This window comes from Homalodisca vitripennis, chromosome 1, assembly GCF_021130785.1.
Source record: "Homalodisca vitripennis isolate AUS2020 chromosome 1, UT_GWSS_2.1, whole genome shotgun sequence".
NCBI lineage: Eukaryota > Metazoa > Arthropoda > Insecta > Hemiptera > Cicadellidae > Homalodisca > Homalodisca vitripennis.
The window spans coordinates 38919983-39043201 of NC_060207.1; the positions used below are offsets into that span (position 1 = coordinate 38919983).

At 35.3% G+C, this 123219-nt stretch overlaps 1 protein-coding gene across 1 annotated transcript; it reads left to right on the forward strand.

The window, feature by feature from the left end:
• The first annotated feature begins 15507 nt into the window (after positions 1 to 15507).
• LOC124360039 lies at positions 15508 to 120257 on the forward strand. The gene is made up of 6 exons (XM_046813292.1): positions 15508 to 15585; positions 18011 to 18396; positions 66839 to 66872; positions 111308 to 111497; positions 113438 to 113591; positions 118889 to 120257. The coding sequence occupies exons 2-6, from the start codon at positions 18022 to 18024 to the stop codon at positions 118979 to 118981; spliced, it is 846 nt and encodes a 281-aa protein (XP_046669248.1). The 5' UTR covers positions 15508 to 15585; positions 18011 to 18021; the 3' UTR covers positions 118982 to 120257.
• The last annotated feature ends 2962 nt before the right edge of the window (positions 120258 to 123219 follow it).

Below are 123219 nucleotides of genomic sequence, written 5' to 3' on the forward strand. Positions count from 1 at the left end.
TGGATGTACTAAAATATCTTTCAAAACTGGTGGTTTCCTAAATCTTATTTTTGGAGTGTATTTGAAAATTTGTTTAGTTGACACAGAGCTGTCCAATAAATTGTACGCTACTTGAAGTATATTGTTAATTTTATAAAGTCCTGGGTGGTATTTTGTTAAAATACAATATATACATATATATATATATATATATATATATATATATATATATATTTATTCATAGAAAAACACACAAATATGTCCTTCAGTTTTTACCTCATAAAAACAATGTTATTTTTGGTTCTCTATTTATAGGAGGTATTTATTTTTAAGGTGTAATTTATGTGCATTTAAGTGATTTTGAGTATTTCTTGCAATATGTATACTTTTACATGTTCCAACAATTAACTCTGAGTTGATTTAACTTCATGCCACCCTTAGGCCCTCCATGGATTTGCCGCAACTTTTCCATAATATCATGCACACACACATACAAGTTATAGATAAACGCAACTAAGGAAAGGCACTTGGGCTGATTGACTCTGTGGGTAAGGAGGGTGGAGAGGTAGAGCATAAATTGAAACTAACAAACAACAATACCTCCAGTTTTTCACATATTTTGGAGTAAAGTTGAAGCACCTAACTTGTTTTGTTATAGGACATGAAAGTAAAAAAAATAAACGCAGACAATAGCTAGAACACTATGAAATGGATTGCAATGTATCAAAGAATTTGTTTGGAATAGCTGAACCCATCCTCAAAATTCGCGTTTCCAAGCTTTTGGTTTACAATCAATATCTTTGTAAATGTTCATTGTAGCAGTACGATATACTAGAATTAATTTTCAGTTGCAATTATATTTTGCTCATGTTTATCATAAATATTGTGTCAATAATAAGGTAAATCAGTTAGACAATAAGACACAGTTTATACAGAGTGTCCCGTAACTCTCTGGATAAAGGTATACCATGTCATTGCTCAGGTCAAGCATTTCACAAAATGAACATTGGTCTCCGATGCTTAAGTTTCCCACCTGTCTGTATGGATGTGTTTTTTATAAAAAATTAATATCTTAAAAGTAATACATTAAATTATACCAAATTTGACTCATATGTTTATAATAACAAGGCCAGTTACTGAAAAGAATATAATGAAATTATCTTTAGTATTTTCAAAATGGTGTCCATTAAAACTTTCAAGCTTTGAATATCTTTTTAGATGATTTTTTTACAAATCTAATGACACTAAAATTATTTAAATCGAATAATAAATAGCTGATTTAGAGCAGATTTACTGTGACAAGAAGTAGCCCTCATTGAGAGCTGCTGTTTATTCAGTGTTTGTATTGTTGGCTATTCTCTGAGAACCTCAATGGGGGCCATGTCTTGTCACAGTAAATCTGTTCTAAATCAGTTATTTATTATACGATTTATATAATTTTGGTGTTATTAGATTTGGAATAAAATCCTCTAAACCATTATTAAGAAAAATACTAGTTTTTAAGATATTCAAATTTTAAAAGTTTTAATGCACGTCATTTTGAAAATACTAAAGATAATTTAATTATATGTTATTCAGTAACTGGCTTTGTTATTATAAACATTGGATCCAAATTTGTTGTAATTTAATTGATTAGTTTTTAAGATATAAATTTTTTTATAAAAAAACACATACAGACAGACAGATGGGAAACAAAGCATCAGAGACTCATCCATGTTCATACGGTGAAATATGTTTGTCTTGATCTGAGCAATAATGTGGTATACCTTCATCCAGAGAGTTACGGGACACTCTGTATAATTCTCAGTAAATTCTTAGGTTTTGTTGTTAAAATGGGATCAGGATATATTGTTCTCTCCAGATGAGCTTTTGTTTAGGTTATCCACGAAGAGCCGCCTCTCTTCTCTCCTAATCGTGGCCTCTGGTGAGGGATGCAAATTCTACTCATTTCCATTATCTGTGCGTATGAGAGTAATTGGAAACGATTGGGGTGAGGGTCGGGCGACCAAGTGCGCTCAAGCCTTCCGCGCAGACAATGTTACCCCTCCAGTTATCCAATTTATACTTTGATAGCCAATAATGTCGGGTAATCTAATTGTCAGCTGTTCTTAGACAGAGGACACTTCAACGTTACTTAGGATAATCTACGCTGTAATTCATTCTGGAAAATTATTTAAATCAGTTTCAGAACAAATCGATGAATTGTGAAGTTAAACATGACTTATTGTTTCTTGTTTTTAAGTTTAGAACTAACGATTTTTAAAAGGAGAATAAATCTTGTTACTGATACTTGACATCGTTAAGTATAACAACATTTACTTCAGTGTTAAACTTGTATTACACTTACGCTAACGGATGAATATATCCATAGAACTAATTATTTGTACGGTATGATGCGGACTGTCAAACGTCTTATAAAAAAAATTGCTTGCAGATGTTTAAGTATAAATATGTGTATTAATACCTGATATAACATTTTGGGACGATTTTAGTTCGTCTCTTCCCAAATATAATACGTTTCAGGTATTTAGTATGTTAACAACACCGGAAACTTTACGAAAAATGCTCTACAGCTCTCGCCCACTCGCGCTTGTTACCCCAATTCATTGTTTATACATACGAATAATAAATTAGTCATTATTCAATTAAACACGCATGGTGCTATGAAAATCTTGTGGAAATTGGAAACTTGACAATGTGTTCTATCAAAACCTAATATATATAATTAACAGCACACACAAATATATGTTCCTAATATAAATAGAAAATTCATATAATCCGCCATAATCTAAAAGTTTCCATATTCACTTTAACTGTTCTTATCAGGACATAAATTATTATTTTCCCTTGAATTGAAAAATCCGAACACTTTCACTATTATTTTAGTCATTCACAGTATAAATCTTATGTTCCATATTCACAAATGTCAGGTAATTTTTGTTTTTGATATACCTGGTACCTAAAAGCTTAAATGAATGATCATTACTGAGATACAATTATAAAATGTTTCATTACTAAGGGTACGACACTTAAGTGTTTTATTTAACCTCAAAATTATTACCTTAAACATAGAGTTCAAAACAGTTTTTGTTTTCTAGATCTTTTCGAACAAATGCTGTGACCTTGTAACATGCCCTAATTGCTTTCTTGTTTGTCGCAAATTGACACAAGGGTGCAAGGGCAAGGTGAAGGTCGTGTATCTGCCCTTGACCTGATCACCGACGAGCACCCCCGCCCTTGACCCAGCGGCTCGGCCCGGACCTGCGCCTAAACACATTGTTACCGTTCGCACACAGCAGCCCGGGTTCACGTGACATACATTCAATTGTGGGTTTGTCGTTCAAACCAGCCAATCCTTGAGGCGAAACTTGGTATGGATTCCCTTCGTGCTTCCATACCTGATCTTAATAACCCTCTTCTCAGTGACAAAACAGTAATTCACGAACACACTGAATTATTATGATTATAATTCATGTTTTTTTATTCTTCACCCTTTTTTATACACAGTCAACAAAGCAATGCAATAGTTGTATTTCGCAACATGGGACTTCTATATAAAATTGATTCGGGGCTGTAGAAACAAACAAAAGTGCCGTACTAATTAACATTCATTAGCATCTTGTTGGAACGATTTGACCCAAAACCTCAATTGATATTAAATGGCTTATTAGAAGTTCGAAAGCTCGAAAAAATAAAGAAATAAGGTTGAATAAAGAATATTATAAATGTAGGTAATATTGTATAATATAGAATTTATATTAATTTAAAACTATTGGTTCACAAAACAGAGAACTAGCTGCAGATTAGTCTATGAAGTATGTAAATTGTACTCTACATAGACGATACGTTATTTACAATGCGCTGCTTGCACAAATTATAATTGTCTCTTGGTAACGGATGACAATGTAATGTAATTTTCTAGTGTTTGTCTTGTAACATGTACGCTACGTAACTATCCCCAATTGTATAATCAGTTAGAATTAACCCTGTATTAAAAATTGTAGGTGTTTTACAAAATAGAGTAAAATTTAAAATACGCATTAACATTTTTAGCCATTTTATGAATTGAACTCATATCAGACACAACGTAGAACCAAGTAAAAACTAGTTTAAATTACCTAAACATATTTAAAACTGTGTTAAAAACATTCTTATAAGATATTTAGTAAAATCAGTTACTTATGACAGTAGATTACTTATCAAGTAGTGTGAAATGTGTAAAAATAGGTTAAATATATGGCTACCTATTCTTTAATATAAGTAGGCTAAGTTAATCTTGTTCACACTCAAACATTGTGAAATATACACAAAGTAAATTGTGAGTGAGAGAAGAGGATAGAAGGTACTATTACCCTCCCATTTAAAATGTTATAAAATTGCGATTTTTATTTATAATGAAAACGTATTTTTATCAATAAAAGGGAAGGAAATGAATTCCATGTAGATTAGGTTTTCAGCAGATTACATTCAAAAAGGTAACATTAGGTTAGTTGGGGTAGATTATGTTTAGTAATAACAAGTTACGAGAAAACATCTTAAGGTACGCCGGGCGACTCTATCCAGGTAAGTTAACGAACTTTCTGTTCAGTTTTCTGATACTATAAGACATAAATAAAAATTATTTTATTCAACCACGTTTCTTTAGACTTTGATCCGGGATTTTTTATATTTCATAGCATTGTAGAAAATTTTGAAAAAGTAGCAATTCAAAAATAATATTATTTTATATAAGACAATAAATACTTTAGTACTGTTTCAAAATCCCAAGTCAAAGTTTGCACCATACACTTCCCTACAATTTGAATAGCAAATGTAAAGATATCTTAAGTGGTACCGAGAGACAAGTGCATAAGCAGTAAAAATCAAAACTTTAAAGAAATCTCACTTATAGTTAAACCTTAATAGTTAAAGGCTAATAAAAATAAACATAAGCGTCTTTCAATGTTTCTAGCCCCTGGATTGTTTGGACCTTCTTTCTCTGTTTCGAGCTCATCTGGAAACAACCTTTCGCTGAAGTAGAGCATTGAGTTTGACTTTACAGACAATAGACTTTGCCATATGGAGATTGCGTGGCTTATCCTCTGTTCGGTAATACGTACATAGCGCTACTAAATTAAATTTGTTTATTGTTATAGTCCATTTTAATCTTATAGTTCTGACTTCATTTATATATTATAATCCAAATGTGAGTGTTTTTATTGTTGGTTAAGTTTATTCAGTATAACATGTTTAATACCTATCCGTAATCTCGTAATTATAATGGCTGTTCATTTCGTTTACCGCTCTAGTGCGCACAACCACAATGTTTCAAGTGGCAAATGTTTGAGCATTGGATCAATATCTTCTCCAATGTGTATAATCAAATGTATTCTTGCACACTTTGACAAATTGGTTTGTAGCTTCTGTCAAACTTTAAGGTTCTTTGCTTCATCGAGTTTTCTAACCCATACAAGCCCATTTCTTACTACCTGTATCGTGACAGCACACAAGCTGATTGTTCCCTGAAATATTCAGCGGGCACAAATGTATTCTTGCACACTTTGACAAATTGGTTTGTAGCTTCTGTCAAACTTTAAGGTTCTTTGCTTCATCGAGTTTTCTAACCCATACAAGCCCATTTCTTACTACCTGTATCGTGACAGCACACAAGCTGATTGTTCCCTGAAATATTCAGCGGGCACAAATGTATTCTTGCACACTTTGACAAATTGGTTTGTAGCTTCTGTCAAACTTTAAGGTTCTTTGCTTCATCGAGTTTTCTAACCCATACAAGCCCATTTCTTACTACCTGTATCGTGACAGCACACAAGCTGATTGTTCCCTGAAATATTCAGCGGGCACAAATGAGCGGCCTCTAACTCCGTTCACTTACGAAATATTGCCATGCTAACACTTAGTCACATTTCCTAAATTAAAGAAACCTTAAGCCTTATAAACACCAAATATAAGTATATTTCGCATGGCAAATATTATCTTCGGAATTCTAAATCACATCAAGTTATTGAACGACTTGTTCAATCAACAACCGCCTAACAAGTCGCGGTTCTTTATAACATATTTAATACTTTAAAAACATAGTAGTAGGGCTGTATTGGTGCCGCTAAGTAAAGTAATTCTCCGGAAGTACTGAGAGGTCACTTTTGAAAATAGGCTAAAACTGCATGACAGTGTGGTATAAATAGAAGTACTCTCATTACTATATCAAAGTTCTACATTCAAACGGTTCTTCCAAACAAAACCAGTGAAAAGTAGACCCCTATTGTTATATATAAAAAGTTATAAAACATATTATAAAAACACATTTGCAGATTTTTTTAATAAATGTGGATAAATTTAGAACACATGTTAGTAACAAAATGCGAAAATTGCGGCCTCCGGAAGGATATTTACTTCTCCTTTGTAAAGTGTAAATTACGTTGTTTTGGGCTCACGCTACGTTAAATAAACACAGAGAAGATTGGTTATCTCAAATAAAGTTGGTAAGATTGACACAATAAGCTTTAACATACCAGGCGTTATAGAAACTTTTGGAAATTTGAACAGAATGTGGTAATAATATTTAAAAGTCAAATGATTGGTTATTTTACACCATACATGAAAATTTCCGTTTTAACTTTAGGTAGGCTAACTTTGCAATACGCCTGTGTTGTACATTAAAACTAACTACATTCAATAAAACGACTGATTTTGAATTTATTTGTATCAAATTCTGATCTTATTGTTAATCATTTATATATATATATATATATATATATATATATATATATATATATATATATATATATATAATATTGTATTACTTTAAAATGTACTTATAACTCCATTTTTTTCCAAGTGTTCTTTCCTTGTTTAGAATACTTTTAATTTAAAAACCCGAGAATGTAAAGTAGAGGTCTCTTAAAGTATTGTTTTTAATTTTAATGCAAGTGTCCATATTCAAATATTCAGTGACATATTATGTGGATGAGGATTAGTTTTAGCTTCACATTGTTGACATATTTAAAAATGCATAGTTCTATCTTGACAACTCAGCTTCAAACGACTTGTTTCGTTTTTCTCGCTGTTTGATTTCATATGCATAATTTCCCACCCCCTCCACCAACCCCTGCTTGTCAAGTGGGTAACGCACCCCTTGTATGTGATGGCGGGGATGTAATCAGATGGGTATAAAGACGATGAGGGCTTCCGGTTAGTCTGCTAGTGTGAGAGCGACTGTCAGTATCATCTGTACCCATCATGAAATCTACACGGCCGCTGCGGCGGTCGTCTTGAACAGGTTAAAAAATGCAGCGAGATTATACTTATTAGGGGTTCAATACATGTTACTGTAATTACTTCTAGTAATGCATAAACTCTTACAATAATACATTTCATTCATGTAAATTAGTGTACAAAACCTAACTACTAAAATTCTTTGTCCAGATGAGTGAAGGCATTCAACGAGGTATAAACATAAAACTATAACAAAAAAAAAGAACTCCTTGCTGTGAATATCAGATTCACTAGATCCTCAGCATTCATTTCTCAGAATCTATTTACTGAATAGATGTGTGTGTCTTACTTGTGTTTAATTCGTGTGTCCATAAAAGCGAAAAAGCATTTAACATTGTGTTTGTATTTGATACTGTTTTTACCTCAAACAGTCTTTAATGGAATTTTGTGGAAACAGGCTAAATACTACACAAGTACCGATTGTCTCAGACTCTTAAAACAGACAGCAGTTTGAAGATCGTAACCTTTACTGTATTATTGCATTACTGAAAATCCTTATATACAGGGCTGTCCCATTTATATACGACGTTATCTTAATTGTTTAATATGTCTAGCTATTATTTGTTTAAAGTTTGTTATTGACGATATAAGGTTTGAAAGTATAACAAGATTTCGATCATTTACCATCGTCGTGTATTACAAAATGTATAAAACGACGGTTCTAGGGTTGAAATATATCCTCTTCATCAGGTGAAACAGATTTTTCGTTCTTCTGTGGTGGACTAACTATTTTTACCTGATGAAGAGATAGATTTCAATCCTCGACACGTTGTGTTATACATTTTGTAATGTATAACAAACGCAAATGTACAAGATCTTAATATTTAGCTTGTCAATATATTTTATTTCTGCGAATACGGTTGAAGTTTTTCCTACACATAAATAGCACCCCTATAAGATTAAGGAATAAGATTATCTGCTCATTATATTCATTGTAATATCGTAGGCAGGGGCAAACCAACGTCTCTGCTACACGAAGGAAAAATATAACTGTATATAAAATGTCAGTATAACCCATATGAACTATGTAAAAGATCGGTGTGATGCCTTAAACCGAAATCCACGGTTGTGTAGAGATTGTGATTGCTTTAAACAACCGTGCCTGACCTCAGTAATGATAATGAGGAACATTTCGCCTTTCATGGTAGTTTGATGTTCCCTAATGAAAGTGGTATTATACTAGTTGCCAAACAGCCAGACAGAGGCGTGTACAGGAGAAGAGCTTTCTGCCAATAACCGTGACATACCTCAGTTATACTAATAAGGGGCATTTCGCTGTTCATGGTAGTTTGATGTTCCCTAATGAAAGTGGTATTATACTAGTTGCCAAACAGCCAGGCAGAGGCGTGTACAGGGGAAGAGCTTTCTGCCAATAACCGTGACATACCTCAGTTATACTAATAAGGGACATTTCGCCGTTCATGGTAGTTTGATGTTCCCTAATGAAAGTGGTATTATACTGGTTGCCAAACAGCCAGACAGAGGCGTGTACAGGAGAAGAGCTTTCTGCCAATAACCGTGACATACCTCAGTTATACTAATAAGGGACATTTCGCCGTTCATGGTAGTTTGATGTTCCCTAATGAAAGTGGTATTATACTAGTTGCCAAACAGCCAGACAGAGGCGTGTACAGGAGAAGAGCTTTCTGCCAATAACCGTGACATACCTCAGTTATACTAATAAGGGACATTTCGCCGTTCATGGTAGTTTGATGTTCCCTAATGAAAGTGGTATTATACTAGTTGCCAAACAGCCAGACAGAGGCGTGTACAGGAGAAGAGCTTTCTGCCAATAACCGTGACATACCTCAGTTATACTAATAAGGGACATTTCGCTGTTTATGGTTGATTTATTTTGCATGATTTTTCATTATTAAAGTCCTATTAATCTAGGTATAAAGCAGCTACAAACAGACGTTTGTAGGGATGTAGTTTTCTATTAGTATCCATGACACATATCAGTGATACCAGGGAAATTTTCTTTTGTAATGCTTAATTCGGAATAAAGCCTCAGATGGGATGTTATGTGAAGTATATTTCTTACAATAGGGGAGCATATATATTGCAGTAATTGGAATTTATCAAATCACCCTGACCTAACTTATTAATATAATATGATATAGGATACTTCGCTGATTCCAGCTTACAGGCAACACTACCCTAGGAGTTCCTTTTAATACAATGTGGTACCACGGGATACCAAAATAAGTTGTTAAATGGTAGTTTCTTGAGTTTCTGTGACTGAAATTAGTGAACTTTATTTAAAATTTGTTATTGCGATGGATGATTTGAAAGGATAGACTAACATGATTTTAGACATATGTTATTGTTATGAGTTACCAAAGATACAACTCAACGTTTCGAGAATTGAAACCTATCATCTTCTTCGGGTGTCACAAATCCTATAATACCTTATAAAAAACCTTATAAACTGAAAATTCCTGCAATAGATTGCAACTCATGGTTTTTTGACACCTAAAGAAGAGATTTCAATATTCAGAAACGTAATGTTATACCTTTGGCAACATACAGCAATGGCAAATGTCAGAAATCCTTATTACTAGGTGAAATTTCGTTTTTCATAGATTTTATAATAGGATTTTGGGTGAACACTTGTGAACCGTTTATTATGTGATTGAGCACACAGTCAAAATTAAGCGCGCTATGATCAGGATTTCTTAAAATGAGTATTTCTGATTTCACTTGCAGGCTACTTAGAATTTGATTCAAAGAATTTTGGTTAAGGTCAAGAGATTTGCATTATCATGTTTGATTTCTGTTATACTTTTCAATGCCCATGTCAAAGATCTAAACTGTATTTTCTTGTGAAAGCCATACGCGCGTGTATGGGCGATAAAACTCAGTAATTTTCGAGATCATAGCTACTATTGCTTACCTCGACATTTTTGAAGAACTGCTCTCTGCTCATAGAGCTACGTAAAGACTGATGGGGACTATTGAGACCGAATGGAGTCCAAATATAGACTTCTCAAAACTAGAAGACTACTGATACTGAAAAATATTTATCTCTCCGGTCATTTCGGATACATGAGATATTCACTCAAGAAGACGGCATTAATATGTTGCTTCATACATGGTACATTGCAGAGATTATTGTTTTCCAATTACCAGGGCTTACCTTAGTAGCGGTAGAGATGTGTTAGCCGTCTCAAGAAGATCTCAAAGTTCGAAAAGAGTGCCCCTGAATTCTATAAATGACAGTGATTGAGTGTGCATTGTACAAGTCATAATAATTTAAACGGCCATTACTGCAAATTCTTGCTGTTTCACAACACGTTTCTTATGGCAATATAGATCTGTTACACGAACAGCGATTGTGCATTGTACAAGTCATAATAATTGAAACGACCATTACTGCAAATTCTTGCTGTTTCACAACACGTTTCTTATGGCAATACAGATCTGTTACACGAACAGCGATTGTGCATTGTACAAGTCATAATAATTGAAACGACCATTACTGCAAATTCTTGCTGTTTCACAACACGTTTCTTATGGCAATACAGATCTGTTACACGAACAGCGATTGTGCATTGTACAAGTCATAATAATTGAAACGACCATTACTGCAAATTCTTGCTGTTTCACAACACGTTTCTTATGGCAATACAGATCTGTTACACGAACAGCGAATGGCCTCTAGTGTAACTTTAAACCGACCGACATGCTGATATTAAGACATCTTCCCTGTGTCATGTCTAGCTGTCACTGGTTAATACCACTAGCCTCCGACTAACACGTCATCCACAACCTCAACTCCGATATCCGCGTATGAAAGGTAATTCATTGTTATTTCAAGGAATCTTACATTTTACATTTTATCCTTTTCCTCAGCTGGCTAGGATATATTTCACATTGACATATATTTCATAATGGAGAACATAACCTGCAACCTAAACGTTAAAAGTGAAACGTTACCTCCATAAATCACAAGAAGTTGACTAAATAACGTATCTACACGTGGTCTCCACTTCATATCCTACGGAATATAATGGAACAATCTTAAAGTTTGTAGCGAGAGTTTGTTTTAATACACCCTGTATAGAAACTACATGGGTTTTAAAATGTGAGGGAGTTTTAATATGGTCAGTAAAATTGCTTTCTGTATGACTTTAAAAAGTAATTTAAAGCAAATTAAAAAAGATATTTAAATTTAAGCATTGCGGTGCAGGAGGTTTGTCCTCATTTCTAATTACTTATCAATCAAACGATGCACTTCTCAAGCCAGGACTCTTATTTCTTGGCCTTTTTTAATAGACAGTGAAGACGTTTTCCACTTGAGAAAAGCAGTGCTAAGACAATAGCACGATCTTTGGATACAAACGCAGCCGAAATTCTATTAAAAGAAGGAAGCCAAGTGGCAATAGGGCGTGGAGAGTGATGCAACATCGAGCCTGAGCAATAAAAGCAAGCAGATGCGGGGGAAGAATAAAAGGAACTGTTAAAGAGGATTAAGTTCAAGCGGGACTCGTTTAAAGAATGGGCAATAAAGTCGGGAAAGGGAGGAGGAGAACAGAGTGAATGAAGAAATAACCCTTCCCCTCCCCACCCTCCACAGAGGGATGTCATGTAGCCTAACACACGCATTGTCCGCCGACTATTGACGGCTGGCGGGCATAACTCGCTCATTGACCGGCGATTGTTGCCGAGGCCGAGAGCTGAGTCATCTGCATATCGACCGCACCAGAGACGCGGAGAGGCGACTATTGTCTCCTGGTCTCCTGGTCAGCAACTGCAGAGTCTGCAAAACCCGCTCCCGCCACCGAGGGTGCTTCAGCTGACACTTCGGTCGTGCTTCATTAGTCTTTTGTGAGATTACAAGTGGTTTTTGGCAAACCGGATACTGAGGCTCGTTAAACATGCACTCTATTCATGCAGTTTTATTGCGTCAGCAGTTGGATTTTCATACGCTGGCGAATATCTAGCAAACCGTTCACGTTGAGCATGAACCAAGTTATATAATTGGTCGCTAACATAGTATAGGTAGTGTGTCACAAGAAGAGTGGGAAGGATATGGAAAAAATAAACATGCGAAGGATAGACATATTAACATCGCACTGTAGTTATAAAACATATATTATGGTGAAGGAAACAGGATTTTCCAGACATTTACCATAGTACTGATAGTGATACTGATACAAAAAATCAGTAACACTACGTTCGAGATCTGCACTCTGGTCTCTTTTTCAGGTAAATAAGGTGTTAGGTTAGTTACTAATTAGAAATTTTAGACATTTTGAATAGGTCTTAGGCACGTCTTACAATCGAACTCAAATAAAACTATCGAATATAAGGATATGGAATTTTCAGTATGTACTTGAAAGTAACTGGGGGAAATGGCACGTTCTGTATTGGTAAAAAATGTAATTTTGTTAAAAAAATAATTTCCTTATCATAGTCACATACTGTAAAATTCTTATTTTTGTTCCGCCATTTTGGTTCGGCTCTGGTAAAAGAAGTGCCTAAATCTTCTAGTTTAAATTAATGATGGAGTAATCAAAAGATTTTTTACTTCTAAAATTTTTTAACTATCCCAAAACAAAAACGAATGGCATAACCTTAAAGCTATGTAGTTTGCATTAGATTAAAGTAAATTAAGAATATTTAATTTTACTCTGATTGAAATATGTACGGAGTGTGCAGTTTTCCCTGATCACAATTTAAAAATTATTTAAGTGACATTAAGTTACCGATTTGTTGTAAGCTGATATATTAATTTATGCCGTAATCTGGAACATCACCCTACACTTGTAAGCCTACCTACAACTTGTAACAGTGGTAATGAGTTATGTCATGTTTCAGGTATTGACATACTAGGTAAAACCATCGATATAAACCATTTTTATTTTTAAATGGATAAAACATAAGTCTCTGAATGTCATGTTTGGCCCAGACAAGTAGCAAGGAATGAGCTTTAATGGGATATATTCATTCGCCTTCTATAAAAATCTAAAATACAACACATATGTCTTGTTTGGTTTTTAAATATAAGAGAATATCAAATTTAACCCGTAATATCCATATTTAACATACTTGAACTCTTACCAAGGAACTACCAAGGAGGTTGCCTCAAGATCCTGATAGTACTCCCCTATATAAAATTAACTTATCTCCAATAACCCTTCTAAAGTTTGGAATAATGATTTATTGCAGGATTTTACATTGTCAGTCGATAGTCGCTAGTCTGATATTATAAATTAATAGCACAAATAAAGCATGATTTCTGCCGATACGGCTGGCAGCGCAATATGGCTACATTAATGTACGTGTATTGTGTGCGAGTATTACTGAAGGCACAAACAGTCGCATTCTCAGAATACCGCGCCAAGTCGCCGCCACTCGGTTAAATTAAAGTTATTTATCAAAGAATATATAACATTTCACTGTTACATCTCTGTTTCGTTTCGTACAATAAAATGTTTTGAATTCTGCAATTCTCATACTTTAATCCACCTATATCTAAACTACTGACACGATGATATATTGTGTTCTTTCTGCTGGTTGCAGGTTGTATGTTCAGATAATTAATATAACCGCTTACAACGTAGAAGTACGGTCAGTCTTCACGTGACAGCCTGAGTATATAGCCTACATTAAACAACAAATTTCACGCAGCCCTAACAGAGAATATAATTCTAAACCTAAATAAAAAAATAAGTCTGAGTTTTGTTATTGTTTTTATATGAACAGCGAATATTTCCTTAGCGCCACGTCGTAATTGGAAGAAACCCTCATATATGCTACCTGCTCTGTCTCGGCTTAATCTGATTGCGTTAATAACATTTACAATTAACTTATAGTGCAAGGTAGGAGACCACCACACCACGTGTCACGTAACTGGCTTTTGTGAGGATCCTAAAAAATTTCAAATCTATAGCTCATTTCATTCTTGAGATTCCCTGTAGACAGATAGATAGACAGACGTACAGGCAATATGCAGGTAAGATATTTTTACATCTCCCCGGCAGACAAAAGAAAACTAGTACCAGCCTCTTGAGTGATCACCGGCATATAACTCATTAGTGTTTATGTAGAAATGCAGTTTCGTGCCAAATTAAAAGTTTACAGTTGAAGTCTTTTCGAGATACTTTGCTACACGATACATTCACATTTCTGTGCCTTAAGTTAAGTATCATAGGAGTGTTGAAAATAATAAAAGGTTCGGTGAGCTACGGAGGGTACTACAACGCAAGAGTGCGCTGAAATAAAAACCAATTCGTAGCATTGATTTTCGCTCTGGTATTTATTTTTATTTTTCGTTTATGGATAAAAATGTCACATGTTGAAACTTTAAATGATAGTACTCTGCTTACAAATTTGTTTATTTTGCTATTTCCTATTTGCCTTCATGACATATTGCTATTTCCTTGTTGCATCTTTTACATAACACCAGTGTAAAAAAATTCGCTAACAAAATTACCAAATCCGATGGAGTGACAAGCACCACTTTTGAACTCAGTCATGCTCATATAACAATGAAGCCTCATGTAAACTCAAGTCTATAGGTCAGTTGGATTTCGAGATACCGTGCGGACAGACAGGCAGAAATAGACTTTATCCAGCCTCTCGAGTGATAGGCTTCGCTAACGTCCAGCCAATAATATTTCGTTTAATTGAAATAATAATTAGGACAGTCCAGAACATAATCGTGCTCAAACTAGTGTGTCGTGTTTATCAACTAGTTTCAATATTGAAATAAATTATAATCCTCATATCTAGATGTGCCTTCAGCGTTATGATCATTTCAGTCCAGTAATGTGTTTTATATATAAGACTTTTTTATCTGAAATTAATAACTATAGAGAATTGTTTGTTATATTTTAGCTTTTACAAAGTGCTCATGTTGTTTCTTTAATAACCACTAAAGGAACTTTGCCCTTTCAAAAGCTCAATACTTTTATTTTATTTTAATTATAATTGGTATTTTACACAGTAACACAGTCACGTATGATACTAATAAGTCATTGAAACGTTATGTTTTTGAATTCAGTAAAAAATTAGTCTCATGAACAGAAACTGTGAAACGGTGACGTCAGTGCAAGCCTGACCTACATTGGAGTGGTGTCAAGTTGATGTGGTATTTGTTTTGATTGTGAGCGCGCGAGCTCAGCGAACGAGAGCGGTGCGAGAAGCGAGATGTGGCCCTGCCTCCCCCTCCCCACCCTACCGCAAAATCCATAAGAGATGAAAGGTGGATGAAAGGGGTGGACATGCGCAGTTCAGCCGCCCTCTGAGCTAGCCTAGTGGGAAGAGGGAAGGGACCATGCCGAGGGGTCCTAGCACATCGACCCGTCCCGCACTTAACCTTACCAGGTGAACGTTTTACTAATTTTATATTTATATTTTTTAATTTTTTCATTATGGAATTATAAATTACGTTTTTAAACATAGATCTAATTCATTATTCTCATAAGGTCTACATTTTTTACTACAAAGTTGATTTAGTTGCTCTACGATTTTCTTGGATGTAAACAATGAATTTCAAAATATATTCCAAGATCTGTATTTGTAGCCCAATATTATGAAGAGTAAAGCGTTTAGTATCCATTAAATGAACCACACGTGTTTTACAAATATTGCGCAATACGAAGTAATATACGTAACTATTATAACTAATCTTGAGTTTTTGTCATATTTTTGTTTTGTTTCTATCAATATTAAGCCTAATATAGAATATATATGTGTGAATAATATGTGAGAACATTTGTTAAAATTTTATTACGGTATGCAACATTAATTTGTATTATTAACCATTTTATGTGTAATAACGTTATAATCGGAGCAAAGCTTCCAAGGTGTGTCTGTTTATTATTGCATGTCCGAGTTTCCTAGACCACATGTGCAACCAGCTGATGGCCATAGAGGAAAAAAATCTTGTACCGGTATTTGATTTTTGTGTGGAGTATACTGAGATGCCTATATGTCCATGTAGTGCAAAGCAAATTAAAAAAAGTACAAGCATATTTTTCAAAAAAATTCGTTTTATGTTTCAAACTATTCTAACTTCTCGTTTAGGACTTTTCACACATCCCATAGGCTTAAGAGAAAATCAGAAAAATCAGTTGTGTAATAAATACACGCAAAATGTTTGTTTGCGTCTTTACGCTATTTCCTTCTTAATCCTGTTGTCTGAAACGTCTTATCTTTTTATTCCTTGAGCTCTTTTATACTCGTATTTCATAAATTTTTAATTTGTTTTGTAATATAAGACACAAGGCTTGGAAAACTTAGGTATAATGTTAAGTATCAGTATTGAATTATAATGTTATACTTGGAATATTTCTTGGATTTAAGTTTCAACATTTTCATAACAATTTTCATTTTAACATAACTTTTAATGGAACGTGTGGTTTCTAGTAATTTATTTTTTAGTAGAACCGTGTCATTTAATAAGCCTAATTTTTAGAATTTTGCAGGCCTCTCTCATCACATTTAGTATTCAATACAGTCCTCCAACTATTTGAATGAGAAAGCCTTTGGATGTCAAAATCAGACATTGTACAGACATCGGATAGGAAATTCATACCGAAACTGTCAGTCTGAATTAGGATACAAACGCCTGAAAATAAAAAGATATTATAAACATTGATAGTAAGTCGTATAAACAATAAACCTACAACCATTGCAAAACCCCTCTCCGGCATTATAGCGTCATCCTACTATTGAAGTCTCAAGCACTGGATATTTGCATTGAACCTGACTAATAAAACAAACTTCAAAACTTTATAGAGTTTTTCAAGTTATCCCAAAATCACGATTAGGATTGCTTAAGTTACTCTGCTGCCAGTAATTGTAGCGTCATCCTCCTATTGAAAGTCCGAGCTCACTAGGATCTGCAATCAACTGACTCAAAAACAGCCATAAAGGTTTAATACTTTATTGAGTATAGCGCTGACAAAAGGTTTCGAGATAAACAAAGAATGTTAATGGAGGCTGTCAATATTAAGTGCGAATTTAATAAGTTTTACAGTACCCAGTGTAAAAACTGGCAGTATTTAATTGGCATAAAATTATACTATTCAAAAAGTGTAGATGCTTGAGTTCAAACGTTAACCATATACCGTACTAATTAGCAGAGCCACATTAACGGGAGTTACATTAAAATTTACCTTGTTTATTTCTATATAAAGAAAATTATTTACAAACTAACATTTCCAGTTTATGTCGGTAAGAACGAAAGGGGTTTTGGAGCTTTTCAACCAAACTGTAACTTTGAAAATTTACTACTCGGAGACTTGTGATCCAATTAAAACAAAATTTGTATACATGACAGGTACATAACGTGTAGCCTACTGTGTTTATTAGGAAATGTAAACTAAATTCCTTCCAACTGTATATCCGTCTGTGTGATAACCCTTTCGTTACGCTTTCTCCTGTTCTTGGATACTCCGCTATATCGGGTTATTTGTTCGTTTGTCTATTATAATTGCCAAAGTTCTGATCTGATTTAGCGATTACTGTTTTTTAAGGAAACGTTTTCATTGCGGCACCGCAGTTTTTATAATATTTTTAAAGGTGCTCCTTCTATGGAAATTTTTATAGAAATCTCTTTTTCTTTTACACATAAAATGACATTTTTGGAATATTGCCATTGCGTCCCCCTCTTTTCAGAGTTGGCTTATTTGGTCTCGAATTTCATTAAAATAATACATAAACTTACTCTAACATGTGTGGTGTTTTTAATTGAAAAAATATTTCAGTATTATTGAACACGTTAATATAAATCGTAATTTTCCAGGTGGTAGAACTATGAGCACTATGGAAGAGGTTAACTTGGAACTGGATAAACTCGCGCTTCGACAAGAAGACATGCCCTCGAAGGAAAAACCATCCAAGAACTTTCTCCTAGAGGCGAAGACGCGGTCGACTCCTACGTCTCCGAACTGTTTTCGCACACAGGCGGGTGGCAACAGCAAGCCTCGCCTGAGAGAGTCGCCCATCATCCGACTGGCGCTGTTCCCACGTCTTGAGAAGTGCATCTCTGAGCCGGAGGTGTGGAACGATAAGGGAGGCGGAGAGGAGAAGGAAGTACCCGTGGAGAACACGTGTTCGGGCTCCAGGTCGGAGGGTCACATCTCCAACATGTCCGGCGAAAAGAGGCAGGAGGATCAGACGCACGTGGAGGTGAGTGGAGTTCACTCTCGCTTATTCCCGGGTCTGCTGCGGCAAACACAACGTTTCCGTGTACGGTATTCTATGAGGACATAAAGCATTGTCGTCGAGTTTCTTTTGCGTCTCCGTCATTTGCGGCTGTTGTGTTTTACGATTTAACGCTTTGAGCACAGAAACTCTCTAATCTCATGTGAGTTGAGTCATTATAACTATCATTGTACAACATTAACATTAACTCTTTAATGCAAATGAATTTGTTACATGATGTGCAAAAGTACTCTACATCGGTGTTGAAAACCACATCTGCTTCCTATTGGCTCCCAACTTATCTACTAAAACGTGTTCATAATATTTCGGGAGAGGAATTCAATTAAGATTGCTTAATTCGTTGTAAAAATAAACAGTTTTTTATAAGTTTAAGCTCTCACGGTGTCTTATCCAGAGTCGCAGACGTGGAGAAATTCGACTTTTACACTTATTACTAGGAGTGTAATTACTAATATCAAACATCGTATAGAAAATCTCAAACACTGGCGGGGATCTTCTGCATGAAACGAAGGAGTAAAAACAAACCTATAACATAACTGTTGTAACATAACCTTCTAATGCTATCTTAAAATGGAATTTCTCGTAAACTTTAGTATTATTTAAACCGTAGCACTTTTTGTTTTGTTCATTTTAAATATAAGAAAGACTACGCATGTCTACAGCGAAACTTTGTATAAACCTTGTCATTCAACTAAAATCAGTTTAGTCTGAGAGGTGATTGGAACTGTTTCTATACAGTTGGTAGTAGGTGTGTCAAGAGTCTATTACGTAAAACTACGAACTATTAATTACTTTTGTTTTTATTGTTTTATTCCGTTTGATTATTCATTTTTTATTTTCTGACGAAATTAACTTCCCTGCACATCACTGGTTTTGCCTGTGAATCGAATGAAATATGTTGGAAGCGAAGACAGTGAACACAACACTTGTTGCACATACAAACATGGGCGTCACGATAGGGGGGATGGGGGACGGGTTCATCCCTCCAACAGTTTGTTTCAAGAGATTATGTCTTTCCGTCTAAACAATAATTAAAAGTGACTCTAAGATTTATTTACTTGATATATGCCCATTTTAGTTTAAAAAAAGTTGTGATTCCTAATATTTTTCAATCTTATAATATTTATTGCACTCTCTATAACAAAATAAAAATCAACGTACTGAAGTTGATTTCATTAATTGTAATATAACTATCCTTTCAATAACAAAAATGTTGATATTTCACTAATCCGAAAGAAATGAACTATAATGTAAAAAACGGAACTTTCCCCGACCAGTGAGCATGACTAGTGTAAAGTACTGTAGGATTCTATGTGAGTGTGTGTGCATGTGTGTGCGTGCGCGCGCGCAGATCATTTTATTGTGTCTGTTGCATGCAGCGCCACTGTACGGGTGACTCACTCAAATGATTAGCTACGGTATAATGATAATGACTTCTTCAGTCACGAAAACACTCTGAGACATCCTGGGTTTCGGACCCATCCATACAATATAGTAGTAACAATGGTACAAAATAGCGGTAGAATATGCCAGTATTATAAAGTGTCCTCTTTTTAGAAAGATTTCTAACCTACGTGATATACTTCTTTTCGTAAATAAAATATCTCTCTGTATCATTACGATTACGCCCGCAATTTTATGAAATTTGAATGAATGTTCAATAAACAATTTCATATGTTTATATCTACGATATCAGTATCGAAGTTGGGGCCAACCATCCCAGAGAAAACGGTGCCCCAGACCTAAAACAGTCCCTACATTTCTTCTTTAGAAACCTTCCGTCTGGTTATAACATTTACGTAAGCGATCTATGAAAAAAGGTTAACTGAGAATAATTTGAGATACTCCTAGAGCCAAGGGAGCGCAATCAAGGAACAAGTTACGACAGCATAATCATGAGCTTTCTAGTGATCAATAGATTTTTACTATAATTAACATATGCAGTATACTTTGACCCAAAAGACCGGACATTAATATTGTCTGCGTGTATTACATCTGTTGATTAAGACGTAACTTGACATGCAAAGATTTGAATAGGATAGATTTTAACCACTGGCTTTTGGTGCCAGAGCAATACAGTTTTATTTACTATCATGGTCGCTTTGATGTAAACTGGTATGCATACTCGTATGTTCCAGAACAAATTTTAACCAAGAGCTTATGCAGAGCTCAGTTTGAACAACTACAGAGTCTGGTATCCTTTCCTTTGCAAAAATCTCCTTTCAAAATATCATAAATGCATGAGGTTTAAAACAGTTAAAAAAGATTATTTTGAAAATATTTAGCGAAAATGATTTTGAGCACTGTTGGAGCCAAGGAGGTAAATTTCCCAATTCGCCACGTTTTACTGAGGTAGAACTCGCAGAAGATATGATATCACATATGCTCAAAAAGTCTGAAAGCTCCAAGATCCTCAACTGGCCGTGAGATAATGTGGTCACTTAAATCTCAGAGTCAACTGCTTTTCAGACATTGAATTTTTATAGAGGCCTAGACCTCCTATAGGCCGAGGCTAACCGAAAATGCAACAGGCTGAGCATTCTTAAGGGTCGGAAATCCTTCAGAACGGGTATATCCGAATGAATACCGAGAGCTTTCAAAGGCCGTTAGCTCTCATAGTATGAACGGTTATAGAAGCTGGATTTTCTATAACTACCATAGAATAATAATGTCATGTCTCATAATACAATATTATAATGCTATATAATACGTTACTCTATGCCTATACTAGGAACAAATCATTCTAGAGGCGGGAAGCTTTAAGTTAAGTGGCCGAGAACTAGTTCTGGAATAAGCCGAGGGATACTGAAGTTAGATTCTTCCAGAGACATTCAAAAACTAGAAGACCGAATGATTCAGTACATACAACTTTTAAAAAATTGGTTTCACAAACTACAACTAAAATTTACCTCTCTCTTGTAAATGGTAGTCAGAAGATCTTGTTATTTTTATGTAGCCAAATTAATTATAGTCCAAGTTGAATATCTTTGGAAACGTGTGTTAAAATACTTCTTTATGAAATCAACTTGTTAAAATGTAAAATATGAACATCGTGCTTGCAAATTAATTTAGTGTGCTTTCTTTTTATTGTACTTACCTTAAACATAAGTTAATTTGCTAACAAGAAGTATAAACTTATAAACTTAGTAGATGCTTTCAATTTATAACGATTGTATTATTAAATAAGTTAATTAATATTACCGCTTCATTGTAACATGATGATTGAAATATTTAAAATTGATGTAAAGCTCCATCGACATATCTAGCAAAAACAATTATTTGACTTTGAATAGTAGTTCATAAATTCTCTTTTTTGATTTTGTTTAAGCGTCACTTTTAGTTAATCAACCTTTAGTTTATCCAATACGAACAATCCTTAAACTCTTGTATTCCTTATTTGGGTGGCCCAAATAATTATATAATTAATTCGCATTCGAAATCTTTCTATTTGTTTTTGTAAAATTGGAAAATATCGAAAAAGAAAGAGTTTATTAATGTGCTATTTTATTTAATCACGAACAATGTGCAAATAAATGTGTGTTTTATTTTGTACCTACGTTTAAGTTATTAATCATTTTAACCCTATGAATCTACGAACTATTTAAAGTATTAAGAAATAAATTATATATTATAATTAACATTACATTAACTATACACTTAATTAGTATAAAACATCGTTTTACACATCGTATATAAAAAAAAATCTCTATAATTTCAAGAACATTAAAATGTTTATTCAATATGAAAATCACCGGTATAACTGATACGCTAATTGCTAACCAATAAAAGCTTTAGTTATGACAACAATGCAGTTGCACCAGTAACGGAGCAAAGCGATCATTCGTAATTGTTGTTTGTGGTGCAGTTGGAATGTGTAATCGGCAAACCACCTGCTCTCCCCACTCCTCAGAAACGGCCAACAGTGGTACCAGCTCGCGGGAATTTCCCTGTTTGCTATCCCTCAGTTAAAGAACTTTACCGTTATTAATACGCTCTCGTTTTGTAAATTAATTCGTAGGAGTACATTAATCTAATGAACGGAAATACCATTCAACTTAATACCATGGCAACTATCACGGCCACCATAAACTATTTGTAACTTAACCTATCTTTAAAATTTATTACAAATACTTTTATATTTCCACACTTTAGTTTTATCACTACACCTTATTTAATTGTATACGTTTAATATTACGTAAAAATAAATTTACTACTCAAAGCATTAAAATTAATATTTTTTTATGTTCCTTACTTGTCCTTTTTACAGTGCACTTTATTTTCTTGATTTTAACTAACGTTAATTTTAATATTTTGATATAAAAATCAACACAGTCATAATGCATAAATTTTTAATAGTTTTTAGATGTTATGAAAGTAATTTAAACATTACATTTAAGTGTTTTAAACTAACCTCTAAACATATTTTGTTTTTATAGGATTGCTTTTGAGTTAAGTAAAATTTAAAAAATTTGCAACACTCCATAACAATGTATTCGTATAGTCGTCATGTGCCTAACCTGTGAATTATTTCCTACTGAGTTAGTAGTAGTTTATTTCATTGAGTAGTGGTAAAAACTTTCAATATGGCAGTCTGGCGCGCCCTATTGTGGTTTGTTGTGAAGAGTGGCAACTGACGTCGCAGTTTACGAGGGGTTCTCCACTCGCCTTCACAAGGGGAAGTTTTTACGACTGGGTCACCCTCTCTTCGTTATTGTGTCAATTCGCCTTATCAGCTTTCGTCACAAAATCTCTTTGGTCTTGGACGGCGCCAAGAAACTTAAAAGTCCACTGTTGTGTTTGAAACACTTTCAAACACTCTCGAGTTGCTGAGAGGTTATCGTTTCAACTGATCTTATCTTCACAGGCACCCGGGCTCCAACTCCTAGCACGGCATTTTTGCATGTTGTATAAATAAATAAATAATAATTTAAATGAAACCTGAAGTAATGTAATAAATAGTTCCACTTCAAATCATTCAAATAAAAACAAATATTTCTTATTTACCTCGGTTGTTCTTTTAGACTTTTCTTTTTAATTAGGAATATATTACTTGTCATTAATGCGATACGATACCCCCTTCTTTTTAGAACGAAATTTTAAAGAAGGGCTTTAGAATAGGCTTAAAAAAATAGAAATTTTGTTGTGAATTAAGACTGCAGTCAACGATTAATTAATTAATTAATGCATTACGTAAGAGCGTAAGAGAGTCCTATGACTTGAGGGGATGGACAAATTTCATTTTGTTTGGGGCTTCATTTCTGTGTAAGCATAAGCAGCATCGATTTGTATAATTGTACATGTCATAATATAGGATTTGGCTGGCCCATTAGTGAACATTTTTCATTGGTATTATGAGTAACCATGATGGCAACGAGAAAATTTCAGTATAAATATATTTGTAAATCAATATAGTACGATCAAATGACATTTTAACACGTGACAGTGACAGAATAATAATCTATTAAAATGAGCAATACACTTCTTGCAACCTCAATTAAGCTTGTTGCTTTGGAATTTAATACTCACATTTTATTTTTGGAATTATATCATACAATTGTGTTTTATTCTACAATAAACATTATAAATATATAATGACTAATAAAAGGATAATAAGAAACCAGTATTATTTGAAATACGGCACTCTTTGGTTTTTGTCATCATAAACAATTTATGCCAAAAGTTATCACACTTTCGATGGGTGATTTGGGAGTGTGTGAACGTGTGAAGGCAACGTTCACAGGCGTGCACTTCCTCGTTCAGTCGGGACGGGCTGGCTGCAAATTGACGTCGCAACTTAATTAATTGCCTACATCACATCACATCAAGGCAAGGCACGGCGACATCAAGCGCCTCGCTTTCTGATATAGCTCGCCTCTCTCTCTTCAGTTGAGTTAAATACTTCTTTGTCTTACTTCCGTTCTTCTGTTTTTCGAGATTAGTTTCTCTTGAATGTGTTAGAAATATGTGGATATTAGACCAGCAGCGGTTGTATTTTGGCAATACAGTGATTAAAGATATTTTGTGTTTGGTTTCCTCCGTGTCTTAATTTTAAGTTTCATAATTTTATGCATTAAAGTTTTTACTTTTTCACTATATGTTGTTGGGTTTTACGTTTCTTTATCAAATTTTAGATTTTACTTTTATGGAACAAGGTTGTATGCATGTGAAGTTTGTGTATTTCAGTTGATATCAATAAAAATAATTGAATACCCGTTATCACTTTCCACTACTATAGCGTAGTCCACAGAAAGGTAGAAGTATTGCTGTTATCTTAACATTTTAAATGAACATATTTTAAACGTTTTGAGAGTTTATAAAGCTTAAATTTAAAATGTTTATTTCAATTTAGGGCTACTGAAGGGACATCATACGAGGAGTGCCTTTATAATTATAAACTTCCTTTTAAAACTTGACTAGATACAAAAATACGGAATGTTAATGATATATATATATATATATATATATATATATATATATATATATATATATCCATAAAATTCGCCATAATTCTCTGTATATAGCATTTCTATAAAAATATGAACCAGAGTGTCGAGTTTGGAGGGGGAGATATCAAGTATAAAGTATTGGAGGGTTTGGAAGAAATAAAACTATAGAGTTAAGGTGAGGGCAAATCTTCACTTCAGACAAATTGTTAAATGCAGTTTGCAGATTTAAGGATTATTTTATACCATCACTTATAGATAATAAAATATTTTATTTATCGGTAATTTTTAATTTAACAATTCAAGCATATTTTATAAACCTGATAATAAATCTATGAATGCAACTCGGCACGTTAATAATGACCTAAAGTTAAATAATTGTGTGCTCGTCTGTTAGATTCATCTCGTTAGAGATGAGTTTGTGGACATTGTTACAACAAAATATATTTAAACTCTGTGTTATTTCTGGAGATTTTATAACTATGTACGCTAGTACAGAATTATTTTTCAGTTAATACTTAAAATAAACAAATGTGTAACAAGATATTCCCATAATAATAGGTAAAAATGTGGAAATTAATACGAACCATTTCGTTGAAACATTTACTCCGATACTTTGTAGATCCTAAATAAACAAGCCCCCACCTACGTTGCAGATCTCGTCCAGATTCTGTGTAGTTCGTTTCAATGTGGTACCGAATCTAGTTCTATGTAAATTACACTGGGAAAGGGCTTCCATCTCAAGACCCAACCAATTATTTACTAGACTAATAAAATATGTCGAACTTACTTGTTCATACATATGTCGAACTCCTAAGTATCATCAGAATCTCATAAATTACATTAAAATAATAAAGTTGAATTCATGTACATTTCATTATATCTACCAAATGCGAATTTGAACCGCCTTCTAGCACTTGATGGGGGTCTTTTAGTTTATCACGGAAACCTTATTTCAGAGGGAGAAACGATTTAAAAACCTAGAATATTCCAGTATCAGAAATGTTGTTAGGTACCCTTAGTAAAACAGCAACGAAAACTTAATTATTGGAGACATGTAATCCCCTCACATCTCCCAAATACATAATTATTAATGTTACTGTATACTATACTTGAGTGTCTGAAAATTTTGACATTTTAGAATCATAAGAGTTTTCATTTATAGTATTTACTTTTATCACTTCGGTTAACTTTACCGGTTAATAACCTACATAATTAGTTTTTAATGTATATTTATATTTTAAAAGCCTGTAAAGAAGAGAATTAAAAAGTTATTGTAATTGTAAACAGTCGAAAACTTTCTTATATAGTATATTTAAATGATTTTTTACCGTTGTAATCAACATTGTATACATAAAGATGGAGGGAAATTTTGCTCTGCAAGTGAAACAAGCTTCTTGGGCTGCCCGGCTGCCCGCCAGCGCCGCCATTCAATTTACTTCAAACGTACTTGGAGTAAGGACTCGCAGATGTTCGTTTGTCTGAAATCGAATTGTTAAACCAGGCTGACGTTTATAAGTTGTTTCTTTCGTTAAGTTTTTCGACTTGCTCTCGTTTAAATAAAAACCTTTTCAAGTTTCATAGAAATATTACGTTATAATAATTTTATTTTCAAACTAACTTAACCTAAACTCGGAGCGGGAGTGTTTGTCCGCTTAGTGTAAACAAATCCACCTTGACAGTGACAGTGATTGTAGTTTTATATATTTGTTCAAAATCTGACATACACTTGTGACTTTAAGTGTATTGCTCGGTGGAGGAATTATTTCATTTTTGATTAAGGTAATATATCAGAAGTAAATTTGCATGTAGACTAGCTATTTTCTGTAATGAAATGGTGAACACAATACTTTGATGCCATGTGTTTGTGTGAATATTTATCTACATTCATATTATGCGACTAGATGCACTACTAGGAGCATTTTGTAAAGTCTTTTAGTGTCTGAAATCTATGCAGCTTATTAAAATTAGGTTGTATAAGTTATTTAAAATCATCTAATGAAAGATGTTTTTTAAGATTTGTCCAAACATGCCCAAAAGGTACAATACTTGTTATTTAGACTAGGGTATATACGGAGACAGATAGCATGAGTAATAGGCTGATTAGGTAAAACTGAAAGTTTTACCTTTTGTATAAAAAGACAGGAACTTATCGAGTAAGAGGTAGGTTACATCTCCATTTGATCATGCAATTTAATCTTTTACCCATTTTATAACTTTATAAATTTTCTTGTAAACTGATGGTAGTGTAATGGCATAATACATGTAACAAATAGGTTAAAACTAGAGATTTTATACAGGCCTAAATACCTAGGGAAGCAGTTGATAAAAATTAGGTTTATCAGCAACAAAACACTAGAAGCTAAAAATAAGTATGCACTGGTAGTACAACTAATTAATACAACTTTTAGTAATAAATAATAAATATATCAAAAATAAATGTTCCCCTTTTTACCTTCAACAATTTTTAATGATCCTCTATAACAGTAGACTATGCTTTTTTCCATAAAAAAATCTTATTAGTTTCTCACATTCTATTTGTGCACAAAAAATTTATAACATGTACTAAATTTGGATTGTAACCCTGAATTATTAAATGGGTTTATACTACTGGTTTAATCTTACAGGCGCATTTCTGATCAGTACTCAAGAATATTGATCTGTTACTGGTAGACAGATGGTAGGAGGCTCTTGTGTTAGATTTTTTAACTCCTGATTCCTTTTTAGAGAATTTTAAAAATTTTTGGGGGTTTCCACATTTTGATTATATTTTTCTTTCTTTCCTATTCTTTTCATCAGTATTCTTCATTTGAAAAATCCACAAACAATGAGAAGTGGGTAAAGTCAGTTATTTACCAGGCTAAATAAAACTACAAGAAATTTACAAAAACACTAATATGTAAGTGAAATTAGTAATTATTTTGTGCTTTCATACTAGAATTGAAAATAATTGGTATTTATTTACAATAGCGTGACCATGGAAAATGGACTTTTTTTCATGGGTTGGGCATTTAGAGCCAAGTATTATTATCACAGGTGCATATAAACTGGGGGGAAAGTATATTATTGTATTATATTGATGCCTTTCGGGCATTATTGCGTTAAGGAGCAGGGGCAGAAGCAGGGGCATCACGTGATCTGGAATTCGACTTTTGCAAGCTCGAGTTAATTTGTTTTCAAAAAGAGCAAGCAGTGCGCAGCGGGCAGGCATCATTGACAGGATTAACGTACTAGTCAGCATCATTTCAGTAACTTATCACTTACCTTAATGGACATCCAACACAAAGGTGTGCCATTACCACTACTGAACTAGGAGGTTAATAATAGACACGGAGGAACAAAATAGTTCGAAATGGCGTCCCTTCTTTATTTGAGAGAGCCACAGAGTAATACCAAACTGTCAAATATGGATAGTGTTGCCAGAGGTACTGTCAAAAACAGAGTTTTCAGAGGATTTCAAAAAATCGTAACTCCTTTGATTTTCGTTGCTGACGAATTTTTTCTTCACTATTGTTTTCAGGGAAAAAAATGAACATATTGTCATTTCCATGGTCACGTTATTGTAAATTTATACCAAATAATTTCATACGCAAATTAAAATTATTAATTAAAAAATGAAGACCCTGAAGGACCAAAATGCTAATATACGACTACTATGATTTTAGGTTGGATATTTTTATATTGACTTCAATGATACATAGTTAACAATAAAATATAAAACTAACTTAACTCACTCAAATGGAAAACTTTTGATTTTCAGGTTTTTCCATTTCTACATTCTGAGACTAGCTTTCGAACAGATGTGGTGAATTTGGAAGATTTTTATGGGCAATTTCATTGGGAAATTCTCAAAAAGAAAAAAATTCATTACGGTAATGATATCCTATTAAAGAGATTATCGTATTTTAAATTAGAGAATTATGATTAAATTAACTTAGTCACTTCTTCAAGAAGTAAAGAAACAGATCATATTCATCCATCCCTCCTGGAACTACCAGTAGTAGTTTTTAAAGAAAAATTTACTGTTAATGAGATGATCGTTTCCTGCTGTTTTACTCAGATTAATTTGAGTCTGAGATTATAAAATTTTACTTTTTGATACCAATTCTTTGTACATTTGAATCCCAGAACGTCTCAAGCCTTTTAACTGTGTGAGGAGTTTATATATGTAGTCAATACATTTTTTGACATCAGTTATATTATTCTTATATTTGGGAATACTAGCTTAAGTTAAATGTGTAATATCCCTAAAAAGTGAGTTAATTCACACTGACTAAATTATATAGTTTTAATTTGATTGAATGTGTATTATAAAGCATATATTGCAAGCACATCTAATTTATTTAATTGCAGGCATTTCTGTCAGAACTGTCTCCTTTGAAAAAGAAGATGATAACTGGTTACTAAATGATATTGAGAGAAATAAAAATATTGTATTATACAGTACATATTTTTTACTGTGTTACAAAGAACAACTAACAACTATTATTACAGTATACAAGAATGTAAAAATTTAAGAATTAATATTAAACAGCTGGTAACCTTAAAAGATTGTTACTACTTAAAAATAGTTCAGACTAACAATTTTCAAACTAAGTACAGACACTCCTCAACAAAATATTCATTTAGTTTGTTTTAAAAACACATTTTTTTTTAACAGAAATTACCGAGTTTTAGCGAACCTTATAACTTGGAGGGGGAGAGTTGGCTGAAAAAATTCACTTGAATCTATCTGATTGTCCACATAATATCTCAAAAATATGTTATGTATAGTATTGACTTGAAAGTTTGCATGAAGTTTCGTTATGCAAATAGGCAACACAGAGTTCAATAATGATACATGTTCCTCTCGAATGGGATTTGACTTTCTGCAGCATATCTCAAGAATGTATTGAGTTTGGTTTATACTTGGAATTTTGTTCTGTGTATATCTTCTTCAGGATATAGAACAAAATGTGCTATGACTTCAAATTTTGTATTTGAAGCTTCGTTTTTACATTAGCAAAATCGAGTTTGATTATGGTGTATATCTATCAATGGGATTTGTATGAGCATTAGCAAGTCCCATCACTCAAGGAGATAACTCTAAAAAGATTGTGTAAAAAACATGAAATGTTAGGTGAAATTGCATTTCTCTATAGGCAACATCAAGTTCTATGGTATTAAATATTTCTCCAAGAGAGTGTTAGCAAAGTGTATTACTGAAGGTTATACATTGAGAACAATTGAAGCTGTGGACTTGAGGTTTGGCTGACACTTTCTCTTCACATGTTCATTTCTACATAGGCGAGACTGATAGAGGATGTCTCTCATCCTACCAGGATGCTGTAAGAGTACACCCATCGCCTTGATCAAACAGTGAGGGGTCAAGAAGTCAGCAGTCCCCCTGGCATGATTTTAGGTAACTTTTAATACTTTTTGGCAGTAATTCAGTCAAAACAGTGTTTCAAACAAAATTGCATTACTGCAAACAAAATGTATGTAAAGTAATTATCTATTCCATGTAAACATGGAAAAAAGGAATAGATCAATCAGAGCAACATCACAGCTATTTATTTATTTCATAACTGAAATCTAACATTTTGAGAACTGGTATATGCCCTCTTCTTCAGGTCATATACCATATTTCTAAAGTATAAGGTTTTTGAAGTACAATGATTTCGTCAACTCCAGCTTTTGGTGTTTATTGCCGAGTGTTTACTTCCTTGCGTGCTTGAGGGTAACATTCCATGTTCTGTCATAGGTAGTGGGTGGATACCAGTCCTTGAAATGTTGCATTTATAATATTGTAACTCTTACGAAGGCAAATATCTCTATATCTTCCTATCCATTCAAATGATTTTGTCAGTATTTAACTTCAAACATAAAACATTACAACCTTAAAAAACAGTAAAATGTGATAATTCAATTTTAATCTCAGAAAGTTTATAAGGTGCCTTTACATTTTCTTTATTGTCAGAATAGCTATTTGTTGGTTTAGTGAACCGTTTTCTACATTTTGTTTTCATTTAAACTGCAAACACATTTATTTATACTTTATTGATGTATTACAAATCCAATGACATCAAGAAATGGAAACCAAGGTTTTAATTATTTTTCCATTGTAGAAGTCTCAGGAACTCAAGGTGTATACCGAACTGTCCAAAAAGGACTTTTGTAGTTCTCTATTGTGGATTTTTCCAATGAAATGTGAAGATTACCAGATAGGCTTAACAGGCTCTTCAGTTTATGCCTGATGTACAAGGTGATTTTTTCGAAATTGGCTGTTTGGTGTTGGGTTTGGATTTATCTTACTGTATGGGAAGGAAACAGGATTTTTTCCGGACATTTTCCATTGTTCAGTAAAACAAAAACCATGTTAATGATTTTTTGTTCACTGAACGATGGAAAATGTCTGGAAAAATCCTGTTTCCTTCACAATCCTTCTATCGTCAAAAATAAACTTCAAACAAAGAATTACTGTATGCCTTGTGTTGTAAGTGTAAACATCTTACATTTGTTTCAAGGTTGAGATTGTCAACTTGAAGGATGTAGATGCCAACTGGTAACTGTCAGAATGCTAAGTATTTTGAATGCTTTCTCCTTGATGAAGATCAGCTATTGCCTTTGTAACCATTTTTGATTAATGAGAAGTGTATACCAAAATTACTGGCTGTTGATCTGTCCAATGCTGGAATACAGTATCTCATATGAGAGTCAACTAGATAATAGTATGCAATCTTGACAGCCTCTACAGTGCTGGTTCATTTTATTCATCTTGCCAGATATATCCCAATGCTCATTTTTTGTATATGTTATTGACGTTTCATTCCATGTGAGATTATGTTCAAGAGTGACTGAGATTGTATGTGTTTGTTCCAATATATTTGGGATGTCAGGGATGAGTAATTTTTTTTTGTTGAAATTAGAGTTCATAACATCTAGGTACATTTTACACTAGTTTAAGGCTTTAGTCAGGGATATAGTTGCATTGTCATAAATAGTAACTGTTGTGTTGTTTTTATCAGTGGAATGGAGTCATCAGCAAACATGATGCAGGTGGTGTTTGGTTTTTGGATGTATTTAGGATAGTTGTTTATCAAAAGGGTAACGAGGATTGAGCTAAAAACAAACCCAGGGGTCCTGCATGTAATGATGCAGTTGTCAACTTTGTGTTATACTTCTGTACTACCTGTTGTTGTTCCTCCATGTAGCTAATAAACTAGTCATTAATGAGGTTGCAACTGTAGCTGCACCACTGTTTGAGTGAATACCACAACCATTTCAGTGGTTGTCTACCATTTACACCGATGGTAACAATTTTAAATAGAGTAGGTTTATGGTTATCCCAACCAAAATAATAGCTGGAATCAAATATTTTATTGTTATATTTTATGTGGTTTCTGGAGAAATGCAAAAAAGAGGATGCAATAACCATCAGTGTTACCTATCCAACCTGAGGATACCATGATAAGTACAACTATGAGCTGAAACTAAATTAGTGGTGGACAGTAAGGGACCTGACAAGTTAATTCTTAAAATAAAATACTTGAAAGGGAAAGGGTTATTTTTCACTGTTTTACAAGACTGGAATTTTATATATTTAATCAAATTCTCTTCTAAATAATTATAGACCTTTGTGAACAGAAAAAAATTAATCTGTGGTTTCTTACTTGATTGAGATATGGTAACCAGAGCACTTTTTAATTTGAAGGTATTTTTGAAGTCAGACAGAGTCAAAAGATCTGCCTTGATATCTGAGATAGGAATTATGCTTAGGTTATCTATCTATAAATCAACTGTTTCTCAACATGCTTTACATTTAATACCATGCTACCACAGAGTAAGATGGACATGGTGATCGCGTGTCATTATGCGAAACTGTGGTGGCAGCTTTATCTTTTACAGGCTGGACTGCAGCTGTAGAATAGTGGTCTGATATGGGTGAGACATGTATCCTGTAAACTCCAGTATGATGTTCAAAAGAAGCAATAAACTGTGTGTAATTGGACGAATGATATTTTTATAGATGGAAACAAATTATCACAGAGGTGTGGAACCTGTGCTGGATCTTACTGTTCAAATTGTTTTTTTTTTCTCACCATTGTTCAGTAGTTTTGACAAATTTAACATGTCATTACAGAAATTATTTTAATATTAACGCTTCAAAATATGTCAATACTAACTATTCAGACTCTTGTAATGTTTCTGAACTAGACACCACTTACCAAATATGCAAGCTAAACTTGTATAATTCCACTGTGTATTGTGGTTTATATACATACTTTGAGTTATGAAATAAAAGATGTAATGTAATAAAAAAAAAGAATGTAATTATTAGACTGACCCCATTTTGAGTCCTCTGAGCTGAACTAGTGCACACAATGTCAAGTGTGTTCTACATCTGGAAGTACCATTCAATCTTTTGTGTCAGTCAGTTGGTGAATGAACATGTCTTGTCTTATTTTAATGTATACAAGACCTCAATTAATTAAGAGATTTAAAATTGCACTGATTGTAAACCTGTTCAAAGTAAACTAAGTTTCATGTCATACACTGTTTACTGTGTTCATTTCAGTTGATTTATCAGAATGTCATATGTTAAATTTAGTAAACTTCTAATGTTCTCCTTTCTTGTCATAAATTAAACAATTAACAACATTTGAAACTATAGTAATTATTTTATAATGAACATTGATAGTAACAGTTAATTAATTATACCTTTTAACTGAATGGCAAACTACATTTTGAGGTGGTTAAAAAAAGTGGGAGATTTGTAAATTTGTTGATCTTGATTTCTAATTTTTATAAATAGGTTATTTATATTTGGATTTTTTTTAATAAAAAATACAATCAAGATAAAACGAAAGAATTGCAATGAATTACATGAATAATGTATGATAAAAGTTGCTCTAATGAGGTATTTCAAGATTTACTTAGCTCCATATGAAACTAGCTGAAAGTACCCATGCTTCCTTATGGCATAGTGGCACATAAATTACGTGTAATGAGGATAGCTTTAGTTTTCTTTGTGAGCAAGTAAGAAGTGAGAAACATTTTTGTACAAAATTTCAAACAAATGTGATTTGTGGTTTTCGAGATTTCTAGATGAGTAGGTCAGTGGTTTGGCTTTTATAATATTAGATGCTATTGATTATATCTCAGATTTACGCAGTTAAGTTGGTTTACAATAAAATTGATTTGCTTAGGTTATCAAAACCATTTCTTTCAAGCACCTGGAGGATAAGAGAAACATGTTTACAATGTGCCATATAAATCTGATCAGTAGTTTAAATATTTCCTGATATAATTTGTCATTAACTAATTCTAGATTTTCCAAGAATTTCCACCATTAATTAATAATACAACAAATTTTATTTAAGCGTATTTGCGAACCTAAAAGTCATTGTTTTAACAAATCTTTTTTTTTTACAAGAAAAAATCGTATTGGAATCCAGATAAATAGAACATTATAATTGCTGATAGCGTGTTGTTAGAACAAGTATTTAATCAACTGCAGTAAACGAATCTTTGAATAAAGTACAGTGCCTTTTCATGGCTGATTCGACCTGACAGAGTGAAATGAAGCGTGTGATTATGGCTGTGTGTTGATTACACCTCTTTCGTTTGTTTTCAAGAATGGTGGAGGATTTGATACTACAAACAACGTGATGATACATCACGAGAAAGGAGATTGTCAATACATTCTTGTGTTTAAGTTCCCTGAGAGGTTAAAGCGCATATTTATCAGTTTGTATTTACATTCTAGAAGCTCTTTAGATCTTTTCTTATTGGAATTCTTTATTAATTTGAAAAACTAACACTTCAATAATATACTTTTTAAACCTAGGAAAGATCTTACTGGTAGCATTGTGTTTTTATCTCGTTGAGGAACCAAACTGGCTGTTGATACTTTCACTGTCTCAGATTGATCCCGGAAATGACAGTTTCTTGTCACGGAACAGAATGGTTGTGAATGCAAACGAGTTCATTTGGGCGTGAAAGTCCGGCAGCAATACAAACATGATTCGGTCCACACCTGGACAGTTCCTCCAGCGAAATCTGCGTGACGAGTACCTCAGCCGGAAACGGAAGCCGCCTTTATCATCTTCCTTCCCGCTCGTTCGTCACATCTAAGCCGCAATCCTTGTCCGTTATCTTTGATGATAGCCGGCTTGTTCTTATAGGCGATTCCATTTCTTTTAATACATGATGTTAACTAAAATATGTCAAAGACAAACATGTAATATACATTTACATTGTCGACTGTTAGTCGGAGAGATATAATCGAGTCCGCCTGCTATACAAGTATTCTGACCGAACGACACCATTACAAAAGAAAATCAGTCGTCTGTATAATTGGTTTAAACCGGTTGACGAGAGGATGGGGGCAAAATGAAAATGTAATCATTTAATTCTACATTATACCCCATGGCTTAGAGTATCTTCTTTATATATATTTCTTGTATTCGTTTGTATGTGACTGAACTCCTCCTAAACGACTGGACCGATTTTGATGAAATGTTTTGTGTGTGTTGAAGGGGATTCGAGAATGGTTTAGGCTAGACGCGCACTACAACGACCACGACCATTCCGGGGTTTTTTGTCGTGGTCGTGGTCAGTGTAGTGCGCGTCTAGCCTTAGATTCACAATTTGGTCTATTTAATTAGTCTAATTAATTAAAGTTTTATTTATAAATTGTTGTTGATAATGCAGTGTTTTAAATTGCATCCGGTAGATTGCGCTAAGACACGTAATTTAAATTGAATTGATACTTAACAGCAGCTGTTAACACTTTCAACTGAAGTTCATCAAAGAGGCAGAAACGTGTTCACATTTAAATTTTAGTAAATATTAAATTATTGTAAAGTGCTTAATAAGTAGTGTAGTAGCAGATTGCAAATACGAAGTTCTTTAATTTTAAATTTAGATTGCGCCAATGATCAATAATCCATCTAATACAATAGAAATGCTATTTATACGCTGTTATAACAACTACCTTATTGTATAAAGCTGTGAATGTTTGCAATAACGTAATCTAATCTGGTTAGTTCCTTTAAAATTGTGTATGGTCTTTTTACTGTAATTATTTAAAAGCAAATGGAGATAACATACTCTTGCCCTATTACTTGAAGCATATACCCCTAATACATATTTAGTGATCGGTAAAAATATCAAAATCACTTAATCATCAAAATTTAACCTAAGTTAGATTCCGAAACCAACATATAAGACAGTTGTTTTGGCCAGTGCAACAGCATAAATTTATTATAGAACCGTAAATAGATTAGACTGGGAGTGAATTTAAACGATCAGAACAGACCCATATTGACCGCACCAACTTTTTGTACGATACACTTTCGTCATTGGTATAAAAAGGCTAACTCTTATTGTTACTGAAGCCATCTAAGAACTTCAATAAATTATCATAGGGACGAGGCTCCTCGGGCGACCTATATAGTTCTGTTATCGCAATCAGATAAGACACCTGACCATTTGCAACGTCCGTTATCTTTAAACGTCGTAAATTTTATTCTTATTAGTAGTAAATAACATAGTAGACTGTTTTAAAAACACAAACCCCTACAGTTTTTTGGGTATATAACGAATTTAACCGTCTCATGTTATAGCACGACCTTCTCGTGCCTGCCATATTTTATGGGGATCGTACAAATAATGTCGACTATACATTGGTAAATTTGTTCAGTTAGCCTACATACGGGTTTTTATTTTATCAATGTATACAAGACCTGGATTGCAGGAATGGGTGAATTCTAAAGACCAATAGGGACCGAAGCGAGAGTCTCCTGACCTGGGCCAAGTGTTTGTTGTCGCTTTCTAGCCTGCGGCACTCCCTTCACAAATTGGCTGCTTGCTTCTCAGCTGAAGTAGCCTTCGTTACTCCGCAGAGTTGAGTTTAGTTGCCTTCGCGTGGACAATTGTGGCTTTGAGACAGCCAGATGAATCATACTGTATTGTGGTAGAATCGGTAAATATTTACTGAATATTAATACTTTGAAAAGTAACTAAAACCCTTTTAAAAATCTTTTTATTGACATAGGGTTTTAGTTACTTTTCATTACATTAATATATATAGATAACCCTATAAGTGGAGTTAATAACATAATACTTTGAAATAATATTAGTCGTTATTTCAACTGGTACTGGAGTTAAATTCATATCAAGTTTTAGGATCTTTGTATGATGATGCGTCTAAGGAATTCATTTAAAATTATGATTAATGTAAGGCTTTACCGAATTGCTATATTTTAATGTGAATAATATTATGGGTTTTGAATAGATATTTTCTATCTAACAAATAATAACATATCGTAATTAAAGTCCTATGTCAAAAACAAAGGTATTGAAATAGAGGGGGCGCGTTGAGGTGGGAACTAAATGAAGCCAATCCATTCAGAATCCAACATGGGGGCATACTGTATTATTACAGGGTGTTGACAAAAGGGTGTCACAAACTTCTGTGGCTGATAGTACTCATCAGTTCAAACAAAAATGTTTTAAACATACGTAGAGAAATGTCTCGATTAGCCGCTAGCCGTCATTTTGTATAAAAAAATATTATCTGTAATACTAACCAATCAAAATAATAAACAATATAATTAAATTACATTTTATATAGATTATAAGCTATCTCTATTAACCAAATATGACACATAAGTTTGAGTAGATAAAAGATAAGTTATAATTATAATACAGCTATTAATATCAACAAAATGGCGTCTGTTGAAAGTTGTTAAAATAAAAATTAAAACACTATAGTTATGAAAAATGTTCTAGACACTAACTTTTTGATCATTGACTTTACAATTCTAACGGTGTTTGTTCAACGAAATCTGCCAGTGCATAAGCGAGCACGACCACTTAAATTCGGTTTCTTTAGTTTAACTAGTTTTGGTGACTATAATTTAAAGAAATGCAAAATACAGCTAGTGGCTAAGAGACATTTCTCGACCTATGTTTATATATATATATATATATATATATATTATATATATATATATATATATATATATATATTTATTTATTTATTTATTTTTAATGGGTACGGTACTATTATTTTAAGTTTGTGAACACCCTGTATATATCAACAATATGTAATAATCTATACTGTATCTAAAGTAGCACGGTATTTTTCTATAGTAAAAGAATTTAATTTCACATAACGTTATCTTAATTTTGACAAAAACTAACATGCATTAAAAAAGGTTTATACATTTTGACCTTGTTTGTAATAAACCCCATTTTAAATTTGTACATCTTAATTTTCGTTAGAAAATGATGGTTATGATGTACAGAAAATTTATTTACGTTTACCGCCATAATAACAATATTTAAAAAACACAGCAAATTGGTAGATAACGCTCCTACCAGTGAGTGCTCTATCCGGTTCTAAACGCAATAGGCCGAGCTTACTCCAAAACACTTTTTAATCAGTAGGTAAAGAGTTATTTTGTATCAAGTCAGTCTTGTGAGAGTATTTATTTTTAGTTTAATTCCGCTGATTACTTAAACAAGCGTGTTGCTCAGGCTGTTATTCTCAATCCACCCACCAAGTTAATATCAGCTGGTTGGTTGTAAAATCCACCAACCATCTTATTATCAGACTATTGCTGTATGATTTTTTTACAGTCGTTTGATAAATATAATTATTTTGTCAAAGTCCAGAACGTTTAGTTACCATAACTATGGTTTTTGTGAAAGGAATTAATTAGTTTCAGAATAAAACAACCTCTGTAAGGAATATTTGTGCAATTATGTATACAATATTCTAAATCCATCGCTGTTATGACGTATTTGAAGCATTCAAGTTAAGTGTTGTTCGTTGTAGTGGTTACTTGATCGCATACCGTAGTGTACCGGTGTAGAATGACATGAACGTTCTTCCTGGGATTCGCTAGTTGTACAAGTCAGACATACCGACCGTCATTTAGATTCTGGTATGTTAATTAACCCACAACATTAACAACTGCGGACATTAATATTAAAGATGCTCAACTAAGATTGAACAACATTGCCGACGCGCCTCGTTAAATACAGAAGTACCTTCTCTGTGGAGATTACAGCCCCTTTTAAACATACTAATTAACTTCAAATTAATATGTTTTTTCCTGATATAAATCGACTTGGTAACTATTTCGTTCGGTGGTATTTGTACGACTGGTGTTGAGATCGACTGGCCGTACCCGTACAGACCGGTACAGCGAGACTGACTAATTACAGGACTCCCAGAGAAGAAAGACAAAAGTGTGGTACTCGGAGACCAAACAATGGCTAGTTTCAACAGCCTGTTTTAACAGACAGCGTAATTGGCTGGGCGGCCGGTCTCGAGCCGGGCCACATTTACCGGTCGTCTCTGGTCCGGCTAGACCAGACAAGACATGGCCAGGCAGGATCAAACGTGTCAGGGGAGCGAGGGAGGCGGCCCTTTCCGAACTTAAGGCTTTTTCTTAGTGACCGGGTAAGAGACTTCAGCTGTGCTGCCACTTGAAGACGTGGCTCTTCTCAATTCATCAGAGATTTTAAGTGGACATTATGATTCATAGAGGGTGGTGCTTTTCTATCCTTTATTGGAATGTTATAACAATTTTTCTGTCTGGTCGTAATTCTTTCTGTGCACCCTTTCAAAACACTAAACATTTTGTTTTTGAGTAAAGTTTCTCATTTAAACGTGAATGTTCCACTGGACTTTAAAAGCATACTTCATTTCTTCAAACGTCCGTGTTTGAATTTTTTGTAAATTCGTTATTGCCAATTTACTTAACAGTACTGTTTACGACTTGCAGTATTCCACGGATAAAAACAGAAGGAAAATTCTGTGGAAGTGGAAATTGACGGAAGTAATGAGCTATAATTGGTGCGATAAGTGGAGTAGAAAGGGTCCCGCCCCTCGCCTGTTGTCTGAGGATAGACTATCGTTGATTTGGTCGATTGACCTAGACTATGAAACGCACTTAACGACGTCGACGTTCTATGTCTTAGGCGGTAAACAGTAATGGCTCCTTCCTGTTCCACTTTCGTGGTTTACAGAGCACAATGTTCAGTTACTATTTGGTAATGTAGTGCACTCCATGGCTTTGTCCGTATTTGTGTTTCACATTTCATCATCTTGTACGTTACATTATATACATTATAAAGACCAACTACAAATACATAATGTTCTAATGTAAAATAATAGAAACAATGTTGGTATTTTATTTTAGCTGTTTAATCGTTTTCTTCGAGCCATCTACCTACTTGTTCTTAGTACTTATTTTGTAAAGTAATGTTTAGTACTTGAAATACTTTTTTCTTTATTTGTACAAAATGTAATAGCCCTTAAATATATTTAACCAATGCTATCGTACAGACTAAGGTTGGAAGAGAACAAGAACATGTTTGAAAATGTTATCACAGTTTAAACCCATCTCCCAACGTCTAGTCATTAAGTATCTTTTTTCGACTATAAAAACAGTGATACAAAAAACCAACTTATCAAATTTAAATCCAAGGTGTTCAATAAATCCCACCAAAGGTAGTATTACTTACATTTTATACTGCACTAGTTGTATAAAAAGGTCCGATTTATCGTTATCGACAATAATTACTGCATGTTTATTTTGGTCCATTAACGTACATGCATACGCGCTACAGACAAGAAGTCCTTGAAGTACTTAAATCATCCCGTTCTTCTGTTTTATCAATGTTTAATAAATTCGTATACTACAAAACAACCATTTAAATTATTTATGTTTACTGGTTACCTTGACCTTTTCCGATAACATTTATACAACAAAATCAAAACGAAAAAACAAAATATTCTTAGTAATATTTAAAATTATTTATTCGCTGTATTATAGTTAAGTTAATCGACAATAGGCCTATTATCATCGATATTTATTTTTCAAATAATTTCTCAAAGTTGATAACTTGATTTTTTATATTCCATCATTACTTGAATTATCTTTATCAGATAAAGTTGGGGTAAATTGTGTTTCTCTAGAATGTACAATTATATTTACACAATGATACTGATTAACAAATACTTTTAGTTATTAGTTTAGGTAGTTTTAATATTTATTTAACATTTATTTTCTATACGTTTATGATGGTTAATTATAAATAATACTATAGTCATCAAGCAAGTTTTATAGAATATGTCGATGATCTATTGTTAAATCGTTATACTTTTAAGTAATACGTTTATTTCATACTTTAAAATGTCCCATTAAAACGGAAACATTTAATTACAAACGATTTTTTACGTACGAGTTATCAATTAATGAACTGTTAAGTAAATGGATACAACACCTTAAATGATCTTTTATTGAGATTTCTACATTCCTGAGAAATTACGTTTTTTGATCAAGTAGATTGTCACACGACCACCGCGGTAGTGTTGTGGGATATACCTACTTACTTTAGTTTTTACCATAACTAACCATCACAAAGTACCTACAAGACTCTTTAGATCTATAGATCCAGTGGGTTTCCCCATTAATAGATCCAACAAAACATTTAAGCAAAGAAAGCCAAAGAATAGTCTGAAATAATTCATGTCATTGAATGTTAGCACTGGTACTCTGGTCGATATTTGTCAATAAGTAAGCTTCATGTGTTGTAGTGAAAACATCTCAGAACAATGAGCCCGGGTTTCCAAACATTTCTTACATGTCGCGGAAACACATCAATATGATGTTTAAAATGCTCATATATTGTGTACTGATATTTCAGATTTATTTCCATAACAATAGTGTTGCCGTAAGCATAATTAATATTACGCGGTGTTTCACTTTGTATAGGAAGTGTTGGATTCCAGTAACGGTAGCCGTGCCACCGGCCTGACCACAAGCTGGATGTAGATGGGAAGCAATAATCCTCTATTACCTGGGCAACACTCCGAAGGTTTCGTAACGTTTACGAGCCCACTTCCAGTTGGTCGTACCACACCTGATAGAGAACGAGACGAGCTTTCTACTGTAGGTACTTACTGCTCCCCGCCTGGGACTTACATAACCGCGGTGTCCGTGCAGTGTGTCTGCGCGCACCGATGCAGGCAGGACCAGTCGACCGGATACCGGCTGTTGCTGTACGGAACTAGTAAAAGTGGCCAATATTAGTGGCTCATGCTGTGATCGCGATTGCGAAATTTCACCAGTTTCTGTAATGTAATACCCGGTTATCCTGTTGTACAACACTTGCTATTCTTTTCCTTTTAGATTAGATAAAACTCCTTTTATCAACGCTGTTTGTTGAAGCATCGGAATGATCCAACCCCGAACCGTTTGTGACATTATTTCAAACCAGAGTCACATGGGTATGCAAAACATGCCTTCATCAAATTGGGAAACGAACCCGTGTCTCTGAAGCTAGAGGTTGAAACGCTAACCACTTAGCTACAAGAAACGGTGTATTTGCACCGCGGATATCTATGAAATAACCAATTAATGAGATTGTTAAATGCCTTACTCATACAAGTTAACGATGGCTGCCAGTAACCGTGCGTTGGTGTTGGAGTACAATATTGTCGGAATTCACAGACAGGTGGCTCACATCGCTTGCCGCTCAAGTGCTCTCTGTTAACTGAAGTGGGAAGTAGCCGCACCTGTTGTTGACGTTCAACCTATCAGGAACTGCAGCGTTATAATGGTCTTTAGAGTCGTTAAAAATTTGCTATTAATGTATTTAGTAACAAGTAAACCAGACAAGGAAAACGCTTTAATACTTACTGTTAAACAAGACATATTCATTCTCGACTTTAAAATTGTGTAAAACAGTCCTGTTTGTGTTTTAAACATATTTATTTATTCCTTATGCACAAATAAAAGCATTTCTAGATCGAAACACCAAATTTTATAATATAATAAACCATTGGAAAATAAAAGTTTTTCTCGTCGGTGTAGCCGGTAATCCGTACAAGTATCGTCTGCTCAATTTCCAGATCTGTTGCAACAGTTGCCAGCCAGAAAGGAATGGAGTGCCGTTAGTTATCGTTAATTGTTTTTCTAAGTGGACTGTCAAAAATAACATGTTATTCTTCAGCCGGTAATCACCAGAGATTACACGCAGACCATTAGCATTCTGTTGTCTATCGCAAGAAAATTATTAAATTAACTAATACGTGACGTTAACACGTATTGCCGTCTGCACGTGGTGACGTTCGAATCCATCTTTGTAATCTTGCATATACGAGAATGATACCTATACAGTATTGTTCGCCTTGTTGTTTTTGTGTAATGCACACATGAATCAGACCCATGGAAAGCAGAATAATAGTGGCAAATAAGTCAGCCTTTCCTCAAGTAATCAAAGGTCGTGAGGTGAGTTAACAAACTGATAGACGATACGTGGTAGTTGTCTTTTTATCTTGACCCAAGCTTGGAATTCCATTTTATCCTTCCTCTGCTCTTAAATTAGTGCGATCGGTATTTGGTTAGGTTACGTTTTCCTTTTTTTTTAATTTTATAGTCACAGCCCTTTGAGATACCATAACCGTCATTCCATATATTGTCATTATTCAACAAATAATTATAGGTATTTAAAGTAATAACTTCATCATCTTTATATTCGACGCTCGAAAACATTCCTGAAGACAAGGATATGATTCTTTGCAGTATATATATATTATAACTTAAATAATTTAATGTTTCTTATACATAAACATCAAATTTCCTTAAGCAATATTTCAAACAAAAAGTGTCATTTCCTTTAGTCGTATTTCTGAACATTTAATGTATGTTTGTAATACAAAATTATCTATGTATAAAAAACATTATGTTTGTACTTTATTGAATTGCGTGAATTTTGCTATTGGACTAACTAAATTCAATTTTTACCTGACACCATAAAAGTTGGGATTTATGGACAATCATAGAATTTTGGAAATGTATATTAATAAATAATATAATTTAACAATCTACTTTTGGTATGGTTTTCGTTGGAATTTGGTTTAAGGAAAGTAATTTAGTCGACGTTCTTTCGATGTCTTTAGCTTCTGCGATGTCTGTCTCTTGACGGCCTGTGTAACCATTATTTTGTAGTATAGGGCCGATATTCTCTTCTGGATACTTTATGTTTAGTTAGGGCTTCCGAGATGTGAATCTCTGAAGTGTCTACGTTGCCACTCTCTGAATGTGAAAAACGAAGTTGGATATTAAATATGGATTCTGTAATTAACTCACTTCTCTCTTCATCTTATATTCTCAAGCCAGGTGAATAATTTATAATTAAATTTGTGGTTAGATAGTTAACCCTAGACTTCCAAGTGTGTTAGGGGAATAATTGGCTACAATCAAAATAACTTTAATCATACGTTTCATTGTTATTTATTTATTCAAGTACAATATTTTCTTACAAATTTAGGTTTTCTTGATACAACTTTTAGAGCTTAATATTTTAAATTATGTAATATAATATATATTCTAATACTAAGTAAGAAATTGGATTATAATTCAAAATTGATAAATAATAGTGTCGGTGTGTATTATTTTTCAAGTCTCTTGTGTTTAGTGTTTGAATGTCTACTTTGTGAACTGTTAAATGTATGTTGATGTTTTCTTTATGTAAACAAATAAGTTTTCTTTATGGATATGCTGTTCCCCTTTAAAGCCTCTTCTAACCGTCCTCATGGGATGCTGACTGTACGAGGACCTTATCAAACCGATTTTGGGGGAAAACCCGATTTAAGGTTGGGACACACATAACCGCACCGTGCCCGACACGTGAGTCGGCCGATTGTCGGTGCGGGCTCGGCTCGGTTACCGTGAGGCCACACATGTCCGTATGCAGTCCGAGCGCAACAATCTCACTGTTTGTACTAGAGCATGTTTCTTTTCAATTCGAAGTGACAAATACTTAAAAAATATTCGGAAGATTAAGTATTGCTTGAGAAAATTGTTAATATCATTGTTGTTATTTTTATTAATCGCTGTGGTGAATGAAACATTGTAATGCTACAGTAAAGCTTTGTACAATCAGCTAGTATGTAAAATTTGTAAATATCATTATCTTGGTTATATATTTTTATCCCTATAATTCTTGTTCATTGTGTTTCATTGCAGTGAATTTCGGTCAAATACACTATAAACAGTAGTATATTTAGTGTTTTTTGTATTAAACCCAAGAGGTATAGTGTGATGCCAGAGAGTTTGCCATGTTGCAAGCCCTTTTATAATAATTTGTAAAACATAGTAAATATTTGTAAAATATATACTGGAGAACTTACAAAAAACAGATTTTACAAAATATTTTTTTTATAGCTCCGAGGACAAATAATTTATTGCCAGAATTAGTCAAAATAGTTAGAAACATAAATATATTTTCTAAAGAAATTAGAGTATGGTTGATCGGTCAAAATGATATTGAGTATTTGTTTAAGATAATACATTAGTGTTAACCATACACTAATGTATTATAATAGTCTTGTCTGCTAAGTTATAATAATATTTAAATAGACACGTTAGAGCATTATAAAATAATTATTTATAATATAATATTTAATGTTACATGTATAAAGCCTGATATTTGAATTTTAAATCATGCATATATCCTTTGTATTTAATACAACACAATAGTTATACTAAATTTAAACTTTGAAACGTAATATTACATTATTTACTACATAAGCTACAATAACTCATTTTTATCATCATTCTTGCTCGTTTCCGCTATTTTTATATTTTTTACCCTTTTTGTATATAGTATGCCCAACACAGGCATAGCCTTATGGGGTACCTAAATTTCCCTTATTTTGTAAATCTATTGGCCTAATTATTAGTTTAAAAAAAGAAAGAAAAACCTATAAGGATGTAACCTACTTTTTATATTACTGCTATTGTAAATACGTTATGTCATAGTATTATTTAGTATCAAGCACTGGCAATAATATTTATTTGTAGTATTCAGTTTGTTATTTTGGGGAAATAAATTATTTCTTATTATTATTTATTTTAACATGGGGTTTTTCTTGCTTGAAAATCTTATTGTAAATAAAATATTTTTATTTAATGAAGTGAAAAAAGAATAAAACAATAAAAATGTCATAGAAACATTCTAAATATGACCCTAAAAAATAAAAAATACCGGAATAAATTTATCAAGTAACTTCAATACATCAAAGAAAAATAGATTTTTGTGCAAAATAATTACATGCTTGTTATTTATTAATTAATGAAAAATGTTTATAGATTTTTCATAATTCGAATTTAGTTGTTTTAAATCACTTAATGTACAAACATGGTTTTCAAATTTGTTGTAATTTTAGCACAATAACAAAATATGGCTAGTTTACTCTACGGTAAAGAAAATGTAATACTTCTATAAATAAATATGATTTTATACGCGAACACAGGATGTAGAGTTAGTAGGCTATACTAAATAATTCAATAAAATAGAACGTGTAGACTACTTAAATAGTTTTAAAAAGAAGAACGCAACAGTAAACAACATATTGATGCCGCTCGTAGACCGCACCGTGCCGTCAAAATTTCAAACTAAACATATCGGTGACGGTGCGGGCACGGTGCGGCCACGACGGTCTGGTGTCGGTGCGGACATGTGTGGACTTGCAGGTTGAAAACTGCGCTGCAATTCTTTCACCGTATGACGGCCAGCATACGGCCGACTGACGTGTTCGGGCGCGGTGCGGATATGTGTGTCCCAACCTTTAGTGTAGGTCGATAGTACTGATAAAAATGTGCTGCAGTCACAGACAGGATTTGAACTTGACGGCTTAGGTAACGGTTACTATGGATGCGAATTCTGTTGAAAATCTGTTCTGACGAGCACTGACGAGTTCGTACGAAGTTTGATTTTTTCGTGCGGCCAGCAACTTATTTCACCCTGTGCGTCGAATTTTAGAGTTATTAACTTAAATTAACCATGGATATTGATGAATTAATCGGTCTTATGTACGAGAACAGGTGTTTGTGGGACATGAGAGATAAAAATTACCACAACAGAGATCTTGCTCGGAAGAATCGGGATAAGGTTGCAGCAGAACTCAGCACAATTTAGGGAGAATGTGGGTAAAATGTAGGTTTTCGGTAAAACTATTTTTTTTTTTTTTTTTTTAAGGAAAATTATTCTTTTTATCAAGCAAAGGTTTTTTATTTCTAGGGTTAATTGGTATGTCAATCAGATTTTCAATAATTTTATGAATCTAATTTGTTTTTTTTTTTAATGAGATTGTTTTGTTATAATAAATAAATAATTTTTATTTTACCAATTAAATACATTGTTACATACATACTACCAAATGTCGGGTTAACATATTCTGTTTTACCCTATTCAACATTATTTTTAATAACGGGCTTTCAAGAAAATATTGTTCATCGAGTTCTCCATTTAGCTGGGCGGCTTTGACACGTACTGACTATCAGAAGATCTGAAGACGCGCACACTGTAACCGCCTTGTTCTGACGAGGGTTTCGGACGTACTCGTCAGAACAGATTTTCGTCAGAATTCGCATCCATAGTAAACCGTTACCTTAGCTGGGCGGCTTTGACACGTAGTGACTATCAGAAGATCTGAAAACGCGCACACTGTAACCGCCTTGTTCTGACGAGGGTTTCGGACGTACTCGTCAGAACAGATTTTCGTCAGAATTCGCATCCATAGTAACCGTTACCTTATGCATGGCGCCCACTGCGACCGGCCCGGCCCGAAAAACTCCACCCTTTTTGTGACCGGTCCAGCTCAAGGGAATGGTATAAGGTAAAGTTCGTTCAGGATCTATCAGAAGACAAGTTTAGCAGAAGAGTTGAATTCTGTGAAATAAAAATGAGTGTTATGACGAGGTGTATCCAGGTACCAAGTTTCTTTTGCACTTAATTTATTCTCTGACAACCAAAACTGCCAACAGTCAAGAGCTAACTCAGCCCATTTCAGAAGCAGTGAGTCAAATATCTCCTGATATGTTATGAAACGCTGTTGCTGGTTTTACCATAGGATGGGATACTATAAACTGTCAGGAAATACTAGGACTTTTATCTTACCACTTATCCTCGTGGGTTAACCCCATGATGTGACATAACATTGAGTAGGTGTTTACAAATAGTCTTTATATGAAGAGTATTATTAATGTTTGTTTGGATGATTCCGGTGGAAGGAGTCGCTGTTTCTTTGTCCCATTGCACATTACATGCTAACCGCAATCCTGGCTCTAGAATCTTCTCCCGAGATATTGTTGACATTAGAGACCTCATATTATGTTCAAAAAGAATTGTGTTTATATATACTCACATATTAATGTTTATATAAATATTGGTGTCCATTCCTAGCAGGAGCTAGTCAGTCCTCGTCTAAAATTGACATACATAATAATCACAGTTGAGTGTAAACCACCATAAGGCAATAAGATAATAAGTTGGTTAATGGATGCTCTAATCAATCAGCTGATACTAAGTTGGATAGTGGACAGAATACCAGTCTAAGCAACATGCGTGTTTTTTAATTATATGTTTTAAACTTATCAATACAACTTTCATAAGATTAACATTGGTCATTTGAAAGCCGGTGGGACAGATCCCTATATTCTCTAATGTATTTAAAATCCACAAAAGGCGCATCTAAAATGAAAGAACTTTTGATTGATAACAATATATATATATATATATATATATATATATATATATATATATATATATATAAGATATGTGTATATATATATATAATAGATATGTGTTATAGTATTATATGTATATATATATATATATATATTATTATTAATAATAATAATAAAACCTTCTGAAATTTTTATATTTTACTCTTAGCTTTCACATTCAAGCATGTGGCAAAGCAGGTTTTGTACTATTGTCATCAAATGAAAGAGTTACTTTTCGTTTCTGAGCCGTGATAAATCCGATGTGTTTTATTGTGTGGAAATGTTGTGGTATTTATGTTTATATAAATTTTTCATCGAAATATACACAATTATTACTCAGACAGTAAATGCTCTGAACTACACTGTAGTAAGTTAGTTCAGAAAATAGCAGAAAATATCGAGGATGGTAGAGATCGTCTATCTCCCCGACCCTACTACCATCGTTATACCCTCATTGTCTTTCTGGAGATGTCGATGCTATGCGATCAAATGGAAACTGCCCACTGCGGCCAGACTATCCGACCTCGGTCGACTCCAGGGGGGACTGTGCCGGTGCCGCGTCGCCTGGTCCGCGCTGTTGCAGTGGGTGCCCTGCATTAGACCGCTTGGTGGTCGGCACTCTTGTTCCATTTATGTCTTCGGGAATACTGTTTGAAATGTTGATATGGCTGTAATGAAACCCAAAACATAAGCTGATTGCACGGCCTAATTTTAATTTCTTCCTTTAATTCTCTGTCTTCCATATTAATACAGTAATTATCCAAGTCTAGTGTTCGTTGCACTAGGAGATATACAGTAATAGATTGTTCCGTGATGTGGGCACGAAGCAGTACCATTGATTGATTGATTGATTGATTGATTGATTGATGTTTCACTCATCAACTCATACCGTGTTCAGAGGACATGGGAGCTCGACGTTGTGACCTGTCCATGTGCGTGTGAACTATGGCCAAGTTACAGTGACGTGTTGTGACGGTCTCACGCACCACATCACCGTTACTGTAGTGTAGCCGTTATATAACCGTCCAGTCCGGTGTAACTGTTACCGGTCAGCTAATCTCGGTCATCTTCCTTTTGTAACGCCGCATATTAAGTGACAACTGACGTGACGGAGTTCATTGTCACCACCGTACATCCTCGGGTCGCAGTGGAGCGAGTCAGTGAAACCGGTTATGTTTTTAGTGGCACCCTTTGACATTTTGACTGGGCAGCCTGGTAGACCATTGTTCTCAAACAGATGGCTTATAAAGTATATTACAGAGTCAGTTCATTGGAAAGCAGTGTTTAAAGTATGTAATTTCACTCGAGTGATTTTGGAAGGAATGTAATTTTTATTCTTTGGCTAGGAATTCGAGGTGTAAAATTGACTCTTTCAAATAAGTTAACTGTAAAACCAGATGTTTCAATTTTTGTTCAAAGATTGGTAAACTTTTATTTGGCGAGGGGAGTGTCTTTAAACCTAACAACTCAACAAAAGAATTAACAGTTACTTTTGTGACGATTGCTACGGGACTGTTGGTTCCTCCACCAGTTCCAGTCTTGGGAGGGAGCTAGTATCGATAACAAATGTAATTGCACCATTAGTGGAGGAGGTCGCCCACACTGTCCTGAGTCATGGCGCAGAGTAGGCGGCACGGTGGCTTGTATTTGACTGATCACTTAACAGACAATTAACTGGCACTCTGCTGACATCCACCCAAAGTGTCACAGTGACGCCGCACCCACTGATTGTTTTATTACCTTAAATGATCCCATCTAGCTAATTGTGAACGTTAAAAGTACTTAGTTTAATGTTTAAGCATGTGGATTCCTTACATTTTACTACATTATGTTTTACGTGGAGCTTTTATAATCCAAATTACGGTTCGTAATATATCAAGTCATGGTCTATGCAACTATCAATTAAATTAACAGTAGACATTTTGCATTTACAATTTTATCGTGCACAAATAATACTTCTTTTCAATCTTCTACGCTAAAGTGTCTTGTCAAACAGTTTGCAGTATTTTTAAATTTCGTTTGCTCTAGGTTTGTTACTATTTTTCCCATCAGGATATTTTTTGTTGTTTACAGTACATTATGTTACGTTTTTCTATTATGTTTATCCCTTTTTCGCTAGATCCTTCATTTACATATCGAACAGTTTAAATTTAAGTGGTATGAGTTTCTTTATTACTAAACGTTTCTTCTCGTTTATCTTTCCTTTCGACACCAAGGAAAGATGATCTTTTCTTTCATATCTCAAGAATTACGTAATACCCAACAACGTCCATTACTATTCACCGTATTTGAATAATGTCATATAATACATTGAATGATTTTAAAGATTTGTAAATTAATTGACTTACTTAGGTCAAAAATTTAATGACATTGGTCATCACTGGTTACCAAACGCTTACTCGTATAATACCGTGTATTATTACTTACACTGCACACTTTTTCGTTTTGATAAGACTACGTGTGAAGGATTTTTAATAAATTTTCAAATATTTACCACTAATAAATTAACATATTGCCACAAGACATACTAAATAAACTAAATATAACAGGGACCTTTAACTGACAATACCAATACCCCAGAAATTTTAAATCGTTTATTTAACACGGACTGAACATGTCTGAATAAACTTAATTCATTCTCATCGTACGTACATGAATATAATATCAATAATTAAATGCATTTAGAACCATATTACACTTTACGTTATAAGATTATGAAGGATAAATACAGATCAAAAATGTGATCCCGCCACCTATTCTATGTCGGCGCTTAGCTGCTATTGTGAAGGCAACAATAGACGTCTGCGTGGTTGAGGCGCCTACACATTAAATCGTTCCATGAATTATTGATGGCAGCAGCGACTCACGGTCACACGTGATCTCGCCCAGAGGAAGCCGTGACGTCGTGTCATACGTGTGGCCGAACCTCAATCATACCGTAGTCCTACTGACCTACTGTCACATGCATGTGTTGTCAGTCAGTACTTCCCGCTGCCACTGTCATCGGAACCGCCGGCTGCAGCAACAGCACGACTCACGGTCACACGTGATCTCGCCCAGAGGAAGCCGTGACGTCGTGTCATACGTGTGGCCGAACCTCAATCATACTGTAGTCCTACTGACCTACTGTCACATGCATGTGTTGTCAGTCAGTACTTCCCGCTGCCACTGTCATCGGAACCGCCGGCTGCAGCAACAGCACGACTCACGGTCACACGTGATCTCGCCCAGAGGAAGCCGTGACGTCGTGTCATACGTGTGGCCGAACCTCAATCATACTGTAGTCCTACTGACCTACTGTCACATGCATGTGTTGTCAGTCAGTACTTCCCGCTGCCACTGTCATCGGAACCGCCGGCTGCAGCAACAGCACGACTCACGGTCACACGTGATCTCGCCCAGAGGAAGCCGTGACGTCGTGTCATACGTGTGGCCGAACCTCAATCATACTGTAGTCCTACTGACCTACTGTCACATGCATGTGTTGTCAATCAGTACTTCCCGCTGCCACTGTCATCGGTACCGCCGGCTGCAGCTACAGCACGACTCACGGTCACACGTGATCTCGCCCAGTGGAAGCCACGACTTTTGTCATACATGTAGCCGAAACTCACACTTTAACCCTACTAATCTACTGTCGATCAATGAATGCGTCCCGCTGCTACTGTCATTAGTACCGCAGACTGCAGCAGCACAAAAGAGTCACGGCCAGCCGTGACGTCGTGTCGCACGTGTGACCTAACATCAATGTTCAATCATATTTTAGACCCAGTGACCTACTACCACGTCCATGTGTTGTCGCTCTCTCCTCCCTGCTGCTACTGTCATTACCACTGCGACATACAGCCGCTGCTACGCACCGCTCGTCAACCTATCTGTCACTTGTCACTGATAAATCAACAGCTGGCTCACGGCTCAGCGGGACCACCGGCTTTACCGGTTTGTCTTTATCAATGAATCTCTACTATAACAATCGGTGCCGTTTGGATTTCCCTCTTCACAGTCATGGCCATTCAAATAAATCACAATGGATTTAGAGTACATCAAGGTGATATTACTCATTAGAGTACCTGGTGTTTTACGTTTCCGATTCAGATTTGAGAATCAAGATTGTGACTTCTCGTAGCACTCCATCGGCAGGTACTCTAGCATTGATAAGATAATCAATCCAACACGTGATAATCAGGACAATCCATATTACTTCTGTTCAGCGTTTTTCAGTTTCTGTAGCTATGAAAATAGCATTAGTAGTTTCATTCCATATTGTTATCTGCTGTTATTTTATACTTGTGAAGTGAAATTAATGTTCTTAATTATATATTTTCCTAGATAAGGTTAGCGAATTTTGCTGTTATGTAGCATACTAACAAAATCCCCATAAGGATCCTTAATCCCCATAGGTTTCGAGTAAATGTACGTGAAAACGCAAATAACGGGCGTACGAAATCAAACAACTGTTTGCTGTTTGACAGTGTTTGAATATTAAAATGGAACTTCTATATTCAGAATGTGTGCTAATACAATTGAAACGTTTTTCAAAAACTATTTATGTTTTTTAAAATACCTAAATTAATCTACAATAATCAATTGGGTCATGATAAATCGGCTATCTTTGTTGAGATATTAGTCTCAAATATAATCGTGTCAGTGATAAGACCTATCTTACAATACCGACTAAATAAACATTGCAAGTGGACGCTCTATAAATAATGAGTTTATATATAGAGCGTAGAGCATGGAGTACCATTGTTCGAAATCGATAAAAGGAAGAAGAATAAAACTGCATTAAGGTTATTGAGCATGACGCTATACACTGCAGACCGTGCCTGTAGAGTCAACACGACATTACTCAATGTACGAATACTGTATAGTAGGCGCGGTATACGTACTGTAGATATTTACATGCACAGCACGACTAGAGTAGTATGGCAACTCACCAAGTACATACGTACCTATATGTGAGTTGATCTCTCTTCCTGTACATCCGTGTCACATGTGCTAATGTTTCAACTACACGTCTTTAAACAACATATCTTCGAAGAATCAAGTGTTTTTTCTTTTGAAATTCCTTGCTTAGTTGTGCATTCTGTCTGACTGTAATTGGAAATGTAAAAATTATATTTACATTAACTGCTGTTTACTTTACATTTGCACTGTCTCATTCGCAGAATATACTTTTAGGACATCTGGTCTATTGCAGATGAATCCTCGTCTAGAAAAATATAGTAGTATTGGAAAAGTACAAAGTGGTACAAAACAAGGGATGCAAATAATAGTGTTTTTCATTTCTATAATTTGTGATACTAAGCAAGTTATTAAGCGGGATTCGGGAATCTGGGTATATTCATAGCTTGACACTATTGAAATATAATCTGCATTTTAAGGATTTCTATGTACAGTCACTTTGATTGCTTGTGTAAGTGAATTTAGTTTCGGAAATATATTTTTAAATATTTCTGGTTTACTTTTGTTTAAGTAACGTTCACGTATAACATATGAAAATTCAGTCGATATGGATTTTACTTCACAGCTCTATGAAACTGTTTAAACTAGCAGTTTATATTACAGTACTGCGCTACTAAAAATTAACAGTTCCATTCAGTTCATATCGTTATTAATTTAATTCGAAATGAGTTGCTCATATAATGCAAGTGCTATGGTTTAAGAGAATACGTTGTTTCTATGTTTGACATCAAAGAAACGAATGTACCTGGTAAATTACGTGGCAATCGCCGCTAAATAAAATGTTTATTTGAGAGACATATTGGTAGATTTTTTTGTTTTGTATTTGACATAACATTTTTAATAATAATAACTCCACCTCATCACACACTACCACCATCTCAAAAATATGGCTGTGGTATTTATTGGTTGTATTTGTATATGCGGTAGTGGTGGTTGTAAATGTACTCAACTTGGGTGGCGGTATTTTCCGCTTTTTCAATATACTCACGTGGTATGGAAAATTGAAAAATGCAATAAACTATATAAATAAATGTACTTGGCATAGTTGTATTTTACAAGTACATACTTGATTACGTAGTAAACTTGACTACATATACTTGACTCTTCCCATCTTGTCTCAATTGGGTAAAACCCATTAGTTCTTTATCACATAATGATTAAATTTACAAGACTTATCTCGGTAGCCCCCTGGACCGCGAACACGGTATATGTTGAGAAAGGACAGGGCGGTGTTGGTATCAGGTGGACATTAACATGCTAATGTATTCAGCTACCGCACGGCAGACCACGCACAATTACACACTTCTGTGATTACCAACATTCACTTATCACACTTCGATGCCACGCACTGTCTTGGCGGCTGCTAATCTCATTCCGTAGACTACTGTTCGTTTTAACATGCTAATGTATTCAGCTACCGCACGGCAGACCACGCACAATTACACACTTCTGTGATTACCAACATTCACTTATCACACTTCGATGCCACGCACTGTCTTGGCGGCTGCTAATCTCATTCCGTAGACTACTGTTCGTTTTAACATGCTAATGTATTCAGCTACCGCACGGCAGACCACGCACAATTACACACTTCTGTGATTACCAACATTCACTTATCACACTTCGATGCCACGCACTGTCTTGGCGGCTGCTAATCTCATTCCGTAGACTACTGTTCGTTTTAACATGCTAATGTATTCAGCTACCGCACGGCAGACCACGCACAATTACACACTTCTGTGATTACCAACATTCACTTATCACACTTCGATGCCACGCACTGTCTTGGCGGCTGCTAATCTCATTCCGTAGACTACTGTTCTTTTTAACATGCTAATGTATTCAGCTACCGCACGGCAGACCACGCACAATTACACAGCACTTCGATATTCCGTATGCTAATGTATTCAGCTACCGCACGCACAATTACACACTTCTGTGATTACCAACATTCACTTATCACACTTCGATGCCACGCACTGTCTTGGCGGCTGCTAATCTCATTCCGTAGACTACTGTTCTTTTTAACATAGGTTTATGGGCTGAGCGTCAGCGAAGCCTATCACTCGAGAGGCTAGAAAACTTCATTTCTGTCTGTCCGCATGTCTGAACTGACCTATAGACTTGAAATTGTGCATGAAGCATAATTTCTATATGAGAACAAATGAGTTCGATTATTGTGCTTGGGATTTGGCTGAGCGTTAGCGAATATGTTGCGTATCTTGTTTATTACAAGTTGTTAGAATTTGTATATAACAAAGTTTCTAAAACAAAAATGAAGAGTAATTTATAAGAAGAACATTTTTCTGCCTAGAATAACAATTTATGAACTTAAGACAAGACTTTGATTGAGCAAGTCGTGTGCATTTTACAATATGTAGTATTTATGTTTTAGATGTACAAGCTATGAAATATTGACATTGGTTAATTTTGTTTTATTTATAAGACTTTATAAAACATGAGTGGTGTTTTGTTTTCACCCGAAAAAACATGGATTTATACATTAGAATAATTTATACCTACCAAATGATATATTGAAAACCTGAAGTTGATCTATTCTGTCATGATTTTTTCACGTCTCCTGTCCCAAGACTTGAACTATCTGAGCAATGATGGCCCAGTGGTCTCAGGTAACGATTTTACACGGTAACAGGTAGATATCTGCTGGCCGCGCACTGAGACTCATGAGGGTGAAATTTAAAGCTGCTATATTAGAATGAGCGTCTGAAATCTATAAATGTCTCGCTGTAAAAACTTTGATTCTATTGTCTCAATTCTAATAAATTAAAAAAAAAATGCGATTATCTGTTACTGAAATAGTTTATACCTTATATTCAATAGATCACGTGGAAAAATAAATATTGAATATGTTGATAAATAAATTAGTAGCTTATTAACAGATAGTAAAATTTTGGCAATTGGTTAGCATTGAGACACTAAAATCTAAGTTTATATATTGCAACATATATGGATTTGAGACGAATTCCTATTTATAAAGCCGTTGTTTATACTGTAGCCTCAGATGCGCGACCAGGAGCCAACTAGCATTCCCTCTGAATACTTACTCTGTTAAAGCTCTAATAGCTGGAAAATTTTCAAATTAATACTGTACTGTAGAAATGACTTCCGGCACGAGCACGACTATTGCAACGTCGAGGCATGTCGCGCAACCAGCAGATCGTGCTGATGTGTGCTGTGTAATATTGTCAGGGCTGAAAATATAAACTGAACCGAAATTAAATGTGTATGAGACCAGCTGGTGATGCCGCTTGTACCGGAAGATAATGGTCTCATAGGTTCGAGATGGTAAATTGGTATAGCAGTATTTTGGAACTTCATATTTAATGGAGGAGGGTGGATGACTAGACCGTGTAATAAACTTGCAACAGTCCAGAGTGGGGGTATCGGAGTCCTGGAGTCCTGGAAGAGCGTATCTTCTGTAATCTAAGGCTATATTCTATATTCGGTTCCCCATTCACCGTGCAGTACAGTTTTAATAAGATATACTCGTGTTACTACCTGTACTGGGAACGTCATGCCTAGTGTCATGCGGATTGCGTCAACTGTTCTCGCGACCTGCACGAAGGCGCTTAAATACATTTTACTGTACCCTACCTTTTGTTCCTTAGCTTATGTGTTTTATTTGTGTATGATGTTTTATCACTATATAAAGCTTATAAAAATATGTGTAAAGGAACTTATAATTTATTATGAAACAGTATGTAAATTAATTTCCCACCGAATTCATGTGCAAATATAGTTACAAATAATGTATTTTTTATTTGTATTATCCAGTTTATCCGCCGATTCGCTCTGAGTATTTTTAAACTTGCATCGAAAGATGTCATGGTTCTGAACATGGTAAAGGCAGAACAGCAAAGAATCTGCTATATTATCGAGACGGCACGACTTATATAGATGTTATTAAGAAGTCCTCAGCCAAAACACAACAATAACAAATGGCGGCGCATAAGACGGTCTTGAAAACTCAGTCAAAATCAAAGTACTCATCAGTTTAGTGGGAGTGACGACCTTTGTGGACGTGCTACTAAATCTCTTAATTAAATCCTGTTGAGTTAGTGGAGCCAAGTTAAAATACGTGTTGCCGTAAATAACAAAACATATAACGTCAAGCACATATAGCCACTTATTGAAAACTGTTTTAAGGCTGTCACAAAGGAGCAATGGAAGAATTACTACAAGAATGTGGGAAAAATTGAAGAAGACGTGTGGAAGATAAATAATTTACAACATGATGTGGAATCATTAATTATTCAACTGTGTAGATCTTAAACTCGGAGAGTAACGGATAAGATAGTTCAATTACGTCGCAGTTCAGCATTGTTTACGGAGTTGCTATCTTATAGTAAATCTAGCATGGTAATCATGATGTAGTAATTAACATGTAATATAAATATAACATGAAATAGTATAAAATAATACAAAAAATAAACAACAAAATTAGGTGTGGTTTTTAATTCAAATAAGTACTTTTGTTGTTAAATATTATTTTTGTATTATTAGCTACTTTAAGACTTCAAATTCATTACTTTTACATACCATACCTGAAAATTTATGTAACGTGTACATAATGCACAGATAACCTCTAAACAGCCATCATCAATTTATCTAAATAAATTTGTAGTTTAAGATTTTTTTTTTTTTGTAATAACTATGATAATACTTTAAATTTAACACAGTCAACATTTAACTGAAAAGTAATGTAAATTGTAACGTGTAAGTAGTCTAGACCTGGAACAAGAAATATGCTTCTTGAACAGTTTGTTTTCTAAACTGAAGAAATAAGTTAGAGACGGACAACAATGTAGTATGGCCGAGATAAAGTGTATAAATCCAATGTGTGTGCGCAGCGTGGCCCGAGGAGTCGATGTTCTGAGAACGGTTAGTACCACGGGAACTACCGTTTGTATAGCGTGGCTTATACAAAAGGTACTTCCATATAGTAACGTATTCTTCTCATCTTTACATATGTAATATGTGCCCCGCTCATTGTTCCTTGTGATAACTTATATTCTACAGCGCCGTACTGCACGGTGAACGTGGAACTGAGTATAGTAAGGTACTTCCATAGTTAACGTATTCTTCTCATCTTTACATATGTAATATGTGCCCCGCTCATTGTTCATTGTGATAACTTATATTCTACAGCGCCGTACTGCACGGTGAACGTGGAACTGAGTATAGTAAGGTACTTCCATATAGTAACCGTATTCTTCTCATCTTTACATATTGTAATATGTGCCCCGCTCCTTGTTCCTTGTGATAACTTATATTCTACAGGGCCCGTACTGCACGGTGAAACGTGGAACTGAGTATAGTAAGGTACTTCCATATAGTAACGTATTCTTTCTCATCTTTACATATGTAATATGTGCCCCGCTCCTTGTTCCTTGTGATAACTTATATTCTACAGCGCCGTACTGCACGGTGAACGTGGAAATGGAACTGAGTATAGTAAGGTACTTCCATATAGTAACGTATTCTTCTCATCTTTACATATGTAATATGTGCCCCGCTCCTTGTTCCTTGTGATAACTTATATTCTACAGCGCCCGTACTGCACGGTGAACGTGGAACTGAGTATAGTAAGGTACTTCCATATAGTAACGTATTCTTCTCATCTTTACATATGTAATATGTGCCCGCTCCTTGTTCCTTGTGATAACTTATATTCTACTGCACCGTACCGTACTGCACGGTGAACGGTGGAACTGAGTATAGTAAGGTACTTCCATATAGTAACGTATTCTTCTCATCTTTACATATGTAATATGTGCCCCGCTCCTTGTTCCTTGTGATAACTTATATTCTACAGGCACCGTACTGCACGGTGAACGTGGAACTGAGTATAGTAAGGTATTCATATAGTAACGTATTCTTCTCATCTTTTACATATGTAATATGTGTCCCGCTCCTTGTTCCTTGTGATAACTTATATTCTACAGCGCCGTACTGCACGGTGAACGTGGAAACTGAGTATAGTAAGGTACTTCCATATAGTAACGTATTCTTCTCATCTTTACATATGTAATATGTGCCCCGCTCCTTGTTCCTTGTGATAACTTATATTCTACAGCGCCGTACTGCACGGTGAACGTGGAACTGAGTATAGTAAGGTACTTCCATATAGTAACGTATTTTCTTCCATCTTTCATCTTTACATATGTGATAAATATGTGCCACCGCCGTACTCCTTGAGTTCCGTACTTCCATATAGTAAGTATTCTAACTTATATTCTACAGCGCCGTACTGCACTGTAAACGAGGATTTAAGGTACTTTATTCTCCTCCCCTTTCTCTTATCTTTACATATGTTAATATGTGCCCCGCTCCTTGGTTCCTTGTGATAACTATATTCTACAGCGCCGTACTGCACGGTGAACGTGGAACTGAGTATAGTAAGGTACTTCCATATAGTAACGTATTCTTCTCATCTTTACATATGTAATATGTGCCCCGCTCCTTGTTCCTTGTGATAACTTATATTCTACAGGTCCAATTACTGTTATTCGCCTGACCTTGAAAATCGTTCGTTGACTTATTCTGTTATGCACTAAATAACTGCAAAAAAGGTTGAGTTGAATTGTGTTTGATTTCCTAGAATTAATTAATCATCTGGCGGAAAACGTTTGTCGAGGATGAAATAACAGAATATAAACGTTTGATACTTCATTTCCATTTGTTGTACAACTCGTGTCCATTAATAACTTATTACTCGTGATCAGTTTGTGGGTTTTACCGAGCATGAGAAGTGGGAACGTGCAAAGCGGCGGGCTGCAGCTCGTACAGTTAAGTTAGTCAACATTGTACTAACAATATAGTGTACAATCAACATATTTCCTCTGATATCTAAATTCGGATAAACTAATAATTCCACAAAAATCCCATCTAATAGTAGAAACCCATTTTGTTTGTTCAGAGCTGCTTAGAAAAATATTTTATTTTATACTGCATCAGTGACTACCATTTTCATACAATGACAAATAATTAAACAGACAAATATTACCGTGTTTATGAAACTGATTTAGTGAGACTGAGAACTTAAATAGATATTAACTGTACCGCGTTACCCATGTTACGCGAGTTATCTGGCTGAGTGCGACGGCATGTGCCGGATACAACAATGCATGTCACTGTACAATACAATACAATGAGTTTTACAATACAATCAGCTGTTAGTGTCACAGCACAGGAATGAGACGCTGTCACAAAGGGATGCTCGTCATACTCGGCGCAGACGCTTGGCTTTTGACAGCTGAATACTTGGCGAGATCGTCGCCACGTTGCCAATTACTAAGATTACTCCTGTGCTGTTAAAATCCTTTTTAAAGCATTGCTTTTAATGTCGCCTCCTTTCAAATCTTTTCAGGTGAGACGGGAAGGAGTTTTTGCCGCGGAAACGCGAGCTCTTTAATATTGTCGTCTAAATGTCGCTCCTCGTGTACTTCAGGATAGAACGTTCAGGATAATAAAATAGCTAAAGCTGTAGTATTGAATGTTGGCTACAGAATTTGTTAATGTTTTAACGTTTCAATATGTCGATGTGTACAGGATATAAGATGCAACTCTTAAAGGTTACTTTGCAACTTTGCTACAGCATTCCTTGTCAAATAAAATCTGGACAAGCTTTACGGCAATATTTAGAAACTTTTTCCAGGATAAAGAAACATTTATTATGTGCTATGTAAGTTTTTGTGAAATATGTGTTATTCTCTTCTCTGGTAAGGTGGCAGTGGAGGTCTTCATCTTTGCAAGGACGTTCTTACGATTAGCATATACGATTAGTAGATCTGAGACTTCAAGGCGGAAAGGTTTGGTGCTAGGTTGAAAAATTTTGTTTTGACTTTAAATTCTCTGTGTGTTTTCTTGAGTTCGTATACAAAAAATAAAACAGTAATTCAGTTATTCTTCTTGAGTAATTCAATAAATAACTGAACATCTGACAGATCGGTAAATATAACCTTCTGATATATCTCAGTGGAGGTTGTGTCACGTCTCATAGTTTCCAAACTCATTCATCCTTAACAATATTTTGCCTTTACTTCATCCAGTTTGGAGTTGGAGACTACTTCCAACTGTGAGTAGGTGAAGCAGCCTTCGGACAACGTTCTTCAAATATATTATAGAACGTCAAGTATTTGCATCCAGATAGAAACGTATTTCCAAATAGGTTCAAAACAATTAAAAACGCGCTTGGCGTGGTTTTGGATAACAGGTTGTCACTCTGAAGTTAGATTCAAATATCGGGTTCCCGCGTGGTGTAGCGCTACAGTTCTGCTGAGCAATCTGCTGACAAGTGGCCCTCATTGTGGTCGAGACTGCAGCAGCAACAACAGAACAATAGCCGCACCTCAGCAGTAGCTGTCTCGAGCCGTGGACAATGACGGGTGAGCATACTTCAGGTTCTCTACACCGCGGAATATCCTGTACCATTTTCTAGGGTATAAAACGGCCAGAAATGAGCTAAAACTAAATGAAATGTGGACATTTTTCTCCGTCGATTTCCTAGCATCGGACGTCGTCGTGAGCATCGATTTTTACTTATTAGAATAATGGACAATTCGCATGATTTTAGTAGTATTATTTAATTGTATTTAAATTAGTTGTTTGACAATTCACTTTGAGTGCTAAACAGCAGATTAAAAACCATATTAAAACCTTTAAAATTAATTATTCAATGATTATTAGTGATAATATGTACTCTTTTTAGCGTTGAAAGATAATAAATAAAGCCACTTTGGGGGGGAAAACACAGTACGTAAGTGATTTGTCGGATTCGTAAAGGAAACTGCCCCTATTTGGGGGCGGCACTTTGTCGGAGGGCGGGGGATAGTATCATATCTCACATGTTGCGCATTCCAAAGGGGACTTGATAATTTTGATATTACCCCGTATATCTTTGCGGATGTTCACAGTAATAATTAATATGTATGTGTTTAGTCACTACGCAGTAAGCTTATTGTTTATTCTTTAATTTTGGCTTTAGAAATGTTCGTGGTTTTCGATCAGTTAGAAATCTTAAAGATAAAAATCTGTCGTTTCTCACAGGATTTGATATGTACATTTGTGCATCATCAGTTTTTTTTCGAAATGTTAAATTGTTGACGTAGATGTGAAAGTGTTAATGACATATGATAAAATGACAGCTCCGTTGGTAAAATTAATTCGACTAATTAGACACTTTCGTCAGTATTTGTTTGTTTGAAACACATTTTAATATGTAGGTAATTAAGAGAAGACTAGTCATTAATAATAAATAGTCCAATATTTATGTTATTTTTGGGGTGAGGCCCTTCGAAACCTAAGATTTCATCGTCAGGTAGCTCAAAAAAATTAAAAAAAAAAATAATAAGAAAACAGCCTCGTCCCAAAAATAAAATAGTATTGGAAACTAGTTGTTTACTGACTACAATTAGTTTTCAATTAATGCCAGTTGCTCCGAGCGTCTTCAATATAGAGCAGGCTAGTACCGCACTGCATTGAACTGTATAGAAGTAAAAACAACAATCTTTCTTGTGGTGAGTTGTTTAATTCAATATTTAGCCTGAGAAACGATAAGTACCATCTTGTGTACGTATTATAAATAGTAGTTACCACTTTTGTGTTCTAATGCATTGCAATTCGTAACCAAAATGGCATTAATTCCCCCCCCCCCCTATAATTCCTGCGTTAATATTTCATTTGTGAGTTGTTTTTTATTTCAATCGCTTCACTCTTACGACTTCGAGGACCAACACTGTGTCAGATTAGTACTGTTTGTTCTCAGCTATAGAATTTCCTACACGTTGCGTCACGAGTTTTAAATAGTCACATCTGGTTTGTATCCGTAATTGAGTCCTCGTTGCAGGGGCGTAGTCTGATATTGTGTAGAGTGGGGGGGGGGGGAGAGAGATCGGAACTCCTCAACTTTCTGCAGGAATGCATGTTATAAAACTACAACAAGGAAATCCTGTCACTTGTTATTCTATATGAACACAAATGCATATGAACACAACATTGGGCCATTTTTAGTGTTGATTTCGAGTCCATATTTTCTTCTAGGAAACGTGGGAGCATATTGCAAGATTTATTGGATTCGTGATCAAGATTTCACTCAGCACGGTAAAAATTCATATTACATTTGTGGTATTATTACTATATATTCGAATATTCATAGAATATAACGAGTAGTAATGTCAGTACAGTATTATTAAAAATAATAGTGTATCATTATGTTTATATAGATACAGTTGCTGCCGCAGTACCTGCTGTCGAGCACACTGTGTATACTATACTTTAGGGAATATCTTACTCCTAAGATATTCAGAACCAAGTTTCTTACTTTTAGCCTGTACTCTTTTTAATGGTACACCTACTTCATTTTTCGGGACATTGAATAACTCAGTCGTGTTATGAATATATTTAAATATACTTGACTAATAAATTTTACGACAATTACATTCAATTAATATTTATCAATGACATATATTTGCACAGAGTGTACTGAAAATTGTGTGCTGTAATTCTGTACTTGTAATCTTATCGAGTGAACACATTTTTCAGAACCTTTAAAATTATTGTTTTTGTTTGTTAATTGTATGTATTGTTAACAATCCACGATTGTTATAAATGGTAATGGATAGCCTATAAAAAGTGCTAGATTATTTTTCAGTTTATCTAATACCTGTGTTAGAGCAGACATGCAAGCTGAGTAGAAACCTATTTTGTAATATAAATGACGTTCGATTGGAAGTCCGATTGTGGATTTGTGGAGCGGGAGTGGAGCGGATGTTGCCAGTTAGTCCACCCCAACCATGCCAATTGACTTTCTCATTGACCTTCCCGTCTGCAGGAAATTGATCTGTCTTGTTCACTGGGCTTTGTTCGACCCGGCCACAGCCACTACCACTACCACTACTACCATGGCGTACTTTCCTCTGTCAGGACCTCGTCTCTGATGATTGGTTTTGGATGACGGGCTCCAACCATCCAAACAACTTTCCCAAAGCCTAATCATCGAAACTCTCCTAGTTTTGTGGTTTCTTGTGCGGCACCGATCCAACAGACTACAGTATAAACCGGCACGAGCGACAAGACGTCGAGGTCACTGCAGGCAAAGACACGAGCTTCTTGCACCGATCATACCGATGTGATTTTACCGTGTTCCGCTTGAATGTATCATGAATGTACAGAGATTAATTATTGGTACAATATTAAAGGACCCGACGGGAATTTGAAAAAAAAAACAAATTTTCTTCGTGGTCTTTTTGTAGTTTATTCATTTATGTGATGTAACTTAGTTGTTAATTTTCGTCTCCTGTAAGTAATAGTGTTACTGCGTTCCTTCATGTAAGGACTAAATATAAATGTTTTATGTCAGAAATAATTCCCTACAAGGTAATCTTTCACAGATGTTAGATCACTATTGTATTTGTACAAAAGTCTTCTGTTTTCTCCCTTGAGCTTCGTACAGTTATGCAAGCATTTTATAAAACGCAAATGTCTGCTAAACTATTTTACAAAATTTAACAAAGGTTTTATTTATTGTGTTGGCAATTAGTTTTCTTAAAAATAGTGTCCTATAAGTTTTTGTGTAGTTTGTGTGTAAATTACCAAAATCTAAATATTAATTTTTACAGTAAACATTAACAAATATTGCAGTGTAACGTTTTAATTAGTGGGTTTAGACGAAAAATGCTCGAGTAAACCTCGTAGAAAATATTTTCCAGCTGTAAAATGATGTAGAAATAAATAACCTCATGTGAGTAATTACGAGAGTAAGCTGAAGTTTAACGGTGCTGGGTTGAGTGCTGCGCGGCAATTGAGTGAATGTCGTTATCACGTAACTAACTGTTAATTACAAATACTTATATTCTTATTATTATTATACTTACATTAAAAATATCATTATGTAAGTATTACTAAGTAAGCAATCACAAGTTTAAACTTTGCATTTTTCTTCGTGATTTTTTGCTGAGTTTATTATTCATTGACGTGATGTAACTTAGTTGTTAATTTTCGTCTCCTGTAAGTAATGGTGTTATTGCGTTCCTCCATGTTTTCATAATGTTCAATAACACCTGCAAGTATATTACTCTTAGCCTTGTTTAAACTGAGAGTGTGGGATTTTACATTTTACATTTCTATCCCCATTTAAAAAAAGCATCTTTCGTTGGGAAGTGTTATAGTTTTGTTTTATATTTGATTAACCCTAGTAACGCTTCTCTAAACCATTGTTTCATACATATGTGTGTTTGTTTACATTTATTCATATCAATATGTGGCAGATATAACAAGTGATGGAGGAGCATGGGGAGAGGAGTGTACATTTGTGAATAAAGAGGGTAACCACGTTGTTTGTATAGTGTCGCGGTAGTGTCCGTGGCTCTGCAGGATAAGTTGACCCTCCTGCAGCAGTAATGACCGCTTATTGATACCGCAGGCCGTGTCGAGAATGTACTGGCATAGCACACTCACAGTCATCGCCATATACGGCACAAGCGCGTTCTGTGCGGCCTCAGACGCAGTTACTCGCTGTCCTCTACTGCGCCTGATTAATAGAACTGCCATCCTTGTAAACCCTCGAGACATTGGGGTCATCCGTCCCGTGCTTCGGTGGGACAGTTCATCTCATTAAAGGATCATTGTATTTTCACTAAACACACATTTAATTTAAAACCATACAGGATACCTACCACCCATAATGTGTCTGTGGATTGTTTTCTTGTAATTAGGCAATTTACAATTACTGTTATTATACTCCGGACAGAAGTCATATAATTCAACAAGTACATTTCGTCTAGTATATACTACCATTAGGTCGTCCATTACACACACACACTACCAATTTATTTTATACCATTAAGACAACGTGAATTTACTGTCCCGAAATGTGCACTTGTTCTGAAATATTGTTCTCAGCTATTACAATATTACAGAACTATATTTTCTTTTAATTCTTTACTCTTCTTAACATTCTTACAGTTTTGTGTTGCTTGAACATATTTGATTTCGAGTCACCGGATTTCTTTATCTATGATTACAACGAAGGTGGATTGGAAATCGTTCTTCCCCCTTCCTCAAAGTTTAAGATAGAGTAAGTGCCAACTATCTTCAGAAGTTTAAGTATCTTCAGAAGCCTACTACAGGCGATAACAATGATAAGAAGCTCTTTAATGAAGCAGTAAAGTGGCTGGAGACCGCGTAATGATACATAATAAGACGTATCTTTGCGCGTCTCTGGTAGAAATCGAGGGACTGTCCGAGTCTTGTCATTTACAAGATCGGTGGGACCGCTGAGTTATGTGCCGACATTGTTACCGGCCGATTAGCACTAACATTGCCAGTACTCTGACACATTGTAGTGTAACAATGCCTCAGTGAGTGAGTGAGTGGTGAAAGCCGTATTTTGTGTTGCAGGCGGACGCCGCAGATGACATAGAAGACACCAACAGTAAGTACAGTTCTGTGTTGCTCATTACCGCTTCGCTTTGCTCGGATTACATGCATCTCAGCCTCTCTCACGTATCGAGACGAGATCGCACATTTCCCCCCATTGTTACGCTATGTTTAGATGTCGGGAGTCTTTCATTGTAATACGTGATTAGCCGAGGGAAATTACGTGAAGAGAGATTTTTATAAGCCGTTTTGGCGACGTTAAAACGAGCTGGAACTTTCTTGTTGTGGTTTAGTTTTTATATCTATCTAAGTAATACGGATATATTTTTTTACATCATGATTCATTTGCTATTGCATCAACTAGTTGTTTGCCAGAAACCTTATAAATCCCATTTTAAAATGTTCTCTTTTTGCTGTAATTGTGCGTCGCATCATTGATAATGTTGCCACTTACTAAATCAATGTTACACAAGTAGTGTACAATGCACAATGTGTAAAATATACATTCCACCAGTAGGCAAGGATGTTTGTATTGACATACTATTCGGCGAGGGGTTGAAGGCAAGAGGCAATTTGCATTAAAAGAACAGAACTTATTTTTCAGTGAAATCTTTATATGTATTTTCTCTAAGAAAGCAATCGGTTGGGACATTCAGTGGGAGTCGAAATCCTACGGTAGTAAAAGGGTGAAAATATTATACGATAAATTTTGTCACACCCAAATAGTGAGTTCATTTTCACTGTAAAAGATCCAATATAATTTCCAGAGGAATTTGTCCATTTTCAACCTTTTAGCTCGTTGTTTTACACCGATATACCACCTACTTACATATCACATTATCGTGTGTACATGTGCCAAGCCAATATATTAGCGTACATTTGAAAAGATTTACCATTTTGTATAAGACCCTTAAAATCCTTTATTGATTTCATGAAAAACTAGATTGTGTTTTATATTACGCAAATTGGTTTTCTTTCACCTCTCCCCCTCCAGGATTATACTAACAATTTGAGATAGATGTTGGTAACGCGCCTATAATATTACCCTTAAGATATTATTGTACCCCTTTATAATTTAACTACATTGGTTACTTAGGGGAGGAAATATGACGTCACACTGCCCTGGGAGTGGTAATTCCCTGATCACTCTGGTAGACAACACTATCTTGTAACAAGTCAAAGAAGTCTTAGGTGGCTGAAATCCCAATAGGTCCTTTCGGCCGCCAGAGCTTGGGTGCTCGTGTCTTACTGACTGTGGTTATGCATTCTTGTCCCAGTTGGACACGAGTGGTAATCTGATGTAACGTACTGTACAAACACAATACAACGGTGCCAAAGTTCCCACACAACGTGTGAGAATATTACCATGACTGCTCTCTTTATCGCAGTGTGTTATTATTACTCAATGTCTCGCCGTGATTGCTGCAGACTGTTTCATTAACAGTGCTCGTTCACGCAATATTGATAACATTAACACATTGTTTTATGAATGCGGGGAATCTAGATTTCGCTTTTATAACTCTTTGATTGAAAATAGTTTTATGGAACGAGATATTTTAGTCAATAGTGTCATCGCTTGCTGTAGTATGTGCTTCTTCTGTGATTATTCTGTTATACCATTCATATTAGATTACTGAATCATATCCATTATATTTTTTTAATTTGTCAATTTGGGCTTGGCAACTTCTATACACCGATGTCAAATCACATTAAGATTTAACTAATTTGAGAAGTCGTTATTTATTTTCGCCTTTAAAATCCTGTTATTTTGTAACTTTCCACGAATGCGATACATTTCTTAAATTAAACTCGTTTCACAAAATTGATACTAGTGTGAAATAACAACAACAAAAAAACGTATGTGTTGTAGCTTGGATGTAAGGTGATTAATATACGCCAAAAACTATTTTTGTTTCATGTTGATATATGCACACATTACAAAACATATAAAGGAATAACCACTAAAAAACACGATAAAATGTAACACGCATCAGCCATGCCATGGCTTGGAATTTTATATTTGTGTGTTCGATTGATGGTGTTTGGAGTGAGACAAGAAACAAACTAAGTAAGGAATATTTAAAATCTTAAGTCATAAGCGTGTGTAGACCAGCACTACATGCATTGTTATGAGGCCTTTATGTGTAATAGAGAATTGCCCAATGAGGAAAAGCGTAACTTCATGTGTGTCGTTGGATGACCTATGAATATAGCCAACCCTCAGGGGACGTGACGGCCGGTGCCATATCGCTAATATGTGCACGTGCCTGCTCTCCTACGTCCCGGAAGTGCTGGCCGATATGGGACACTTCCCCCGCATTGTTCCTAAATCGACAACGAACAATGAGGTGCGCAGGCCGCAGCAGCTTGCTTAACTTGGTGGTGTGGTTCCCGGATGTTCATGTGAACATCGTTATGAGATATGAGATTAGTGTTGTGAGTGAAGTAGTGGAGAATTCATAATCGTACTACTCGGTTTACGCCATCAGCCGTGTGCATGCATTGGTGGTGTGGTTCCCGGATGTTCATGTGAACATCGTTATGAGATATGAGGTTAGTGTTGTGAGTGAAGTAGTGGAGAATTCATAATCGTACTACTCGGTTTACGCCATCAGCCGTGTGCATGCATTGGTGGTGTGGTTCCCGGATGTTCATGTGAACATCGTTATGAGATATGAGGTTAGTGTTGTGAGTGAAGTAGTGGAGAATTCATAATCTTACTACTCGGTTTACGCCATCAGCCGTGTGCATGCATTGGTGGTGTGGTTCCCGGATGTTCATGTGAACATCGTTATGAGATATGAGGTTAGTGTTGTGAGTGAAGTAGTGGTGGATAATTCATAATCGTACTACTCGGTTTACGCCATCAGCCGTGTGCATGCATTGGTGGTGTGGTTCCCGGATGTTCATGTGAACATCGTTATGAGATATGAGGTTAGTGTTGTGAGTGAAGTAGTGGAGAATTCATAATCTTACTACTCGGTTTACGCCATCAGCCGTGTGCATGCATTGGTGGTGTGGTTCCCGGATGTTCATGTGAACATCGTTATGAGATATGAGATTAGTGTTGTGAGTGAAGTAGTGGAGAATTCATAATCGTACTACTCGGTTTACGCCATCAGCCGTGTGCATGCATTGGTGGCGTGGTTCCCGGATGTTCATGTGAACATCGTTATGAGATATGAGATTAGTGTTGTGCGTGAAGTAGTGGAGAATTCATAATCGTACTACTCGGTTTACGCCATCAGCCGTGTGCATGCATTGGTGGTGTGGTTCCCGGATGTTCATGTGAACATCGTTATGAGATATGAGATTAGTGTTGTGCGTGAAGTAGTGGAGAATTCATAATCGTACTACTCGGTTTACGCCATCAGCCGTGTGCATGCATTGGTGGTGTGGTTCCCGGATGTTCATGTGAACATCGTTATGAGATATGAGGTTAGTGTTGTGAGTGAAGTAGTGGAGAATTCATAATCGTACTACTCGGTTTACGCCATCAGCCGTGTGCATGCATTGGTGGTGTGGTTCCCGGATGTTCATGTGAACATCGTTATGAGATATGAGATTAGTGTTGTGAGTGAAGTAGTGGAGAATTCATAATCTTACTACTCGGTTTACGCCATCAGCCGTGTGCATGCATTGGTGGTGTGGTTCCCGGATGTTCATGTGAACATCGTTATGAGATATGAGGTTAGTGTTGTGAGTGAAGTAGTGGAGAATTCATAATCTTACTACTCGGTTTACGCCATCAGCCGTGTGCATGCATTGGTGGTGTGGTTCCCGGATGTTCATGTGAACATCGTTATGAGATATGAGGTTAGTGTTGTGAGTGAAGTAGTGGAGAATTCATAATCGTACTACTCGGTTTACGCCATCAGCCGTGTGCATGCATTGGTGGTGTGGTTCCCGGATGTTCATGTGAACATCGTTATGAGATATGATGTTTAGTGTTGTGAGTGAAGTAGTGGAGAATTCATAATCGTACTACTCGGTTTACGCCATCAGCCGTGTGCATGCATTGGTGGTGTGGTTCCCGGATGTTCATGTGAACATCGTTATGAGATATGAGATTAGTGTTGTGCGTGAAGTAGTGGAGAATTCATAATCGTACTACTCGGTTTACGCCATCAGCCGTGTGCATGCATTGGTGGTGTGGTTCCCGGATGTTCATGTGAACATCGTTATGAGATATGAGGTTAGTGTTGTGAGTGAAGTAGTGGAGAATTCATAATCGTACTACTCGGTTTACGCCATCAGCCGTGTGCATGCATTGGTGGTGTGGTTCCCGGATGTTCATGTGAACATCGTTATGAGATATGAGATTAGTGTTGTGAGTGAAGTAGTGGAGAATTCATAATCGTACTACTCGGTTTACGCCATCAGCCGTGTGCATGCATTGGTGGTGTGGTTCCCGGATGTTCATGTGAACATCGTTATGAGATATGAGATTAGTGTTGTGAGTGAAGTAGTGGAGAATTCATAATCGTACTACTCGGTTTACGCCATCAGCCGTGTGCATGCATGGGCACCAGGCTCCTCTCTTTCTTTAATGGAACACTGAAAATACGAATGTGAGGTATTGACTAACCTTAATAAAGTAATGACAACCGATGTTTGTAAATGACAATAGATTTGTTATTTACTGTTGTGTCGTAACTCTTAGCTAGTAAACAAACTAACGTTCCATGAAGTTTGACTACACTACTGTCCCTTCCCTAAAGTTACCAAAGAACTTGCTCTTTTCCATCTATTCACTATGTATTTAGATTTTACACTCAAACAATAACATTATTATATACAGTTATTCGTGATATAAAATTAACGGAGTTGCATAAGGTATTAAATACTTTACATCAGTAATCACATATTTAAAACGCATAACCAAATAGACGGAATGATTTTTATTTTGTATTAAACACTGTTTATAAACTAAAATGTAATAATTTTACATGTGTTTTCTTTAAAATTATACAAATCACAATAGTAGAAATGTACACCCTCTACTTGTATTTCGAACCGCACCGTTTACAAGTATTGTATTTATTAAAAGTATAAAATTATTCGTAATATAAAATTAACGAAATCACATAATGCGGTATTAAATACTTTACAAATCATTAGTACTCAATCATCGGCTTGTCTAGATCTTTGCGGTGTCTGCCAGCAACGTCTGCAAATTTATACAATCAAATCGATCTGACAACCGTCTATAGAACAACGACCTTGATTTAAATCACAAGAACAGTTTTAAACTTTAAACACTTAAACTTTCTTACTTTTGGTCGTATAATTATGGGAGGAAAAAAAAAAAAAAAAAAAAAAAAAAAAAAAAACAACGCAGCCAAACGCTTTTTAGTTTAACTCGTAAAGTGTGTTTACTTATTAATATTTTAACAATAAAGTTAAAAATCCTTGTACTTACAATATTAATTGATTCTTCTAAATAACCGATAAATACATTTAACCCCAGAACAGCGATCGGATACGATAATATCGCAAAAATGAGACAACTGCCAATAAATAATCCTACTTCTAAAAAAATAAGGGGTAAAAGTTATTACTCAAATCAAGTTGGCCACCAGTACAGACGGTTCTTTACATATTAATTATTTTTTTATTGCTAGTCATAAAATTCTAAAAAACAGCCATTCTAATAGCTGTTGAAAAAAAACACAAAAAAACAAAATGTGCATCAGTAAATAGTAGCCCACTCCCAACACCGCGGTAGGTGTATTTAGTAGAAAACATAATTACTAAGCACGTGATTGTCTGGGAGGTGTATAATTATTGCAGCCGTGATGGCATGTACAGACGACAGCTTGTCCACGTCGTGTGGTATAGCAGCAATCGGGCGTATTTAGTAGAAAACATAATTACTAAGCACGTGATTGTCTGGGAGGTGTATAATTATTGCAGCCGTGATGGCATGTACAGACGACAGCTTGTCCACGTCGTGTGGTATAGCAGCAATCGGGTGTATTTAGTAGAAAACATAATTACTAAGCACGTGATTGTCTGGGAGGTGTATAATTATTGCAGCCGTGATGGCATGTACAGACGACAGCTTGTCCACGTCGTGTGGTATCGCAGCAATCGGGTGTATTTATCCACCGACAAACTAATGAAGAGAAATTGATGTTCACCAGGGATTGAAAAGTGAAGGGTTTAAATTAGAGGTTATGTCAGGTCGCGGCGTATCGGCTGGCTAGGTCACGATTGCTGGCGAAACCTCGTGTTTACAGTTTGATGGCACTCAGAAACAATCTGGAGCTCGGCAGTAATAATAGGATTGAATCAGATTTCTCCAGATGTTACGCAAGGTATGATACCATCAATGGGTTCCAGAATAGATGCGGCTCCGTGTGAGCCGCGATTGCTTCTTCTTTGTAACGTTGCCAGTTTATTCGATTCTCTTTGGTCTCTTCTTAAGGTCTGCTTATAATCAGAGATGCCCCGTCACGCTGAGATGCTTACGTGTGTTGGGACACGGATACATGACTCACAACAGTTCAGTACTTGTGTGTCCTCGCTGTGGAGATGACATCAGTTGACTGTGGACGGGTCTCCACGGTGGGCCCGAAATATTTCAAGATGACAAACTGTGTAAGCAATATTTGGGCACTGCGTGGATCGGAAGGCTCTGATGTTAGTTATGACACCCGCTGCTTAATACTAAGAAATAAGATGTTTTATTTTTAACTAAGCGTATCTATTTAAAAAAAAAAACTTATTTTTGTTGAATAATTACAGTAATATAAAATAATGAATCAGGATAGGAAAATATATTAAGCACCACGCCACGTCGCGTTGTTCATCATAAAACTAAGGGAATTAATTGAGTTTATTAAAAGTTTCATATCAATCTTTAATAGATTGGCTGTCATGGCAGAATGGGTTCACAAAGATAATACTGATTATAGGCAAAATAATTAACAAATAAATAAAAACCTTCGTCTATCTGGCGGGCAGACACAGCAATCAAGAATATGACATATTTTATTTGACAAAGCATGGGAGAATTTATGCATTCGAGCAATCACGTATCAATACACTAAAAGCCAATGTTAATCAATATATTTCTGTAAAGTACGATTTCTCCGTCACTATGTGTAAGAGTTGATTATATTTGCTGTAACTTCATTGTTTACGATGTAGCATTAGTTATAGAAATCGTACGGGACTATGATGGACAAAATAATATAAACGCGTCCATACTTGTTGGGGCATGTTACCTAGTGGGGTTGTGACTGTAACATTCGACTTGCGGGTGCATGGACTGCTTATCTTAACCGTATCGCACATTCAGAACCAGCCGGCCTCAGAAATAGAACTCGGAAACTACTGAATGTTTTGTAAGCGGTGTTCCATTCACAACAGTACTCATTTAATAATAATAGTCTAAGAGCTGATAGCAAATAGGCTATGTGTTGTATCAGACCGTCTAGTTTACTTGAACTAAATAGAGACATTTTCCTTAGGAAAGACATCGATCGTGACGGTGGGGTTGTAATGTGAGAGTATCAGAAAGGTTGAGAGTATCAGAATACTTTTTGTAAGAGCGAATTTTAGTTTGACACACTTAAAACCAACGTCAGACACGTTAAATAAAAGTTAAATCAGCATCAATGAACCACATCTAAACTGACTATTTGGTTGTAAGTAGTTTTATTCAGCCTTTTTGTTTCGTTGCAATTTGGCTCTCTCTTGTCTTCTAGACCGAGTCAGCTAATATCAGACTCGTGTGTACATGCTCGTCACAGGCGTGTCAAATATTAGTAATCAACTGCCTATCAAAAAATTGCTCTAAACATTTCAGGTATTGGTGTCTGGAAAATTCGTTCAAGGGCCTTTTTAGAAAGGCAACAATTTGTTTTTGAAAAATAATTGCTGATAGCAGTAGATACATTTTTAAGCAAAAATATGCACAAACTACTAGTATAACTTACAAATGGGTATTCTGTAGATGTAAGTTTTAACCTTATGTGGGTGTTGATCACCGCATCACGATAGTTTGAGTTGCACGCCTGTGATGATCGCCTCATAAGTTTCGATTGCACTTCCGGCCTGAATGCGTGTATAAATATTTGTCTAACTCAAGTGGCGTTGTCTCAGCGATCAGTGACTCAGCCAAGCCGCGACGTGTTGCGTCCTTGAGGCTGACAAGTCACGTCGTGTGTAGAAACATTAGTGATAACGTGAATAATTATTGTGGTGATAAGACACGAACTTACTGCCTGCGCACTTTGTACTCACATTTAACATCGGTTGTGCTGGATTTACATTTGTTAGCTCGAGCCTCTGTAACAGACCCACCCAGCCTGCACTACAATTACTTACTAACCATAACATAGTTGGCTTTTCTTGGTATGCATTTCTAATTAGAATTAAAAAGTAAAATTGTTGTAAGCAGTTACTGAAATATAACGACCATAAGGATTGCAGGGCAAACGGGCATATTCTTGTATAAGCATGATAGTTTTTGTTCAAAGGAGCTGTTTTAATACTTGCAACTGTTGAAATAACGCAAAAGAAAAGTTGCGACACCAAATTTAATCTTACAATAGTTTGTAAATTAATATATGATGCGGCAGTCTTTCCATAAATGCTTTTTGTCAACCAACTAGTTTAGTATTACATCTGTTGTTATTCTGTAACTTTAATAAAACTATTTTTCTGCACTTACTAGAATTCATCCGTGTGTATAATTATAAAGCAGTGTTTCTTGCAGTTAAGAGATGTATTAATTGTTTGTAGCTAGGCCTAGTTTTACATAACGCTCTGCTCTTCCTCTCATCTTGATCAGTCATTTCTTGGCATTCAAAATCATTTACATCTTGATGTATTTGTAAAACTAAAATCCAGTTCAACTTGAGTTTTCTTTAAATTTAAATGAATTGGTAAATTGATTCACGTTAATGGGGTTTGGAGTAGAAAGTACAGAATTGGCTGGAATTTTTTATGGTTTAGTTAACCTCTAAATTATGCTAGTACTTAGCTTTCGCTAGAAATGTTTAGTATAAATCTTTTATCGCCTTAAAATCTCGGGTTTTAGTCACTACTGTTGGGACTCGCTAGCGGGGTCAGTCGCAGATATTGTGACCGTCTGAGTATGATATTCTCATGCGTATATCCACCAATATGGCTTCGTTAATCCATTAAAATGTTGAAAAATACAACAAATTTTCAATTTTGATAAATGGTAATTGCATTTCTAATCTGTTGATGATAAACTCTCATTACTTGTCCGGCGGCAGTAAGCCTTTGTTTTGAATTGACAAAGTCATCAACCGTCATGGTTTAGTAATGCAATTTATTGTGTGTTTATGAAGATGATTCACTGTTTAAAAACATTTACAATATAGGAAATCGAAAACTTTTTTATGAAACTCCGCATTTAATTAAGAGTTTTAAGACTTTAATTAAAAAAAAAAAAAACAACAACTATCTCTTCCAGCGCAGTCGGAAGAAAGGTATATAGACAAAGATGCATTATTATTTTTGAGGTTTATTTTGTACACCATTTATGTATGACACCCTAATGTAGGACATGTTAGTAAACTCGTAACGCTTTCGAAAATTTAGAAAACCTGGACTTCATTTGGTTGCAACATTAATTAGAAACCTTGTTTGTGAGTGTATTAACTATGTCAGATTTGTGCATTAGATATAATAGACTTTAACGTTTTTTACTAAGCAGTCGGTGTTATGTTCCCGTTGAATGAACAAACCTAATGACAAGTTATCAACAGTTTTTATTTGAACGTGCTCAAGAATTTCTCTTCCTTTAATTATTGCGTGCAAGTTTTAACGGACGTTTACCTTGATGGCTACTCGTTTTCCTTCTCGAGCACTCACTGTACTTAGCCTTAATCCGTTTTCTTGTCGGGTTTTCTCGTAAATTCGTAGTTCTCCGAAGTTTCTCCGGTTTTTGCCACTACGACTATCGGCGGCCACGGACACGGTGTCAGTAACTAGGCCACTGTCGTCGTGACTCGTGACCCAGGCTCGCCACCACGCCCTATCGATCTGTCCCCATCGACCGATACTGTATAAGCGACTCCAGAAATGGATCAGCTCCTCTCCCTCGCACTGTTGGCCACTGTCGTCGTGACTCGTGACCCAGGCTCGCCACCACGCCCTATCGATCTGTCCCCATCGACCGATACTGTATAAGCGACTCCAGAAATGGATCAGCTCCTCTCCCTCGCACTGTTGGCCACTGTCGTCGTGACTCGTGACCCAGGTTCGCCACCACGCCCTATCGATCTGTCCCCATCGACCGATACTGTATAAGCGACTCCAGAAATGGATCAGCTCCTCTCCCTCGCACTGTTGGCCACTGTCGTCGTGACTCGTGACCCAGGTTCGCCACCACGCCCTATCGATCTGTCCCCATCGACCGATACTGTATAAGCGACTCCAGAAATGGATCAGCTCCTCTCCCTCGCACTGTTGGCCACTGTCGTCGTGACTCGTGACCCAGGTTCGCCACCACGCCCTATCGATCTGTCCCCATCGACCGATACTGTATAAGCGACTCCAGAAATGGATCAGCTCCTCTCCCTCGCACTGTTGGCCACTGTCGTCGTGACTCGTGACCCAGGTTCGCCACCACGCCCTATCGATCTGTCCCCATCGACCGATACTGTATAAGCGACTCCAGAAATGGATCAGCCCCTCTCCCTCGCTCTGTTGGCCACTCTCGTCCAGGATCGTTTCCCACCGCAGTCGATTCGCCTTGAACGTGTCTAAACGAACCATCCTCCACTCCGAGGTGGAAATCACATACCCCAGTGACATTTAGGATGAGAGCTGACCTGGCCGGCCGAGACTGTCCTACGACATTTCGCAGACGACAGCCGGGTCAGAATCCCGGTAATGACCGCTCTGCCAGTAAGAAAGGTCATTTGTAAGTTTATGGGCTGTTTGGAATGGTGTGAAATCGCTGTGACGCGTGTTATGTGCATCCATATTAACAGTCTAGGCTGCTTTTACTTGTCTCGATTTACACGTGTGATCTCGTCAAGATGAATAAATAAACACGTTTGAATAATTTATTCAAATTGTAATAATTGAATTGAAACTATTTTTGCACAGCCTGTCTCTGTATAAATGTAAATTGTTCCATTGACTTTCCTCTTCGGCTCTTTCTACGCACTGTCATCTTTCCTAATTTCCGGACTCTTCCCCAAAATCATGTTAGCAAAATAGCATAATTTTTAGGTGGGTCTAAAAATACTAAATACTTTAAATACTAATAATATAAATTTTCCATTTTAAAGCGCCTTTTGCAGGGTTTAAGTACCCACCGTTGCCACGAAATAATTGGGAGCATGATTCAATTTATCAAACAGCAAGAACAACGCTTAGAATTTGGCGTATATGTTGATTGTAGTGAAAACAGAAGTTAACAACTTGTTATACAATTTTCCGCTATTTCTAATGGGAATTTAAGAGGTGGGATATTACAGGGACATAATCTCATTCAAACATATCGCAAAAAAACCAACACAAGTTTCCTGAATTTGGTAACAAAAGATGATATTCTAAAAATAATTATATAAATAACATTGGCAACTGGATATAAATAATAACAATAGTAACTAAAAGGTTTGGTAAAAAACTTAAACAAAATATTACACTTCAAAACGAATCAGTGGAAAGCTCAAAACGATCTACATCAACATGCAAGACCGAAGGCCAAATAATGTTGTTGTTATGATCCAAGGTTGAAAAGTAAATGCTGTATGTGTGTGAGTGAAACACGTAAAGAAAACCATGATACTGATTCTTACGCCAAGGATAGTCAGCAAAGCCTTCAGGGGGTAGACATGAACCTGAAGCCAAACATTTAAATGTCTCCGATTAATCAATATTAATTAACAAACAAAAGACATTAAAAAGGTAAATCTGTACAAATTTATTTAACACTGGTGTTGGAGGGTGGTGTTCGGTGTTAAACATTCTCTGAATACTTTAAGGGCTTCCTCACCCGACCCCTTTGGTAATGTACGCTACCGCATAGATAACTCGTATATCATGCTGTGTAGTATAACTGTGGAGATAACCAAACGTAATCTTGCTTTTCCGTCTTTGGTAGCAGCCACAGAGAAAAGTTAAAGCATGTCAATACATTACCGCATAGATAACTCGTATATCGTGCTGTGTAGTATAACTGTGGAGATAACCAAACGTAATCTTGCTTTTCCGTCTTTGGTAGCAGCCACAGAGAAAAGTTGACGCGGAGATAACCAAACGTAATCCTGGTTTTCCGTCTCTGGTAGCAGCCATAGAGAAAAGTTGACACATGTCTATACATTGCCGCATAGATAACTCTTATATCGTGCTGTGTAGTATAACTGTGGAGATAACCAAACGTAATCTTGCTTTTCCGTCTTTGGTAGCAGCCTCAGAGAAAAGTTGACGCGGAGATAACCAAACGTAATCCTGGTTTTCCGTCTTTGGTAGCAGCCACAGAGAAAAGTTGACACATGTCTATACATTACCACATAGATAACTCGTATATCGTGCTGTGTAGTATAACTGTGGAGATAACCAAACGTAATCTTGCTTTTCCGTCTTTGGTAGCAGCCACAGTGAAAAGTTGACGCGGAGATAACCAAACGTAATCCTGGTTTTCCGTCTCTGGTAGCAGCCATAGAGAAAAGTTGACACATGTCTATACATAACCGCATAGATAACTCGTATATCGTGCTGTGTAGTATAACTTTAGAGATAACCAAACGTAATCTTGCTTTTCCGTCTTTGGTAGCAGTCACAGAGAAAAGTTGACGCGGAGATAACCAAACGTAATCCTGGTTTTCCGTCTCTGGTAGCAGCCACAGAGAAAAGTTGACACATGTCAATACATTACCACATAGATAACTCGTATATCGTGCTGTGTAGTATAACTGTGGAGATAACCAAACGTAATCTTGCTTTTCCGTCTTTGGTAGCAGCCACAGAGAAAAGTTGACGCATGTCAATACATTACCGCATAGATAACTCGTATATCGTGCTGTGTAGTATAACTGAGGAGATAACCAAACGTAATCTTGCTTTTCCGTCTCTGGTAGCAGCCACAGAGAAAAGTTGACACATGTCAATACATTACCACATAGATAACTCGTATATCGTGCTGTGTAGTATAACTGAGGAGATAACCAAACGTAATCTTGCTTTCCCGTCTTTGGTAGCAGCCACAGAGAAAAGTTGACACATGTCAATACATTACCACATAGATAACTCGTATATCGTGCTGTGTAGTATAACTGAGGAGATAACCGTAAACGTGCTTGCTTTCCCGTCTTTGGTAGCAGCCACAGAGATAAGTTGACACATGTCAATACGCTACCGCACAGATATTTCGTATATCGTGTCATGTAGTGTAATTGTGAAGGTAACCAACCACACGTAATCCTGCTGTCCCGTCCTTGGCAGCATAACCTGCTCGACCCACAGAGAAAAGTTGACACATGTCAATACGCTACCGCACATATATTTCGTATATCGTGTCATGTAGTGTAATTGTGAAGATAACCAACCACACGTAATCCTGCTGTCCCGTCCTTGGCAGCATAACCTGCTCGACCCACAGAGAAAAGTTGACACATGTCAATACGCTACCGCACATATATTTCGTATATCGTGTCATGTAGTGTAATTGTGAAGATAACCAACCACACGTAATCCTGCTGTCCCGTCCTTGGCAGCATAACCTGCTCGACCCACAGAGATAAGTTGACAAATGTCAATACGCTACCGCACAGATATTTCGTATATCGTGTCATGTAGTGTAATTGTGAAGGTAACCAACCACACGTAATCCTGCTGTCCCGTCCTTGGCAGCATAACCTGCTCGACCCACAGAGATAAGTTGACACATGTCAATACGCTACCGCACAGATATTTCATATATCGTGTCATGTAGTGTAATTGTGAAGGTAACCAACCACACGTAATCCTGCTGTCCCGTCCTTGGCAGCATAACCTGCTCGACCTACAGAGATAAGTTGACACATGTCAATACGCTACCGCACAGATATTTCATATATCGTGTCATGTAGTGTAATTGTGAAGGTAACCAACCACACGTAATCCTGCTGTCCCGTCCTTGGCAGCATAACCTGCTCGACCCACAGAGATAAGTTGACACATGTCAATACGCTACCGCACAGATATTTCATATATCGTGTCATGTAGTGTAATTGTGAAGGTAACCAACCACACGTAATCCTGCTGTCCCGTCCTTGGCAGCATAACCTGCTCGACCCACAGAGATAAGTTGACACATGTCAATACGCTACCGCACAGATATTTCATATATCGTGTCATGTAGTGTAATTGTGAAGGTAACCAACCACACGTAATCCTGCTGTCCCGTCCTTGGCAGCATAACCTGCTCGACCCACAGAGAAACGCTGATCTATACAAGGCAGTGGTCCATATACATACAAGGCAGTGGATCACAAGGCTGTAGCACAGGATAAATTATGCATTTACTCTGATGGCGGCGCCGCACCGTAAAGCCCGATTTGGTTACCTCAAGAGACGAGGGACTTTGTTTTACTAAATGACAGAGGATAAAGTGGCTGCAATGTTAGCGAATATTTTTGTGTTTTATTAGTTTATAGGCCACGAAAGTTACCGTAATATCACCAGCAATTTAAACTGTTTAGTATTACGATTGAAACTGAACATGTATTCACATCGTGCACGACCTCGGCAGCTTCCGGCGCCATATGTCGCCTGCAGTTAGTGAAATTGTGTCAAATTATTTGGTTTCCATCATCTTATCTACGGTTGATATTGGTTTCATTTACTATTTCTAAAGTTTTCAGTTAATAAATCAAAAAACATTAAATACAGTAACAACTTAAATATCAAAATGTACTATATAACAATTAGTATAGTATATATTTATCATAATCGAGGGTCGTATCGTCTGACTAATACAGCGACGAACAGGGAATGTACTGGCTTTAGAGATAATGGAATGCACTCATCTGATTGGAAACGGAAAACTGGAAAGGGCAGGCAACACACCTCGTGCAGGCACTTTCTGCTTCAGAATAAATGAAAATCAGTGTTATATTATTTTAGAACCAATAATGAATGGTATTTATAACTAAAAACCAGATTATTGTAAACGATTTGCTTAGGAGATTGGTTCAGATAAGCTACTAAATTTGAAAAATAATACAATTTAGGCTAGAGTTTAAGATTTACAATGATCTATTCGTCATAAAGCTAAGATAAGGTACTCCTTAAACACGATGAGAACCTGGGGAAGTGACATGAAAGACTTTTATAAGTTAAAATTAATTATTTAATCGATTTCTTCACTAGAATAAAAATTAATTAAACAAAGGGTCGAATTTGTTATAAGTACCAATGAATAGACATTGGTTGTAAATATTCTCTTTGTACTTAATATTTTTTTATAAAAACTTTAATTGCAATGTTTGTATTGAATTTAAAGATTGGTGTAATTTTTGAACTAAAGATTATGTAGTTAATTGTATTACAAATCTATTACTGCATCTTTACTACATAACCAACTTGTACATATCGTTTCAAAAAACAGTAATAAAAATCTACAGTATAAAGTGTATGAGATCTTAAGAATTCCCAATTATTGACAGTAACAAGAAACCTATCTTACATTATTAGACTAAATCACTATTTTGTGCCAACATTAAAACTTAGTGGTTTAATTCTACTTCCATTTTAAATTCAGTTACATTAAAGAAGCAACACTGTAAATAATTATTTTAGCTAGGTTAGAAAGAAATAAAGAATTAGTAATATTACGCAGTATTATATTAAATCAATTTAAATCATTCAATTGCTGCTATTTCATATATTAATAATTTATGAGTATATTTATAGCCTAACTATTTTTTAAATTCCAAGTCGTAGTTTAGTTTCGATAAAAAACTAATTTAATACATATAATTTACTTGCTAATAGCATAATTAAAGGACAGATAGTAAATTAAATTTACGAAGTAATCACTTAATTGTTACTTAATAGAGCTTGTACAGTTTAGAAGATAAATTTAAATTGTGGCAATCTCTGATTAGATCGCACTATAGCGTTCGGGCAGTTGCTGCGCGACCGCATTATTTGAAGAGTTCCCAGTAGAATAATAATTTCTCCATCATCCAGTATCATCAGGTGGCGTCCTTGACCACTCGTCCACCACCAGCACCAACATGCTATAATTGGGGTTTGATATAACATAACTCATCGATTATGATTGGTGGTTGTGGTTAAAGGTGGTGAAATTCCACTACTTGTATTATGCTTTATAAGAGATAAAGCAAGGGAGGTTAATGCACGAGGAGTTAAAGAATATGCAAAACCTTATAGTGCAGGGTCGAAGGTATTTGATGACTGTCCGATCGTAAATGCATGATCAGAAGATTAGTAAGCGATGAGATAGCGGATTTTACCCTATAGTCGGGTGTCGGGTCGGGAAAATATGGCGACGAGAAAGTTGAGGTAATGTATTATTATTAACAAAAATTCACATTAAATTAAAGACTTTTATGTTTATTGTGTTTATTTTAACTGGCGAGAAAAGAGTAGTGTACGCTTAATATTTATTTATTTCATATGTGTAGTGTTTTACAGAAAGACGTGATCTCTGATCACAAAACCAAGGAAATGTTCAAACATATTTAAACTACTGCCCTGTGAAGCCTCTACGTGTAGGACATAGATATAATAATTATTCAAATAAGTCTAAAACTAAAAATTGATAGTAAAATCTTAAACGTACTGATCCTAAAAAAAAAACAGTCTTAATTTTGAACAAGTTTATTAACTGTTTAGTGTTTTAGATGATCAGTTGACTTGTGCTTTATTATTAACTGATTTGTCTATACTTGTATAGAGTAGAATTGCAACAACTTTCTCATTGCCAGGGTAAGAAGTTGAGAGGAATTTAAGAGTTTATGTGCGGTTACGAATTTAATTTTATTTATTATGTATTTTTAATTTTCTGATCATATACTCCACATGTTGTTACACAATATCTTTCGCTAAACTTAAATAAGAAACCAACCAAAGAAACAAAGGAAGATCTGATTCTATTACTGTCTTTTTCAAGGATCAAACAACCTTTGCACGTTAAATCATATAAACCCAATAAATAATTCTTTTTTTCCTTCATACCGTCTCTCTAATCATAATTTATTGCAATATCTTAATTGTTTTTCATTATCATAATCAATAAAAGTGTTACCAATACCATATATGATACTATAATTATGACATTTTTTACTGTTTTATGTAAAAAGTTCCAACTGTAAATATGAAATGCAAATAAAAACTCAAGCTTAGTAAACCGTCCGGATTTTCTGGCCTGAGAAAAACAAAGAAATATGAACGGGAAAGGTCTGTGCCATAATTTGGCACTGTGCATATCTGTAGTTGAAAATTTTATTCTTAAGTATACACAACAAATAATATTAACTATTTTTGGGTATTTTAAACATTTTCCTGTGTCGTATAATTTGGATCAAAATATATTGCGAGACATAAGATCTATTTTAAGCTTAAAATACATTTCAGCGACTTGTTTTTACACCTCTCATTTTGAATAGGGTGGTCGAAAGATCACTCATGGTGTTTATTTCTTGTATAACTGGACATTCTCTTCAGACGAACATGACTCCAGATTCCAAGAGTCGTGTGTGCAATGTCAGATTCTAAACCCTGCACTAAGAGGAAGGTGAACTGGAGTTACTGTCGACATTCACAGTCATCACATGCTGTATTTTTTTACTTTATTTTTGGCCCACAAAATGGGATCGTCCTAAAAATACTTTCAAATATCTCAGCATTGACATAAGTAGTTTAGATCTGTCTCCCCTAGTCGCAAACTGAAATAAAATATTTTTGTAATAAAGGGAGTTAAAGATTATTGTAAGTTCCTTTTTATCCTTTTCTCTTTCTCATTTTGTTTTGGGCGATACGATAGTTTCCTACCACCATTATGAGGGCAATTTTAGAACTGATCTCATTAATGTAGTCACTTGGAGAATGTTGTCGCTGGTATAAATAAATTATCTTTAATAGTAAAAACTTAGTTTTCATGACAGTCTACTAAATTAGTGTCCAGGAACTAGAAGACGCTAGTTGTGTCACCAGCAGTGTAACACTCTAGCTTACTCATAATTAACGCCGCGCCGTTGCCTGAGCCAATATTAATCGTGTGAGCGGCGCGGGTGCGCGGCGTGGCGCGGGACGGCTTGCGGTTGTTGTTTCAGCACCTGGTGCTCGTACAATATACACCTTCACCTGACACTTCCTCCCGTGGCTGGGTATAACGAGATCGCTGCTTGTTTGTCACCTTTCCCTCACATACTCGTAACGTGTTACGTCCAAAATGGTTGTATTTAGTTTTATTTTATTTTCTCTTTTACGATTCAGAATCGCATAAGTTTAATGCGGTACGATACTATTGTAGAGTAACATAATATGATATAGTATGTAACATAACAGAACCAAGTTTGGATAACCGAGACATACAACAGCACACGCACTATGTCGTGATAGGTCTGACTCGAACTGTTGCTACTTCCCTAGACACGGATTCAACAATACAGAAGAACTTAAGTGTGTTGTATTCAAATATCTTACAAGGTGTAATATACTATTGTTACTACTGTAGTAGGTACTGTATAAATGTTAATTTGTCATGTTTTATCCGTGCTAGTACTCAAATTTTGTTATTGTACTTAGTTTCTAAAAAAATAATATTTGCAAATTAATTTACATATAACGTATTTTAAGGTTATGTTCGTAAAATATTAAATATGTTTGATTTTTAAAACTGTTATGGCATAGAGTATTCATTATTTATAATTTGTCCATAATGTATCAACTAAAGCGAATTACGTAAATAATATATCTAATGTCCGGTCAGTTATGTTATATCAGTTTTAAACGAGATTGATGTTAGTGCTCTTGTTAATGTTGAAAAATCTTTAAATATTTACGTTGAACAGTGAAGAGTGGACCTCGAATAAAAACCTCTCGTTAAACTAACGTAGAGTGTAAACTAATCAGATTGTTTTCTGACAATCCCTTAAGTTACAATGTCTCATAGGGAAATTCGTACATACTAAATAGCGTTATGTTGTACAATTTTCGTAGCGTACAAAACAACAAATTTCATGGAGGGAGGACTAAATTAAATAACAGTAGAAAGTTTGATAATTTTTAAAGCGTGATGTGGAAATGACCCAGGAAAGCAGGTGAATTCGAAAATAAACACTAGCCGTAACTAACGCACCAGTTTAGAAAGTAAGAAGAACAACAATAATAATCTTCAGCTCTTTGTGTCTTAGTAGACACATATCACTGTCACTCACGTTTTAAATCACAAGTAGCGTGAAATTTATGGAAAATTACCAACTTTACTGATTTTACAAGTTTACTGTAACTAATACAAAAATGGCTAAACAACAAACAATCAGTACGAAAATTATCTCAAGAAAAACTTCAAAAAGAAAAAGAAAATTCAAAATTAAAGTTAAGTTTATAACAACTATTAAGGATTATTTTTTTAACTTTTTTAGTTTAGATAATAAATTTTAAGTTAAATTTTTAGGTAACCAACCAAAGCTATAAGGATCGTAATCTTGAAGAACTTAGTGGTTCTAACCACTGTCTTCTAAGGCCATTTTTTCTGAGTCAATATCCACAAGTTTCATCTGAAATGGACCACACTAGCAAAATGACAACTATTTGAAATGGCCTTTAAAATGAGTTGTCATTTACTGTAGGCTTCAATAAGAACTTTTTACTGCATCCTCCTCAGGAAGTCCCTGATCAGGGATAAAAATTACATAAGGCACCAAAAGATAGGTAAAACCATAGTATGCCCGTATACAAAATCTCAATTTCTGTTCTTAAACCACTCAACAGATAAAATGGTGGTTTCACACATTTTCAACACCCTGTATATATATGTTGTTCACATCTATAAAGTAGCATGAATGCATACGCAAAAACATTATATTCACAACTTATGTTATTTGAGGAATATACGCATTTTTATGTGGTGCAAACTTTACTGTATACTCAGTCAAAATATTGTATATTGCTTTCTTTCTTGTGAGTTAACAAAATCTGCGTTCTGTAACTTTCGAAATAACGGTATTAACTATGCACGATGCACTTTCCATCAATTCTAAAACCTCCAAGTAATAAAACACAATAGAGAGAGATTATATTTTTGAGTAAATCTAACGAACGGCGTTTTTTCGGAAGTCCGTACATGTCAGATTGATAATAGCCTAACCAAACGGCATGAAGACTAACACCTGAATAGGATCCGTGAACTAACGGTATGCATAAGAGGTACTTAATTAGTACCGTAACTAAACACCCAAAAAATACTCAAACCTCATGGAAGTTACAATTTGATGAGTAAATGTGGCTAAGAGAGTATATGTATTAGGAATCATATGATTAGGAAGAAGTGGCCCGGAGCCTTGCCGGGCCTGATCTCTTTGGTCACCTGATCTCAATTGTGTTGACTATTACTTCTGTAGACGGCTAAAGGACATCATACAAAAAAAACCGACCAACAACTCGAGAGGAAAGGTAGATGCAAATTGTAAATTCAGTTGGTAGGTACCATGGAGAAGAAGTGCTACGGTCTGATCATGGATTCAACAACAGGATTCAGCTGTGCCTTGGAAACAACGGCATCCACTCTGAGTATTTGATGTCAATTATAAAAACACATTTTAGGGTTTTTATTCTTTTTACTGTGCATTGACCTTGTAAGAAATTTGCCAAATAAGTGTAGAAAGGGTCCATAAAATTGAATTTGTAATCCACTGATGTAATAATAATTCGAGATAAAAATATAAATGTCAAGTTCGAGCGCATGGTTGAAGTGTTACTTTTTTTGCATGACCTCATAATTGTTCAACTATTTATACACAGACTATGTATACTTCCACTTGGTAATCATAAGTATAGTTTACTTGTTGTCTAAATAGACCGTAATTTGTAGGCCCGACAAACCGGCGTCTTTGTTAGAGACTGAACAGTTTAAAACTATGTTACGGCTTTTATAAATTTCTAATCACTGTAAATAGAACAAAAAACAGGTTCATTTTTAGATAATTTCTCCCCTATTTAAGTTACTTGTATTACTATGAGACTGGTAATGGTTACTATGGTTAAGAATGACAACAAGTGATTATACAGTTTAGGCTCGGTGACACATGCGCAACGTGTGCAATAGAAACCATACAGAAACAACAGTTTGCAGTTTGTCAAATCGCATTATCACAGAGTGGATCAGTCTGGCGGGTCGTTCAGTCAGTCGTACGGCTTGAGTGGTAGTGACTGATACAGCTACTGGTAGAGTGGTAGTGCAGGAGCTATTCCATGTTCCGTCCCCAGCACAACCCTTCGCCTTCCATCCTCCAGAGAATGGGAGTATTCGAGGACCCGTCCGTCAGAGGTGGGTAGGTTGGCTCCACCACTCGTGTGCTGATTGTTATTTCCCACTTACACTTTCGCCCCATACCGAGCTCGAAAGCACACCTCTCGGATTGAGACGAGGTTGTTTGTAGTGGCGTGTTCCTATATGGAATACAAACGTACGTTCACTGGACGGCAACCTTCCCCGATTTCTCGCTCAGTCTAGTAAGACTCCATAACACAAGTTGCCTGTTCAATTCCAGCCATACTCTTCTGTAAACTTAAGGTATTGGAAGACTCTTCTGTCCTGCACCCTTTTAGAGACTTATAGTTAGTGTTTTTGAGGGATTCACACTCTGAGAGAGTGCACACCACAGAAAGAAAATTGTAGCCTGTTATGTTTTTGATTATGAAATTTGAGGTATTCCTTATTACCTGTACGTATGAAGCTAATGTATAGTTGTAGTTCAAATCCATTTTAGGTCAAGAAAGCCTTCGGCGTAAATTCTACGGGTTTTCTCTCGCCGGTATAAAATGGTGAACTATCTACATTGCCCCAACAATGGAACGTAGATAAACAGACGTGACGTTATTGCCGCGAATGTGAGGGAAAGTCCGGGAATAGTTTACATATCAGAGGAAAGTGACGGTGAGGAGTGAGGAGTCAGCTGTAATGACGTGAGCAGTCGTGTGGAAACAAGGGCCGGACCGGGGGCCGATCACGTCGGGCTCCTGTCTTATCGATGCGGCCGTCGCTAACGACGAAAGTGTAACCCTCGTGAAAGTGCCAGTAAAAGTGGTCGGGCCGGTTCGTGACGCCACTTATCTATGCTTTTTGTGCGCCTTGACCCTCGCGTCTCCTGCATTCCTGGAGGATGCACTGCACTCGGCGCCCAGGCCCGTAGCTAGGCCCTTGGAGGCCCCGGGGCAGAAAGTCCATTCGGGGCCCCCCTTTGTTATATATTTCGCACTTTTTTTAATTAATAGATATAAGCATACAGTAATTGGATCTTTAGGCTTAGAAATTTATGTGCATTTTTTTATTATTATCCTATTATTATTATTATTACCTTTTTTTTCTTATTAAATCTATAATACTTAATTGTTTTGCTTAAAACTATGTTTACAAATTTCTACGGTAAAGTCATAAACTGGTAATGATTTTATATGCAAATTTGTATGACTCCTGGCCCTGTGTGCCATTAGTTTGGTTTTTAGAGCCATTATTTTTTCAGCTTACCATTGTGATTGGTATTCTATTTATAGTGCTGAAAGGAAAATGAAAAACATAATTATTTTTCAAATTTTATTCACAATAGATAATAAATAAATAAAGACATAAGTGCTGATGTCTTAAAACTTTTTAGTCTCTTCTTAGGCCTACATCCAAGCAATGTAGTTTAGTAGATAAACATACAAGTAATATAATTAATTATGTAATACCTTTGAATACACAATAAATTGTATATTTATTTATGGGTGTTTATGGTAATACTGGTAATACCATTAATTATATATGATCAATGGTGGTAATACCCACTCATTCTCAAGTTTAAAATTGCCCCAACTAGTTTGATAGTGAGAATGCAACTGAACTTACTAAAAAGACTTTCTTCTTGACTTGACACTAGCAAAAACTTCAATAATTCGGTCAAAATCTATTTTTCGGGCTCTGTCATTTTCAATAGACAAAAGAGCCAAATCAGTGAGACGTTGTTGGGACATGGAGCTTCGCAGGTAGTTTTTTGATGAGTTTTAATTTTGAGAATGATCTCTCTGCTTTGGCTACTGTCACAGGGACTGTGAGGTACATAAAGCATGCCGTTAGTACATCCGGGTAGGTTGATGCTTAGGGAACTGTTTTCAATGAGTAGGAGATTTGCAACTTCTTTTACTTCTTTGAAATCCTTTAATTTGGATTGAAAAGCATTCCTTACTGATAAAATCTGAGCTTTGAACAATGGCGTTACATCATCTGAAAATCTGCTTACAAAATTATCAGCTTCACAACGCAGTTCTTCATCTGAACATGAGGCCAGGAAAGAAGGCGGTGAACTATTTTATAGGCATCAATCACTTGCTTCATGCCTTTAAAAACGGTTGTCAATTGTGACACTATAGTATCAACCATTGGGAAGAATATTGTCACTCTGAAATTGCTTTTAGGATCTGTCAGTCTTTGGTCTTCACAAAGTTCATCAAAGTGCTTTTTTACCTTTCTTGCACGTTGGCCAATAAATTCATGGGTTAATCGTAATCCCCCATTTTGAACATACTTCTTCTGCTTCACTACAGACTTCTTCAAAGGACCAACGAAGTTCGGTTACTTTTAATAAAGCATTGCCTAGGAGATCGTACGCTGTCATTAAATCAATAGATTCCGTTTGCAAGGATTTTGAGGCAATGTTTATTTCCCCTAATATTTTGCACTGGACAGTCAAGAGCAAAACAAAACTAAAAGATTCTAACCTTTTTTTGAGCCCCTCAGCTTCATTCCTTTCCTTTGGCTTTTTGCTTGTCAAAATTATTTTATTTAAGGCTTTTCATTACATCACCGAACCTTTCCTTTAAAGCGTACACAGCTTCATATCTCCCTGCCCAACGTGTAGGGTTTAAAGTCTTTAATGTACCTTGTCTTTAGGAACAGGAGCCTTCGGATTCTCTGTACAACCAGAAACGACTTTTAGTTCTTGCCACCGAACAATGCTGTGGCCAAAAAAACTGTAAATATTTTGCACCGTCTCAAAAAAATTGTGCTATTTCTCGATTGCATTCAACGGCATCTTTAAGAACCAGATTCAAATTATGGCTGGCACAGTGAATGAAATAGGCATGGGGGTGCAAGTTCTTGGATTCTCTTTTGTACTCCATTATACACACCACTCATGACCGATGCACCATCGTATCCTTGTCCTCTGCATTTTGTTATGTCAAGGCCTTTTTCTGAAATTGATTTTTATGATGACGTCTTCTAGCCCCGAAGCGGTTTGGTCAGTAAACTGCTGTGAAAGATGTAAACGTTTTCACAAATTCTCAACTCACAAGGTTTTCCGAGTTGGTCAATCTTTACATAGCGAAAAACTTCGCTTAGCTGATCTACTTTACTTACATCTTGTGTTGTGTCGTAAAATTATGGAGAAAAAAGGCGCACTCAAAAGCTCTTCTTTAATTCCACTAAGCACTTCACTAGCCATCAGAGAAATAATTTCATTCTGAATTGTTGGACTGAGATAATTAACAGTACCACTTGGCCTTGTAATTAGATCTTCTAGGATAGTCATATTTTGACAGCAATTCAATCAATGATAGAAAATTACCTTTATTTCTATCAGTGATATGCCAACTGTCTCCACGAAAAGGAAGGTTGCATGTTGCCAACATAAGGGAGACATCTAAGACCCTCTTCAAAACTTTCCTCCAAAAATTCCGCTCCTCCTTCAAACCTTTTTTCTAGTGCATCGTCTATTGAGCCATGACGTCGCCATTGCTCATAAAACCAAGCAGGAATCAGCATGGTGCTGTGAATTCTCATGTGTCTTTATGCGATCAGACAAAATGTTTTCCCAGTCCCCTTAATCCTGAATCCCATCCTCCTACAGGTACTTTCTGGGGAAACAACCAGCAAGTTGGCAATAAACACAATCCAATTTGGACGAATAGCACAAACCAAGTTCTTTTCAGTTTGAGCCCCGACTTTGACTTCAGGGTAAAATAATTGTCTGAAAAGGACCTACCTTGTTTTCCATCATATGGAAATGGGCCAACTGGTTGATAGGGTCCTAGTCCTAATTCAATAATTCGTTTTTTTCACCTCTGGATCGATGATCTGTCTGGAAAATGGGGTTTCTCCGGTGTTTAAAACAAGTTTCATTAATTTTATTCGTCCGGCTACATTCCACCTGTAAGTAGATTGCAATGCATTAGTATTTTTTTTCTTACAAACATGATCATAACAATAGGGACTTACTGTAATTCCATGTTTACATGGAAGTAATACTGTTTACTTCCATGTAACCATGGAATATTTTATCGTAGGGATTCCATGTTTAGGGCGATAAAACAGCATATGTTGTTATGTTGAAAAATATAATATAAGTATTCTGTACTTGGCATGTCTACTTACTTGATCATTTACGCCGATCAGTTCACTGCTTGACGTAGGACTTGTTGGAGGTTTGGCACAATTTTTTCTTGTTGATGCCCTAGCCCTAGGCATGTTACTTCTTCATCAATACTTTCTTCAGCGTTATCTTGAGCTGTAACTTCCTCTTCAATCTCATTTCCTGGGACTGAGTTTGCAATAAAAAATAGCAAGTCAAAATAACATTAAGTTACATATAACATATAATTTAAAGCCAATTTTTAATAACATTGTAAAGATATAATAAAATATATAAAAATATATAAAAATATATAAAACAATAATAAAAAGAGTAGATACATGGCCTCATAAATAATGAATGTGCAAGCGAGTGTGGTGCATTTTTTACATCATATTATCACAAAAAGATATAAAAATTACTATGATAGATATTCATGCTGTGCTGCTGTGCATGTATAAACAAATAAAATACCTACACAGAAAGAAGTAGAAACCAAAGGAATCATAAAAATCACATAAAAAATTAAATGACCACTACACAATAGTAGGTAATATGTAGCCTATATATGGCTAGTGATAAATTCACAAACAAACATTGCTTATTAGATTAGAATAGATTGCAGTCTGAGTCAGACACAGTGGTCTATAAACTCCAATCAACATCCAAACTCTAGTTTAAATTTTAACACAGTTAATTTTAACATAGTTAAATTTTAAGATATTAATTATATAGTTATTGGCCAAGCTAATTAATTAGGCCTAAATACCGTATCTAAAATTCAAACCACTCACCAATTATTGGTCTAGTTTCAGTACTAGATGTAAGATGTGACATTAGTACTTTTAGTTGTAGTAGTACTAGTAGTAGGACATAACCAAGCAGATAGGGTGGAAGAACACTTTGAAAGCATCCTCTTCTCTTTTCTTCTTGTCTTGCCTTTTCTTTGCCCCACTTTGATAGCTTCTTTTCATTTTAACAAATACAAGAATAAGAATACAAATTGTATAACACTTTAACACCGTAAAAACCGAGTAACGGACGAACGCCAAAACGTCAGTTTTTGGTGTTAGTTTACCATCAACATAACATAAACCTTATCCGGGCTGTCTGTCACTAGCTCACTAGTCGTAGTCACTCTCACTGTCGTCTGTCAGCTGTGGCAGAGGCAGTCGGCAGACGGAGCCGTCTACGTCACGTCGACGTCAGGACGAGTTTATTACTGTTGGGGATGGGGGAGTAAGGTGAACTAAAAGTGCAAACTGCATTTCTTTAATTGCGTAACAACTGACAGGCTGATTGATAGTCTGTCTATTTTTGTTACGAAATCTCTGTGAGAACAATATCTGTCCATTATTTTATATTGAAAAGCTATTTAAATATTTTTTTATAAAGACATTTTGATGATTCGATGAAATATCCCTACGACCCTACAGTAATCAATAAATTTCACATAAACTTTAATTTCATTTTCAATTTTTCCCACCTTCATTTGGGGGCCCCCCCTGGCCGGGGGGCCCCGGGGCAATGCCCCCGGTTGCCCCAGCCTAGCTACGGGCCTGTCGGCGCCTCCTCTCCTGTCTGCGTTCCTCTCAACTCTAAATTATATGTCAAATCGAAATTCTTTTGTGTATTGTATTTTAAAGAATCTCTAATTTTAAAATATTATACAAAATATGACTACCTATTATCAGAACCTCTTCGCGTGGTGAAGGAGTGGAAAAATAACATATCTTATATTGCACGTTGATATACCCGTACAGACTTGTCGGTACTGATACTATATAAATATAAACTTTTTTGTGAAACGTATTCAATAGCAAGGATTCTTCGAGTAAGAGTATGCATTGTTTTTTAATTCTTACTTTCATGATTAGGTTGCTAAAATTATACACAGAGTTTACGAAGATAAAGGCTTATATATAAACCAGTTATAATAATTTATTGTTATAAGTAATTATTGTTAACAAAGTATATACTTTACATTCTCATTCTCCGCAATAGATTGAGAGGTTGGTCATAATCTTGTCAGTTATATGTTTACAGACTATTAACCAAAATAATGACTGTAGAAGGTTTTAAAATTTCAAACATACTAGCCTGAACACACTATATGGTTGGCTGCAAATGTGGCCACGTCTGTAGTAAAGGTGACCTCATCTCACCTTGGACTCTCGACTCTCAGCAAGGTTACTCTTGTGTTGTTGAAGCAAAAACCGTGAAACCTGCTATTTACAATCGACCTTCTCAAATATATGTATCTCTTCACAATCTCACACCTATCTCTCAAGCTGCAGATGTGGCCACGTCTGTAGTGAGGGTGACCTCGTCTCACCTTGGTCTCTCGGTTCTCAGCAAGGTCACTTTTCTGAACAAACACCACGAAATCTGTTATTTACAATCCCACCTTCTCAAATATATGCATATCTTCAAGTTTTCTCACCTATTTCTCAAGCTGGTGTTAACTGTCTTTAGGCTGCTGAATTCTGAATGCCTTATTTTAGATTATTTGTCCTTCGTAGGGGGTTGTAATAATGTCGAGTAATTTAGACAATTAATTGAATTCAGTAAAAAAGACTACATATATTTTTTTTCTAAATTATCAAAACGAAATTATTTAAAGAATTCAATTTTAACGAACTCTTATAAGTATTAAGTGATGTAATTAATTTTTTCAAGGTCTTAAATACTATATCGTTTTTCTTAAAAGTATAAGTAATAGGTATTTTTTACGTTATCTTTTATTAAAAAAATTCGTGGAAAGCGTGATTCTAAAGAGAGGTTTGACACTGGAAGTAGACCAGTCGGTGTCAGCATTCATACGAGAACGCTCGGTGTGAGACCTGCTTGATCAGTGGCAGTGCGGGTCACTTGTCACTCGTCCAATAACTGAGGTTTGTTACTGGAAGTAGAACAGTCGGTGTCAGCACTTATAGAACGCTCGGTGTGAGACCTGCTTGATCAGTGGCAGTGCGGGACACTTGTCACTCGTCCAATAACTGAGGTTTGTCACTGGAAGTAGAACAGTCGGTGTCAGCACTTATAGAACGCTCGGTGTGAGACCTGCTTGATCAGTGGCAGTGCGGGACACTTGTCACTCGTCCAATAACTGAGGTTTGTTACTGGAAGTAGAACAGTCGGTGTCAGCACTTATAGAACGCTCGGTGTGAGTGCTGCTTGATCAGTGGCAGTGCGGGTCACTTGTCACTCGTCCAATAACTGAGGTTTGTTACTGGAAGTAGAACAGTCGGTGTCAGCACTTATAGAACGCGCGGTGTGAGACCTGCTTGATAAGTGGCAGTGCGGGACACTTGTCACTCGTCCAATACCTGAGGTTTGTTCACTGGAAGTAGAACAGTCGGTGTCAGCACTTATAGAACGCGCGGTGTGAGACCTGCTTGATCAGTGGCAGTGCGGGACACTTGTCACTCGTCCAATAACTGAGGTTTGTCACTGGAAGTAGAACAGTCGGTGTCAGCAATTATAGAACGCTCGGTGTGAGACCTGCTTGATCAGTAGCAGTGCGGGACACTTGTCACTCGTCCAATAACTGAGGTTTGTCACTGGAAGTAGAACAGTCGGTGTCAGCAATTATAGAACGCTCGGTGTGAGACCTGCTTGATCAGTGGCAGTGCGGGACACTTGTCACTCGTCCAATAACTGAGGTTTGTCACTGGAAGTAGAACAGTCGGTGTCAGCAATTATAGAACGCTCGGTGTGAGACCTGCTTGATCAGTGGCAGTGCGGGACACTTGTCACTCGTCCAATAACTGAGGTTTGTCACTGGAAGTAGAACAGTCGGTGTCAGCAATTATAGAACGCTCGGTGTGAGACCTGCTTGATCAGTGGCAGTGCGGGACACTTGTCACTCGTCCAATAACTGAGGTTTGTTACTGGAAGTAGAACAGTCGGTGTCAGCAATTATAGAACGCTCGGTGTGAGACCTGCTTGATCAGTGGCAGTGCGGGACACTTGTCACTCGTCCAATAACTGAGGTTTGTCACTGGAAGTAGAACAGTCGGTGTCAGCAATTATAGAACGCTCGGTGTGAGACCTGCTTGATCAGTGGCAGTGCGGGACACTTGTCACTCGTCCAATACCTGAGGTTTGGTCGATTCTTCACAAGCTTGTCTCTTGTAAAAATTGTACACCTCAATTTTAACTTTATATTTTGCACATCGATATCTGGACAAAATGAAGTGACATTTCTTTGTATCATGGAAACATACTCAATAATATAAATATATTAATAACATATAGGTATAAAATACATTTTATTGAATGGGATGAATTAGATCCCACTGTGCTCCAGTGGATGAAACTAGTTTTTATATTCATACAATATCTTTATATAAAAGGCAGATACATGATATACAGGTCGGAAGCGGCATTTTGTGTAACACGCTCGTGTAATGTACGACGTGACGACATGCAGCACATGCCAGTAGTGCCGTCGGTAATTGGTGCAGTCAACTAACTTCCTGTCGTAAACCGCAATTGGTGGAAAGCTCAGTTACGTCCACATCGATTCCGAACACAGCGAACGGTGTAGTGTTCGAACTGGCTTGTTGGAAAGAGATATTGTATCAATCACATTTGAGTAAAAGATTTTTTGCCGACACTTGTCACCTGACGGTGACTCTAAAAACTGTAAAGAAAAATTGAGGAAATCAGGCATTACAAGTTTATTCAGTTTGAGAAAATATAAAATCTAAATTAGCCATTTCCTATTAAATGTTCTGCAGTTACTAAAAAAGACGAAATTCTTAGCACAATATTGTGAAGCGAGGCCCCTGGCGTCTTACAGATGATTTCGTATCCTATTGTTCTTTTGGGTGATTTTCGACGGCTCAGTTCGTTACTTGTGCTTCTGTTCGCGACCCTACCCAACATTTTTAACTCAGTGGTCTCTAGAGATGATTCGGGCCAAAAGTGTTTCTTTCCGGACCATATTACTTTTCGGAACGAGAATTGGAGCGATATTAACGTTGAACGACCGCTCTCCTACGTCGCGTCGTTGCTTTGCGTCTGACGGATAGGCAAGACTGGATTCAGCCAGCCAGCTAAGCATTTCATCTCTCTTTAAGGAAATAGCACTCAATGATTGACTCGTAAAATCTCTCCCATGTTTCCTAACGAGCCTGTCTAATCAGGTTTGGATGTGTACTCTCGTCCACACCAACGTCGTAAATCTGGAGTCGAAGCAACTGCAGATTGACATAAACTCTGACAGACCTGTGCTGCCCTCGTCCAACACTAGAATCTTTGAGCCCTACTCAGTTTGTGAGTTAGCTTTGTGGTTATTCCCAATTAATTACACATCATTAACCTCACTAAAGCCTTTTCACTTCTTTGTTTACATACTTAAAAGAATTATTAAAGTCATACTTGGGAATGATCAGATCCCCGGATCACCTCCGGAGCCTCCCTCTGAGCTATCCCTAGTCAACCCTTCTGGAAACTCCTAACGCCGTCTAATACAGTGGCAGTATATTGAATATGCCATATTACGGCAATGTTGAATCGCTGTTTCAACGCTCAGTATCACTTCAGAAGCTGTCACAATCTTTGGTCTGTAGTTTACGTATGAGTATTCTTCTGGACGTCCTCAAATACCTCGGGACAGAGTATATAGGGAAGGCCTAATATCTGGTAAAGCATGTGGGTACGAATGTAGAGAATTTCCCGTGGATGAGCTATTTGATACTAGGGGACGTCACCTTCCCACCAATCAATGTTTGTTTTTTAAAAAACAATGTTGCACGCTTATCTAATTTTAACTAGTTTAGTTGGGGAGGAGGAACATACCGTCGCATTCTGCTACGACAGATCGGTCTTCTTGTTTAGTAAAAAAAAAGCTTCCATGCAACCATTTATTTATTTGTCACTATACGATTAGATCCGAGAATGTCTGAATTACTAATGGGATTGGATTAAGCTACTACACTATGTGTGATACGTACTCTTAAACAGTAGTTTTTTTCGTGTAGATATAAGTGCAAGAATCAAGTACAAGCGAAGGTTGACTCATGGTGTTGACCCCTCACCCGCAATTGCTACGTGTCACTCTGAAATTGACTTTGATCCTAAACTCCTTTTTCTAGAAACACAGGTCTATTAATTTGAAAGATGATAAGAAGTAAGAGAACGAAAAGAACTTCTGGTAATGAAATAAATACGCACAGAATGGAAGATTCTGGGTCCTTTTCAGATCGCTTCTCAGGGGTTACTTTGGTATTCGATCACAGCTAACTTCGCTCTTGGTCATGGCTATGGTTATATTTATAGTAAAAGAAGTATTTATAGGGCCATGTTAGCAAGCCATGCAAGTGTTATTACTAGTTTAAAATTGCTATTATGGATAAATTCCATATCGGCTATACGTATAACAACTGGACATATTGTGCTATTGCTATTTGCCAGGTATAGCAAGCACAAAATATTTTAGAAACAAAAAGGCATTTTAGATACCTTAATCGTTCTTAATGAAAGTATTTGATTTATTTGTTGATTGTACTAAACCGACCTTGTGTACCGGTGAAATCGTGATCGTCCCTCTAAATAGCTTGCCAGCCAAAGAGTTGATTTATACCTTGTAGTTTCAAAATACGGCCGTTAAAATATTTAGTATGTGTACGGTATTGTAAAAATAATTATGTATTTACTATACATTTTAAAATTAACAAGTTTAATTTTTATAATTGATCTTCAGTTTGAAATTTCTAGTCGTCATGATATCTGGCGTTCTCTTACCTTTTTCAGAAAAAATCTGTGTCATTTTATGTATTACTTGTGGTAGACTGGCGGAATTTATAAAATTAATTGCCCAAAACAAACACACACACACACACACATATTTTTTTTCGCTGTCTTGGAACGGAAATAAAAATGAGAAAAAAACACATTCATTGGCATATCTACGAAGATTATCTGTCGAAAATCAAATCCCTCAATAACAATTTTAATCCAGTAACCTTTTAAACAAGCAGACATTGAAGACAACACGTCAAAATGCTGAGTTAAACATATGTTGTTGTATCGCTGATATTATACGTTTTTGTATACGGTCGTTAAATTAACTGATCTTTTTCGACCTTTATCAGAATATCACTTCACAACTTATTATTATGAAATACTGTCTAAAATTTGATATTCTGTTACTACTTTATTAGGAACATTACAAAAGATTATAAATCTATAAATACATTAAGCTATTTAAACATTACTACGCCTTTATTATTATTATTGACAGAAACATGGGAGTGGTTCATAGATCTAAGAAACCAAGATATGATTAAGTCGATTGAGTAACCCCAATGTAAAGTTATGAAATGTTACTTGACGTTGATAAGAACAAGCAGTGTTGTAAACCACGGTACAGCTGAGCGGAGCCGCGGCACGCCAGAAACTGATAAGATAACAAGAGATGGCCGCTTTGATTGCGATACTTGTAATCCGAACTAGATAACACCTTTCGACATTAACCCGTTTTTGTGAACTCGTAATTTAATCAATCACACCGTCTTAGATATTATCTTTTTAATACAAAAGTTATATTTTTCCAGTAAAATGTTATGTTTGGAAATATGACATTTCCTTAGGTAATATTTCATATATATTGTACAATAAAACTGAATATCCCTCACCTTTCAACAGTTTTCCTTTCGATTAAAGACTACCCAAAATGATTACTTAAAATGCCAACAATTCTTCAAAGAATGATAACAGGTTTTATTTTGATATTTCATAAAAGTTAGGCCATGGTTTTGGGTAGGCCAATCTTGTGCTTATAAATTCTGCGTATGATATAAATGTAATAATAACAGTTTAAGGTGGTGTAATCTCGACAGGCCTCATACATGAGTTCTGTGGAGCCAATCATCGACGATCATTGTCTAAACCTGAGCCTTGTCGGTGTAGCCACTGATCTCTCTACTGTACTAGGTGGAGTTCATTGTCAAGGTCTGCATCTCTCTGTAGATCTAAATTTTAATCAATCATTATGTCTTGAAAATGATTTCCTAGGCACGTGTCCGTTTCTTGTTCCTTGGTTTCTTGTTCTTGTTGCTCACACATATGTCGCTTCAACATGTTATTAATGCAGTTATTGTGTCTGATAATGTGACTAGTTAGTATAATTCACAAAGATTCAATAACTCATCGTCTTCTGTCATTTATCCCTCTTGATTAGTGTCAGTATACGTTTTATAATATTGATTACATCAAGCTGAAACGAAATATTTTCGTAAAACTTTATTTGATTAATATTTTGTATATTTGTTAAATCTTACCAAGTTTGTGCTTACCATGTTTGTGCTTAATTTTGAGCTAAATCCCCTTTAAACTTTTGAGAGTATGTTGAGGTACATTATTAAGAGTACACTTTTTAGCTATACTTCTTTTTCTCGCTATCGTCCTCTAATCACGAAGTGTTAAAATGCATAATTTGCTATTTCACATAATCATATACAGTTTAACCAGGAAGTCACATAGTTTGTCCTAACGATTACATTCAACGTTTTCTGTCCTTCCTATCTCCAAGTAAATAAATTGCCTATATGAGATGTTCGTCACATTAAAGACGGCTTCACTAGTCCTCCTATCATCACATAGATTGGCACCGCCCTACTAACTGTTGGCGCTAACACGTCTCCTTTATCAGTGACACCTATCTGATGATCGGAGGCATGAAAAAGGATGAATTTTTAAAATTTTTATAGATAGTCTTTACTTGATAACCATGTATTTTTCCAAAAGTTCTAAGAAATTGTTATTATGTAAGCCAAGAGCTTTTCTTCATAAAAATGTCCTATTTGTATAATCGAAAGTATAGACACGTCTTTATAAGACCAGATGGATAAAAATATAGAAATATTTTGATAGCTGCACAATGTACTTATTTTGTTTAGTTTGTTACGAATTGTCGTTATGCCAACAAATGAAACCTAGTGGACTTGAATTTTTAATAAATTCAATGAATTCATTGTTTTTGTATGATTTTTTATATCTTTTTTTAATAATCTTCCACTATTGTGACCTAATTACGTAATTTGATTTTTCCTTTTCTTCGCTTGCTCACCGAATTAAAATATCTTGAAAATATAATTGTAACGAAACAAAACGTTTCTTTTTTCGACTGCAATAAAATGTGCAATATTTCGACTCGTTGAAACGATACAGTAGAAGATAGTGGCGATTGAAAGATCAATATGATTTCCCATCACAATGTTCTAAGTTTACAACCATTGAGAAATATCGCAACATGTAACTATATTAACGTCACAAAGTATATCAGTACCGTATCTTAAAATTAAAGCCTGTTATTTCATATTGATTATGACATTCCTTTGAATAAGTCCAACAATTCTAATTACTGTGGTTTGCGCTTACATTTAAGCACAAGTATGGAGTTTTGTTAAATAAATGTATGATAAAGCTGAAGACAAACAAATCATTTATAGCTATTGATGTTTTGCAGTATTTAGGTCTACGTTGTTTGCAAGATAAGGAGTTCCTTGAGTTTCTTGTGTCAGAGTCATAAAACTTTCACGGAAATCTATTTTTAACATTTTACGACTCCCAGACATTGAACCAGAAGGCATGATAACATGTTTGGACGTGTAAGACGTACATTTTAATTGACACTAAACTCAGTAATTACTAAGATTATAATTTCACTGTGCCAATATGGACAATCCAATACAGAAATAATCGGGTTCACATTGACGACTCAGGTTTTAGCATCTGTACTCAATACCGACAGCTGCTACAATATTGTTGTCCCTGTTGTGTTTAACTACAAGGAAGTGACGGGGAAGAGTCAGCCTCCTGTCAGCGCAGGATGTGCGCTGGTAGCTCACGCGATGCGACCCTTGTGATGTCACCATCTCACTCGTCAGCGATAGTTGCGTAACAGTTGTGGGGCTTTCCACCGGGATAATAACTGTTGTGTTTAACTACAAGGAAGTGACGGGGAAGAGTCAGCCTCCTGTCAGCGCAGGATGTGCGCTGGTAGCTCACGCGATGCGACCCTTGTGATGTCACCATCTCACTCGTCAGCGATAGTTGCGTAACAGTTGTGGGGCTTTCCACCGGGATAATAACTGTTGTGTTTAACTACAAGGAAGTGACGGGGAAGAGTCAGCCTCCTGTCAGCGCAGGATGTGCGCTGGTAGCTCACGCGATGCGACCCTTGTGATGTCACCATCTCACTCGTCAGCGATAGTTGCGTAACAGTTGTGGGGCTTTCCACCGGGATAATAACTGTTGTGTTTAACTACAAGGAAGTGACGGGGAAGAGTCAGCCTCCTGTCAGCGCAGGATGTGCGCTGGTAGCTCACGCGATGCGACCCTTGTGATGTCACCATCTCACTCGTCAGCGATAGTTGCGTAACAGTTGTGGGGCTTTCCACCGGGATAATAACTGTTGTGTTTAACTACAAGGAAGTGACGGGGAAGAGTCAGCCTCCTGTCAGCGCAGGATGTGCGCTGGTAGCTCACGCGATGCGACCCTTGTGATGTCACCATCTCACTCGTCAGCGATAGTTGCGTAACAGTTGTGGGGCTTTCCACCGGGATAATAACTGTTGTGTTTAACTACAAGGAAGTGACGGGGAAGAGTCAGCCTCCTGTCAGCGCAGGATGTGCGCTGGTAGCTCACGCGATGCGACCCTTGTGATGTCACCATCTCACTCGTCAGCGATAGTTGCGTAACAGTTGTGGGGCTTTCCACCGGGATAATAACTGTTGTGTCCGAACCGTTTTTGAACAACTACTACTTGCATGGCTTAAGTGTATCAATTTTACAATAGCACATACAGCATGCCTACTATACAGAGTCTATTCTAAGAACGTTAGGCATTCTTTTAGAGCCGATCATTCTGTATTCTTGTAACTCTAGTGGCAGTAACTGAAATGTTTACTGATTTATTCAGTTGGATCTTAGTTATATACAAAAATAAAAGGTGTCCCAATAGTTCACAAGCAACCGTTCGAGTTAGGGTCAAGATGTTTCGTGAATTCTTGAGTAGGGTCAAGGACATCACCAGTTGAAGAACTACTTCTTTCTCAGACTCACACGATTGTGAGAGAATACTTACTTGGATATCACGTCAGCTACATGGTTTGACAGGTTTACCTTAGTGTCAGAATAAACTTCGTCATCACTAGAAAGAGAATGATTCAAAACGAGCTCTCGAAGATCACATAATCTGTCTCTAAAGCTTTCGCCGAAAATGAATAACTATGAGAAAGAAAGTTAAACCACTGTAATAACAACACTAAAACATTAGAAACATAAGAAACATTTGTCCACAAATACTATTGGATTCGTAACTCCAAATACACAACTTGTCACTTGTGTAGTTTCAAAACAACATGGCTGATTATTTATATGACCTTAAGTACCTAAAATTTTAACAACTGTACGTGTCAACTTTGGCGACAAATCAGACGGACCTTTGGCAGCGAAAGTTCTTTTCATACCAGTTGTAGAGTTAATAATATACCGCAATTTTATAAAACTAAATTCATTGTGTACGATTTGAGGTTGAGGGGTAGATATGGCTTGATAGCCCTAACTCCGCTTCTTTAAATAAAGGCATTTTTTCATTTTATTTTCATTTTAGAGCATGCATTTTTCCACTAAAATTAACGAACTATTTATTATAATGTACGGTAGTTTGATATCAATATTAACGTGTATATTATTAAAAGCACGTGTATTATAATACTAATCTCCATTTTAAAATACATTTTGAACACTCGTAATTATATTCGCTTATATTTAATCCGATTTTCCATTATCCTCACACTGTCTTGAGGCCAAAAGCATATTCTTAAGGACGCAATCACTCAGGCGGATTATCGCTTCTCGCTTCTCGCCAGTCAAAGCTAATCGGCGACATGGAATCTAATCTCGCGACCTCTGAGGACAAATTCCATTAACTCATCGACTAAACAGCGACGCTACTCACCGTTTGTGATGTAGCCCGAAACGAATACTCGGCAGCAGTGAGTGAGTGCTAATAACAGTTGTGGACCCCTCAGAATCTGAGAGTCAGTCGTGCTGCTACGTGCCAAGAATAAGTGTGCAGGGATAAATGTACAATCAGGTCTTACATGGCGCCTCATATTGAGAGGAATTATAGTTCAGAATAATATATGTTTCCCTGTTATGAAAGATATTTAAACTGATCTAACAATAGTAGCTTCGGTTGTTTCTTTTTGAGGTACACAATGAATGGAATGCCACTTGTGTCTAAAACTCTTACTTCTCTTGCTGGCTGCCAACTATGTCTTGCACAGGCTTTAATTCTTAGGCTTAAGCCGGAGGTGTCTTTAACTGTAAATTTTCCGCTTCAAACATTGCGTCGAATTATTGTTTTATAGAGAAAAAATCAAATACGTATGTACACCAAAAACGGTAATATATAGACAATTGTTACTAAATATTTGATTCCGAACTTGAATTTTAATAATTGGTATTACGTACGAATTGTACCGTATATCATTAGAGAGCCTAGAAGTTGGTTTTGTCTCTGGTTTAGTTCGAATCGACCTGTTAGAACGTTAGAACGCCCTTTTAAAATGTGATCTATACAAAAAAGGGGTGAAGACAGGTATTCGAGTCCTAAAATATGTGGGAGGGGAGGATTGTAGACCAGGTGCATCCTCATACTAAACAACCCTCATCCTGACAGTTCAGGTAGTGGATGAACCGTTCCCCTCGACAGTTCCCTGTGCAGTATTGCCAACAAACTTTTCTCCTGTCGTGGTCGTAACACGAGCAACTGTTCCTAATACTTTTCTGAAGCAGCTTACAAAGAGTTTAATTTGATACTTCGAGTTCAAATCATCTTTATTCAGGAAATATCACATAATACATTTGTCTATAGTTCCCATGCAACTCATTTGTTGCGCGTGGGATTAATGTAATTATTCTACAGTTATTGTATAAATGTATATAATGTCCTTACGACAGTAATTACGTGGCATACAACAGTTATAACATGGTATACAAAAAGCTATTATGTGATATACAAAATATAACAATTATAAACTTCATAATCAATAACAAATAACAAAGTAAAAGGTTTAACAAGAAATATATAACATCAAATATCTTTATCAATAGTACAACAAATTACAATATCAACAACAAACTTCATCAGGTAAGCTACACAAAAATAAATATTATATAATCCATAAATATATCAGTAATAAATAACAGCGTAACAAAACAAACAACAAGGCCAAAGTGAACAACGCAAATAAATACTTCTGAACTTCGTACACGCTGCCATTTTTCATCAGTAATCCCAGTCAACAAAATCACAGTAAAAAAGGTCTTTACTTTAGCTTATGTGAAGATGAAATTGTAAGTTAATTTAAAATGTCCAAGCTTTGTATGAAGTCAAAAACATTCAGCATAATAACTTCATCACATGTCCTGAAAAATAACTGGTAATGTCATATGAATATACCTTTATTATACAGTCTGTTTACTAATTTGTTTATTTCCCAATTTTCTCGCTGCCAACATGGTGTCCACAAGACCAATGTAACCAGCGTAACTTTTTTTACAGACAGAAATTGAGACTCCCAATGAACCAAGATGTACCTTTCAGTACAGATGTAAATGTAGTAGAACATATTACCACGGCGCTTCAGCCACCCGTCTCTATATCTAGCAGTCAAACGGCTAACTGCGGAGGTTAAGTTTAATCAGATTTATCACTACATCGACCCCAAAAAATCTGTTTAAAATAATTCTACTCTGTGAAAAAAACAGAGTCCCATGTTCAAATTTCTAACAAAATTTAAAATACACATAATTTACATAATTTAAATGCCTTTACATCCTTAGCATTTTGGCGAGGAACAAATTTAATTGCCTCTGTTCGTTTTAAATTGCGGTCTAAAAATGTTTTATTTTCTTTTTGCCAAATTTTGTTACGATGCTTCAAAAAGGAACTTTCAAATTATACCATACATGTTCATATTGTTTAAACAATTTCTGTCACTGTAAAACCTCCTATTTTGTGTGTGTGTTCAGAGCTGGAAAACAGTGTTTTAATATGCAATTTACTATCTTACATGATAAAACATTCGTGTACTCTAACATGAGTGTTTGTATACGTTCAGGATAGTGCCATGGAAACAGAGAGAATACCTTCTGCTGCATGAAAATCAGCTGACAGTGTCACAGGGGTAGTTATTAATTGCGTTGCTATACTTACCAACTGATCTTGTGTCTTTTTGTGTATATATATTGAAAGTTATTTAACAATAAATATACCAATTGTAAATTATAGAGTTGTGCCCCAAAACATATCCGATTGTTTAAAATTAGCCACCACGAGGTTTAATTGGTTGCACGTTTAGCGGCCCCTCCCACCAGCTGAAGATTGCTGTCTGTACGTGTGTCCGCCTGTGTAAACGATACTTTTTAAATTAGTTAAATGAGAAGGAAGCAGCGGCATGATGTTGTCCGCTGTTGAGCGAACACGAACTCTCATCATATTCCTAATTGAAATGAGATTAAATCAACATTAATAGAATTGTCATATGGAAAATTATGGAGAAGATCCTTCCTTCATTTGGAACTAGAAATAAATTGTTCTTGCTCATCTCGACAGTTCATACAAGGCGGCCTAACACTAAAGGTTTTTTTTATATTTCAAATATGCGTTTCGTGTCAATTTTGTTTCAGATTATTGACTTGTAAGATTTGTTTACAACTCTCACTATTGTACACCGAGTGTTATCACGCAGCAGCTGGGTCTGTGAGTACGCGGCGCGGCACGGCAAGCGGTGTCGGTGTGGGCCAGATGTTTATCGGCGATCGTCAGAACTGTGAGTCGCTTGTATATGTGAGTCCCAGATGTGTGACTATAGTCCCACGTGTCAACTGTGTTCCGGTCTCTTGAGTCATCCACATCTTATCACAAGCCCGCTTTTTGTTAGTCACCACTTACAGTTTATTTTCCTTTCTTCCATACGATCAATCTTCCGCCAGTTAAATAGCTATTGTAGGGCGTTTTTGCAGTTGATTCACATTTTGCTATCCTCACTATTATTTAAAGATCCGCTATTTTAAGTCCGTCTAATAAATCGAACCATTTCATTTAGGAATAGTCAATAAAGAAATTGCTGCAATTTTCTGTGGACATTCCGTACCACAAGTAATCTTTGTGATCGATCCATTAATGAAATCTCTTAGACCGTAGGGATTGTGTATTTGTTTCTCTTGTGGTGTATTGATTTTTTGTGCATTAAGAAAACGGAATCCACATAATTTTAGGCATTGTTCTTTCTAAAAGCTGATGTGAGAGCCTCTAATTGTATAAGGAAATACTCTCAAGAAACTCTGGTGTGGCCGTTATCGTTACTCGTACTTTGGTGGAAAATCCTCACTTTCAACTGTTCCCAAGGTTTGTGCTAGTAATGGGAGGGCCTTGTCCCCTTCTGACGTATCATACCAGAGCTCCGGACATCGTCTATGACTGTATGGTGCCATTTAAGACGGACAAAAAAAGTCACCAAACCTTCAAGTGATGTATTTAGGTCATTCGAAGAATTTACTCTTTTCTTATATCTCATCACCGTGTCCGGACTCATTCGTCTTACTGAACTAAGCCTCCAGTAGGGATATGATCGAGGATGTTTATTTGACGGGAAGAACTTCCCGAGTACTCTGAGGGTTTGTTATGGGTATTTGAAGAAATCTCCATCAAATATCCCCAAACATTCTTGGAGTTAGTTGGAAACACCATTGAAAGGAATCGCCATCTCTGTAACCATCCTGCCCCGTGACTTCGTATTCTCAGGCGTGTTGCTGTTTTCTGTTAAAACATCTGTGCCTCCTAAATCTCGTGGCCTCTAACAATGGCATCACAGAACATCCTTACACACACAATGGAATTCTTAAAGGTGTCGCCACTTTCTGCTAAGATCTGTGCCTTCCACTACAGTATCCTTTTTAACTGGACAGAAGAGTATGAAGAATTTTGAAACGGAACGACGCGTCGTCTCATTTTGAAACTTTTATTATATAAACATGTTTTTACTGTATCTAATATAGTATTGTAACAAGACCACCTAATTTAACTTTTAATGTTTTTTTTCTCTCCTCGATTCGTATTGCACCTACTCTACCTACTTTCAATTACACAGCTACATTATATGTCGATGTTATTTATATAATTTATTATTCGCACAATAAATATACTTAATTTAAAAATGTCTTCGTTGTACGTTTGCGATTTTAGTACCGTTCATCGATGCTTAATAAATAGCTTAATCGGAATAACAATTCTTTTTGTCTAATGCCGTAAATTAAGGCATGTAGATTTTACAGTTACATGTAGTCTTTTGTTTAACAATTTTTTTTTTTGCGATGACATCGTCATGTTCACTCCTAAAACGAAATGGTAAATTATTTGAAATTTTTGTGAATGAGAATTGCAAACAGCTTTGATAAATGTCAGGTTAAAAGACATTTTATAGGTATTTGCAAGCACAACATTCTGCTCAATATATGTTACAATTTTGACGTTTTATAACACCTGCATATTTAGTGTTTATGGATATTTTGCTACGCCCATATATTTCCTCTCAGACGTACAGATTTGTATACCAACAGTTTGGTGATGATTTGTCGAGATGTTTTCTATTTTTAGACAAGCGAGTGCATGCGAATTCTGGGAGTAAATAAAAGTGGCAGTAAAACGAAAGCGGTGCTGAGTGGTGTTGAGACCGGAGTAAACAGAATTCTGTAGTCCGGCCAGCTTGTGTACTGTGTCTGTGCTGACGCTGAGCGAGCGTCTGTATAGCTGGTGTAAACATGCTCAGCCATGTGCAACCTTCCGTGGCTATTCTGTGCTTTAACTACTTGTCCTAGTAGAAAACGTCATTTTGTAGGATTATAATTACTTTAATTTCCAGTACCTTCATAAATGGATAGTATTGTACATTTTTGAAATTATTTCAACATTCTACAAGTGATATGATACCGTTTAATACAAGGAAATACAAGATTTATCAATTGTTTTAACAGTGTAAAAAATGCGAATGCCTCAGCCCAACAAAGATAAGGTAAATGTTGGAAGTGGGTCTATAAGTCACTATGAGGTCACAGTTTTCCTAATAGCAGGTAGGCTACCTTGTCTGTGGTACCGATAACATACAACTTGCCTGATAAACCTCAGTTTGTTCTCGTCTGTTGGTGTAACCACAATGTGTTGCTTGGTATGTAATTATTACAGTCACTTTAAATATTTAACATGACTAAGTTTTGTAAGGAGTTCGTTAACTCAGATAAATCTCAATTTCACTAAAGAGTTACGACTTTTTGATTGGACAATCGATTTAATTTTACGTTTAATAACAAAGTATTAGGAATTCAATGATCATTGAACAACTGATGAATATAAGTTCGGGATACATAAAATATTTCCTTGCTATTTAGTTTTGATGTGTTTTTAGTTTTTTCTGTCAAGTACTTAATTTCGTGTTTAAAGGGGAAAATGTGAAAAATATTTTTGCAGGAATATACAATATGTTGTATCCGTAAATAGATATGGTAAAGTTGTTATTGTTCATAAACGCCAATAAACATGTGCAACCATTGTCTTTTAATGTAATAATGGCAACGTCTGAACACAGCTGGGTGAGTACAAGGTGATTTAGTAGTTCTGTTGAATTTGTACTACATATTCAGTCTCACTCAATAGACCATTTGTATTTAAAAGTGAAGTATTTTAAGTTACGATTTTCTGTTTCTTGTTAAACAGTAGTGTGCCAGGTATAATTTGGACATGAAAGAGAATGACAGTACTAGGGCACCTTATGAGGTGGAAGTAGACTAATTTTGCCTTTTCTGTACCCATCAAACTCCCCCTCCCTCTCCCTATTGTCCACGTGTCAGTCTCTAGAGTCTAAGCTTAATTATTACTTTTTTAGAGTACAACTAAACATAATTTTTCCATTAGTAAATACTGTACTAAAAATAACTACTTTAAAATGTAAAAGATATTACTATTTTAAACACCAATTATACAAGTTTCTGGAGCCAGTAAAATGCAGTAAATGTGATAAATATTACATCGGTTAAACCTGTTGAAATTTTAAGAGGCCACACAGGTTAGCTAGCGGCCACACGTGTGATGCGCCACACGTGTGAGGCTGTACGGCTACAGTTTCAAACAGCTCGTTTAAAATCTATACGTTTTTCACTTCAGTAACTTAGATTGTAGTGTCTCAATGCTAATGAATTGTTGAGCATACGAGTTTCTATTAATACTAATGGTTTATAAATTATTTTAATATAGACTCTCTTATGGGAAAATTTTCGAATATAAATTATAGTATAATATAACTTATGAATTAGGAAACGTGTCTAAAAAGATTATGAAAGAATCAGAGAGAATGTTCATTATAGAATAAGTATCAAAATAGTGTGTGGTTGGTATAATTCAAATAAATTAGATAATACAATGATATTGTGGCTTATTGTAGCGGATATGAACCTTATTTATTTTTAACAAATAATTGTAAATGATAAAATAACACGACTGTCATCGATTTTAGCTTTAATCTGTTTATTATCATTGATATGACCTGTTTAGAATCTTATGAAGTAATTTTGAATGAAATCTGCACAAAACACTGGAAGAGTGAACTGTCAGTAATTCATGTTAAATTAGTTACAACTGCTATATCTGAACTGCTTATCTCCAAACCATCATGGTGATGTTCCCAGGTGAGAGGAGTCCAGGTATGTTGTCGGAGTCGCACCACTCACCTTAACCACCAGTGATAGGCCACCTGAGGCCGGACCCTATATGTCTAAAACCACCCTGCTTATCTCTAAACCACCATATATGTACAAATAAATGATGGATTATACAAGTTGAGATTGTGATGTTCCCAGGTGAGAGGAGTCCCGGTATGTTGTCGGAGTCGCACCACTCACCTCAACCACCAGTGATAGGCCACCTGAGGCCGGACCCTCCACCCTGTCCTGCTGAGAACCTCATCATGCCGCGCAAACTGCAGAATCCCTGTCTGGACTCCAAGGACCACCAGAACCTCCACAGGGAACTGCTCTTCAACCAGAAAATGTAATTACTTGACACATTGATGTTGCTATTGATGTTGCTCTAATGAGTGTTTGCCTTGTCCACTTTGTGTGTTTGCTTGTCCTGTGATATTAAACCTCTGACTATAGGTCAGAGCCTGTATAAGAATATCATCTAGCTTTATATGGAATTTATGAGTTATGAGCAATTTTCCCTAAGGAAAGAAGGGACTAAAAATACAATGAGATCCTTATTTCGTTGGCTGAAGCTGATATAATAAATTGCTATTAATGTGTCAGACAATTTGTTGAAGGAGTAAGTTAATTTTAGTGCCCTTAGTAGTGTTTGTATTATTGCTCAGATCAAGAAAAGATATAAATACATAGGTCTGAAAAGTCTTCTGTCAGAAATCGTATCATTATATTAAAAGTAATTTACTACCGGTGTAAGGCATTTCCGGCACAGTGTTTGCCTTGTTTTCGCTATCAATAAATTCAACAATTTCTCCTCTGGTCAAAAAGTGACTACTTCCTGACATTGAAATCTACTTCTGTGCCCTAGTAGCTTTTGCATTGTCGCCCTGATAAGAAAACGTACAATAGGTTGGTTACTAATTCTGACCCTTTGCAATTTACTACCAGTCTAAGGTATTACTGGTGTTGGTAGACTGTTGAGGGCATAATAGACATGTATGTCAAACTTAACCTCTCCATGACAGCGGGATGTTGAAAAACAAATATTTCCTGTAGGGCCAAACGGCTCCTGTAAGCCATTGTTGTTTGATACTGTATTTTTTAAGCATAAGGCAGTTTTGAAATGTTATTGTTCTAAGTCCATAGGGAAGTTGAAAAACAAAAATATAGTTCTACAAGGGTTGCATTCGTATTTCAGGCCCTATGGATAGTAAAACTGCATGAAAAATCTTTCCTTAAAACCTCTATGAGTGGTTGACCTTCTTGAAAATGCTTTTGATGAAACACTATTTAGGTGATTACATACGTGTGTGTCAAACTTCATCTTTCTAGGACATTGAGAATTAGTGATGAGTGAGTAAGGTCTGCCTTTTATATATAGAGATTCATGTAAAATTACATATTTAATTTTAGTAACCCTTAAGTACTGTCACGGGGTGCTAAAGTTTCGTTGGAGGAAGGAAACATCAACAGAACAAATATGAAAAGAAGGAAAGTTGAATGTTTAGTGTGTTCAAGGAACAGAGGCATAAAAACAAGTGTATTCTGTGTAAAATATAGTAAACAAATGTGGATAAAGCACATAAAAACTATCTAAATTAAAAGCTGAATTAGAATAAGGACTAATTGTGTACATATTCTCCATAAGTAAATCATTAATTTTTCCCAGTAATTCTGCATACTTTTGTAGGTTTTATATTTTTCTCTTAATTATAAGAAGTGATTTTGGTAAATTAAACAAATGTATAAAAATTAATGTGTGTTATGCTTTTGTCAACAACAAAGGCATATTTTAAGTTTCCAAAAGTTAGGTAATTTTAAGTACACAAAGTAATAAACATACAATAAACATACCATTAAAAACCAAAAGAAAATATATTAAAAATACATTTTCAAAGTAACTTCACATTATTATAATGTTAAAAATCATCTTCATTTTCTAAATCAATGTATTAAAAGCCCAGATATAATTCCAAGTTTTGTTGTAATTAAGGGTTCACACATTCAACATTCGGTTCATTTTGGATAGATTAATAATTCATTGTTTTATACGTATGTTTTATTAATAAAATTAATTTTTATAAAATATCAGTAAAAAAATTGTAAAAACAACATCTTACTGTAGAAACCTGTCAGTTAGCTAGTCAAAATCTACCTAAATCCCCAAAAAATCTATCTAAAACTCAAATCACTCTACAAGTCCAAAAACCCAAATGGGCCATACTCCCCCATACTGAAGAGGTTAATTAGTGGTTGTCGTATTTATTGATTTATATTTTTGTGTTCCAGAGGAAAGAATGTTTTAAATCAGAAGTCAGAGTTGCAACGAGCAATGGAAAAACATAAAGAATCACAAATTAAGAAAGAACTTGAACTTCAGAAGCAAGAAAATCGAACACCTTTTGAAAAAGTGATTGAAGAAAGAGCTCGCCGACTGGAATCTGTAAGTACACATGATACATTCTTCGAATCATGGCAAGTTTGTATTATTTAGTAAAAGTTTTAATAGTAGTATTATGAGTATTTTGTATTATTGTATAGCATTCTTGTAAAATCTTATAGCATGAGGAAAATGTCCCTGACCACGCAAAGTGCCATCCTTTTTGCTTAGTCAGTAACTAATTATATTCTCACCTGTTTCAAGTGATGATATAATTAGTTCTTAAAATAAGAGAAAAAAAGAAAATGGGTCAGATATTCCTAATTATTATAATCTCACCTGACGAAGAGGATATATTTAAATCCTTGGAACATTGTGTTATACATTTAAAACTATGGCAAATGTTCGAAACCTTATCATTATTTACACTGTTAGTACAAAGTCTGCAATTGGCTTCTCAACTAGATCCAGTCTCCATGCAATGGGATATTTCTTAATTGAAAAGGAATGCAAAGGTTAAGAGTGTGTGATAAGCTTAGTGAGCCACATTTGAGGAAGCATAGTGTTCCAATCCTCTTGGTTACTGGCTTGAGAATTACTATTTTAAGCTGAGGATTTATACTGGGTGTCTTTGGTTGATTGTTCAAATAGTGTTATGAATGCAAAGGTTAAGAGTGTGTGATAAGCTTAGTGAGCCACATTTGAGGAAGCATAGTGTTCCAATCCTCTTGGTTACTGGCTTGAGAATTACTATTTTAAGCTGAGGATTTATACTGGGTGTCTTTGGTTGATTATTCAAATAGTGCTATGAATGCAAAGGTTAAGAGTGTGTGATAAGCTTAGTGAGCCACATTTGAGGAAGCATAGTGTTCCAATCCTCTTGATTACTGGCTTGAGAATTACTATTTTAAGCTGAGGATTTATACTGGGTGTCTTTGGTTGATTATTCAAATAGTGTTATGTAGGTAGAGCAAACATAATCTATTCAGATTTGTTTTTAATTTTTGCAGCACAGTTATTTTATTTAGAACTAAATTAGCAGATTTGTGTGATACTTCTGGCAGTATATTTACAATTATAATATTATTAATGTAATTTTTAATTTAATTTTATAAAAAATCACAGCAATTATGCTATAAGGAATTTACAAAGAATACCTACAATAATAGATATTTTACCATCCTTTGTAGAAATCTGTGTAGTGTAAGTGTTACTTACAGGTAATTTATACATAGAGACAAGTACAACTAATTTAGTCAACAATGCAATACTCACTCAATGATAAACTGTGTAGCATAGGTGTTATTTATAGGTAATTTATAAATAGAGACAAGTAGAAGCAATATAGTCAAAACAACAATGCAATACTCACTCAACAATAAACTGTGTAGTGTATGTGTTATTTACAGGTAATTTAAAATAGAGACAAGTACAAGTAATATAGTCAAACAACAATGCAATGCTCTCTCAACAATAAACTGTGTAGGTGTTATGTAAAGGTAATTTACATATAGAGACAAAGTGGGACACTTCCAGATATGCTTTCTACATCAGAAGTAAAATACTATGTAACTTAATTCATAACTTTATTAGAAAAATAAATTCATTATGGTCATTTTGGTGTAGAGCAAGTGAAATTTCATTATGTTTTATATTTACTGCGGATATAATGATATCCGTATAGTCAGAAACCTTGATTTTACACAAATATTTTTGGTGTTCATAGACATTACAATCTTTACACTATACTTAATATCAAAGATCTTTCACGTAAAAATCTAATTTGGTTGAAGAGGTTTAGATTAATGTTTTCCAGTTAATTTTAGTTTTTACTGTTATATGAATAAAAATTGATTTAATAAAACATCTATTTTCTTCCTGTATCCTTTATTTTTACAGTTTTGTTCAGAATAAAATCTTCTACAAGTTTTATTAAAAATTTTAATCTGTTTCTTGGTGAGTTAACAAAGTTCTTGTTGTCCAAAGATGAAAAATTAGGTTTTAAACTCCATTTTTTGCATTTTACGCGGGTTTTCTCACAAATTACTTAACTTACAGTTCTAGAATCTGTTTTATTCAAATTATCATTTTATTCATTTATCAATTTTATTCAATTATCATTTTATTCAAATTCAAAAATATTGAATACGCCCCTTAATCTACCTTACCAGAATTTCAGAAAGACCTTGTTTTTCACGGTGAGCTGGAGCTGAAATCCATGCAAAATCTTTTGCTAGTCGTAACTTGCTAACAAAGCATTTCCAGATCTATGTTTACATAAACTTTTTTTTATAAAATTTTACTTGTAGAATGAGATTTCACTGCTTCTGTATATCTTCATGAATGACGAAACATAACAAAATGCCTTAGTAGTAGTTTGTAGATAAACAAAAAACCCATTTCCATAGTATAGTAGAACAATTAATGAGTTTTGTGTTCTAAATATATGGTTTATATAATAATAATAATATATTTATCAAATAATCAATATTAATACATATATATCTTATAAAACTAAACTTAACATGTTTTTTTTATCTTGGAATTTTTAATTATTTGCTTATCAAAGTTTCCTGGGTACACCTCTTTTTTGACAAGATTGTTTAATATTAATTTGTTTCCTACCATTTTAAAATATGTATTTTATAAATAATACCATAACTCAGTACAATCACATTCAATATAACCCTCACTTTCATTTTTTTTATACCACGAAATGGAAACAAACCAGCGTGATCATTATGATTACACTATATTTGATAAAAATACAATAAAACAAAAATGTATGCAAAAATGACAAATAATTTTTCTTAAATTGTTTAATAAAATTGTCATCCAATTCAAATAATTTGGCATACTTACCGCTCCTTAAGTGTATGTTTAAAAAGATATTTCTTCTCACTGTGAAAATATTTTTGGTTTTCATATTATAAAGAAGCAAACTTAGAAATTAAAAGTATTTCTTTATATTCAGTACCTAATGAGAAATAAAAGTAATAGTTATATTGCTAGTGTACTCATATGTCAATAAACATTTTAGTTAGAAATATTTTGTGAAAGATATACCTTTTATAACTAAAATTATGAATTACTTTGTAAATAATTGCTCAATCTGGACAAGGTCTTTTTCACTTATACTCAATTCAACTTGATAACAAAAACATTCTAGTGACAATGCAATATAATTTTGTCATGTTCTTCAAAGAGTCAAACTAAATACATGTAAGTAAACAGATTTTTTTGTACATTTTATGAAAAAAAAAAACCTGTATCCCAAAAAGCTTATTTTGATGCTATTGGTTCCAGCATCCCACCACTTCTGCTCATCTGATAACACATCCTACAACCCATCTCTTTTCCTTGTCCCTCTTAGATCTTTCCCTGGGTGTCCTGTATTTTACTCTAGCATCATTCCCGTCACATTTTCTCACATCAAAGTTTTTGAAAGAAAATGCTCCAAACTGCTCCTATGTGGAAATGTTTACATGCCTTCCCAGGGAATTGAACCTGTGACTTAAACACCAGTTACACAGCCACAGCCTTACTCATATGCTACGGTGAAGGTCTAATCCTATTCCATGATGCACACTAGTTTTGTTAAATTTATCTCAAAATGCAGTAGAAGGAATTTACTGTCAATTTTATTCACTTTTATGTTTTCTGTCACACAAATCAATTGTCAACTTATATCACAAGAAAGTTCTGACATTTTGAAAAAAAATCATTAAAGTTAAAATACGATTTTGTGATTATGTTTGAGAAAAATTGGGACTAAACTAATTATAAAATAACTAATGCTCATGAAGTATTGTTGAAAATTTTCAGCTAATTGAATCACATACATGATAATGTTATTTTGTAAGGTTCGTTAGCTAACAATAACTTATAAGTTTATATAAATAAAAATGAATTGTTGTTTCTTGGTAGTTACATTACTTTTAAATGGATAAACCAATTTGGCTTATTTTTGTTTTAACATTTTTGTAATAATCCAGATTAGATGTTTATGGAAAGAAAAATTGGAAATACTGTATATATGGATTTTAAAATTCCCGCATAAACGAAATTCTAAGGGTTTTGAGAGGTAGTGTACTGCAAATATAAATTACAAAAATATTATCTAACTGCTACTATTGATGAATTCAAACCATTTAGTTCATTCTACATATTATTTAAACACTGCTATATGATTCAATTTAAGAAATAACATTATGAATATATGTACTTAAGGTATTCATAATTGGATCCACTTGATATGGAATATTTACATTAGCTGTAGGAATTAAAAAACAGAGAAACCATACTCTAATATGAATCAAAGAGCTTGGAGTTACAAAGCAATGCACCAGACACAAAGTACTATTTTAGGGCTGAAAAATCATTGAGGAGGCAGTGATTCCGTTTTGCACTGATGCCGGAGGGATATAATATTGATTAAGTATATAGATTATTAATTATTGACTTCCTGGATTGAACCAAGGAAATAGAATAATATAGTGAATTAAGATCAGAAAGCATGGACATATTCTATACTATTATCAATATAACATTTATTCGAAGAACGAAAACCATATGATACAAAGATAGCAAGCCCTGTAGCCCATGAAGCAGGCAGACGTGTCCTTTTAGAGATTTAAAAATATCGTAAATATCATAGTAGTAATAGTTTGAATGTTTGTGCTTCCGTCTCATATAAACTGCTGTGTATGATTCTATTGAAGTATTCCATGATTTGTACCTCCGTTTCAAAATTACCAAAGGGCTCCATCACACTATAAGTGCTTTCATTAAAAAGAAGTACGGAGTCCGACTTCAAGATTCCAAAATATATACTGTCTTTCAAATTTCAGTTCAATTATTTTGAAGATGGTAATATTTTCCAATAACTATCATTTATCTCAGAAGTGCTTGATTTGTTACTTAAAAAGGATATGTCTATGATGTCCCTATTTTTCAGCGAGATATTGTGTACAAAACCATAGAAATTAGCTAGTACTCTAATTTAAGCCATTTCTTCAGAATTCTTCCTCTTAATCCAAGAGGAAGGATATTGCGAGGTCGGTCTCATGGTGCTAAATAAAATAGTGCTGTTGCTGTGAATATTTAAACTATCCTATTCTATTACAAAATGTTTATGTACAATTATTCTAATATAATTTAGTAAAAATAGTAACCTAGATAGAGTGTAATCCATTTTGACTAATGATTGAGTTATACAGCAGTAACATTAGGTAGACATATAGAAAGTTATTAGTATTCCTCAAATAAAACTTTTTTGTGCCAAAAGAAAGTCACATTAAATTGGAGTTTGATATTTTTTATACAATGAACTGTACATCTTGATATTGTTGTTGTTTCAGCAAGAGAAAGGCAGTATAGAGGAGGAACCCAGCAGTAAGCCTGAGTTTCTGCAAGTTCATGCCAAACTGAGGGCTCGGATGGACTCCAAATAACTCCCATATTGTGTACAGTTTTTATCACTATACAATTTCCACGAGTTACAAACATTTCATTTGCAGTAATAATCGTGCTTTTTGTTAGTGTTATTTTATTTTGTTGTCTTCAATCATGTAAATAACCTTAGTTTTGTAATTCAAAATCTGTAGCATTTGTTTTTTATGTATAGACCAATGAAAAATATTCAGTGTACAAATAAAATACTTTCAAGATAAGAGAATAATTATTAGTTGTTCTGGAACAACAGATGAATTAGAAACTGTGTTATTTTTTTATTTTCTCATACGGAATACGTTGATGACAAGTTTCTTCTCTCTTGAGTTGGATGAGAATGTAGCAATAACACGTGAACTGGCACACCATTCCCTGGTGCCTTCTGTTTTTCACAGTTTGTCCATCTGTTGATCAAGTACAAACAATATTGAATAGAATTAAACAAGTGCCTGCAAAGTATTGTGTATTTTATTATTGTTTAACTTGTAATTAGGTGTTACCAAGTCAATTTTAATATTGATAATAGGAGGCTATCTTGTTTTGTGCAAAGCTCTAATAAAAGAACAGGGTAGTATTAAGAAGCATTTTTCTACAATAGCTTGTCTCTTGTAAGAGCAATACAAGCCTAGTCTACTGAAAAATATGTACATTAAGGGATTTAGGGTTAGATAATTTACCAGAGATCTATTGCAAATATTTGTACCTTTTAGTTTGTAAATTTATATGTTTTCATAATTTTGACTTATTCTATTGTAAATTGTAAGAATCAGATTAAAAAAAGGAATAGACTAATTTACTAAATTGTTTGTCTTGCTCTTGTTAGTGAAACACAGTAATTATGTTGCATCATGATAGACATATAAATTACTACTTAAATTCTTCTGCAAGTATTCATAATATATGTTAAATTTCTTTTTCCATTATCGGTTCAATTTATTTGGTTTGTATTCTTCATTCTCAGGAATCAGTAACAACCTCATTTCTTCACATTTTAATCTGAGAAGTTTATCTTGTTTAAATATACCATTCATGTTAATCCATGCACTGTTGTTGCTAGTAGGTATGAAAGAAACTATATTTTTGTCAATTAAATTCACACAATCAATTTTAGACACATCTATGTCTGGGCCTTGCCGCTGTATACTTTTTAGCTATTGAAACAATAATATAATAGTGATCTATATATAAACATGTTCTTGTTTCGAACAGAATAACTTGTTATATAACATTTACCTGTCGTATCAGTATATTTCAAATAAATATTGATTCATAAGTGTATATTTTGTTTCTTATCCATGTTTATAATCTTGTTTTACAGTCAGGTATATTCAATGTTTCCCAAAAGAACAATTTTAAATCTTTAAATATACTACTTTTCCACGTTTGGCTGTAAAATGTTATGAAATATCTCATTTTAATGACTTACAAGAATTCATCTAATTACTTTTCCAATGGCTTTTCTAGAATTTCAAACTCATGATGCATATGAGTTGAACCTGGAACTCTCAGAGAGACGCCTATTGCGAGGTTCTACTACAGGACCAACACTTTGCTTTACCCTTCCGATTAAAATTAGAATTAATCTCTTAATGTTGAGAGAGATGTATTTATGGTAAAATTTACAAATTGAGGTTTAACTTTGTTCTTATACAATAAAATTCAATAAGTGAAGATGTTAATATGGACAGCTCTGGACACATTGGATTCTCATGGTTGTTTGTTGTATTCACACAATTCTAATTTATAAGAAGGTAACATTTTTAGTTTATTTAAAACTTTTGAACTGAATAAATCTCAATTTCAGATTATTGACAAAAACATTCAAGAACAAAATAACAAGCTTTGATGATTTGTTTATTATACATATTGATATTTGCCTCTAGATTATGTATCTACTATTAAAACTAGTTTTTTTGAATTGGTATAAAAATTAACTGTATCTATAGTACTGACTCTATAAACGGCTTGAGAGAGTCACATGGTCTGACATCAGACTTTGGATCTTTAGAGATAGCGCAGGTTCAAATCTTGTCTGTGACAGTAATACTTTATCAGTACCTTGTCCTGTATTGACTCTCTCCCTTATTCTGTTTCATAAGATCCTCACACAGGCCAGTTACCCATGGGGAAGGGCAAAATTGGACTTAAAAGGGGATTGGCCTGTAAAAATTCCTATTTTTTATTTATTACACACTATCCCACTTTAATTTTTTTACATATAGAGCTATTGAACATTATTTATCTTTTATTTCAAGCATATTTGTAATATTAGTATTCTTAATTTAAAATATTCTCCCTATCACTGTTTATAGATTACAGAACTATTAAGAACCTACATGTAAAATAAATTATTATATTATAAATGCAACCAATTCAGTGTTCTTATGTAAACAAATAAATGTAAACAGTATTTTGTATAGACATGTCAGTGTAATATAAACACATAATATATGCTTGTACATAATAACAACTTAATACACAGCAATTATTGAGTTGAAATGTGATTATTTTTATATCCTATCCTCTGGTATTAAAAAAATAATTTGTATATGCCAATGGCATTAAGCTTTGAGGAGGGGTAAGTAAGATCACTTGCAGAGGGGTGTTACACTGCCCTCAATTAAAAAGGTTCTCATAACATTTTTACTTATTCTTAAATTGTTCTTTGAGTTTTTGTACTCTTTCTATCTATGTATTTAGTTAAGTCATTTCCCAGGCATCAAGTAGTGATCAGCCTAAAGCCTTTCCTTTAAGATGTCAATCTTATGGCCATTCTAGTTATTCATTAAATTTTTGCTTCTATCATAACTGTACAATAAATAATATCCAAATGTATTCTCTTAAAGTAAAATAATTCCTATGGACCCATATAGGATGAATAAAATTGTGGGATGTGAGGTTTGAAGATTGAAGAGAATTAGCACACAATGCCACAAATGTTTATATTTGGCTATTAAGGATTAACTATGTTTAACTCAACAATGTATTAAACTATGAATCTTAAAAAGATTTATGAACCCATTTAAGACAAAAATTATCAATTTTATTGTGAGACAGATGATTGTACAGGGAAAGGTAGAAAGTTGAGTCTGTATTTTATTAATTTAATTTTTGTCTAAACACACCTTTCTGGGCATCACTGATCATGTCTAGCAGTGTAAATTTACTGTACAGAAACATAAAAATTCTGCTAAAAAGTATCCACTTGTTTCTTTTTTGCAAAAACGTAATATATATTAATCAAGTGAAATTGCTTGAGCTAACCTGAACCTCCATGCACATGCATGAATTTCTTTCTAACTGTGGATAACATCAGCCATTGGCTGGTAGCATTTGAGTGAGATAGTTTGTAGTGCTCTTGTCATTGTTTTATTTAATGTATCAATGTTTTTTTTTTTCTTTAATTCAGAAAATAACATAACTGTAACAATTGGGATTTAGCTTCAGGGTCATATCCGTTCACCCAAGACGTCACCAGTGACTATGGTGTTTATGAAGGAGGGGTAACTGTTTGTAGAGTCCAGCATGTGTTATAGGACTTCAACACAAAGTTGCTTTTGCACTGCTGACATCAGCAACTTCAGTATGTATTTCATCATCACTATCATCATTGCTAAATCTTCAATCTAAATTAAAGTGCTGATGCCCACATCTTATGAAATTTCTCGGATAGTCACACAACAGTTGAGCATCATCACAGCATTCATGTTGGAATGACCTGATCATTTCAGCATGTTGATAGATGGCCCAGAGCATGGACCGCTCTCGTTCAATGTGCAGGCCATTTTGAAACTGCTCGTACCACTCCTTAATCTGTGTGATTGTCACTGAATGCCATCTGAATCTTGCAAATGGTTGCCAAGTGGCTGTCGCCTAGTTTCTGGTAAATGCATGCAGTAACTCTGCCCGAATTTTTCTGTAATGTTCCTTACAATAAAAAAAACCAATAAAAGTACTATACACCAAATTACCACCTAATACAGGACAATAACTTCAGTTTGAAGAAATCCAAAGTACCTAGAGAGGAGGAAGTATCACATATTCATACAAATTATATTTCTACTCGTATAATCATAAGTGTATCAGTTATAATCCAAAATAGACCTCTAAAATCCAAATAATTCCTGTCACCCAAAAGGTTAAAAATATAACAAAGTTATTAAACACAAAGTCACAATAAAAGGGTCACTTTTGATAATTTAAGATCCGCCAGACAGTGCACTTGAAAGATCAATTTCGG

What these genes read in the sequence shown, in the direction of transcription:
- LOC124360039 (XM_046813292.1), top strand. Translation starts at nt 18,022, where the DNA reads ATGAGCACTATGGAAGAGGTTAACTTGGAACTGGATAAACTCGCGCTT. An exon ending in AGGATCAGACGCACGTGGAG is followed by an intron (nt 18,397 to 66,838) that starts GTGAGTGGAGTT and finishes TTTGTGTTGCAG; the next exon opens with GCGGACGCCGCAGATGACAT. An exon ending in TGACATAGAAGACACCAACA is followed by an intron (nt 66,873 to 111,307) that starts GTAAGTACAGTT and finishes TGATGTTCCCAG; the next exon opens with GTGAGAGGAGTCCCGGTATG.